The sequence below is a fragment of the Hesperophylax consimilis genome, chromosome 8, assembly GCF_061612785.1.
Source record: "Hesperophylax consimilis isolate HC1 chromosome 8, BYU_Hcon_1.0, whole genome shotgun sequence".
NCBI classification, from domain to species: domain Eukaryota; kingdom Metazoa; phylum Arthropoda; class Insecta; order Trichoptera; family Limnephilidae; genus Hesperophylax; species Hesperophylax consimilis.
Window position 1 is genome coordinate 40,919,572 of NC_142843.1, and position 144,179 is coordinate 41,063,750.

General features: G+C 34.3%; 3 protein-coding genes, 2 long non-coding RNA genes and 6 other non-coding genes across 13 annotated transcripts; 1 reads left to right on the top strand and 10 right to left on the bottom strand.

The window, feature by feature from the left end:
- Positions 1-505: 505 nt before the first annotated feature.
- Positions 506-9,798, bottom strand: LOC149422064 (C1GALT1-specific chaperone 1-like). Of its 2 annotated transcripts, XM_089634276.1 has the most exons (5): positions 9,741-9,798; positions 8,921-9,607; positions 7,718-7,902; positions 6,317-6,501; positions 506-4,992 (listed from the first exon to the last, which is right to left on the bottom strand). In XM_089634276.1, the coding sequence occupies exons 2-5, from the start codon at positions 9,474-9,476 to the stop codon at positions 4,818-4,820; spliced, it is 1,101 nt and encodes a 366-aa protein (XP_089490402.1). In that variant the 5' UTR covers positions 9,477-9,607; positions 9,741-9,798; the 3' UTR covers positions 506-4,817. The 2 variants fall into 2 exon arrangements, with proteins under 2 accessions (XP_089490402.1, XP_089490401.1); XM_089634275.1 differs by having other exon boundaries at positions 8,921-9,797.
- A 966-nt stretch (positions 9,799-10,764) lies between these two features.
- Positions 10,765-12,395, top strand: LOC149422065 (uncharacterized). The gene is made up of 4 exons (XR_016302524.1): positions 10,765-10,876; positions 10,980-11,120; positions 11,278-11,433; positions 12,066-12,395. It is a non-coding gene; the product is annotated as an uncharacterized LOC149422065 (long non-coding RNA).
- Positions 12,396-14,208: 1,813 nt separating this feature from the next.
- On the bottom strand, positions 14,209-28,030 carry LOC149422066 (tumor protein p63-regulated gene 1-like protein). 2 transcript variants are annotated; one of them, XM_089634670.1, is made up of 6 exons: positions 27,634-28,030; positions 25,895-26,072; positions 23,483-23,659; positions 22,717-22,875; positions 18,445-18,578; positions 14,209-17,058 (listed from the first exon to the last, which is right to left on the bottom strand). In XM_089634670.1, the coding sequence occupies exons 1-6, from the start codon at positions 27,851-27,853 to the stop codon at positions 16,847-16,849; spliced, it is 1,080 nt and encodes a 359-aa protein (XP_089490796.1). In that variant the 5' UTR covers positions 27,854-28,030; the 3' UTR covers positions 14,209-16,846. The 2 variants fall into 2 exon arrangements, with proteins under 2 accessions (XP_089490796.1, XP_089490797.1); XM_089634671.1 differs by lacking the exon at positions 22,717-22,875.
- Positions 28,031-44,799: 16,769 nt separating this feature from the next.
- Positions 44,800-46,950, bottom strand: LOC149422067 (uncharacterized). Its single transcript, XM_089634672.1, has 2 exons — positions 46,610-46,950; positions 44,800-46,276 (listed from the first exon to the last, which is right to left on the bottom strand). Exons 1-2 carry the CDS (start codon positions 46,740-46,742, stop codon positions 45,051-45,053), a joined length of 1,359 nt encoding a protein of 452 aa, XP_089490798.1. The 5' UTR covers positions 46,743-46,950; the 3' UTR covers positions 44,800-45,050.
- Positions 46,951-56,088: 9,138 nt separating this feature from the next.
- On the bottom strand, positions 56,089-85,109 carry LOC149422068 (uncharacterized). The gene is made up of 3 exons (XR_016302526.1): positions 84,988-85,109; positions 82,279-82,340; positions 56,089-56,217 (listed from the first exon to the last, which is right to left on the bottom strand). It is a non-coding gene; the product is annotated as an uncharacterized LOC149422068 (long non-coding RNA).
- LOC149422069 (5S ribosomal RNA) lies at positions 73,689-73,807 on the bottom strand. Its single transcript, XR_016302580.1, has one exon. It is a non-coding gene; the product is annotated as a 5S ribosomal RNA (ribosomal RNA).
- Positions 74,131-74,249, bottom strand: LOC149422070 (5S ribosomal RNA). Its single transcript, XR_016302581.1, has one exon. It is a non-coding gene; the product is annotated as a 5S ribosomal RNA (ribosomal RNA).
- LOC149422071 (5S ribosomal RNA) lies at positions 74,573-74,691 on the bottom strand. Its single transcript, XR_016302582.1, has one exon. It is a non-coding gene; the product is annotated as a 5S ribosomal RNA (ribosomal RNA).
- LOC149422072 (5S ribosomal RNA) lies at positions 75,282-75,400 on the bottom strand. The gene has a single exon (XR_016302583.1). It is a non-coding gene; the product is annotated as a 5S ribosomal RNA (ribosomal RNA).
- LOC149422073 (5S ribosomal RNA) lies at positions 75,724-75,842 on the bottom strand. Its single transcript, XR_016302584.1, has one exon. It is a non-coding gene; the product is annotated as a 5S ribosomal RNA (ribosomal RNA).
- On the bottom strand, positions 76,166-76,284 carry LOC149422074 (5S ribosomal RNA). Its single transcript, XR_016302585.1, has one exon. It is a non-coding gene; the product is annotated as a 5S ribosomal RNA (ribosomal RNA).
- Positions 85,110-144,179: the final 59,070 nt, after the last annotated feature.

Sequence of the window (144,179 nt, forward strand, 5' to 3'; positions counted from 1 at the left end):
TTTTGTAAGCGCCAACCGCGTTTAGTCCTCCATTAATTGAGCTAAGCCATACTACTGCCAATCCCATATACGCACAGCAGCGCCCTTTGTTTGTTTCTACCTATACATGAAACACACATCTTCCATTGCATATTTGATCATAGTTTGACGACGGTCATCACGCCTCCATGCCATATCTCCCAGTTTCTATATCTTATGGTCTTAGACTTTCGACACATTTTAGTGTAGAATAATAATATCCATGCTAATTGAAAACGTTTCGGTTAAGAATTAACGAAAATTTTAAAAAATGTACATAATTTCTGAGATGAATATTAGAATCATTTCTTTTTTTAAATAAAGCAAAATCATATAAAATATTTTATTTGTTCGTATTACAAAAATATTATTGTGTAATTATATAAATATACAATATCCATAACTCAAGGCACTGTAGAATAAATACACTACTTTGTTCTTAACTTTTCATAAAATGTGTGGAAGACTTTTTCTAATTGGATGCTGATTTGTATTTAGAAATAAAAATCTTATTCCACACAAGACAAATAATATGTATTAGTTTTAACAGATAAATAAATTTATATAAGACAAATCAAAAACATAAAAATGCTTACAACAATTAAAAAATACTAATGTTTAATGAAATACAGAACATAAGTTTTATTAAATGCAACCCCATATTATTATTATTCATATTTTAAACTTAAATTTGGATTTGAAGCCATTTGACCAAACGGAAAAATTATTGTTTTAATTCAAAGGTGTAACAAATATCTAGTACATTATTTATTTGTGTTTTAAACTAGAAAATACAGGCCATTATAGAATTAATTTTTTAAGGATTTTAGATTGATTTTTCGGATTAGCTCAGTGGTAGTGCAGAACCCCGGCAAGGCAAAGGTCCTGGGTTCAGTTCCTAGATGGGACTTCATCCTTTTCTGATTTCAAATTGCTAATATTGTCTTCAAAGATTAAACATTACAATTCGAAGTATTACTCATTAATTTATTGCAAAAATAAAAAACAAATTTTATTTGCTTAATTTATGTTAGTTCACAATTCATTCATTAAAAATAATATATAGTATATTTGTGACACGTTCCAGAGTGGAAGATACTCTCAGTATCTAGTGTAAAACCACCATTCAGAATTGAAACGTTTCTTGAAATGGCTTTAGCCTTGTTTGGTGACCAGATCTGAATAGCCAGATCCTTCCCCCCTCCTTCCTTTTCCCCTCCCCGCTACCTTCAACCTTACAACATACCCCAATTGGGGATGCCTCACTGATAGTCTCACTGGCTCCAGGTAGCTGGGAGTAGTCGGGGCTCTTGTGCGGAATTCACAAAAAAACAAAAAAAAAACAACAGCTGCCAAAAAAAATCCAGATAAGTCCTTAAACTTTTCAAAGAAAGATGTTCTTTACTCAAATATTTATTTGCCTATGTCGAAATAAATAAATCTAAATTCGATAAAAATTTTATATTGTATACCACAAAAAATCGGTATTACTAAAATTTCAGTTAACCGGTATATACATCTACTACAAAAGCACTTGATAATGAATTGATATGTTATTTTTTCAATTAGTTATACCTATTGTAAGTATGTCAATCAGACTTATTCCACTTATAAGTGGTTGAACAATCAGGCACATTTTTTCACAACACTCCTCATGAAAAAAAGCATAAGAAGTTACATTGAATTGATATATTATTTTTTCAATTATTCGTAAGTATGTCAATCAGACTTATTCCACTCATCAGTGGATTGAACAACCAGGCACATTTTTTCACAACATTCCTCATGAAAAAAGCGTATGAAGTCATTTTGGAATGCATAACAAATTCAGCAATCAATGACAGTAACATTGAAAACAAATTACCAATATTTGGAACTGGCATTTTTAAATGAAGGGTACATAATATATGTTATAATATGTAATAAGTTGTTTTTTTTCTTCTGCTTTGCAAAATTCCCCAACATTGAAAGTGCCTCATGTGTATATAAATAAAATAAAACATATACTTATTATTATTTAGCTAAAATACTCTTTTTTAATACTAACAAATCAAATGGACGGATTTAATTAAGATTAGATTCCGTAGCTAAAAAATGGATTTTATTTTATTGAGATTTACAATGAATGAATAAATAGTTGTAATCCCTGTAGAGCAGGGGCGTACAGACTTTTTAAGACGAGGGCCGAAGAGAATTTTATTAAAATTATGACAAAGATTGTCATCATTTTGTAAATCAATAAAAGTTATCTGATCATTTCAGCCACAATTCCAAAAGGTTTATTAACCCTTAAAGCCTCAGAAGGAAACTACTAGCCACAAACGTTATATTCCATTAGGGCCTTTGAAGGACAGATCTGACCGGGGTGGATATTTGTGATTTGTTTGTTGTTCAAAAGAGAAATAATTATTCTTCTCAGTTAATATTTATACTTGATTCCATGGATAAAATTTTTTAAATTGTCAAAGTGTATGATTACAAATTGGCGGAATTTTTGAAAATGTATTGACAGTTGAAAGTTGAAAAATTATTGTATGAACGGCATATAAAGTGAAGTGACAGTTTTCATATTAATTCCCTACAAAAAGGAATGTATTTTCTAAATATCAAATGTTTAGGTAAGTTTTTTGTTAACATTTTCATATTTGATATTATAATTTTATTAATTAGAAATATCAATGTTTATTTCAAACACATCTGAAAGGTAATTGGTTTTTACAACAACTTCAAAAATAAGAAATATAAGAAAAATACCACATTTCAAATTTCACTCCGTGATAAATTGTCATTGGGACTCGTAGATAAAAATATTTAAAAGCCTGAAGGGTTAAATAAATATAATATAGACACCTTTTTAAAATCAGCAAACTTTTCTTTGAAAATTCTATTGCTAAAAATAGATTTAGTTTGCGTTGAAAAGAAGAAACGTGACAACATAGAAATGCGGTCACGGGTCGTACTCAAAGTGATGGCGGGCCACAGTCTGTGCGTCCCTGCTATAGAGCTACCAATTTCAAACATAACTGCCAGTCATTGAAAAATCATCCAGTAAATTTGGCTTGTAGTTCACAGTACATATTATAAATATAAAAGCTACCCATTTACATAACTAAATAAGTAACAATCACATAAAATATTTAAGTACATTCAATTATTACACATAACAAGTCCTTATAGTAATTTGGTAGCGATGCAACAATTAAAATCCAAACGCATTGTAGCGCAGGTTTTCTATGACATCTTAAAATTTTTATCAGTTAAAATCGGCGATATTACAGTAATTATTTTATTTATTTATTGTTGTACTCGATGAAAGAATCATTCCATCTGGTCTTAAAATTTTTACTTCAAGTTCACTTACATTGGAAAATTTATAGATATTAATTTTATATATTCAATAATATTACTAGTCAATTTATAAGTTGACCGGGTATATCATCAAAATGACAATGCAACACGCCTACAAAAAGAGGTATAAAGTCATGAAACAATAACTAGGTTAAATAGGTAACTATTAAACTTAGTTTTTGTTTTATCATTTTTAATGACTCTATACCACTTTTTAAAGGTGTGTTGAATTCATTTTCGTGAAATATCATGGAACCAATTTATAAAAATACAGTTTATTTATAAACATGTTCTGCTCTGTAATTATTATTACGCTTGACAGCTGAAGGAATTATCAAACGGTAATCTCATCAGTTAGATAATGCCTTCAGAATGCGAAAAAGCTGTCAAGCATAATACATAATAATTACACAGCAGAACATGTTTATGACAAAACTGTATTTTTTTATACATAAATTGAATATGTAATAATATTAATGAACATGTAAAAGAAAAACTTAAAATTGAAATCTAGTTCTACAAATTAAACTTGTTAACAATAAATACATAGATATTATATGAGAAAAAATGCAATTTGTAAAGATCATCAGAAACACATAACTTATCCTATAGTAAATAATGAAAATTACCCTGGAAATAGACAATCAGGTTTACACCGAGGTAATCAGTTTTACATTAATTGGTTATGCCAAAAATAGAAAAAGAACAAATCTATTGAACTACATAAATAATCTCTCTATTAATTTTCATGCTACGATCCATAATCAGTATTTTATTCAAGAAGGATGCAAGAGATATGTGTAATGTATTAGGTTTTCGTTGTCAATCAATTGAGTAATGATGATTACAGTGAAACTCTCTTCTAAGTTTTATTACTGTAAAAACAAGGTATGAAAACTCCTTATATGAGGGTTTTGCTGTATAAGAAAATCTTGGTTTAAAGCAAGGTTGGAAAATATCATGATATTTATATTTATCGGTATCCGGAGAATCACAGTAAAGTTAAACATGGAGAAATGCAGGGATATCCCAGAAAAACAACAAGACACCTACTAAATTACATATATCGGCAATAAATATTGTGATATATATTGTGATACGTGAATATCCGTGATATATATACATATATGCTTCGAATCCTAGTTTAAAGTAAGCATTAACGAGGTAAAACTGTTACACGCTTCAGTTTGTTTTGATTCTCAGACTTAATATTGTATGTCCTATTTAAAAATGTGCTAATAAATTTCAATTGAGTAACAATTTCACAAAATAATGCCCGGTATCGTCTGTATTTAGCGAAATTAGCAGTAAGCGGAAATTCAAATAACGCTATTTATTAGTTATTTAAAAGATGGTTTCAACAATGAACCGTCAGTTAAAGCACGCCACTCGCTAAATACACTGGCCATTTTATCAAATCAGTTTATGGTATTGATTTAGCGATTATGAGATCATATTGTGTGCATTGCCTTCTTGGCCGTGTAATTGGAGAGCATGTACTCCAGAACCTCGGGCATGTTAGTCGGGTTGAACAGCTTGTTGGGTCCTCCAAGGCGCTTCCTGGTCTCCAGTTCTCTGGTGCCAAATATTCCCGGAATGGCCGTGGCATTCCCAAACTTGATGTACCTGGAAAGATTTTATTTTATAAACGCGATTAGTTGACTAGCTTTGTCTGACACAAAGCTTGCTATAGTTTAACCAAAAACAAAAGACCTTTACCTAGCGTTGTCCGGAAACGCGGTGCAGGAGGCGAGTGCGGCATGGCAAGTCACCAACGAACGCTAGTGAAAAATCACTTCCTTTCTGCACATGACCAAATGTGTGTGCGTGTGCACCTTAAGCGGGGTCTCCTGGGACTGTTTCCACAAACAATACGTTTAACATTACCTCGAACATTAGTGAAAAAAAATTGTTTTCGCCCACGTTCCGTCTCCCCCCTTTGTTGAAACATTGAGGCGCGGTAGACGTGACCATAGACATTTTGTCATCATTTTGTAGATGTCTGATGAGTAAGACGTGTGTGCTCTCATTCTCGCTGTCAACTGTCAAGATGAGTTTCGACGAGGAAGACGTTCTTGTAGTTTTAGCGATCGCAGAAATTACTGCACCAGGGAGGAAGCACAAATTTCAGGTATGACCTATGTACCTTCAGTAATTGAAAATAGAAGACAGTTTTGGTTAAAGTAATTTCTTCCTCGTCTCGGAAACTGATTTTGAAGAAATAGTTTTATTTACTCGGCCAGATATTAAAAAAAATGAGACGAAGTGACGTCATTTCACCAGAAATGCGACTCGCTGTCACATATGATTCCTCACAACTGGGTATTTATATACAAGCCTAATTACCACTTAAGAATCTAGAAACAGCAGCTGTCAAAAATTGTTCCAGAAGTTTGTTGGGCCCTATAAAAAGACTTTGTTTAAATATGAGTTCACGATAGAACAATCTCATCCATTATTAATTTACAATTTATAATTATTATGCTCGTTCAGTGGAAATAACTTCACTTTATGTTCCATGACAGACCGCACCGATTGGTGGTTGTCAAAATATGAAATAATCTCCCTACCTTCCCGTTTCGAATGCACAGAGAATTTTTCAATCGGCTGCGGAAAACACAAACATTGCGTTTTCGAACCAAAGTATAGGTGAGAAAGTATATGTAGCAATTTTGTGGAAGCGGTCGCTGGATGTGCGGCTTTAATTTTCTTGAAGTCTAGATAAAGTACTCCTTTGTAAGCAAATTTGACAAACAAGAGTTTGAAATTATGACTGAAACATTTTACTTTTCAATTAAATATTCTTTTAAAATAAGAATTAAATTGATTGATGCAACCATTTCCTAGTGAATTTTTAATAATATTTATATCAAAAATATGCATTATTAAATTGAATCGAATTTCGCCATGCAATGGATCATTTCACATAATATTTGGAGAAAAGACGTACCAGCTCTGCTCGTACTGGGCGTCGGAGGAGTTGAGCGCCAGCCCCTCCTCGCGCAGGAAGTCCTGCCAGACCTGCAGCTCCGGCACGGCGGTGGGCGCGGGGCGGTTTCCGCGCGTTCCCGACGTGAAGATGCGCAGCTTGTAGATCATGTTGTGGTATGTGTACATCTCCGTTGAACTGAGCACCTGGAGTAAACATTATTATGTACACATTGGTGAGGTTTTGAATGTTCTTGGACAGCCACACTATGAGTCTAGAACCCATGGTTTAGGTGCAATCTTTTTTTCTATGTTAAGTTAAAAGAAACATACATATTTCATTTTCTTAACTTAAAAATACACACTAAAAAAACCTAAATATTAGTGTTTACAACCTGACTTACATAAATATTTTTAAATTTTGCTTACTAATATTAGGTATTCATTCAGAAATTGAAATTTTCAGTTAATAAAAGTTAATACATAATAACAACATTTACAATAGTCCTCCACAGCATAGGTGAACTCCTAGTATAGAGGTTTATAAAGTATTGAAAAGTTTAACAGTTTCTGAGCAAGGTGAAAATAACTTGAAATAGTACTTTGTTATTTCTGTCTTTCAGGGTCTTTTTGTACATGTATTGTGAACTTGAGACGAATTAGTTAGCCAATCGATAACAGCTGGAAACAAACGGAAAAAAATTGAATTGTTATGAGCCACACTAGCAAAGCTCTTAGTTATGATCCCACAGGCCTGGGCGACGGACTGGTTGAAGCACGTGCGCATGAAGGTACAAGGTACAATCCCAAAAGGCTGGGCGACCTACTGATTGAAACATGTGCGCGTGAAGGTACAAGGTACCCTACGTAAGCAGCTCCTGTACGTTCCGTCGACACCAGTTCACTTCCAGATATTATTATATATATAAGTAATGACACGATTTTGAGGAGATATTAAAAAAAACTAATAAACTTAGAGACTTCTGCACACATCAAGGGGTAATAAATAAAAAAAAGGGTAGAGATAATAAAGTCGATCAGGGAACATTTGTCTTAATTGGGCCATAGAAATCTGAGCCATGTGTGTTTTAGCCCCATCTCGTTGGAATCGCAGATCTCCCAGATTACTTACGTCACTCAATTGTTGCTGCAAGAAAAGCAGCTGGAAACTTCAGAAATATACTACATCAGTGTATTGCTGCTAAAGGCCACCATTGCGCTGAAGTGGTATTCAAAAGTTAATGAAAAAAATGGGATTATATACAGATCATAATAAAAAGGTTTTAAGTAAGTTTATTAGTTTTTTTTATACTTCCTCAAAACGGGGCTATTACTTCTGCCCCACCCTGTGTAGATAAAGATAAATATTAAGACACTGTAAAGTAAGCAAGAGATTTCTTTTAAATTAGGAAATTAAATTTACCGGGAAAGTGATAATTCTGGAGCCACAGCACTTAGGCGGGTACAGTGCTCTGGTGTTGTATATGGTGAACTGCTGAGTGGATCCTGGGAACATCATCTTATCGAGGTCGTAGCCGATGAAGGCGGAGAAGCCGTCCTCGTCCCGCGTATCTACCGGATAAATGTTCATGCTACGCAGATGTTTTCCTGAAAAAGGACAAGAATAGTAAATTCATCTATACTTCCCCACCTTCCTCTTCCCCATCTCCTTCCCCTCCCCACTACCTTCAGCTGCACAACAGACCCCAATTGGGGATGGCATAGTCTCACTGACTTCAGATGGTCGGGAGCAGTTGGGACTCTTGTGCGGTATTCACAATAAAAAAATTCCATTCTTTACATTACCTATCTCACTAGGTGTAAACTGTTCTGAGGCAGGTAATGTAAAAATGTAGTAATGTAGGATGATTGATAAACATTATAAAAATAGGTGTGAAATACTTGTGCTTTTGTGCATTATGATGACCTCTATAGCGCCTCACATTGGGCAGAAAACGTTAAGGAGTCGATATCATCTGCAACGGGTCTTATTGAAGCACAGAATGACAGGTGCTTAACCGGATTCAATTAAAAAAGAAGTCATAAAGACCATACTGAAAGTACCCATAAGAATGCCTTCGATCGAAATTTGAAATAGTTTTGATCTACCAAATGTACAGAAAATATATGCCAAAAATATACTATTGAAACCATAAAAAATACAGAATCTTCTACTAGACTGCGTATTCATCACACACAAATCAAAATGGTTCCAAGATATAAAACCACATTAGGACAAAGAAACTACATTTATTTTTGCAACAGAACTCCACAATCTCCTTCCTCCAGATAAAAAACTAATATGTAGAAAAGTTTTGTACAAATCAAGAATAAAAATCTGGCTGAAAGGGGTCAATGAAAAAACATTAAAAACGATATAGAAGACTAATAAAATAGACCTAAATAACTTTAGTCCACCTCAGCACAGGTCATCCTAGTGAGGAGTACTAAGAAATACAATTTAATGTACATATATTCACTATAATATTTTGTGTGTACATTGTTTAAATAGTCACTAAAATAAAGAATTAAAAAAATTATAGCTAAAAAGAATTCATAACAAAATTATAAAAATCCCAGACAATAGCAGTCTTCAATAGGGCAATAATTATTTATAGATAGTTACCCAGGTACATATCCTCCTGCTTCCAATATTTGCCCCCCTGGATACAGGCCGTGGTGTTCGGGAACATGTCCCCCAGTCGCCGCATGGCCCCCATGCTCAGCACGAAGCCCGCCAGCGCCATGTTGTATGACACACCCCAGAAGCTGATGGTGTGCCCCAGGTAGTGCCCCTGCCACGGATCCAGCACTGCCACCATTCGCCGCAGGTTCTCCGGGATCACAAACATGTCGTCCTTCACAAACAAGGCCCATTGGATATGAGGATAATCCTTCACTATCTTATTGATCACATCACACAGCAGATGAAATGATGATGTCACATTGGATTTGCTAGCCGGAACGGATGGTTTGTAGTTATCAGAGTTTTTACTATAGAATATAACTTCATTGCACGATTTTGACCATGTTTCGTTAACGGCAACGACATTCTTTGGATTTGTCGTATAAACGACACATATTATGGAAACTATTCGATGTAACCATTCTGATTCTGTTTCTCCGTGAATATCAGTGTATCGAAGCTCATCGTTATTCAAAATTTGTTTGCCAAATCCCATTTCTTTGAACCAGCTGTCATAAGTTCTTTGGTGAGAAGTATTTATTTTGTAACGATCAATTATACAATTTTCGGAGTGCTCGTGAGAGAAATATCTATATTTGACATGAATAATAACAAAAAGGCCGATTCCTAAGCAAAAACCAATGATAAATGTACGAAGAATATAAAATTCTGGAGCCATATTATCTTCTACACAAAAAATCAATTTAAGAATCGAAAGAACAAACTCTTAATAAACTAACAAAGCATTAAAATTCTATACCAAAAAGTCCCAATCACGGATGAAAGAATATGCAAGAGAAGATAATAAGATATCACATTTTCACAACAAACGAATGTCAAAACAAGTCATAAGTCAAAGTCGTAGCCAAACGTCAGAGAGAAAACCATAGATATTCGAAATAGTGTTAAAAAAATATATTCAAAAGTTCTTGATTTGTTGGTGTACTTAAATTATTTTGGGATGTGAACCGTTTAAACCAGCAGCCATATAAATATTGTAATGTTCCAATGTTGTACCGCGCTTTTCAGATTTTGGTTTGAAAATTTTTCATAATGTTTTCATCTTGAGGGGTTTTATTTATTTTTTATTCTATTCCATTACTGATAAATGGCTTCTTCTGACGAGACTTATTGCAGTGAAGTAGACAAAGGTAATCGTAATTACATAATAATATACCAAATGTGCCTTTGAGGTGATCTTGCACAAAAACGGCGCTATACAAATCATCCAAATTTTTTTCGACTTTATGTCCGGGTTAAATCTTCCCTACAGGAAAAACTAAACCTTTCCACACACTTTTCCACAAATGATCATCTAGTCAATCCACATTATGCAAGTGCATTATATAAGCATAATAAATACAAAACAATACAAGAACAACTTGTCAAATCAACAGAGATAAAATGGGAAAATAATTCACCGACTCCAGATATTTTCATATCAGAGGGTTCGGCTCAGTAGAACTTCTAATTGGACCCATAAATCCTACTGATCCCTCAATATAAATATTTTAAAAATCTTTCGTAATCCTACATGTATTTAAAATGACTGATTTTTACATTTTTATATATAAATTCTTTGACAGATCTAATACGCTTAAATTTTGAATGAGAGAGCTAGGTATATAGCCAGTAGCAGAAATAACAAATGGTAATATTTTTATAGTCTGAGAATGCCAAATTCTTTTACTGTAATTATTACTGTACTTAGATAACATTTTATTCAAAGAGTGTAAATAAACCTTGATTTTGTTTGTAGCAAATAAAATTAGAAGATCTTCTCGGATAAATAGAGGAAAAATAAAATATTGGGGCATACAAGAAAAAGAAAATAAATATAGAAAAAATTGGAGAATTGAGGAAAAGGGTAATAAATGCAAAAAGAAAAGTACGAAGGTACGTAGAACACAATTGAAAAAAAACAGTTATCTCCCAAAAGCTCTTGCAAAAAAACAGTACAAATGCTTGAAATAGGATGTAATTATATATTTTTTTGTAGCTACTAGTGAAAAACATTAGTAATGAGGATTATGTTCAAATTGATTGGAAGAATAGCAAAATCGTGTTTCAGAATAAAAATCATTACGATGAAGAACAAAACAAATCAAAGAAAAGAGGGCGTCCAAAGAAGACAGATCAGGTGAATAAAAAAACATGGTTGTAGATGTAAAGCTAATATTAACCAAAAAATGCTTGTGGGTGATATACCGTGGTTGGTACCGCCAAACTTCAGGAGGTGATTATTACAATATTCTAAACTGTCTAAGTATAAAAAATAATGTTTGCATTGTTTTCAGGAAAAACATGCACGAGAAAATCTCATGCAATGGAGTAAGCAAATGCACCAACATATTTCCGGACGACAAGTCATTGACTGTAAAAAAGCTACACATATTTTATCAGAACTGAAACAAATTAGAAATGTTTGCACCAAAAATAGTTGTAACATGCAGGTTTGTAATAATTCATATCGATAACCTGATCAATCCAGCTGAATTAATTAATTGTTCATTATGACAATACTTTCTAGTCGAATACCTGCTAATAATGATGTTGAAAAATAAGAACTTTATTTTCAGAGTGATAGGTTCTCTCAGGATCGAAATATTGCTTGAAATGGCTTTAGCTATGGTTGGTGACCAGATCTGAATAGCCAAAGACTTCCCCAGCTTCCTCTTTTACATCTCCTTCCCCTCCTCACTCTTTTCAGCGACACAACATACCCCAATTGGGGATGCCATAGTCTCACTGGCTCCAGTTAGTATGGATTAGTAGAGACTCTTGTGCGGTATTAACATTAAAAATAAATAAAAAATTAATTAACTTTGTGGTTATTATACTATAGAATGTTGGTTAAACTTTTAGAATCTCTGGCCACGCTCAATACAAATAGTCAAACAAGAAAAGAAAAAAAAAACCAAACTGACGAAATTTTGATAGACAAAATTGATTTTTAAAAAAGTATATTTTTTAGTAACTAAGCCAAATCAAAGTGATATTTCAAAAAATATTCATATCAAGCGTGGCCAGCGATCTGAGAAAATTATCACATGCTGAACTATAATTTATAAAATCAATTTTTAAGGTTTGGGAAAAGCTGGATCACCAATTGAGTTATATTGTGGATGAACACTTGTCAAGGGCGGCTACAGACAACATGAATCTTCTGAACACTAACGTTGTGGTTCAACAATCACTTGAATGGGATATGGGACAATTACCGCTGGAAGCAATGAATCTTGGTAAAGAATCACAGAGTACACTAGATGAACAGCCTCGAGTCTATCAGACATCACTTGCAGTGCATGAAAACTTATCAAGTGTGACTATGGATAATACGAATGTTCAAAATACTCACCAAGTCAATGTTCAACAGTCAGAAGATTGGCATAGAGGACAATTCCCGTTGCAAACAACAAACTCAGCGGAAGAATCACAGAGTATTCTTAATGAGCAGTGTTCCAGCTATTACAACAATAATTTTTGCTCTCAGAAACCATTGATGCCATATGAAAACTTACCAAGTGTGACTATGGATAATACGAATGTTCAAAATACTCACCAAGTCAATGTTCAACAGTCAGAAGATTGGCATAGAGGACAATTCCCGTTGCAAACAACAAACTCAGCGGAGGAATCACAGAGTATTCTTAATGAACAGTGTTCCAGCTATTACAACAATAATTTTTGCTCTCAGAAACCATTGATGCCATATGAAAACTTATCAAGTGTGGCTACAGACAGCATCATACAGTGGACTGATGGAAGCACTGATCAAGTCAAGGTTCAACAGCCAGAAGGATGGGATAGGGGACAATCAACGAACCCCGCTGAAGGATCACATGGTACACTTAATGAACAGTATCCCAGCTATTACAATTGCTCTCAGAAACCATTGATTCAAGATTTTGGAAACTTACAAAAAACAGGAATATCACAGAATATGCAAAATGTGAATAATCATTGCACCACTAATTATAATAATTTAACAGAATCTGAAACGCAGTGGTTATTTGCTTCACTTAATATTCCAAATTATTGTGACTCTATTAGACAGAGCTTTGAGAGCATGAATATAATAGATCTTTCTCATTCGCCGGATGTTATTCCGGATTCTCAAAATATTATATCCTCAATAACCCAGCCTGCCATTTTGAAAAAAGTTACAAAGGTCAGTCAAAATCGTAATTTGAAAAGGGTAAGAGATAAACTTGCAAAGTTAAAGATCTCAAAGCCAAAGAAAATGAGAAAAATAAAGGATGGTCCAAAACCTCAGTGCTTTCCTGTGAAGGACAGTAATAATTCCATTTTAAGCAATAATTGTTTGAAAATCTTGACAGAAAATGAAAGCATTAGTATAAACCCAATGAGTAAAGGAAGTTGTGCTAACAATACCCTTCAGGGGCCTCAAAATAATACGCCTGCTACAAAACCCATCAACGCTTGCAAAAAAAAAGTCCAATTCAGTGCGCCATTTGTATCGGGCATAAATTCACTCTTAATATCTTCTCAAACAGGTAATAAGACACAGGAACCTTGCTCAGTAAATCAAATTCAAGAAGTTAGATCAGTATATCAAACACAAAAATTTCACTCAGCAAACCAAACTCAAGAATTTGGTTCAGAAAATCAAACGCAAGAACTTGGCTCAGTAAGCCCAACTAAAGAATTTGGTTCAGAAACTCAAACGCAAGAATTTGACTTAGTAAGCCCAGCTCAAGAATTTGGTACAGAAAATCAGACACAAGAACTTGGCTCAGTAAGCCCAACCCAAGAATTTGGTTCAGAAAATCAATTGCAAGACCTTGGCTCGGTAAACCAAACTCAAGAGAATGATTCAGTAAATAGACAGCAGAAAGAACATTTGACAAGCAATAGTACTCCCTCAACTTCAAAGGTTTTACTTGCCTCTATCAATAGCTCTTTTAGTTGGATTAAAAGTATACAAAGAGTGTATAAAGTCGATCCTACAGAATTGACTCCATTAAGTACGTTACCCAAGTCTTTCCTGGATGATCCTCTTGCAAATCTACCAACGGAATGGGAGGGAGATTTCGATATTTGGTAAAAAAAATATACATTTATTGCACTACTAAAAAAATACAAAATATTCTTTTGAAACCATGTAGTAATTTGTGAAAACATACATAGATAAAAGCAAAAAAATGATGCTAATAAAACAAGAACAAATAAATTTGAATGATTTATTGAATAATAATATAGACAAGATAGATACATCATCGGTGTAAGTCTAATAACGCAGAAGAACGATTTGTCAACATGTTCAGGAGTGATTAAAAATCTTGCAATTTCGTCAATAAAATAAGATAAAAATAAATTTATATGCAGTTTATTTTGTGTTCCTGTTTTTTATTAGAAAATTTTTCTTACTATCATTTGCATCTATGCAAAATTAGTTGTGGCACAAGCGATATTGCCATAAAATTATTTCCATTGGATCTATGGATATATGCTGTCTTGCATGCTTCTTTAGTGGAGATGAATCATTAGCGGGACTGACTTTAACCGAGTGCAAGGAGTCTATTGGCCAAATTAAAAAATTTAATGTGACAATGCAGCTAGTGTATTGGCTCAAACGTGGTATTGAACTTACACAGAAGATAATATTTATATATTTTATGCTCATAATATTTCACTATGGTAATTAGAACATGTTTTATTAAAACATTATAATATCTTAGCCAAGACGCTACGTTTTTTCCGCAGGAGTAAGCAGAGGTGATGAATGGAAAACATTTAACGCATCCACTGTATTTAACAAGTAGTTCCTGAAATTTTAATTTTTGTGTTTAACAAACCCGGTAGACGTAATATCCAAAGGCAAAATGCATGTATAAGGTCGACACTGCAACTGCAGTACTTTGTGGCATGCGTGGGCACAATTCTTCAACACTGCAAATGCAGGGTTCAGGATTCTAAGGGTAAGATGCAGTTTGAGTTGAGGACTCGTCTTTACAAAGGAAGGGAGAATAGTATAGAGCCATAGCATAGATAAATAGTAAGTATTAATACTGTATCAGTTAGACATTAGAAAACCCTTAATGTCCAATTTATTTAACAAAATGTTCTGTCAGTTCAAATGTTCAATCCAATAAGTTATTATAAAAAGTATTTCAGAAGAGATATTATTACATACATACATACATCAAAAAGGTTAATAATAATAACACTAATTTTTATGGTTTCCACAAAGCCACAAAATAGGCCGATAATGGCGATAATACGTAATGAAACGATCAGACTTCAAATTAATTTTCCTTATACATATTCATAACATACCTTTCAATTCACAGAGAAAACCTCCCTTCCGAGTATCACTTCAAATATAAGAAGATAATACGCATTTTCTTAAGCCGAAATGGAAATTTTCTACAAAACAAAAACATTTAATTTATAAATTTATTATAGTACAAGGATATAGACAAATACAATACATTACATCTTGCGCCTTGTCACTCGACAAAACCACATCCTGGCATTTCATTTCATAAAATTGGGAATATTAAATAAAAACCAAATTATTTTATAATAGGAATGTGTAACGCTTCTCATTATAAAACTTAAATAAATAGTTGACGTGCATTCTAAAATTACTATTTTATGAATTTCCCATATTACAAAAACATAAAAATACTATCTTGTCGTCAATAATAATTAGCAGATTTATTTTTACTAATTAATACATTTACGTTGAAATGGTTAAATAGAGATCATTTTGTTGATTTGGTGCATTTTAAGACATTTAGGATATGTCAAAGGAAGCTAATATGGTATAAATATACATATAATGTAACATGTTGGTTGCTTAGAGCTATTTTAGCACCACTGAATTAATTCAAGTAGATTAGCAAAATCAACCTCAAACGGTTAGGACAACTTAATTCATTATTGTGTGTATATTATTAAAAAAAAAATCAAAATTAAACCATTACAAACACATTCACAGCACAACTTAATGGGTAAAAGACTTAAATACCATAAACATTCTAATAATTGTACAATGCAATCTATTGATTGGCAATATCTCTCTAAAACAGGTTTAATATATATTATATATACTACCGCGGTAAGTAAAAACACAGTGTCTTCCTTGAGTTTCAAGGGACACACTGTGTTTTTACTTACCGTGGCAGTTTATTTGTACATAGGTATGTATATTTAAAAAATAAATAAACTAAGCTTAAGTTTAAATCACATACATACACAGCAATGGGTAAAATTTTGTAAGAATTAAATATTTTTATAAACATTATCATAGAATACGATATGGTGCCAATTGGCAATATCCACCTCAAATGAGATTAGAACCAATTCATTAATTATTATGACAAAAACATTTTTTTTTTAAATAAACCAATCTTAAATCTACTTCACATTTACAGCAATAGGTAAAAAAAATTAAGATGGAAATGTGATAAAGGCTTACCGCTGACAGATCCTTTGTAACCTCTCTCTCGCTTTCTCACAAATGACACACATAACAGAAAGAGAGGTTACACAGTTCTCAGTGGCAGGGCCAAAATCATTATTATTGTAGTATGCATCTTTCAATTTGTTTCAACTAATTTTCTAGTCTCAAGATACACATAATTGTTTACAAGATTAAATAATTTATTTTGCGTGACATTTGCAAAAAAGCTGTAAATAATATTAAAACTAATTTAGGTACATAAAGCTTTAGGAACTATAAAACAACTCATTTAAAATTAAGTAAAAACTATTAAAAAAAACTCAAACACAAGCTAACACTTATTTATTCATTAACAATGGAATGCCGATTATTCTTTGTGACGGTAGTTAATTCGGGGGAACACGCAAGTAGTTGGGCAGATTCTTTGAGGATATTTAGAAGCTGAATTTGCCGCGGACCTTGAAGAAACCGAGGGAGTTCTTGTTGTGGACGAGCGAGGTGAGGCCGACGTAGTTAGGCAGGATGATGGGTGCGTGCACCACCTTGCAGGGGGCTTCGCGGCCCTCGCCGATAGCCTCCACGGCCGCCACCAGCTTCTGCCCAAAGTCTTCGCAGTCGTACAGGCTCTTTGCTGCTTCTGGAGTATCTGAAAAGCAATGCACACATGAATTTGGTTTATTATTCAATTCTGCATTGTCTTAAAATCCATGCACACTTGAATTTGGTTTATTATTCGTTTCTGCAGTGTCTAAAAAGCAATACACACTTGAATGCAGGTTCTTTGCTACTTCTGGAGAGTCTAAAAAGCAATACACATTTGAATTCAGATTCTTTGCCGCATCTGCAGTATCTGAAAAGCATATTTATTGTAAAATATACAATTATTTATTTAATATCAGGTTCTTTGCCGTTTCTGAAGTGCCTGAAAAGCAATACAAATTTGAATTCACTCTCTTGGTGGCTTGGGATAGTATGAAAAGCAAAACATATTTAAATATAGGTTATTTTCAGCTTGGGAGAGTGTGAAAAGCGATAAACAATAGAATGGGATTAATGCTGCTAGCTCCTTAGAGCAGGCTCCATTAAAATACCTGTAGAACAGACTCAGCATGCCTACATTGCGTCTGTGCATTAGAGATGGCAATCGGTCTGTTAAAAACAGATTGTCAATCAGACAGAAAGCAATATACATTTGAATTCAGGTAAGTTGCAGCTTTGGAGTGTCTGGAAAGCAATACATCCACATTTTAATTCGGGTTCAAAGCAATACACATTTAAACCGGTTAGTAGTTGAGTTGAAAAATGCATCGGGTTCTCATCCAGATGTCGTGGGTTCAATTCCTGTCAACTAAGTCCTTCATCGTTGCAAAAGAAACATTTTACGATTGTTATGGTGTTAGTAGGAGTTTTTAAATATTTGTAGGCAGGTAATGTTTGTGGTTACGCCATTTACACACACACGTACAGACACGACCGCTGATACTATCAGGTATACTTTGTTACAAGACTTTGGAGATAGTATTGTTGTATTCCGTAATTTCCAAAATACCTTGTCTCCCGTCGTACCTCTCACCGCTCGTGTATGTTGTTAGTACTATGCATGTTTATAAATATTATGAATTTGCAGTCATAATTTTCATTTCAAATGAAAATATTGTTATTCCCATTAAGAATTGACATTGGTAGGAAGAAATTTCCACCTGGCAATATGCCCAATTTAATAAAACAATTAAATTGATACAATAATGAAAACCACACATTTTTCACATATTATGTAAGCAAGTTATTCTCTGTGGAAAAAAGGATAGTCTGGTTATAGTGATTTGTTTTTGGGGTATTATGCCGTGTTGCGCTACCAACTTCTTTAGTCAACGTTTCGGACAGCATTGCAGTGTCTATCATCAGGGCACATGTGTAATTTTGATAGTCTGATTATATGGTGGAGGAAATGCAAACAGATGCATAAAATTAGTTATGATCATCTTTTTTTCGAGACAAAAAAATATTTTGAAATAATTAAATTAATAAATACCTTTGTGCCAAAACAGAGGATGAGAAGAGAACGTATTTAGTGGAATTTCTTTATCAAATGGATTCCATTTCTTCAAGAATGACAATGGCTGGCCACGATTCCACATGGCCCTCACTCCTCGCATGTTTCTGTTACTAAAATAAATAAAAACAATGCTAATCAATTAAACCAAAAATACTAATTTCTGTTGTGTCTGTGATTCTAATTGTAACTCTGGATTAATTTAAATGTCATTTAAAATTATTTTCATTTTAGAAATTGGAACTGATGTGTCAAAAAAGAGCACTCCTTTTCTAACTACAAGCACCAACTTACATTAGGAAAGAATATAATAATGCACAAAATTGTACTGTGAATCTGTGGATAATGTAAACAATTAATTTCAACAATTAGAGATAATGATATCCTCACTGGGATCTCTCATGCTGAGGATTCCATTTACATATTACTAAAATTTAGCAGTATTGATAATACAAAGTAATTATAAATGTACAGGGTGTTCATGGATAAAGTACACAAACTTTGGGAGGTTATGATGCTAAATGGTGGTAGAAGTACAAAAGATAAATTGATTTTTTCGAAATTCTTTGTTTTTTTTCATAGAAAAAGATTATTTTTTGCATACAAACAATTCAACTTTTGTTACTGAAAACTACATTAAAACGATGAAATTTCTAAAAAAGTTTTTCTTACCTGTACTATATTGTGTAGAATCACCTTCCTAAATTTGTGCATTTTACCCATGGACGACACCCTGTGTTATGTGGTGTTTTTTTCTCAAATGATTATAAATAAATAACATGGTGGTTTATTAGTGCAGTTGAATGGTTTCGGTTTCAGTCTGTATTTGGTGTTAGTATATTTTCTATTTCTGATTTACCTATTTTTCTATTCCAGCTTTTTATTTGAGATTTGAATGTTTTAATATTGTTGTGAGTTTTGAATGAGAATAGGATTTTGTTGTATTGTTTATATACAGGGTGTCCGGAAACTCGTAGTACAAGCGGGAAACTGGTGAATCTACATCACATTTGGAGTCGATTTTGTAGTATATTTTTTTTTTATTTGAGCTTTCGTTATCGAGTAAATCGAGTTTGAAGTTGATTTTTTTTTTTTTTTTTTTTTCTTTTTTTAATCAAATTCTTATAAATTATTACTGAAGATCAAAGTACCCAACTAATTAAAACTATTTGAAAGTAAAACAAATGAAGAAACTCGGATTTGAAGCATTATTTTGAAATCACCCTTCATTTAACCCGGTGTAATCATAAAATATTTCTGCTCTGCAGGGTTAAAACATCTGTTATTCAACCCTAAACACCAGAAAAAACTTTAACCCTAAAATAGCCGAAAAATATTTTTTTTTGGTTTTTTTTTTTTTTTGAAAATGCTCAAATCAAAAAACTTTATGTTTTTTTGGGTTCCCCATGTGGTGTAGATTCTCCAGTTTCCCGCTTGTACTACGAGTTTCCGGACACCGTGTATATATATAAAACCGACTATCTCGTGAATTTTCATGTGTCTACACTAAAACATACATATTACAATAATTTTTACAAATAACCTAGGATTATCTTTTATTTTAGTATCCGGGTTTACCCAGAGTTTCACCAATTCTTTTTAAAAATATGGAATGAAAAATATGACATTTCATTCATTAAAAGTTAAATGATTATTTCATAGAATCATAATGAAAATGATGTTGTCAGCTGAAAATATGTCTGTTGATTTACAAACTCCAGACGGTGCAAATTTCATGATCACTTTATGGGAGTTTTTTGGTGAAAGCTTCTGCTTTGCACTGATAAGTACTCACCTAGTACCTAAATAGATTAATGAGTCACAAAGACATTGAATCGAAACAATTGTTTAAATCATCCAAATGAATGATCGTATCGAGTGTGATTTTTCTGCTTCAAGGCATTCAAAAATGGAACATGACATCGTTTAACCCCTAGAGCCTCTATTTTGCAATGTATTTCTGGACAAAATGTGGATTGCACGGGAAATATTTTCGCATTACATTCGATTCCAGATAAATTCGGTGTTTTTAAATGTATTTCAAAAATAAAGTACTGATTTTGAAAGCAGATGAAATACCTACTCTTTCAGATTTTAGTATTATAAATCAAAATTTCGAACACAAACATAGATAAAGTTTTTAAAGTAACTTACTGATGGTTTTTATCATAACTGAAATAACCACTGCACACAAAACTAAAAAAAATATATTTAATTAGATAAGGTATTAAAAAAGTTACTGTCACTTCACTTCTTTGTTTTATACAGAAATATGATGATGTTTCAAAGAATTATTTTTAATTTTTCAGGAGAGTCTGTGGTAGACTTTTAAATGATATAACAAAGCATGGTATTTTCTCTTTCTAAGGCTAGCTTTAGACTTGTAAGTTTTTTCGTAAATTTACGACTTCTAGCCAATGGGCATATTGGATTTTCAAAATGCAATATGCCCATTGGCTAGAAGTCGTAAATTTACGAAAAAAATTACAAGTCTAAAGCTAGCCTAAGAGTTTTTTTGTTTTTTGTTTTTGGGGTGTTATGCCGTGTTGCGCTAACTCCTTCTTTAGCCCTGATGATGGACACTGCAATGCTGTCCGAAATGTTGGCTAAAGAAGGAGTTAGCGCAACACGGCATAACACCCCAAAAACAAATAACAAAAATACTTTTGGCCGTGAAAATCTTAAATCATATTAGCCTAAGAGTGTTTAAATCATGTATCTCACCATAATACAAAATGAGAAAGCAAGACTTTATGAGTCCGTGTCAGGCTGGGAGAAATATCTTCCAAAATTGCTCTAGGGGTTAATTAAAGCCAGTTGTCGAAACAGGTAACTGATTTACAATCTTATTACTGGTGGCCAAAAATAAACTAAAAAACTATTACACACTTTTTTAAAAAGGGAACCACAATACGTACAGTAGTGATGAATCAACTGAACAGAAGTTTCTACATCTTTGTACTAATTACTCGTAAGCAAATTTATTTCATCTGAAATTACACATCAAGTACCTTACCTGAGAATAATTACGTGCTGCTTTGTTAGCAAGAACCGTACAATTTGACAAATAAAATACATAGTCATATTCTACAAAATTTGCTTTATAAAGGCAGGAAAGCAAAAAGTTACAATACATACATACTGTATAGAATACTAAGCAATGCGAGCGGAAATTATTATTTCATGCAAAACTTAATCACTTTACTAAGTGCAGATGAGTTAAGTCAAAGGCTTGAGTGGGGGAAATCACAGCTAGTACATACAGTCAATTCTGTTCTCACAAGGTTTTCAAATAACACGGTCCACAAAGCTAAATGATAATATGCATCCATACTGAGAATTGAGTTGGAATAGAATCGAATCAAGGTAAAATTTCAAGTGATGAAAGTGATTTCATACCAAACATGCAAAAACGGGAGAGCGACATGTACATTATATGTACAGTGGAAAGTACCTCCCCTTTTCCTGTGGATAGTCTTTTTTACATGGTATTCTGTGGTAAGTATCTAAGCACTGTGTAAAAACAGAATTAAGTGTAATATGTAGTGTTAATTATAATTTAACATTCAAAAATCTAATGGTTTAGACTATTTTTAATGAGAATAATAATACAATAATTTATTGATTGAACACAAGTATCTTTGTATCAATAGGTTTAACCAATTGAACATAATAATAATAATAATGAGATAATTTATATATAACCGTTTTTGTGAGAAATCACTTTAAGGGCGCTGTTCTATCTCCGGTGACAGATTTTTAAATTTAAAAAAAAAAAAAATCAGTAGGAATTGAACAGCTAAGTAAGATCTATTGTGAGGGGCTGGGCGGTTACTCGGCTAAATAACCAGTGACGACATGTGGAAGTTTTTTAAAAAATTGTTTTGAAAAAACATCAAAAAAGTCAATGGAAAAAAAAAACAATACATTTATTACTCCAATTGAAGTCGGGGATCACTGGTAAAGTAAGTCAAGTAATAACACCCTATTTAAACAACCAGGGGAATTCTATTGAAACATTTTAGATTTTAAAAAATTGCAAACATTTCAGAAGGTTTTTTCCTACACTCCGCACAGAATACTCAAAGACGACGAAGGGAAGCCTCCTGTGGAGTTAATATTGTAAATGGTGCTGATCATGCATAGCGGTTACTTGTTAGTTTATAACTGTGTCTATTAGGAGCAAAGCAAACTAAATTAATGACAAAAACAGCTATAAATAATAAGTACATGGCGGTAATGTGATTGTACCTAGATTCAAAACTTTTGAGATCGATTGGTCCAAACTTCTTGCTGGATTCTGCAGATTGGTTTTTGTAATCCGTAGCGGGAGCCGTGCTGGACGTGAAGCGGTCCAAGATACAGTCACGCACCACCGAGGATACTCCGTTGGCGAGGCCGTTCAGGCGACTGCCTCAACACAACACAACTCCAAGTTACACAAGTGGAATCAGACAAACCAAGATACAGTCACTTCCTCAACGCAACTAAGTCACAAAGGTGATAAGATGATTCACGTAGAACACATTGCAATTAGACTCAGACTTGGGAAGAACACTAATTCAGTTGTCAAATTTGAACTTTGTAACCTATGCAAGAACCTTCTAACTTAAATGCCAGTTTAAATAAAAAAAATCATGTTTTTTTCAAAATTTCAAATATAATTATATAAAACTTATATATTCAGAATCAGCATTTGTTGATCTATGTGAGTATGTATATGTTTTTTAAGCCATAATATGTTTCACTCAAGTTCCTTATTGCGCCAACAACAATATGTAAAACTGACAGATCGTTGTTTTTATTCATGATACAGAAGATAATAATAATGATTGTAAAATGTGTCACGATAGATAATTAGAAATAGCTATATTATTTAAATATTTATAAAAATTGGCACAATCAATATTTTCCACTTATAATGATAGCAGTAGTAGGTTTTCAAATATTGTCGGGTTATTCGTGACCCAGGATTTTTTTAAAACAAAATTACTAAAAATGTTGATGCAAAACTCACGGAATAAAGGATGACGGGGGGTAAATCAAGTCTCCGATGGCCACCGTGTCCAAGTCCTCCAGGTGGACCTTACGGAAGTCCAACTGCTTCAGGGCTATGAAGTCATACTTCACGGTGATCAGGGCTCGGTCCGTCAGCGTCACGAGGCGCTCCTTCTCGTTGTCCCAAATGCTGATCCTGAACACACAAATCAGCTTTTAATCTTGTCCTGTGACTGAATCATACAAGAAAAATTTATTAGCCCGTAAAGCGATCAACAAACCAGCTCAGAGATTCATTGTGCGCGGCTTGATTTAAATTTTTGTTACTCATCATTTAAAATGCTAATCTTGTTCCGAAAACTAAATTTTTTATTTTCATCATTGAAGACAATATTAGCGACTCCAAAACGAAAATTTAAACGATTTTAAATTTATAAAATCAGGAAAAGATTAGGTCACATCTAGGAATTGAACCCTAGATTCTAGGAATCTAGGAATGCTAAGATCTAGGAATTGAAAATATTCGGTCACATCTAGGAATTGAACCATAGATGCTAGGAATCTAGGAATGCTAGGATCTAGGAATTGAAAAGATTCGGTCACATCTAGGAATTGAACCCTAGATTCTAGGAATCTAGGAATGCTAAGATCTAGGAATTGAAAATATTCGGTCACATCTAGGAATTGAACCATAGATGCTAGGAATCTAGGAATGCTAGGATCTAGGTATTGAAAAGATTCGGTCACATCTAGGAATTGAACCCTAGATGCTAGGAATATAGGAATGCTAGGATCTAGGAATTGAAAAGATTCGGTCACATCTAGGAATTGAACCCTAGATGCTAGGAATATAGGAATGCTAGGATCTAGGAATTGAAAAGATTCGGTCACATCTAGGAATTGAACCCTAGATGCTAGGAATATAGGAATGCTAGGATCTAGGAATTGAAAAGATTCGGTCACATCTAGGAATTGAACCCTAGATGCTAGGAATATAGGAATGCTAGGATCTAGGAATTGAAAAGATTCGGTCACATCTAGGAATTGAACCCTAGATGCTAGGAATATAGGAATGCTAGGATCTAAGAATTGAAAAGATTCGGTCACATTTAGGAATTGAACCCTAGATGCTAGGAATATAGGAATGCTAGGATCTAGGAATTGAAAAGATTCGGTCACATCTAGGAATTGAACCCTAGATGCTAGGAATATAGGAATGCTAGGATCTAAGAATTGAAAAGATTCAGTCACATTTAGGAATTGAACCCTAGATGCTAGGAATATAGGAATGCTAGGATCTAGGAATTGAAAAGATTCGGTCACATCTAGGAATTGAACCCTAGATGCTAGGAATATAGGAATGCTAGGATCTAGGAATTGAAAAGATTCGGTCACATCTAGGAATTGAACCCTAGATGCTAGGAATATAGGAATGCTAGGATCTAAGAATTGAAAAGATTCGGTCACATTTAGGAATTGAACCCTAGATGCTAGGAATATAGGAATGCTAGGATCTAGGAATTGAAAAGATTCGGTCACATCTAGGAATTGAACCCTAGATGCTAGGAATATAGGAATGCTAGGATCTAAGAATTGAAAAGATTCGGTCACATTTAGGAATTGAACCCTAGATGCTAGGAATATAGGAATGCTAGGATCTAGGAATTGAAAAGATTCGGTCACATCTAGGAATTGAACCCTAGATGCTAGGAATATAGGAATGCTAGGATCTAAGAATTGAAAAGATTCGGTCACATTTAGGAATTGTACACATATACGTATGTGGTTTTAAACAAAGAACTTTTTTAATTTTTGAAATTAAAAAATTTGTGTTGCCGTTTATATCATGCAAGGTAGCATTCCATCGCTCTATCTTATTAATCAATGATTTAACCTGTATCTATAATTTATTGTGTTGCTGAAATAAAAATGTTTAACATGTAACTTGAGTTTTTCATTTTCTTAAAATACTTTAGGCTAATAAATGGGGTAGGCTCCGAATGACAATTATAGACATTGTCTATGGTCGCGCCATTTTTTTGAGTTTCCTCTCTCCTCGTCGATGGTGTGTGACATAGCATTATCGCACGCATAAAATTTGTCTAAATATCGGCGTATCTATGGTTAAATAGAGGACCAATTTGTTTCATACCAAGAGCCCGAAGATATCGATGTAGTGAGTGGTTTATTTAAAGGTTTGCTTGAATAATATATTGGTGAAGCAGATTTTCAAAAACAGAACCCACTCTCAAACTTACAGACAGATGAAATACCAAACGGTTGAGATAAAACAGGACTTCTGGCAGGGGTAGGCAAACATGATCCGCCACACAACTCTCTTCATTCACTTTCACATATAGTCTGAAACGACTCAAGTATTTGATACTCTTGATGGAACCGTGAAATAAAAAATGGTGATAATATTATTTACTCTGTCATGAGCCAGGAGCCAATGACCTGCCCATCCTGGTTGGGGAATATAAGTGTAGAGTTGCACTCGTCAATAGCCGACTCCACTAAGCCATTTCTGTACGAAAAGTAATCCTTAGGATTCTCATTGGCAAATGGAATATGGTACATTGGCAGGACGTGTCTGTTTCCCGTTGTTCCTGAAAGCAAATACATATGCATAAAAGTCTCTCTCGTAACTGCATTGCGTTTGAAAGTGAAACAGTGAAAAAATGATGAAATATGTATAACATAGTCCCAGAGAAAGGTCATAAGTGAAGTCATCGATGATTGCTTACGTAGAAAACCTCCTTGTATGAAAACAAAAACACAGAAAAAGACAGAAGATACTAGAATGATGATGTCATGTACAACCTCTTTCTGGGACTACTTTATGTGCCTATTGAAACAATGAAAAATGATTTACCCAGTATGAAATGATGATGTATGAAATAAGTATGTGTACCTCAAATTTGTACCTGGTGAAACAATGAATGATTTACAAGGTGTGCAACATTAACATATGATTCGACTAAATGTGATGTGAAATAGAATATAGCTTGAGATAACATATTTGGCAGATTAATCAAATTTATTACACAATAAAAAAATTTAACAGATAAACATCATCTGAAAAATTATTATGACATTGATGAATTGTTTTTGCCTCTAGTTTCATGCTTTAGAATAGACCGTCCTAATGTTTACTGTTATTATATTAATAACATATTTACTGATTTGCACATGTTTTGTCCATGTATATTAACAACAATATTATCTGTTGGTGTGGGTAGGTTACATAAATATACTTTCGCTTATGGTATATGTATATGGTCAGCTGTTGTTTCTTCAAAATGTCGCGGAAGCCAGAGAATGATTGCGCAAGAATATCAAGAAACATACATATTTGGTGTAACCACAAATGAAATACGCAAAAAGGTAGGTTGTTTTTAATTGTTGCTGGAATTTCAATAGCAAGGAATATAACATTCTTCTTATTTCATATTGTGAGGGCCAAATGGGAACATTAAGGTCTATGAGAAAATCTGAGGACTCAAGCAAGGCCCTGTGGACCTCATCATTTCTGTCAGGAAATTGATGGAGCGGGGGATTTGTGGACTACAGGTTCGGCACTGTGTTGACACATCACAGAATCTTTAGTATTAGGCGATGTGTAGGGTGCGTGATTGTGCACTAGTATTGCACTATTTTGCAGCGCCTTGCATTACCTGAGTGTGGCGATCACTATCCTCACATTTGGTGGGGCATACAATCTGATATACAATAAATTCAGCATCCTGCTTAGTAAGCAAAAAAATGAAAAATATCACTTAATTACTACAAGAAACAACTATTTATGTCGGGGAGTAAAAAACACATTGAAGTTCCACTTTTTCCCAATCAAAAGTTAGGTTTGAAGGATATGATATGTGCATAAATTATTAAACTAACCCAACCTTAAAACCTATTTTGTTTTATGTCTCCTCCGCCTTAAATAATTGTTTCCAGTATGAAGTTGAAATTTAATGTTATTTTTTTTTAATTTGTCGTTAGGCGGAATTAGGCAGCTTCAACCACATTTTACTTATTTGTGATAATTATGTGGGCTGACAGACGGAAGCATTATATTAATTCGTTATTACTGCATGATACTGTATTATTTGCACAATTGTGATAATTTCCTGTGCAATAATTTCCAAAAATGAATGAAGTCGCACTCACCACTGTTAGTCGGAGACACGAGAGGTGAACTAGGGCCAGCCACAGATGGCTCCGCATCCTGTGAGCTGGTGGACGGCTGCCCTCCGATGGAAGAAGGGACGAGGGTGGCCGGGGTGGATGCTCCGATAGTGTAAACCTGACTCCTGCCCTGCGAGCTATTCAGCTGCAATGTGCCGCCGCGAAATTCGTCTACGTTTTCATCGTCGATTAAGTGACTCATGACGAATATGGATAAATACTTTTCCCCTGCTGATTATAACAACTGTTGCCTAAGATATTCTCGTTCTTCTAAAATTAGTAATATCAATATTTAATTTGCGAATATTAGATCGATTTTTGATCCGTAAAAATACGACAAAAACAATATCTGACGACTGACAGACGAAAATTTCAGTAATTTGACAGATTGATAAAAACAAGAAAAACAACACATTCCATAGATGTGCAGATTTCTGATTCTTTTTTAAAATATTTTTTTGGCTTCTAGTACTCGCAGCTCGTAGTAGGTACCACGTAGGAACTTGAACTCATAGTTTAGTATATGAGGGGTCAGACGATGCGTATTTTAGTTGAACGACTTTTATTGAACGACAAAAATTGAACAAGATTTTATTCAGACGTTTCAGTTTAACTAGAACAGATATTGATTATCAAGATGGCGGCAACTGAAATTATTCTTGCGGGCGTCTTTATAATTTCTGACATTTTGAGAAACGAACTTGAAAAAGCACAAACACGTCATATTTGGGTTAGATAATGGATTCTAAGAAGAATTGAATTAGGTGCATTTAATACTATTTCGAGAGAGATAGCAATATAATAATAAAAGATAGTGAAGAGTATCGAAAAAATTTACGAAATTTGGATAAAAAATTTGGTAAAGCTGCCGAATTTTACTGCACACATATTACACATTTATATACATAAATAACATTATTTGATTTCAACTTAATTACTACAGTAATCAACAATTTAAGTCGGGGGAGATGGAAATACATGCACAAAATAGGTTATTTGTTTGGTTTATTGAAAAAAATTAAGGATCGGTTGTTTCATAGAATTTAAAAAATTCATGAAATTTCAACGTTCATTTGCGAGTTCTGTGATTGTCCTATTCAAGTTCTGTTATTATATCATTATAAGCCATGTACTAGACAAAACTGAAATAATAACAGAACTTTCACAGAACTTGAAAATTAACTTTGAAAGTTGAAGAATTGTTCAATTGTTGTAATTCTCTGACACAACCTGTGCTAAGTGTGTTTCTTAACCTTCAAAATTAACTCGGAACGCGATTGACAAAAATGGAACTTAAATGTATCTTTACCATCTCCTCCGCAATAAATAGTAGTTTCTTGTAATAGGTAATTATGTTGAAACCAAGTATATATTTTTTTAATTTTGCATTAGATTGTTGATTATCAATAATAAATCAAATATAATCAACAATCAAATCAACTTAACTAATAGTCCAATATTTAATTTATTCCGTTAACCTCTGATAAAACTGTTTCCTCCCTTCCCCCTCCCTTCCCACCCATCCTGTAATCAGTATACATCCTTTCTCGTTCTAGCACTAATAAGGTGTCTGCTCTTTTATTTCTATCTCTTCCACTTGTGTATTTTATTTCTATCTCTTTCACTCATTGTTTTATTTTCTTCTATATATATGTGTCTGTATGAAAATAACTTTAGTTGATATAATAAGCCCTGATGAAGCTCGAGCTAAGTGAAACCTGGTTGGCTGTTAATATTAATTCAAATAAAAGTGGTGTTTTACAAAGTGTATTTTTCATTTGATATTACTTTTAAGATCGTTTTCTATGCGGTTTCTATGTAATTGATAGCCGAGTTTGTTGCTCCTCCCCAAGCAATAATTCCATATTCTATTATTGATTGGCAAAGTGCAAAATATATTGTTTTCAATTGTTTTATTATGTTTCTTATGTTTAGGAAAATGTGTATTGTTTTGAGAAGTTTATTTGTGATTTGTTTGATGTGAGGTATCCATCTAAGGTTATGGTCAATTACGATTCCTAGATACTTTATTTGTTCTGTTTTTTCTATATTAAATGCCTGTTGTTTCCGCTAAACCATAAACCGTTCATTCCTTGGAAGAATAATAATTAAAAGCACAAAACACGATCACAAAATCAAATACACTTATCGTCATCTACTTACACGAATAAATTTGGAATTCACTCCTTACAATACATTGCACATAAGCAATATAACGCATTACCTAGTAATTTAAAACTTCCGGCAACGAACAAAAAAACATTGGCAAAAGCTCTTAAAAGCTATTTCCTCAGCAGTTTCATTAATGACTAACACAATCTTTCTCTGAAACTCCATAATGACATCTGCGTTTATTTATTTTAATGTATTTATGTTGTATTGTCCTTAATCTAATGTTGTCTTTCCCGAAATGAGTTTTGTAAACTCACTGGGAATAATACATTATAACTTTGTTATCATTTTGTAATGTATTATCTTGTAATAAAAAAATAAAATAAAAAAATAAATAACAATTTATTTTTGAAAATATTTTCTTTATTGATATAAATGTTTTGGTACAAAAGTTTTTACATTACTATCCAGTACCCGACAAGGCACAGCACATGCCCGTATTACGATAGAAATCTGATTAATTTGTAAACGTATACATATACATATATGGAGATAACATAAACATTTAGAAAGTATTTTTATACACCCATGGGGCTTTTACATTGGATACATTGAAATGATTAAATTTGTTTGCATAAGGGTTTATAAACAATGGTTGAACAGTGGTTTACAATAGCATTAAATAATGATAATTAACTCAAATATATTTATACTGATGTATTACATTAGTAAATAAATTATAAATTTAAAAATAGGTTGTAGTATACAGCCAAAATCAAAACCAATTATGGATTTCTTCCTTGCGACTTTACCTCTAATAAGACAAAGTGTAATATTTTAAAAAATAAGAAACATTATGAAAATCTGTGAAATTATGAGAAAATTATATAAAACAAAAAAAATGTTGAAGAAAAGAAAGAAAAACATTTATTTTATGGAGCTTTTTCTAGTAAAGTGGTAATTGAAGATGTCAGATTAAATTATACTACAAATTAATATACAGGGTGTCCGGGGGCAAAGTGCACAAACTTCGGGACTTGACATGATGGTAGGAGCAATAAAGATAAATAACTTTTTTTAAAACTCCGTTGTTTTTTTTCCATAACATATTATTTAATAAAAGAATATTATTTTTTCGGTACAAACAATTTAACTAAAAACTACCTGAAAACGTTGAACTTATTTACCTCTTTTACTTATACAGTATCATGTATAATCACTTCCCGAAACTTGTGCACTTTACCTCCGGACACCCTGTATATTCAAAACATTAATAAAATAATGGATTTGGGACACAGGGAGACACGATATTGACAGTACATATATTGCAACCAAACACAGACTGAAGTGGGACAACCTGTGTAATATCCAAGTAATATAAGTATAATCAATACAATCAATTGTAGTACACATCCTAACTAGTATAATAGGAATTAGATTATATTATAATATAAATTAAATTAAATAAAATGAGGAAAATGTATTCCCTAGCATGCGAAATCCTAGTGGGAAAACATCATGACATATTATTATTTTTTATTAAAACACAAATAACATTGTTTACATCACTTTATTTCGATACAAAATCTCAACATGTTTCATGAACCAAGTTCACTTCATCAGGAGCACAAGTATACTAAATTTATAATTAAAATTAGGTCTAGAAAGAAGAGGTAGAAGGAGCGGGGAGGGGTAAGAGTGGGGGAGGGTTATTCAAAGTAGGAATTAAAATGTCATTAGACGGGAAAGACCGGGTAATTTGGAAAATATAGTGATGTAAACAATGTTATTTGTGTTTTAATAAAAAATAAATAATGCCATCACAAAGTGAAAAGCAGTTAGAAGAAGTTTTCTTCGAAAAATTATTATTTGCGAGTACGGCAATTAAGGCTAAAGTGTATAAAAAGTTATTGATTAAATATAGACTAATGTGTTTAAATATATATTTTTTGCAATCGTGTTTAAAACGACAAGTGATTCCAAATTACGTTAACTTTAAATTTAAATCATCTTCAAATTCGGCTAAGAAAGCCAAAATATGTTCGTTAAAAGAGGACTTAAAAAGTGGTTATAAAAACGGAATGTTATTAAACTTCAACTTAAATTCTTACATATGGAATTGGCTAGTGCTTTACACCCATTGGAATGGGACCTGCTTGATGATCAAGTTAGATCTATAGCTAGTATCAAAGCATACAAAAAGAAAACTGTTCATGACAAAAAAATTAAAAAATTGTGTGATAATAATAAAAAAGGTAATGCGGTAGTGTCACCAACTGATAATAAACAGTATAAATTCCATGATCGATTGATTAACATGTCTAATCATGAGTTTGCGGAGGAAGAGTTAAAATTATTAAATAAAGGACTAAATCATAACTTGCATTATAATTCTAATATTAAAAATAGAGAAGAATTAGAGTTGTTGGCAGTGGATATGGAAAATGCATTAATTAATCAACCCAAATCGTTCCATTATAAATGTGCTGAAGGGATAAAAAACATTAACAACAAAAAAACAGTTCCTAATCGGGAAAAGAATATAATTTCTAATACTGACATAAAAATTGCTAAGAATATTTCTAAAATGGTGAGGGAAAAAATCTGGTTGTTACAAAGGCAGATAAAGGTAACAGTGTTATCATCATGGATAAAGTTGACTATATTAACAAGACAATGGATTTTCTACAAGGGGACAATTTTGAAATAATTCTAAATAACCCTATTAATAAGTGTCAAGAAATGGTGAAAGAAGCGGTTAAACGTTGTAAAAGTGATATCTTTGTAAACATGAAAAATAACAAAAATTTGATTTTAATTAACCCAAAAATTCCTAAACTTTACAGCCTATTAAAAATACATAAACTGAACAAACCTATTAGGCCAGTAGTCTCTAATTGTAATGCCCCAACTTTTAAATTAGCGTCAGCAATCAATACTGTAATTAACAATGCTAATATATTTCAACCAACATACACAGTGAAAAATTCGTTAGAATTAGTTAATTATCTAAAGGATTTGGAAATTCCTAATCATGCTGTGTTGGTTTCTTTTGACGTAGTAAATTTATTCCCTAGTATTCCAATAGAAGAAAGTAAAACCATCATCAATAATTTGTTAAATTCATCTAACTTACAGAAAGACCTTATCCATGACCTTATTTTATTTTTCGAAGTTATTTTTAAACAAAATTATTTTCAATTTAACAATACAATTTTTAAACAAAAGGATGGCTTGGCCATGGGGAACAGTACGAGTCCTTTGATTGCAGATATTTTTATTAATAATTTAGAAAATAAGATTTTTAATAGCGGTGCCTTGTTACTTAAAAATGTATATTGTTGGAAGAGATATGTGGACGACATTTTTTGCATTTGGTTAGGAACAGAAAGACAATTGAACATGTTCTTAAACTTTTTAAATAAAATACACAAAAATATTCAATTTACATTAGAAATAGGTATAGATAAGAGTTTAAATTTCTTAGATTTAAATTTAACAATAATAGGTAATAAAATAGATTTTAATATTTTCCGTAAAGATACGTACACTGATATTGTCATACATAATTCATCAAATCATCCCTTTTCTCAAAAAGTCGCAGCTTTCCATTCTATGCTTAATAGATTAATTTCGATTCCTTTGTCGGATCCTAATTATATCTCAGAATTAAATATCATAAAACAAATAGCATCTAATAAAGGCTATCCTAATAAATTGATAGATGAAATACTAAATAAAAAAATTAAACATAAATTCTTTAAACTTTATATTTATCCTATTTATAAAGATACAAACAAACAATGGCGTAGAATTCTATTTGTAGATAATGATACTTCCAAAATTATAAATAAAAACATCCCCTTCACTATTCAACCGGCGTTTTATACGAATAACAAATTAAAAAAATATATTCTTAATAATAAAGATATTGATAGTCAAACTAAAAAATCAGGTGTTTATAAACTCAACTGTAATGATTGTAATTCCTTTTATATAGGAAAAACTAATAGAAACTTTGAGATCAGAATTAAAGAACATCTTAGGGCTTTAAAGGGAAACTGTGAATCAGAATTTGCGGATCATTTATTAAATAACGACCATACTTTCGATATTAATTCAGGTTTTAAAATACTACATTCTGGTTACAAGGTATCTCAAATCAATAATTTTGAAATCCTAGAAATAAGAAAACACGTGAATATGAAAGCAGATATTATTAATAAACAAAAAAAAAAATTATAAACCCCATTTTAAATATTTTCCCAATTACCCGGTCTTTCCCGTCTAATGACATTTTAATTCCTACTTTGAATAACCCTCCCCCACTTAAGCCTCAGCATACGCTGTTTGGAATTGCGATTTGGGTAACACCCTCCTTTTTTAGTTTTCACAACTGCGCATAGGGTTTTGATTGTCGCTAAGATAGCAATTTATTATATTTCACTTCTTGCGTTTGCTACATCTGTTGATATTATTGAGAACTAAAATTGATTTTACCAAAAGTTGGACATACTCTCCAAATTCGCCGTGCATTTAACGGCAACACGTAGTAAGGGTCGACAGGAGTCCGCCGGTCGTTAGGTATTTGGTACTTGATAAATAAACTTTTATTTCGGTGGACAAATACTAGCGAAGTTACTTGAACTGGACGCGCGCGGGACTTAAAACGTCTACAATTCTCAAACTAAGGATATTACAGATTTAATTAATTAAATCTTTTTTATATTAAATTAAAATGTAACTTATGTATATACTTTTATAATATTATATAGGTACATAAGTAAATAATTACATATTTATATACTTTTATAAAAGTATATACATAAGTAAATAATTACATATTTTAAAAATACTTTTAATTGTTTTAAGCTTTTTTATATCAACAGGGTTTGAACTCTAGGTTCCTCCTAAGGACTTGTAAAACAGAAGACTTTTTGTAATTATATATTTATTCATTTAAACAGTACAATAATTTTAAATAGTTATCTAATAAGTTTGCATTATAACATTATGAACTACAATCCACCATATTTTACCCCATTACGACGTATATGTGCTGACGGAAAATCGGCTCTACTCGGAAATAAAATCAACAGAACTCAGACTTAAGTCGAAGCTCAATTAGTGCTAAATAGTGATTTTCCATTAATCTTTACAACGAATTTGTTTACATTATGAGTACCAAATAAAATGCTTTATATAAATTGATGCTTTTCTTATCTTTTCTCTTGAGGAGAATTCAAATGAAAAAATTATTTACTTCATATAAAATATAAATGTAACCTACTAAAAAATGTATTTATTCAATAAAAATGTATGAATGCACAAATGAATCAACTTTTAAAAAATAAAATATTATGGGTAAGATTATTTGTGACAGTTTCCTTTGATTAATTTTTTGCGAACTTATAAATTTTTATACAAAATAAATAAAAACCACTTTTGCGCATGAAATCGAGTGTTTCTTGAATCCATTTTCCAAGCGATTTTAATGCCTATTACCTGTGTATTCGTCACGAAATAAGGCAAACAAAGAATATACATATTTTTGGCTTGTAGCTTCCTCTTAAGACGCGGCATTCTGCATTTCGAATTGTAGATGGGTTACGCCCACCACTTTTACTTGTCAGAGAGTTCGTTTAGGGTTAACAATCCATTGTGTTTTTTCCATAGAAAAATATTTATTTATCCTTTAGTTTATTAACTTACTTACCTGAAATCGACCTTAAAGCGTTGGAATTTCGAAAAATTAACATTTTTATTTTTTACTTGTATAAATGTATAATCACGCAGAATTACCTGCATCCTGTGTGGAGTTACGTAACAAAAACATCATCATCATTTAATGGCCAATACAAAACAAACTTACTCGGTTTTTACAGTTATCAATGCATTAAATATGTCTAAATGGACGCAATCGAAAAAATAATATAAAGTATAAAATTATAAAAACAACTTGAAATAGTTGAATATGTTTTGTAATACAGAGTTGTCCCTTGAGGATAATTTCTAATACTCTATTTTTTGCTTTACTTCACTTTTTTCTTTTTTAAATAAAAATTGAATTTCATAAAGATATTTGTAAATTTTATAAAAGTACACGTGATAGATACATTTTAATTAAATATGTTATTCAAAATATTTTTTGTTGTTGTTTTAAACCACTTTATTTTGCTATACACGTCGACCGGTTTCGTTTGATCTCAATCTACTACTATTTCTAATGCTTCTATATTATTAAGGCGTATTCCTATTTTATTTTTATGTACAATTTTGACTCCTGTATTTTTATCAAAAGTATGGTTAGTATTAATTAAATGTTCGGCAAAGTCTGAATAACCAGTATTTGTTAAACACCTGACGTGTTTTACTCTAATATTTCCAGAGTGGCAAAAAACGACTGCGGAATTCATTCAAGAAATAATCTCACAGTTTTAGAACAATCATCGCCTTGTAGCAAACGGATTTTTGGCGAATAGTACTTTTGTACACAAGCCGCGGCCTTGGGACATTTAATTTATGTTTGTTAATTATTTTTCAATTTTGAAAAACAATATTATTTAACCGATAAATGCAATATTCACGTTAAATAGGCTATTCAAATATTTTAAATTAAATATTATTTACAGTAAATCACGTAATTTTAGATGCCAAAAATTCTGACACACGCCCACTATGCCTGCCGACTGCGCGGGACTGATGAATGTTTGAAATGGTCTTATGTAAATCAGAATGTTATAGAGAGCGCGCTAATATTTAAAAGGATTGGAACGAACAGACGTAAGCGACTGCTGTGAAAATATTTTATGAAACACGACTCATTTGAAATAAAGCAAAAATCTCTCTCCAATGTCTTTAGTTGCATTTAAACATACACTCTGAATTTTTTCGTGCTTATAACATATTAAATAACAGAACAAAATGTATTTTTAATATTTTTCGGAGCTTACTTTGCGATTTTTTTCTATCGAGGGAATTTCAAATAATTAACGTTTCAGCAAAACAAATGTATGGATATTATCTTCAAAAACAACATTTTTTTTTTGGAACTCCAAGACTTAAGGAGTTAGCGAGAAACTTGATACAAAATCGGTAGAAATTGAAAATGCCGGGTCTTAAGAGCGGGGAGGGGTAAGCCCTTCCCCGCTCCTTCTACCTCTTCTTTCTAGACCTAATTTTAATTATAACTTTAGTATACTTGTGCTCCTGATGAAGTGAACTTGGTTCATGAAACATGTTGAGATTTTGTATCGAAATAAAGTGATGTAATCAATGTTATTTGTGTTTTAATAAAAAATAAATAATGCCATCACAAAGTGAAAAGCAGTTAGAAGAAGTTTTCTTCGAAAAACATATTATTACGTTACGAATCACAGTAAATAAATTATTGAAAAAAATACAGCAAATTCACTCATGAAAATAATAACTGTCGAATGTCTTTATTGGGATTTTTTAAAAAGTGGCTCTGAAGCTGTGATGAGTGATGGATGACATTGAAATTTTATCCTTAGCAAATGTTTTGATTATAACCGTGGGACTTGATGCTCCACAAGAAAAACTCAAATCGGGGATGGAATTTTGTATTATCTGGTTTTGAAGCTATCTGTATTCTGCGCAGTAGTTCAGTAGAGATTGATCCTTGCGGTAATGCTCTTGCGGCAGATGTGGCACCGGTCTAGTTTGGTGGAGCAGTCCGAGCACGCTCTGTGACCGCATTGGAAGGCTACGTCCTTAGGGGCCCCTATGCAGATGGAGCAGATGGTTTTCTCCTCTAACTGCTCCACCATAGTTTCGAGCTCACGGAGGCGCTCGTGGCTCGGGGAGCGAGGACTCATTGAAGATTCCACAATCGGTTCTTGTTCTGAAAGTCGACAAAAATCTGATGATTTATTGGAGCTTACGTTAGAACAGTGATAAATAAACAACCCTTTTCGTATCCCACTTAGCAAAGTCGTTTTTCTTGGCTAAATATCATTTTTGTCCAATATGTTGCTTTTTATAATGGTACGCTTCTAAATAATGTTTCTGAAAACTTATTTCTTATTTTATTAGCAAATTGTTCAACAATTATTTAACGTTTTGAAAATTTTTATTGGAAAACACGAAACGATACGCACTGTCCGTCTATTTTGAATCAGACGCCCAAAATCGAAATATATTTAAAATTATTTATCTATTTAAATAAAAATGTTAATGTTCGTCGTTCAAAATCCGAAATATCTTCAATGATTGCTTTGAAATATTAACACAACGCAACGTTACATTCGATTGGACCAACATGCTTTTGGTTATATAAATTATTACGTGTTCTTTTTTTACATTTATTTACGTGTTATTTACAACACGTAAAAAACACGCGCTATTCTTTCTCTATATGCACAGACAAACTGAGCCACTGAAACCCATGGCGGGGTACACCTAGTGTTCTATATTTCAGATTATAATAAATCAACAGCATTTATTGGTTTGACGCTGGAGATATAAAATGTTAGCTTGCGCTTTGTTTATACACTCTGCGATGGTTTTATTTGAAAAATACCGTTGTTGAACATATAAATATTCTAACAATACTGTGCGTGTGTAATTTTAATATTATTGATTCTAAATACTATAGAACCGCACACTTCGAAACGGTTCCAACTGGCTACAACACCATTATGACGTAGAAAATGCCTCTGGCTGTGACCACGTTGCTCGGCGTGACATCAGCGCTGCGAAAAGGCGGCAAATAGAAATCGGCATGTTTTAAATCGTTTTAGAAAAATTATTGATCAAAATAAAAACAAAATAAAAATACGTTAATTATCGTAATTTTTTCGAGAGTAAAACAAAAAACAGTGAAAATATTCTATTGTGGACTAAATAATACAAAATGGCTTCCACACTTTTTATATTTTATCTAACTTTAACTATACATCAGACTTTATCCGGAGAATTACAAAAATAGTAAACGAATAAGCAATAAAATTAACCTACCTATATCCAGAATTGGAAGATGACTTTCATAGTGAAACCCCCCTGAAGCGTTTGTGACGTATCTCAAATCTACTTGTCCTTGGTCTCCGACTCTGTGGAAAGAAGATTCAATATTTTTAGACTCAGTTTTCACGTTCCTCACAAAAAAAGTGATTCACAGTGGAGAATCAGCATGGAAGAGTTAACTAGACAAAATTACCTTTTATATTTTTGTCTTTGAAATATACTTTAATATTTTAATTTGAACTACGAAAAAAGTAATAAAGCTTACGACGAACATTTTAAATTAAAAAAATCAAAAAATTTTAAATAATTAAAAATTCAAAAACAGTCATTTTAAATAAGGAATTTGCAAGAAAATTGTCACTTCACTGTTTAACTCATTCATATAATAAAAATTTTAAGAAAACATTTAGTTGCCAGAAATACAATAACCGTACAACTTAAATTTTTAACGCATTGCTTTCACATCTTATTTCTTCATATATTAAATAACTTATATATTATTATTTAAATTACTTTAATGAATTTCTTAAAATACAGACCATATAATTCAATTAGAATTTTTGTATAACCCCACTTTTTTACATAAAATAAAAGTACAACATGCATATAGCATATTGCATAATTACTTGATTAAAACTGAGGAAAACTAACAGAAATAAGTAGTAAATGTATTGAATTATATAGAAAATTGACCTGTTTGCGAGCAAAAACACGATTTGTGAGTATATCACAGAAGGTAACGCCTTCTGTTGGTGACAAAAAACTGTTGCCTTCAATTGAAAAACACATCTGCGTAGAAGGAAAAATAAAATGAATTCTTATGCGTGATTTCATTGTCAGATGCGAGACGCGATGTTGTGAAGATTTTTGTTTTATTAGTACCAACTCGAATCTAAACTTTTACAGTCTTTATACAAAGTGAAATAAAAGTGAAGAGATTTTATATTAGTAGGCTGTATAGAGAAAATAACCATATTTTTTCAATCACTGTCTTTATAAATAAAAGAAATGTCTCGATGTGTGTGCCCTATAGACTCAAAAACTACTGGACTGATTTTGCTAAAAATTGCAAAGGTTTTTCTTATTAGTAGGTACCAGAAACGTTTGGAGAGTGGTTTTTGAATGGTAGACGAAGTCGGGGACGCTGAAGAATTCTTGATACAAAAACGTTAGCTTTTCCGTTTAATTTCTAGCTTAAAAATGCACCGGGTTTTACCTAAGTACCTTCACTAGAACTCAAAACTTCAAAACTTTCCTCCAAACATTCCGACCGACGCTGGGTACACATCAGTTAGTTTGTAATTAACATTATCAACAAGTGTTTGGAGCACTTTCTGAGTACCACACTCTTGTGTAGTACCTACTCACAAAGAAATATTAAATTCAACGGGGTTAGTCGTACCCAAGGAAACTCTGGACCTTGCTCTGCTTCAAAGCCCTCTGAGTACCTACTTTGAGTTTGTGTGCCCTTCAGGGGCTTTTCACAGAAAAAACTATCACGGACTCTTGTGTCATCTGCGTAATGATGAGGCATACGATAAAAGGTTATTGATGTGCAACCAGTGGCGGATCCAGGGGGGGGGTCACGGTGGTCATGACCCCCCCCCTGGGCCCCAGCCCAGGGGGGATCACGACTACCTAGGTCCTGGGCCCATCCAGGACCTAGGTGGACCACTAATTAAAATTGTTAAACATAATGTTTTTATATATTTTTGTCACAATATAAATTTTTTTTAAGTACTTTCAATATTTAATTAATTTAATATAATACTTTGTTTGACGGCAAACGCATTATTCGGGAACGAACGCATCGAAAATTCGAATGTTACCGCGTCACCGCGCACCGCCACCGGCGCGCGCTTCGGCCGCCACCTTTCATATTATTATGACACATTTCGTGTAACCACGTGTGACGCTTGCGCGCGCTTTGTTTCGACTAACGTCTAGCGCAAGGCTGCCCAACCTTTTTAGCAGTTGGGCGAAATTGACGATTTTGAATCACTGGCGGGCCACTGAATACCTAACGGTTCCTATTTCCATGGGGGGGGGGGGGGTTGTTAGAGAATTTCTATAAAACATAATTCCCCACAAAAAAAAATCTAAATAAGTGCTCCGCACGAAATATTTGAAATCCATGGGGGGGGGGGTTGTTACGGAACTTCGCTGAGAAAAAATTCCGCACACCCGAACATCATATGTGATACCACACAGCAATTTTTCGAATTCCATGGGGGGGGGGGTGGCTACAGGATTCCATTTCGACGCAAAAAATATTATGTCGAAAACCGGTGTATTTTTGTTTCAAAAGTAAGTTCAACAGGTTGGATTTTTTCGTCGCTGATTCTCGTTCTGAGTAGCCTAAATAGCGATAAATCGCCGTCGTTGGCGGCACTGGTGACCGCGCGCAAGCTGCATTGTTTGTTTTACCGCGGGCCCGCGACACTTTTTCAAATTGGCGGATTGGCGGGTTTTTTGAAAATGTTTCACGCGGGCCACTTATAATTCATTCGCGGGCCACATTGTGGCCCGCGGGCCTGGGGTTGGGCAGCCTTGGTCTAGCGTCTAACAAAACCTAACCTCAATCGGAACGACTACACTTTATTAATAAAGTGTTTAATTTTATTTGTTTACTAAGTTAAAAAAAATAAGTTCCAATATAAGTAATAGTGTTCTTAAAAATTGTTGCTGCAAATTCAATTCATTACAAGAAATGGTAAGTAATCTAATCAGTTTCTTCATTATGCCAGTGTATGTGTGTTTAAACTCAAATGTTACTTGTTAATGTTCTAAGGCTGGGGTTAGACTCGTAAGTTTTTTCCTGTAAATCGCTCTTGAAGGCGAGTTTGGCCAAATTCCCAATGTAAACGACACCAAAAGTCACTTAACGTAATTTTTGTAAGTTACAGAACTTATTCTTTCGGAAGTTTTTTGACAGGTCTGGACAGGTCTAACGCGCCCGCACGAATTACCAGCCTTCCTATACTTCCTAAAGCAATTCTTAAGGCGAGACACAACCTCGTTCATCGAGGTTTTGCCCAAGGCTAATATTTTAATTTATTTCGGCAAAATTATAATTGAATTTAAAAAAAATAAAATTATGCCGCACGAGGGATGCAAGTTATTTATATTTTAGATTAATAAAACAATACCTTACAATTAATATATTTTACGTTCAACGATTTTAAAACTTTATAACCCGTGTATAACTATAAAGTTAGCGGACTTAGCGGTAAGTACCAGATTTTATTTTTCTAGATGATGAATTAATAACTACGGAAGTGGACACATTTTTAATATTTGTAACAAATTCTTCAGAATCATTTAAAATGAACACCTGACATCATGTTATATTGTGGTGAAATAAGAACACGATTAATAATTGTAATCTGTACTGTATTGGTTGACAATTGACATTACACGAGCCTACGCCGCCCGGGCTTGCGGAGCAAAAGACAATCTTAATGATATACCTAGTGTTACCATATCCAACAATACCTACTTTTTACTTGTATATATTATTATCAAAATTAAATTATAACTTCTTGTTAAGTTATATATATATTCTTGTTAAATTATAACTTCTTGTAACTGACCGGACCTAAGTCCTCCATCACAACACAAGCAAGCATTTTCGGCTTTCTGTGGTGTGGTAGGAGTTATTGTTGGGTTATTCGTAACCCGGGAATGTTTGTCTTTCTTAAAAAAAAAAAAAAAAAACTTGACCACGACTACGTGACCCCCCCCTGGCGCCAAAGCTGGATCCGCCCTTGTGTGCAACAGAAACAAAATTGTAGATAAAAATGATCCCCGTGGGATGCTGGCGTTTATTGAATATGATTAAGAGATGACACCGTCAGCCAGAAACTTAGTAAATATGTAGCATCTTATTGCGCAGATACGCTTCCCACATAAATTTCTATTTTTATCTATACATTAAACATGAACATATTTTAATTTTCAATAATAGATAATAAAATGTAACACTGACACTATTCCTCCATGCACCATGTGTATCGAAAGATTAACTACACCCATAAATACACTTTACTTGGAAATAGGTTCTTTTCATAAAAACTTAGGTTTTATTATATAACCAGCTCATACCCGCGAAAAATCACGGAATATTATAACTCTAGGATTCATTGTGAAGCTGAAAGTTTATGTGAAGAACAAACACATCGACACATGTAGAAAAACCAATAATGAATATTCACGAAAAAAATACTACAGCAACTCTTTAACAACATTTTACTTTAATATTTTTTTTCTTATTTAGATATGCAAGTTATCAAATTATGCCTGAATTCTTGACACATTAGTTCCAATCTTAAAAATGACAATTGAAGTAATTTTCTGTTAAAATTTTATATTATTGGTACGTACTTTGGCTGTCTGTATTCATCACACAACCAGATTCAATAAAAAATTACACTTAAATTTAAAAATTCGAATCATTGAACCAGAGTTACAATCACAGACAAAACTGAAATATGCATTTTTGATTTTTGTAACCTGTAATCATTTTTTGTGGAATCCGTCCATTTGACAAAGGCCAAGGATCGGCCAGTTTTACCCGCATCAAAAATATCGGTAACATAACCAAGTGGACCTGCAAAAAAAATTAAAAAAATATATTATCAATTCAGCGATCTTTGATGCCCTAGCATAGAACAAATATACTTATTATTTTTTTAATGACTTAATATTATAATAATTATTTTACACAACGTTTTACATCAACGTATCGGAGTTTCAATGTGAATTTAAAACGTCATTATCATAGCTTCATAAATCTAGCAGAACATGCTAAACATCTACATAATATAGGTATGTATGATATATAATATGAAATATTTATATGAATGTACATAGCCAAAAAAGCATGTTTTGGTTCTATCCAGAAATAGTAACAGGCGTAGAGGCGCTATCGAAAAATGTTCCGCTATTATAACACAAGTAGGAGGTAAAATAGCCAGCGCCCTTGAGGTGATTTTGTACAAAAACGGCGCTGTACAAATCATGCAATTATTATTTTAACCAAATTTTTCGCCTCTTGTATCATTTAAATGGGATGGTCATACTTTTGCTACATATATTAAAAATAATTTTCTGTTGAAAATATTATATTATAGATAAGTACTTTATTGATTTCTCCAAACGAACACTTCCCAATTCGAAAATGAAACTTAAATTCAAAGCAAAAGTTCTAGATTTCATTTTACCGGAGTCGCAACCAAAAATGGTATTTTTAATAATATAGGTCCCAGGTGAGAACCCTGTGGAATTCCACTGGTAACCACAAATTGCTGTATAGTGTAATGTAAAATTTTCTTAAAAGGTTTCTTTTCGGCTCCATGTGTTTTGATTAATTTTTATTTTGTTACATTTATTAAATGGAACATTCGTTTTCAGATTTGCCTCGTTGGGTTGTTTGTATCGATGTACCATGGCGCCTATAGATAAAAATCAGCCAATATCGTACGAGTATTAGGTGATAGTAATTCTGTAAAGTTTATTTCTGTCTTGTAACCATTGTACTGTTTGTTTCTATAATAAAATAAATTTTAAATTAAAAGTAGCACTATTCAGTAATTACTAGACATAAAATGGTTAGCAGCAGTTCGTGAAGTTGAAAAATTATTCTGTTCGCCATTCGAATAGGTTTTCCATGCCTGCCGCGATTTCAGTACAGGTTTTGGTTTATAATAGAAAACTTTACTTACCATAGCTCGCATATATGTTTGTCCACTTCCAATCATTTTCCGAAACAATCTTCAACCTGAAAATAAACAAAAAAAATGTAATTCAAGCATTGGAACGAAATGTGTACTATGCAGAATCTTTCAATAAATTAGATTACCTACTGCTCTTTCATAATGCATAATAAATTAAGGTTGTTCACTTTCAACGCCGGCAATCCGGATATGTTTATTTTTTTATTGCACAGTTTTGTTTACCCTCAGTAGACAAAATCTGTTCTGAGGGGATTAAATAACATATTATATTTATAGTATATCTAAATAAATATAAAAATATACGTACAGCTCGACATTTAAGTGTAGAAAACAAATGATGGCGCTGCAATCGTTTTCTAGGTTTTAAATGGCAACACCAAGATGGCTCATAGGACAATGAATGTATGTTAAAAAAAAAACACTTCAGCCAAAATGCATATTTCATAACGTATTTGTATTTTCAAAAATTTTGCACAAAAAACTGTAATTTAAATGGAAGTAAAATAAAACAAAACAAGTCTTAAGTGGGCGTTTATTTCGCTATAAAAACGTAGGTACAAAAGGTATTTAAAAATCTGAGTCTATTAATTCAACACCTGACATGTAATTATTATCTTCGTCCTCATGCGATTCTTCTTCTTCCGTATCTTCATCTTCATCTAAACGTATTATCAGTTCATCGATATCATCATACAGAGTACTGCCTCGTGCATAATATTCTGCCTCAATTTTCATCACGTGTTTGCAACAATTTTTCCAATCATCAGCACTTATGCTATTAAAAGCATTTTCTGTCAGCTCTTTTATATTGACCGTGTTTCCAATATTCTGAGATGCAACTTTTCGTTTGGCCTGTGCCCAAATTAGCTCAATCGGGTTAAGGTCGCAGTGGTAAGGGGGAAGCCTTACAACCGTGTGACCATGCTCTCCTAATACTTCATCAATATCATATACAGGCTCTGGCTTATGCATTTTAACCAGAGCCAACAATGATGGTTTCCTTAATGAATTGTCAAAAACAATGTTGTTATGTAATAACCATGCTTTTATGTCATTAACTCTCGTTGAGGTTGTTGGTGCCTTGTTTCTCACAACACTGTGATAAGGCGCATTATCCATGACAATAATGGAGGGCTCTGCTATATTGGGTATGAGCTTCTCAACAACCCACTTTTTAAAATTATGTGCATTCATTTCAGAATGGTAATCCTCTTTTTTGTTTGTTCCACTAAAAATTAATAGGGCATTAGGGACAAAACCCATTTCACTTCCAGCGTGAACAATGATCCAGCGCTTACCTTTTGAAATATCGTGTTGAACTCCTGTCACATCCATAGATTGCCAGCATTTCTTTAGCTTGTAGGATGAATGGATATAACTTTCATCCAAGTAAATAATATTTTTTTGCAGTTCTTCAGGTAAATTTCGGTTATCCATGATAATTTTTAAGTAATGCTCTCTTTTCGCCGCAATATTTGTTTTTTCAATAAGAGCACTTCTGTTTGTTTTGCACTTTTTATAAACAAAGCCGATGGAATGCAAAATTCTTCTTAAATATTCCCGGCTACCATCAAATCCAATGTCTTCTTTGAGTACAGTTAGTAATGTTCTTAAAGTTGGGACTTCTTTTCGCACTATGTAAAAAAAATGAATTTTTTGTCGAATGGCACAAATATCAATATCATCCAACTCTTTTTTAGGGCGTCCTATTTTCCGTTTTCCCGGTGTTTCAAATTTTCCGTCTGCCTTTTCCCCTTCCTTGACGATTCGTCTTACCGTTGATTCAGATTTTCCTGTGTGTGAAAAACATCATTAAAATTAGTATTATAGAAAAAAATTATAGTTAAAAAAACACATACTAGATAATATTCATTTAGAAAGAAAGAAAGAAAGATAAAATTAAGAAAAAAGTTACTTTTCTATGAGTTTAAAGAAGTTGCAAATTTTTTTTTTTAATTGAGTTATTCCCTTTTTCCTGTGGCCTCATATGAACTGTCAAAAGGAAATGTCAAATTCGGATTGTTAAGCATAACCTCAAATCAGATTGTAACGGTTATAATCGCTCGAAAATTGGCATAAATCTTCTAATACTAATGAAATTTATTAAAAAAAACTATACTACGTACCAGTCATTTCTGCAGTTCGTTTGTAAACATCTTCTAAATTAGATAGGAGCATCTTCGCGCGATATTCGGCTAGGCAGCGTTGAAAAACGCTGTATATAACTTCTCTTGCACCACTACGTATCGGTTTGTTCATTTTAATTAAATTCAAACAATATACAGGCAAACAATGAAAAAATAATTATTAAATGAGCGGATCATACACGGATTTAAGACAGTAAATCGGAGCAACATGACCATAACATGACAGACATACGAAACGTCATAGACAAAGCAACTAATTCGGTGTTGCCATAGTAATGAAAAATTTAGTTCCAATTTAATACATTTCTAGACATGCTGGATTCACTGTAGAAATAAAAAAAACGTTATAAATAGAGTAAGTACATGATTATGAATATTACAAACGCTGTAATTTTGTTAGAAATTGAATGAAGTGTGTCCATAATATATAGTGTTAGTTATTTAGAATATTTCGAATGTGTATCATACGTGTCCAGAATTATGCTGACATTTTCAAATAAAATCTAGATACCGTGACACATAAAAGATATTTATTTAAATGAACTCAAATGATATGCCATAACAGATTCTGAAACACATCTAAATAAACATCTATCTCTTTACTCGGAGCCACGGCGAGGAAATGACCGCTGCCAAGGAATTGCCTTAGTATTAACGTTGCCCCCCCTCCACTGTTCACCGGATGGAAACTCTCAATGGACGAAACCTACAGCCAATCACAGCAAAGGAGCATAATAACGAGTTCAAAATAACCATTTCTGATAACGTTGGACCAAATTGCGGGAAACTGGTCGTAATTATGACCGGGAAATAAATATCAACATCAAAATATATACGCTAAAATAATAACCTAAAATCTTACACCTAACTATATTTTTTGGACTTTGAAAAAATGTTCAATCCAAAAATATTAAGCAACAAAGCCAATACGTAAAATTGTATATTTCGTTGTAAAATAAATAAATGAGATTCAGGGTGATGGTTTAGGTGAGTTGAACTGACTTTTTTATTTCGAAGAAAAATTATATATCAAATTGCAGGAATTCTGAAGAGGACTGATCTTCTCGAAAAATTTATTTGAGACTTTCTAAATTTATTTGGACACATCCCTCGTGCATCAAGCCGAACGAAGTTCTTTGGTAAACAACATTCAACAGATAAGACACCCTATAGTGTCAAAACAAAAAAATCTTATATATTCCCTCACACTTAATAAAATAAAATATCTGTCCTTTTCTGAAACAACCAAAGGACAGCAAACGAATGAATTTAATCTCAAATTACATACATGCCAAGGAATCTATCAACATAATCAAGGTTTATCATGCCTCTGTCCCACTATAGCATCTCACAATCCAAAGGCATAAAATATCTTGGAATTGAAATGGATGATAATCTTTGATATAATTACCAAAAAACTCCCCAGGTACATATACTTCTTTAGAAACATCCGTAATATCCTCAACCCAAAACGACATTTAAAAGTATGCTATGCTTTGTGTTAATAAGAAACAGAGTACGGGATAACTGGATCTGGTTTTCCTTGAGCACTCACACAGAGCGGTTCAACATAGCCCAAAAAGGAACATTAATGACAATTCTGAAAGTCCCGGTTTGAACTCAAGGAAATAAAATGTTTAAAAATTCAAGAATTCACCACAAACAGTTCCTCTATGCATATTATGTACATGAATGTTAGAAGCATTAGAAATAAAATTGATGACATCGAAGAAACTCTAAAAAATGTTACAGAAACAGTACATATTCGCGTTATCACGGAAACCTGGCTATGTAAAGAAAAAGAATTTTTGTTCAATATTGCTGACTACTTAGGAATTTTCGCATCCCGCGAGATGGACAGAGGAGGAGTAGCCATCTACATGTACAATACACTGAACAATAAGAAAATTTTAAAATGCTGCTATGAAAGTAACTTCAAAGGAATTACCGCAAAAATATTAAACCTCTAATTTGTATGTTTTTACCGTAACAGAATTATTTGACACTTTAGAATTAAAATGTGATATATTCGTTCTAAACGAAAGTAAAAACTAATAAAGCTGACAACTGACTTAACAGTAAATACTCCGTGGTTTGATGCCAAACTTGATACACTCATTAAAAAACGAAATAGCATACTTATTAAACAAAATCAAGAAAGTATTCCGTTGACAACAGAAAAATATAAAGCTCGTAATACTTTAGCCAATTATAGAAGATATATTAAATCTAAATATTTAAAACGTGAATAAGCCACCACGAACCTAGAAAACGATAAATTCCATTCAATCAAATAGCTCGCAAAACTGAACAATAGATTGTAAATCTCTAGTCGTAAATGACGAAGAAGTAAAGGAGCCAAAGAAGATTGCAACCACATTTAACACGTTTTTTCTCTCAGTTGGAGAAAACTTAGCATCAGTTATAAAAACGTTTGAAACTGATGTAAATACGATCTGCTCGGAACCTCAAGCAATACAATATTTTAACATGATCAGGACAAATAAAAAGGAAACCTTACAGGGCATATCTAATCTTAAGTCTAAAGCGGCAGCTGGTTTCGATGGTGAAACCTCTCTCCTTCTCAAAAATTGCAAACACGAACCTCGTATTCTCAACAAATCTTTGTCTTTCAAAAGATATTTTTCCATAAAAACTAAAAATTGTGAAAATCATACCTATACAAAAAGACAAATGTGGAAAAAATGTCAAAAATTATCGTCCAATCTCTATACTTCCAGGTATCTCTAAAATTTTTGAATGTGTCATTAAAGAAAGACTATTGATATATCTCGAACACAACAAAATTCTCCCGTCAAAACAATACGGTTTCAGAAGACGGTCTAACACTACATGTGGAAGCTACAGAAACATATTGATCTAAACTATACTAAATAAGGCTTTAGACACACTTGATCATACTCGTAACATGTTGATCGCAAAACTGCAACATTTGGGCATTCTTGGCACTCCCCTGGAACTTTTCCGATCTTACCTATAAAACCGCATTCCGGCAGTAGAACTGTATGGTGTCACGAGTAACTTTGGTAACATAAAATGTGGATTGCCCCAGGGATCAATTCTTGGACAGTTTCTATTCCTAATCTGACATAACAAAGTGGGGCTTTATGCGGACGACACAGTATTTTTTATAACAACCCGAATCTAACGGTGCTTGAAATAGAAATGAATACTGACGTTTCCCACCTCACAAACTGGTTGAGAATAAACAAACTGACCCTTAACGAAAAAAATATCTCGGCCTGATTATACAATAATGGTCTGGCCTGGTTTTCCAATAAGAAGTGTTATTTTGATGAACAACTAGGATAATTGTTGATAATTTTATTCGTTGTTACGTTAATTGTATTATTACTTTATACTTAGTACCCCACGATACAGACTCTATTAAATTAATAAGCGAATCATCATTTTGGCAATAAAACACTCCATCCTGTAAGAACTGTTCAATTAGACTGTATAACTGCATGTCACCTACTTTGAAACAACCTGCTGATAATCCACCAATACCCACACTAATGTTATATGTAGATTCCCAGCTATCGTGGGATCTCCGCATAAATCATGTGAAGAAGAAAATTACTCCCATAACAGGTATAACTGGTGTACTATATAGGCTTCAAGGATTACTACCCATTAATTTACTAACTTCGGTGTATTATGCCATGGTATATTCACAACTATCCTATCTCTGCTGTACCTGGGCTTTGTCTCAAAGAAACTGTTAGCTGACCTGCAAAACCGAGCTCTCAGAAATGTTCTTGGTCTTCCGTGGGACACACATGTCAAGGACATCTATTCAGTTTCCAGTATCCTTCCAATCAGAGTTCTTCCGAAACATGAAATCACGAGCACCACCCAACAAATTACCCGACAATCAACCCACACTCACATCAAACTACTTTACATTCAAGACATCCACGACCACAATACTCGTAATAACAATAAAATCCCTAACACACACTACAAAATATGGGATAAAATCTCTATACTATTATACATTTAAAAAATTATGTTGTCTACACATTCTATAACTCTCTTTAGTATATGTATAAGAACAGCCAACAAATAAATCTTTTTTTAAAGTAATGCTTTAAAATAATATTTTTTTTAAACATATAAAAACAAAAATACGTAATATTGTCGTGTTATGTTTTATCGTGTATCTTTCTCTTTCCTTTTCTATCCCCTGTATTTGTAATCGAGCATCTATTTTTACCAATGTAATTAGTTGGTAAGTACCTTCTTGTAAATTCCTACTTTGGCTTTGTGCTTATGTTTCAGTTTTTGTTTTTCTCAAAAAACACATCTGAGTACTCCACTGGCCAACATAAATACTCAGAGCAATAAATATACTAGTTAATCCCAGATTGAATGCATCTTTTGGACAGAGAAATATTAAATTCCATGCTACGAAACTATACTAGTATAATTCTCCACCACCTTGCTAACACCGGTATAAAAAAGTGAAACAATGGCTGGACAGCAATTTGCTTACATTAAACGTATCAAAAACCAAATACCTAACATTCAGTTCTACTATTGCAGGGCAACCCCAAACACCTCACCACCTTACAATACATAAAATTAACTGTAGCTTTGGAAGTAATAACTCTCCATGTAAGTGTGAAGCCCTCGAATGTGTTAAATTTACTGTCGGCGTTATGGTTGATAATAACCTCAAATGGTTGAACCAGATTGAAAATGTGACTAAAAGAGTGCGCACACTGATTCGCATATTTATGTCATTGCGGGAAATTAGAAAAAATAATTAAAAAACATATACTACGGGCTGTGTAAATCAATCACAACCGACGGTTGCGTTGGGTGGGGAGGTACAGGAAGAACAACATTAAACCCGTTATTGAAGGCACAGAGATCGATTTTACGTGTTATTATGAATAAACCTTTCAGGTGCCTGCTAACCTGCGACACATCTTAGTGGAACAGGGAAAGGTCTTTGTGGACTGGACAGTGTGCCGCGTACGTGATTTTATTGGCCTCACAGTATGTTCCAAGTGCCAAATGATCGGTCACTCTTTCAAGTTCTGTAAAGATCAAACAAGATGTGGTCACTGTGGCCAGGATGGTCACTCCCGCGAAAGTTGCCCAAATACTGCTGCGAAGGCAGTTTGCGCCACCTGCATCAGATTTGGAAAGCCCGCCACTCATCCTACCGGAGACAGGGAGAACTGCCCAGCATACCTAGCAGCGCTTTCGAGGGATTTCTCCACGATCAGCTATGGCGTCTAACTACATAGATGAAGACTATGATGTTGACTTTAAGAGAACTAATAGGTTAGACCAATGGACGGAAGAAATGGTAGAAAAAAACAGTGAAGTGGGAAGTTTTATATGTGTGCAAGTTAATATACGATCAATCTCTAAATATTGGGATGTTTTACATGCTAACCTCCAAAATTGTTGGAAAAATATAGATTTATTAATGTTATGTGAAACATCTATAAAAAGTGAACAAACTTGTCTTTTCGAAATTCCAGGTTATAATAGCATCAGTTACTGTCGCACATCCAAATCGGGAGGGGGTATAAGCTTATATATCCGGGATACTTTAATTTTTACACAAAATACATATGAAACAATGTTTTTCGAAAATATCTCATGCCTAATAACATTACCTAATAATACAACACTTAATGTTCTTGCTATTTATAGACCACCAAATCTTAGTAAACAATCTTTTATAAATGAGCTTCCTTCATTACTAACCAAACATTCGAACCGTAATGAAAATATGTTAATATTTGGTGATATAAATATTGATTTGCTAAATTATATTGACGCTATAACGATCAACTATGAAAACACTCTTTCAAATAATTATTTTACTAAATGTATCAGTGACGTTACGAGGGAAGCCATAGCTAAAGGTAAAGTGACACGTACGTGCCTGGATCATATATTTGTTAGGTATATTAATAAGCACAAAGACACGGACATGCTACGTGCTTGTGTATGTGACTTCATTATTGCTGATCACTTTACAACAGGTGTGAGCATTCCATATTATAAAATGAATAAACGTATTGTAAATGAAGTACGGCAGGTCTCAATTTTATCCCAAAAACGTATAGATTGCTCTATTAGAAATTATAACTGGAGTGCTTTACTACAGACAAACGATTGCACTAATTTATATAATCAAATAAAATCCAATTTTAACGAATTGTATGAAAATAGTAGATTAATTATAGATGTCAAACCTAAAGCTCGACCTTGGATAATAAAAGAATGGATGACCGAAGATATTTTATCACATATTAAAAAAAAAGATTTTTTATTTAAACGATGGAAAAATTCACCAACAAATACAATTTATGAAAAACAATATAAATCATTTCGTAATTATGTCACCAAATTAATAATCAAAAATAAAACGGCATTTTATAATGATAGATTTAAGCATCATTTTACAGACAGCAAAAAAACCTGGGATGAAATAAATAAAATTCTAGGACGTAACACAAAGAGTAACTGTGATGATGTTATATCTAGATATATGCTAAAAGATCAATCCGTGGAAATTGTGACAAACCAATTTGTAAACTATTTTTCAGACAGCATTTCTTCAATGGTACACAAATGTGATTTTAGGGCATCAAATATCGTCCCGCTAGAATTGCAACATAGCTTATATATACCACGAGCGTCACTCGCAGACATAGTGAGCATAGTGAAGCTCCTCAAAAATTCAAAGTCTCCTGGCATAGACAACATACGAATGTTTGACATAAAAAGACACATAGATATCCTAGGCCCTATATTAACACATCTGATTAACATAATTTTAACTCAGGCTGTAATACCGGATGAGCTGAAGTGTAGTATTGTCAGACCTATTTATAAAAGTGGAAAACATACCGATATAGGAAACTATAGACCGATTAGTATACTACCAGCTACAGAAAAGATTCTCGAAAAATACTTATCTTTAAAACTAACTAAATACTTGGACTACTTTTCTATAATAGATCCCAATCAATATGGTTTCCAAAAAAAAAAAGTACCGAAATGTTACTACAGGATTTTTCTAATTTTATAAATAATGAATTGAATAACAAAAGACATGTTTTGGTACTGTTCATAGACAATTCTAAGGCATTTGATACTATAGATACGACGAAATTGTTAAATATTTTGGAGGCAATAAGGGTAAGAGGAAATACACTCAAACTATTCAAAAACTTTTTAACCAACCGCCAAATCAAGGTAAAAATATCAGATAAATTTAGTGAAATAAAAAATGTCAAAACTGGAGTTCCACAGGGGTCAATTTTGGGACCAACATTTTATATTATCTTTGTATCTCTTATGACAAAATTTTTTTCGTTTGTTAAATATTATGTATACGCTGATGATACTGCACTTGTCATATCCCATGAAAATTTATCTATTGCAATGAAATTGTTGCAGCAAGACTTTATTTCTTTATTAAGGTGGTCACATGATTATGGTTTACTAATTAATTCTAAAAAAACAAAACTGATGCATATAAGATCACCACATGCCAAGTATAGCGAGGCACCTCTAATCATATCTCACTCTTTTGACTGCATTCACAACAATATCACACAGCCCTGTGCGTGTACAAATATCGAACTGGTTAACCACTATGTCTATCTAGGAGTTACAGTAGATTGTAACATGAAGTGGGATGTACACATTTCAAAACTGTGTAAGCGCCTTCGGTCTATTGTAGGAAGACTGTATAAAATAAAATATTTTGTGCCTTTAAAAACTATGAAATTGATTTATCTGTCTCTTGCAGAATCTACCGTAAGATATGGGATAACTTCATGGGGTCAATCGTGCAAAACCAACATAAAACATGTACAAATGATTCAAAATGCCATGGTAAAGTTGTTAGTAAGCAAAACCGTTTATAACCAGAGGAGAGACATTAGTATTATGTATAAATCAATAAATGTATTACCGATTCGTGCCCTTATGTGGCAAAAAATTGTATTACAGCATATATCTGACAGTCCGTATAAAACAATGGTGGATCATGTACACAATACACGTTTCATACAAAATAAAGGAATGAAAGTATCTGTGTTTCAAAACAAATATGGTCAAAGAACTCTTGAATACACAATACCTTTAATTTTTAACAAATTGCCATATGAATTTGAAGAAAATTGCTCCATTAATAAATTCTCTTTAATATTAAAATCATGGCTACTAAGGAGTAACCTCATGTATTAAGACTGTTTTTTTTCCCCACAACACTGTTTCTGTATTTTCAAATTTAAGGTATAACACAATTTTTTATTTATTTTTTTTTGGTTTTTTTGTAGAAATTATGTATTACTACGCTAAAGCGTTGATGATTATTTTAATTTAATGTACTATACTATTATTATAGGTGCAACTAATCTCCTGCTGACAAGCTACTTGCAGTAGCTTAGCGGGTATAAATAATATTGTATGTAATCTTTATACAAATAAAAAAAAAAAAAAAAAAAAAAAAAAAAAAAAAAAAAAATATTCGAGCAACGCTCTCTTAGAGAAATTTAATGTACTAAATGTTCGACAGTGTTATATAAAAAAAATAGTAATCTATGTTCATAAAAATAAAAAAAAAACACAATAAAAACAGCCGAACACAAATATTAAACCAGAAGTAAGGGAAGAAATGACCTTTCCGTTCCAACAAGCTACAGACCGGCTTATCAAAAACTATTCTCATATCTCGGTCCTAAAATATACAACAAAATCCCTTCACAGCTGAAACTGTGTGTATTGTCATCCTTCGGTCCAAAAATAACAAAATGGTTGTTAGATCTAGGCAGGACTGATACCGAGATATTACTAAAAAACGTAATCTGATTAGTTGTATCTTCGCTTTTATATACTTATTTACTCTCAAATTTAAAATTTTTTCCCCATTTTTTATTTTCCTTATATTTTTTTTATTTTTTTATTTTTTTTTTAAAGAAAGACAAACATTCCCGGGTTACGAATAACCTGACAATATTTGAAAATCTCCTACTACCACCACAGTAAGCTGAAAATGTTGCTTGTGTTGTGATGGAGGACTTAGCCAGCCGAGGAATTGAACACACTACGCCCGAGTGGGACCCAAGCGTGATGTCAACTCGGCCACCGACCGGTCGCCATTAGTGTATTACCTACTCAATTTGCTTGACATATTATTCAAGAAGATAGTGTTACTATTATGTAATTGTGTTATTATTATGTATTATGTAATTTTACTGTTATGTAATTGTAATTGTGTACATTTATGATCATTTGAAACCTGTTAATTTAACTGTCCTAAAACGGGAAACCTTCCTAGTTGGACACCATGTACAAACATTGAGACAGAAATCAATAACAAAACAAAAATATTTGTTTTAAATAAACTTACGCTGAAATTATTACTTCGCCGTAGTCAATTTCTTCAAACTCTTCGCGTGTGTTCCCTCCATCCAAAATGCATTCCGAGCAAATGATGTACGGGTTGTCAGTATGCTCATCACTTTTCAAGAAATGCAAACCGAGGGAACTTACTTTACAAAGTTGACAGTACGTAATTGAATCTGAAAAGGGGAACAATGTATAGAAGTCAATAAAAAAATATCATGAAACTAAACTGTAAACAAAGCATTCAGAAAAACTAGATTCCTACCCGGCTTTGACTGATTTTATTAAATATAAACAATTGAAATATACAGAAAAAACAATTATGTCTTGTATTTTTTATGCAAATAATACATATTTCCAAGCACCATGGGTAAATAGGGCGTAGCATGACCGCCCAACATCGACAAGATAAAAAATTATACTGACAATGTCGGTTATTAGATGACATTCGCGAATATTGCGGGGAATTCGACAATTTTAATGGTGTCGATTCGCAGCCCATCATGCGTTAGTCCGTGCTTATACGGTTGTGTTTAGTAATTGTGTGATAATACTAAACATGTAGACTGTAGACATTTTGGAAGATATATTATGTATATAAATCTACATATCGATAAAGATCGCGGTTAAAAATTCTCGCGGAAATCAACATGCACAGACTGTTTAATAAAAAGACCCGGATTTCAACCTGGGGAAACGGAGATTCGATTCTCATGTTGAACATGGATTCTCTCATTCTCTCAATTCGGCATTCTATGTCTAAATCATATTATTAAAGCTGAGCTGTTGACACAGTCGTAGAAGCAACCCGTTCTCACGTGAAAAAAATGAACTATTTTCTTACTTTACATTGCAATTTTTTTATGATCACCAATATCCTGAGCAATTCTGGAAAGTTCTGAAGTCTGAAAACAGACAGTTGACCACAGGAAAGCATTAAAGTGTGCCGCAGACAGAACCAATCTGCTGATCCATAGTGCCACACTTTTATTTTCAGTCTCTCGTTTGGTGGTCTGAAGTTAATTAGGGATTGATGTCGACACTATGCGTGCAGTAGTCGGACGATCCTAAAGACATTGTGTCATCAATCCCGTAACCATATGGCAGAGTATTTAAAAAATAGGTCGGTAGAACAGATTGAAGCGGTGAGTCGACTAACTTTTAACACAAATAAACTAAAATATTTAAAATTTGCAAATTATTTATCCTGCAAACAATGTATTTAAAAACAAAAATAATTTACTAAAAAAATAAAATAGAATAAGCAAAAGGACAATTTTACAAATCCTAAATTAATACAAACACATGGCAGTTGTTTTGGTCCACGTACATTTAATCTTCTACCAAAACAAATACAAATGGCAAGTAAAATATCATGCAATAAAAGAATTAAAATTAAAACACATACATATATAAATAAAAGTAATAATTAGTCGCCTGAAATATCAATACAAATTGAAAATATCTCCCGAGTAAAAATAAATGCCGCCAACGGGAATTGAACGCGTGCCTTCTGATGTCCGGTCAGGTGCTCTGAACCACTGAGCTATGTCGGCTTATTTCCAACAAGCCAAATAATTCAATATCTACTAGTACCGCAATCAACAACTACCGCTTATTATATGTTTTCACCTGTAAACAACAAAATTTATTCCGGAGATATTTTCAATTTGTATGGATATTTCAGGCGACTAATTATTGTTTATAATAATTTGTTATCCTTTGTGCTATGGATAAAAAACCCTGTCTTATAAACATTACTTTATCATTAAAAAATAAAAATATTAATCATAAAACTTTATGTTTTCCTTCAATTACATTACTACACCGTAACTTTAAAATTTACATCATGACTTGCTTGATGTTGTATTTTATTTTGTTTAAAAAGTATATTTTTATTCTTATTATATTAGTTTTTTATATTACCCACGCACAGGCCGTGCCCTTGTGGGTTCCCTTAATTTACCCTTTTAAACATTTTATACGTATGTAATTTCTGTTTTTAAAATGTGTATAATTATGTGTGAATAAAAGTTATTCGGAAAAAATAAAGGAAAAAAATAAATGTCTGAGCGTTAGGACCCCTTGTAGGCTTCCAAACCGGTTGCTCCAATCCGTGGCAAGGGAAACAATTCCGCCTGTCGGCCAGCCGATTCGGTTGAATGGGATAACTTTAAAGATGGTTTATGAACATTGAAATCCCCAATCACATAAAAATAGGTGTCTGGGCGTTAGGACCCCTTGTAGGCTTCCAAACCGGTTGCTCCAATCCGTGGCAAGGGAAACAATTCCGCCTGTCGGCCAGCCGATCCGGTTGAGTGGGATAACTTTAAAGATGGTTTATGAACATTGAAATCCCCAATAACATAAAAATCCGCCCTAAGGGAAGCGGGCCAAGAAGTAACCAATATTGTCAAATAGTTTTGCTTAAATTTTGAATAGCTCGGTTGGTTCCGATTAGCTGAGGTTGTATGAGCGACATTATAGCATGTAAGACCCGGGAAGCCCAGATAAGAAGCGTTTGGAGACAGTGAGCAACATTATTTTTTGTGCAGGCTGCGAATATTGGGTTTACACTGGGGACGCCTACTATTCACCGTTGCATTGTAATGCTTTTTTCTAATAATTTGTATTAGCAAGTTTTAAAAAAAAGTTCTCACTACTTGATTAGATAAAAACAGTTTTTCAAAATGATGTTTATTTCTAATGTTTTAAAACGTTTACCCAATAGATCAAATGCGTCAGTATTGCCATCAGAGGGTGATTTTTTTCCCAATGTTGATTAATTATTTATTTGCATCGTTTCGGCACAATAATGTTTAAGCCCAGGCATTCTTAATTTCTACCGATTTATAACGAGTTTCTCGCTAACTCCTTAAATCTTGAAGTTCCAAGATAATATCTAAACATTTTTTTTGCCGTTACGTTAATTATTTAAAATTTCCTCGATGGAGTAAAATCGCTAAGTAAGCCCCGAAAATTATTAAAAACAAGTTTTGATCTGCCATGAAAAAGATCAGAGTGTATGTTTAGGCTGGCCGCATACATACGTTTTCCGTATTCGATTTCCGAATTCGTTTTCCGTATTCGGACATCCGAATGCACGGAATCAGTAGAAAATACATTAACTGCCGCACACGTTCGTTTTAGTTCCGAACGGAACAAATTCCTTACGCACGTTCCGAATGCGAGCCGGCGCGTTCGGAGAAACCGAATGGAAAAAAACCTAATGACGTCGTGTGGAACGCAGCTCTTGCATACATTTTGTTTGTGCCGACGCAAACGTTCGGAAATTTCTGTTCAGTAATTCAGTGTTGCCAACGGATCTTGACCTAATATCACCGTTTCTCATACATAAGGTAGCGTAAAGTAGCCGAATTTGCTGTTAGGTGGGACATGTTTAAAATTGATGTTTTTGAAGTAGCTTAATTGGCGACCAGTCGCCTTTTAGATTTTTTCGGCGCCGATCCTCGCTCTGAGTAGCCTAAATGGCGATATATCGCCCTTGTTGGCAACACTGGTACTGACGTTTATACATTCCGAATGAAGAAAAACGAACGTTTGCGCTAGTCTCACGGAATTCCGAATACGGAAAACGAATTCGGAAATCGAATACGGGAAACGTATGTATGCGGCCAGCCTTAAATGCAGCCAAAGAATTTGTCGAGAGATTTTGCTGTATTTCAAATTTATTAAATATTTTCACAGCAGTCGCTTACGTCTGTTCATTAGAATCGTTTTAAATATTAGCACACTCTTTCTAACATTCGGATTTACATAAGTCTTACATAAGTTTCAAACTAGAGGTGGGTCCTATGAGTACTTTTCGTTACTGGGTACAATGAGTACAGGTACAGAAAAATACCTGGTAAAAATACCGGTGACAAAATACTCAAAAGTATTTAATACCGACCTGAGGATTGATTCAGAATAAGTAATTCTAATGAACTCGCATAAATTCTGCCCACATATTCCCCACAAATATTCTACGTGAGCTTGATTCCTCCTTTTATTATTCGAAATCCATGGGGGGGGCGGGTTGTTAGAGAATTTCTGTAAAACATGATTCCCCACAAAAAAAAATTCCGCACGCACAGCCAAAATCATCATATGTGATTCCCCGCAATAATTTTTCGAAATCCATGGGGGGGGGTTGAATGGAGGAGAAAAAAAAAATTCCTCATCATATCAAATACCAGTCACAAATACACACCAAAAATACCCATCGAATATACCTATCAAAAATACAGACTAAAAATACCCATCAAAAATACCCATCGAAAATACCTACTAAAAATACCCATCGACAATTCGACAATACCTATCAAAAATACCTACTGAAAATACCCATCAAAAATACCTACTAAAATACCTAGTAAAAGTACCTATTAAAAATATTTAGTCCCGGTATAAAATACTCATGAGTATTTTGGAACCAGGTATTTTGGAGATCTGTCACAAGTATGGCATGGAATTACCCGGTTCTTTTACTGGGTACGCTAAATAAGTAACTTATTTTACGTGTATATAGAATTTATCGGTTAAATAATATTGTTTTTCAAAAATGGGAAATAAATAACAAACATAAATTAAATCTCAAAAGGCACACATGCCTCGCGATCAGGACGTTAGATTCTTGCTACTGAGGGCGGACAAGCCCATTTTGCATAGTCGCCGTATATTTATGATTACATTAAAATTAATATATTATAAACAATATAATATTTTCTTATATTATGTTTACCATACGTTTTTTACACCAACTAAATACTTTTTTTAAATTGTAAAACGAAAGTTTTACTTGCAAACTTTTGGTGTCCGATTCTCAGTACCATGATATGGAATAATAATAATAACGTAGCATTTATATAGCGCAGTTGTGTCATTTCACTTTAAGTGCCATTTACTATAGCAAACATAAAAACGGTCATTTAGTATTTTAGTGCTCATATTCTTAAAATGAGATGGTATGGCCTGCATTAGTATATTTTGGGTCATTATTGATATTTTTTCCAACAAATTGTGAAAAGAATGTGAAGTTTCGATAAATATTATCTGCCGCTGTACCAATACTAATTTTTAAATACCACCTTCAGTTTTTTAATCGTCAGAATTAACTTTTACAGAATTATCCATATTGAAATCAAATTTCTGAAATCGAATAAAACGGTCTATCGTTTTTTTCGCTACGAGGAATTGGTTAGCTGATTGTTCTAAAACTGTGAGATTGTTTATTTGATGAATTACGCAGTTCTTTTTTATGTTTTCATTTATTTTATTTTATATTATAGAGACAAACAGTACATGATTTACAGAGATGAAACAATATACAGGAATTAGATACATCATGTTGGGTACCTATGATATGTTTCTTTGTAATATCTGCTAAGTGGTATGTTTATTCCTTAATTATGATGGTGTAGTATATATATAGGGGTGTGTGTGTAATGTATGTGTGAGTGTTTGTGTGTGTGTGTGTGTCTGTATGTGTGCGCATTGAACAGTTTAAATTATTGACTTGATGCCACATTTGAATTCGGGCAGTGAATCCGAAAAAATATCCATGTTAGAGTTAAGACAAATATTATTTAGAGTATGAAGAGCTCGGTTGATTGGCGAATTAGTTGCTGCATTTGTTTTATAATTAAACGTGTGAAATAGCACTGTACTCGTATGTCGTGTACGTCTCAAAAGTAATTTAAAACTAATAATGGACAGAAGTTCGGTACAGTCAATGCCATTGTTAATAATTCAGTGTATAAATAATGAGTCAGCTACTGCTCGTCTTCGCTTATAATATATTTATTAAAATGTATCTATCACGTATATTTTTAGCAAAAAATCAACAAAAAAGCCCGAGTATTAGAAATTATCCATAAGGGATAACTCTGTATAAACATTTTTTTTACAAAATATAACATATTAAAGCATATTTTATACACCACCTACAAAAGCTTGTGGTTAGAAGAGGGCAACTTATTAATAACTTAAGAATTTAACATATTAGAGATTTAGACATATTTTTTAAGATTATAATGGTACTCGTAATTAAAACAATAAACGTATATGGGATGTACATAAAACATTAGGAATAACAAAACAGTCAAGAATATATCTAAGAGGAAGTTAAAATTATATGGTGGTACTACAAAAATATGATTTAATTTTTTTTTAATATTTGTTGTATTTTTTTTTCTGTTCGCTACATAGTAACTCTGTGCTGTTGTGGTTCGTACGGGTGGTACAGTTAGTCCACCAACAGAAGTATTCCTTATGCTAATATTTAGCAGTGGGGTATTTTTTCATTAAAAATATCTTTGTGTAGCTGAAGTAGTGCAATTTTGTAGTAAATTTTTGTAAGTGGAGGAACAGCGCATTCTTGGAATGCATTTATTGTTGGGTAGTAATACGTTTTTTTAGGATAGTTGAAAGAATTTGGGAGAAGGGATGGTTAATATTCACCCCCCCCCCCCCTAAGCTATGATTTCATATCGTAGCACAGAGTGCGCAAGTGCAAAGTTAATTTCTTTTAATATTTTTAATAAGATAGTATTTCTAAGTGTGAAGAATATATATTGTCCTCTTCCCGTAGTATGTTGATCCAGTAAGAAGTTGTTAGACTAAGTTGATCCACCTTTAACACCATATTTTGACGGCCGGCATAGTCCAGTGGTAACGCATTGGACTGCCATTCCGAAGGTCGCGGGTTCGAACCCGGCGTGCGCAAATGAATTTTATTTGATTAATTTGTGTTATTTCACAATTAATTAATTAAAATAATATATAGTATATTTGCGGCACGTTCCAGAGTGGAAGATACTACCAGTATCGCCCTGGTGTAAGACCACCATTCAGAATTGAAACGTTGCTCCAAATGGCTTTAGCCGTGTTTAGTGACTAGATCTGAATAGCCAGGTACTTCCCCACCTTCCTCTTTCCCTTCCCCACTTACCTTCAGCCTCACAACATCCCCCAATTGGGGATGCCATAGTCTCACTGGCTCCAGACGGGAGCAGTTGGGACTCTTGTGAGGTATTCACTATAAAAAAATATATATTTATATAACTTGGCTATTATGGAATACATCTGTATGAATTGGCAACAGTGTTACAATAATTATCAATGTTGCCAGTTTGTCAGAAAAACCATTTGATATACTGTTAATAAAATTTTCAAAATTTGTATGGAAATCGGATGCATAATTTATGTTGATCTACCCAAATTGGCATACTTATGTTGATCTCATATATATTGATCTATTCCCGTAGTATGTTGATCCAGGTAAGAAGTTATTAGACAAAGTTGATTATGTGTCCCTATATATGGTTTTACTAAATGAACCAATCAAGGGGCAATCGGTGGACTGTTCATCACAAGGTTTTATGTGATTCCGTAATCTTTTGTGATATTGAACTCAAAGTATTAGTCTCTAGAGTCGAATATCGCATGAAATGACTGTGAGATGGTACCGTTTCAAATCGAAATGACGTGTGTTGCTTGAATTGTTTATAAGAAATGTATGCGTATTTAGATTGAAACGAAAATTTCGCAAAAACAAATCCATAAAAAAATCATAACTTAGCAGGGGTACACAGGTTCATAGGGTGAGGTTTGTCTAAGTCCTGGCGGCGGATGCGTTTGCCCATCTACTGCGTGGCGGGCCGGATCGAAAAAGAAACTGGTTGAGGGATACCTTTCGACCATAAAAATCCAGAATGGCGGCAAAAGGAATAATGTTATGTTGGAAATTTTGAACCTGTATCTTTTGATTTCTGATTACGCTTCGTGACTTAGTAGGGGAGGCCGGGTTCTTGGTTATAATGGGTAATTAATGGATCATTGGACGCGGTTGGAGCTAACTAAAAACTGTCCAAAGAAGCGAAGCTAGCAGTCCACAATGGAGTGCTGGTACCTACCCTAATATATGGAAATGAGGCATGGAATTGGCAGAAGAAGGCTGAAAGTAGACAGAATACTGTAGAAATGAGATCACTGAGGCATATGTGCGGTAAATCATGTATGACGAAATGTGCGTATGCTGTGTCTATTCTACAGGTATTTTATAAGAGCCTGTTAAAAGGAGCTAGCAGCATTGATCCCCGGTGCACCGTGCACGTGCTTGATACTCGACGGACACGAGCGGAACACAGGTTCGCAGTAAAGTTGATGTTATCTATATATGAACGGGTCGTTTCTCCGACTCGTTTTACCGTAAGTCGGCTCGCATGTGGAACGAGCTATCAGCATCTGTTTTTCCTCCTCCATATAATTCGCGCCTCTTTAAGACCAGCATTAATAAATTAATTCCTACATCCCCTACCTTAACCCGCCTCATAACGCTGCCCAACAATGATCATTTTGTATGTCTTTATATTCAAATTCGCAAGTATGATTTTTTTATGTGACACCTATCACAAGAGCGCCCCTGTCTTTACACTTTAAGAGGACATAAGACGTCAAAATAATATCAGTTATGGGCGTTTTTAGTGGGCGCGGCTATAGCCCTTAGAGTAATACTATAGCCCAAAACATTTCGTTCACGCCCCGCGTTGGTCAAAATTTCGCACAGTGTGACATAGTTTGATTTCACACGGACAAGTTTTATAATTATAAATTTAAAATGATAATAATAATTTTCATAATTGTTGGCATTAGTTAATGAATTGCATAATTTGCATGGTGTTTTGAAAATCGTGGTATCTACATACAGTATATAATCATCTGCAGTATGCAAGGCATCCCAAATAATCATAAATCACAAATACTTTTTTGTTATTATTTTTTTTCTTGATAGAACAATCCCGATGAGTTAAAAAACTCACTGTAGGACGGGAGGAACTTACAATACATAGGTGGGAGTAATTAGGTACAATTTTACATTGGTATTTTGATATCAAAATTATAAGTTTCACATACGAAACAGTACAAAAATAGAAAAATAAAATATTTTTACTAATAAAACTTTGACATAGAAAATAGTTCGTACATTACAGTTTTTTACATCTCAGATTTTAGATTTTATTTCTTGCTAGAGCAATCCCGATGAGTTACAGAACTCATTGTAGGACTAGAGGAATTTACAATACATAGGTGGGATTTAATGGGTAAAATTTTATGTCAGTATTTCGATATCAAAAAACCTTCACCGTCCAATGCTTTGTTTTTCTTTTGAAGTGGAAAAAATATTTCATCGGAAACCAAAATGAATGTACTTCTTATACTATCTACAAATTGAATAAGCTCAGGAATCGCTGGAAGTTTATCGAGTGCGTATACATGTATATACCTACATATTTATAGATATATAAAATTAATTAAGCTGTCATTTTACAATTATTTTCTGTAGAAAATTTAGCCCAAAAATTTACTTTTAAGTGTTTATTTATGCAGTACCGTCTCAATTCCGTTAAGCATTTTCCTTGGTGCCGTCATTTTGTTCGGGATAAAACTCATTCTGTCTTCCGTTTTCCCGTATTTAACTGAAACGTACGTATATATTAGCCAAGAGATTTATTATAAATTGGTTCAATTTTACCTTAAATTTGAAAATCATTTCAAAGTAAGTAAGTGCAGTAACTTGGGGGGATAATTGTACAATTAAATCTACAACAAATGATCTAACAATCTAAACTTAAAAGATGAATAACTCTTTTTAATATTCGAATGACTTTAGGTACTTCACAGGTAACATATGTCTAATTGTCTGTATGGAGAAAAATTTTCGATGTAGAGTATTTGTTTTATGGAAAAAAAAACTTTCTAATTTCCAAAATTTTATACCGGTCACTTTGTATAATACCTTAGTCTAGGGCAGACCCAGTTAATTCTTGAAAAATCTGTTTGCATAAGCAATTTTTAGTTAAAATATTATATTAGGTATTTATGGCATGTCTGAGTTCTTCACAATCAGTTCCAAATTTTCTGTGCCCAAAAATTGGTGTGACTGAAACCCAAATAATATAATTTATATGTAAAAAGAAACTACATTGTTTATAATTATTATATTTGAAATACTTTTTATATGAAATAAGTTTTACTTGATAATCATTTTTAGGTGTGACGATTACAAATAAAAATCGCACATAACAGCGGAACTTTTTATTCAAAAAAATATTTAAGGTAATATTTAACTATTAAAATAAAGAAACTTAAGAATTAAAAAAAACTTCTACCAAATAAACTGTTTTCATATTTTTTTAACAATGTCCAAATTTATCTGAAACATGACCACTGTGCACATTTTAAGTATAAACAATTGAAAAAAAGTAATGTTTTCTTTTATATTAATCTATACTAAAAACAGTTGAACCCTTTATAATCCATCCATTAGTACATATCATAAACCTCAGTCTCACTAAAGGTGAATTCCCAAACAAACTCAAACTTGCCCTAGTTCAACCAATTTTTAAGTCCGGAAATCCTACTGACATAACAAACTACAGACCAATTTCTTTATTATCATCACTATCAAAAATTATTGAAAAAATAGTAAAAAAAAGACTTATCGACCATCTTACAAAATATAACATACTCTCGTCAAACCAGTATGGCTTTAGAGAAGGACTCAATACAGATTCAGCTATTTTAGAACTAACATCACATATAACACAAGCCTTAGACAAAGGTGATAAATGCCTGGCAATATTTCTGGATTTAGCTAAGGCATTTGATACAGTATCTCATCCAATCCTTCTAGCCAAGCTCAAAAAAATCGGAATAAAGAATAAGGCATTTGATTGGTTCAAATCGTACCTCACAGACAGAAATCAATGTGTTAAGCTACCATCGCATAAACCATCCCACTCAACTAGCATTAACTTTGGTGTGCCACAGGGCAGTGTACTCGGTCCCACACTTTTTCTCATTTATATCAATGACTTATGTAAACTATCTATTATTGATGGCAATATAATCACTTTCGCCGATGACACTGCCCTAGTACTAAAAAGTAAGACATGGGAAGAAACATTTCACAGAGCGGATCTAACATTGCAAATTATTAAACAGTGGTTGGATGATAATCTACTCACCTTAAACATAACTAAAACGAAATATATAACGTTTAGTCTTAATATTCCGAGTCAGCCTTCAATCAATCATACACTAAAAATACATTCTTGTAGAGATAACTCTAGTTGTCTGTGCAATCCACTAGAACGAGTAGATTCCATTAAATATTTGGGTGTAATAATTGACAATAAACTACGATGGGAAGATCACGTAATAAATGTTACAAACCGTATACGGAAACTGGCATATATCTTCAGGTCATTACGAAATATTCTTAATAAAAATACACTAAAAACGGTATACTTTTCTTTATGCCAATCAATTATATCTTACGGTATAATAGTCTGGGGAGGATGCTCTAACACGATATTAGATCCATTAATTAAAGCTCAAAAATTGATAATGCGGACTATTTACAAAGTACACTATATTCACCCCACGAAGGACTTATTTAACGACTTCAAGGTACTCAACATAAAATCCTTATACGTAAAAAACATATCCTCCTACTATAAATTCAAACATACGAAAAAAAATATTTTTGAATCGACCCATAATACAAGATATTCCAACAAATCGAATTATACTATTCGCCCAATAAAAACCTCAATGGCACAAAGACAATTTAACTTTCTTGCTCCAAAAATATTCAATAATTTAACGTTAGAAATAAAATCAATAGCCAAATACGACAGTTTCAGGAAAGCGCTTGGGGATTTTTTGATGTGTGATTGTTATAGTGTTAGTAGCCTATTCCAAGTACTCAGATAGAGGTGTATATATTGTTTATATGCGTGAGGATGCGTCATATGGGTGTATGTATAGGTACATGTGCTGTTATATGTATATAGGTATGTCTGCTGCTATATACACATGTGTGCTTGCATGCACACATATTAAAAATTATATATATAATTATGTACATTTTTACAATCTAATGCTAATTTACTTCTTTCTCCTTTCTAATTTCTATCTTCTACTTTTTATTACAATTTTTCCAAAATTTTAGCTTCATCTATAGTTACTAATTTCATATGTTTACACTAGATTTCATATTTCATACAAATTAATTACACTCAATTGGTCACCATGAAACAGGCAGCCGCCTAGTATGGTGATTCATTATATCTACTTTATGTAAATTTCATAATAATGTAACATGTATTAAATAAATAAAAAAATAAATAAATAAATAAAAATATTGGTGAAACATACAAAAAACCTTTACTCACTTGAGGAAGGAGTTAAATTATAAAAAACAGAAAATTTCACTAATAGAATTAAAAGTAATCGTTTGATTAAATAAATAAATACGTAAAAGAAATCACCGTACATTCGGGCCGGAACAGAGACGACCTTTCCGGCTTGAGCTCTGGCCGACACTGGCCTGGAACGGTCTAAGTACTTCAGCACCTGCACACGAATACAGTTGCGTGCGTTACAGTATTAAAGTACTTACGGCCGTGTTTCCTTTAGCGGTATAGAAATTGGAAATTTCAGAGTGTTATATTTTGATTAATTCTTATGAATAAATTAATAAAATCTCTAAAGTTTCTAGAGAGATTCGTCGGGAAGTTACTAATTCATCGTCTACAAAAATAAAATCTGGTGCTTGCCGCTTATCTTACAACATTTTACAATGAATAAAATGTACATACCTTTTTCCATAATATATTTAATGATAAGGTCCTGTTTTTATTAATCTTATATATAAATAACTTGCATCCCTTCGAATCCCTCAAGAAACATTTAACATTTTAGTAATAAGCTCATCAGAAATAATTAAAATGTGAACGTCGGGGCAAATCCCCGTTATCAGGGTATTGTGTCACCTTAAATACAGAGAAACTATGTCGCCACCCAGTTGGGCAGCGTTATAAGGCGGGTTAAGGTAGGGGCTGTAGGGATGAATTTATTAATGCGCATCTGAAAGAGGCCCGTATTATATGGAGGAAAAAACACACACATGAGCGGACTTACGCAAAAACGAGTTGGAAAAACGACCCGTTCTCATAAAGACAACATCAACTTTATTATGAACGTGCGTTCCGCTCGTGTCCGTCGAGTATCAAGCACGTGCACGGTGCACCGGGGATCAATGCTGCTAGCTCCTTTTAACAGGCTCTAATAAAATACCTGTAGAATAGATTTCGTCATACATGATTTTACCGCACATATGCCTCAGGGATCTCATTTCTACAGTATGCAGTCTACTTTCAGCCTTCTTCTGCCAGTTCCATGCCTCACTTCCATATATTAGGGTAGGTACCAGCACTCCATTGTGGTGTTTCGCTTCTTTGGACAGTTTTTTACTATCTCCAACCGCGTTCAATCATCCATTGATTACCCATTTTAAATAATTACCCATTATAATCAAGAACCCGGCCACCCCTACTAAGTCACGAAGCGTAATCAAGAGAGGTGGCAAGAAGTTCAAAATATACCATATAACATTATTCCTTTTGCCGCCATTTTAGATTTTTATGGGCAAAAGGTATCCCTCAACCAGTCTCTTTCGATCCGGCCCGCCACGCAGTAGCTGAGCAAACGCAACAGTGTACCCCTGCTAAGTTATGATTTTTTTATGGATTTGATTTTTGCGAATGTTTCGAATAGCTCTAAAGATGATTCTTTTTTAAATCATCTCATATAAACAATATGACCGGAAATCGGCTGAACTAAAAAAACAGCTACAAGGTGGTTACAAATACTATTATATTAAATCAATTTTGTCATTTAATTCCCAAACAATGTGTAAATACACGTATGACGGACATGCACTTGAGCTTATAAAACTTGGGAGCTGTACTCACAGAAACTGGAGTTTAGTTGTAATACGGGGTCAATTGTACCGGTATATCATCCCCCGAAAACATTAACATAGAAACCATATAAACTACTAAATGCGGTTTAAAGCTAACGAATCCACCTAGATTTAATCAATAATCCCATATTTTTAGATTCCATAAGTACACACTCTATTGTGTACCTAGAGGTAAAACTAAGATATTGCACAATATTGGCAAAAATATGGCAGAAATCGCTCCAGTGGATAAGTAATAAAACGTATTTTATAAGCGCTTTTAAAAAAAATTGTCTAAAGAAACAGATAAATTTTTAAAACAATTATGAATAAAGTACATTCTGGAATCGTTAATAAGTCGTTTTGAAATATTTCGCCGTGTTTAGTAATCAATAGTATCGCGGTGGCACGACGCAGAATTCCATAGCCGTTGATTATCAAAGACAAAACAAATAAAATTATAATTATTATATGGGTTAAATGTATTATAATCAGGGTGTTGTCACATCCCGGCAGTCCACAGGTGCATTGTTTTAACAACGAAGAGTTGGTCTGATCACATTTTCAATACAGTATTATATTTTAACGAAAATAGTTTTCATACAGAGAATATACAAATAAACCTTTTTTGTGTATAAAAACATATCTGCTTTTAAGTTAAGATGTGGTGTGATATGATTTGTATTTTTTTATTAAACACTAATATGAAGCATGAAGGAATTATCAAAATTTAAATAAAATATATTGAAGTGTTTTATCTTATCTTTTAGTTGGTATTACTATAAACTGCACGTGTTAGTTCTACTTCTGCCATTTGTGTGCTAAAAATACTTTATTCAACTTCTCGAAGCTAGCAGCTGTGGCTTTTTGTAGGAAATATGATATCTGATTATAATATTTCTGTTTTCATTTTTTACAAATAAAAACTTGTGTGAATACCGCACCAGAGTCATACAGTCCTAACCGCTCCCGTCTGGAGCCAGTGAGACTATGGCATCCTCAAAGGAGACCTCGAAGGAGATGACGAGGAGGAAGGTGGGAGAGTACCTGGCTATTCAGATATGGTCACCAAACACTAATTGTAAAATAGTGCAAATTAATTTTAATAAAATTTATTTGAACCCGCGACTTTCGGATTGCTAGTCGAGAGCCACCTCAAGTAGTTTGATATGTTTGGTGACTTAGCAGGAGTGCCCGGGTTTATAGGGTGAGGTTTGTTCGGTTCTTGGCGGCGGATGCGCTTGCCTACCAAATGCGTGGTGGGCCGGATCGATTATTCCTCTTTCAACGCATCGCCTTGCAACGCAGTAGGAGAGTTGGATTCTTAAGTTTATCACTCGAACACACTGACCCCCAGATTACTACCCACCTATCATACCTATTTCCTTCCCAGAACTCACTGTCCTTCCTTTCTTTCAAAATACCCCCAACACAGCATTCACAAAGATGACATAGGCCTTGAGAGTTACGATTTTCCTAAGGGCCTCCTGTGTGGAGACGATGTAAAAAAATACAAAAAATAAACAACTATCTCGCTAAATCGTTGGCGGTGACAAATGGTAGGGGTATTGGTTATTTAATAAATGGTTCCCGGGGCGGCGGTACACATAATTGTAATAATTCTCGAGGGCTCTGATGTACAGACATTATGGCTCCTGTTGATTGATGAACATATACTAAAACATCGTTGGTTGGAATCGGTGCTTGAAATGACTTTAGCCATGTTTAATAAAAAACAAATTGGAATAAATTTTTCAGCAATTTTAATTTAAAATTTGAAAAATTAAATTCTCACCAATCTAATCGCCGCAATTTTAATAGGCACATATTATGGATATTACGCTTTGTTTCTACTTAATCATTACAAGAAACTTACGTCGGGAGAGATGGTAAAAGATACATTAAAATAAAATTTGATTCAATCAATGTTCAAAATTTCTCTTTTAAAATGACTCAATGAACCTCACCCCAAGAACCCGGGCACCCCTGCTTAGTCACGAAACGTAGTAAATGATGCATTAAATTTACATTTTTGTTGAATCAAGTTCAAAAGATTTTTTAAGCATGGATTTGACGTTTGCGAAAGTTCCATTTCAATATAAATACGCGTGAGGCAGTCTATCCTATTTAAGTACAAAGTCATTTTCATAGAATATGGATGTTCTAACAGAATCTAAAAAGTACCACAACGCGCGCGAAATTGGCGGTTACAAGTTACAACACATGCAAGCCGTCAAGTTTGTCAGAAATATATAGATCAACAAAATAAATCGTGTAAAATGTATATGCGACCGAAAAATGGGCGTGGCTTACAGCTAAATCTCGATGACACAAGTTGATCTGTAGGGATTTACATATGTATGCCAGCTTGGGTAATGGATCAACATATCCGGGGTGGATCAACAAATGCAAACGGATCAACATATACATGGCGTACCGTCGCGCGAGATCAACATAGTACGAGAGGGGATAAATATATATATATATATATATATATATATATATATATATATATATATATATATTTATATATCTACTTTCAAATGTAAAACATAATTTAAAACGTACCTAAATGACGGCCTCTGTTATCGAGGGGTAAGGCTATCGACTAGCAATCCGAAGGTCGCGGGCTGAAATAAATTTTACTAAAATTAATTTGTACTATTTTACAATTAGTGTTTGGCAACCAGATCTGAATAGCCAGGTACTATCCCAACTTCCTCCTCGTCATCTCCTTCGAGGTTCATAATATCTTCAGTCTCACGACAACCCCGATTTGGGATGCCATAGTCTCACTGGCTCCAGGGACTCTGGTGTGATATTCATATTTTTTTTTTTAAATGAAAACAGAAATAGTGTCAGTGAATAACATTCATTTAACATGACCACCCAACGAGAGGCTGATTTGTTTCACAGTTTATGGATGACACGTGCAGTGCTATACTAATACCAGCTAGAGGAGAGCGTAAAACACTTCAATATTTTTTTATTTAAATTTTGATAATTCCTCGATGATTCATATTAATGTTTCATAAAAAAATACAAATGAAATCACACCACATCCAGACAAAGAAGCCGATATGTTTTTATACACTAAAAACGTTTTTTTGGATATTCTCTGTATGAAAACTAATTTCGTTAATAAAATAATACTGTATTGTGAATTTGATCAGACCTACTCTTCGTTGTTAAGATAATGCACCTGCGGACTCAGGCCTTAAAGTAATAATACTCTAAGTCTCTAGCCGCCGGCCGGGATATAACGACACCCTGATTAGAATACATTTAATTGTTTTGTCTTTGATATCATAAATATTTTTAATAAATTAAAAACGGCCATGGAATTCCACGTTTTGCCACCGCGATACTATTGATTACTTAACACGGCTAAATATTTCATAACGACTTATTAACGATTCCAGAATGTATTTTGAAGTGAAACTTCTTTACCCGCGTCATGCAATTTCGAGTACCGGAGTAAAACCAACTCATGACCGAAACGAAAATGCGGGACCGATTAAAGTTCATTTGATCTAGTCAAAGTTTTGAAGTAAAATATAAATGCTTCTTAGCTCATCTCGACAACTGGCGTTGGTGGTGTAATGGTCAGCGTAGTTGCTTTCCAAGCAGTTGATCCGAGTTCGATTCTCGGCCATCGCACATAATTTTTTTGTTTTTAACGCCTTTTTTTTTTCAATGGTTGACCATAATATCAATCCACTAAGTAATATTTTAGGCCTGTAGCATACTTGAAAAGTTAAAGAATGATATAAAATTTTTTATGATGTTAACGATAAAAAAATAAAAAAAAACATAAAATTACCATAAAAAATGGGCCAACGGCACGCGGTGTTCCCAAGCGGTCACCCATCCAAGTACTGACCGCGCCCAATGTTGCTTAACTTCGGTGATCGGACGAGAACCGGTGTGTTCAACATGGTATGGTCGTTGGCAAACGCTAAACAATATTAATTTCTATTCTACCTGCCAATAAATATATGAAAATTAGTATAAAAAAGCCCTAATAATACTGAAAACATTAGCAATGTGTGTGCGACGTTGATAAAAATAATCATTACATACGCGCTTGAAAAAGATCGTAATTACATCCATAACTTTGCAGGAATTTTTTTTTTCAATGGTTGACCATAATATCAATCCACTAAGTAATATTTTAGGCCTGTAGCATACTTGAAAAGTTAAAGAATTTTATGATATTATTAATGATAGTAACGATAAAAAAATAAAAAAAAACATGAAATTACCATAAAAAATGGGCCAACGGCACGCGGTGTTCCCAAGCGGTCACCCATCCAAGTACTGACCGCGCCCAATGTTGCTTAACTTCGGTGATCGGACGAGAACCGGTGTGTTCAACATGGTATGGTCGTTGGCAAACGCTAAACAATATTAATTTCTACTCTACCTGCCAATAAATATATGAAAATTAGTATAAAAAAGCCCTAATAATACTGAAAACATTAGCAAGGTGTGTGCGACGTTGATAAAAATAATCATTACATACGCGCTTGAAAAAGATCGTAATTACATCCATAACTTTGCAGGAATTTTTTTTTTCAATGGTTGACCATAATATCAATCCACTAAGTAATATTTTAGGCCTGTAGCATACTTGAAAAGTTAAAGAATTTTATGATATTATTAATGATAGTAACGATAAAAAAATAAAAAAAAACATGAAATTACCATAAAAAATGGGCCAACGGCACGCGGTGTTCCCAAGCGGTCACCCATCCAAGTACTGACCGCGCCCAATGTTGCTTAACTTCGGTGATCGGACGAGAACCGGTGTGTTCAACATGGTATGGTCGTTGGCAAACGCTAAACAATATTAATTTCTACTCTACCTGCCAATAAATATATGAAAATTAGTATAAAAAAGCCCTAATAATAAGAGAGAAGAATACTAGAAGTTTCACTTCTGTCTTGCGTAGGCTTGACACACCCACTTTTTTTTATTTATTACTGTTTTAAAAATTTTTCTGTTTCTTTAGACGATTTTTGAAGTGAAACTTCTTTACCCGCGTCATGCAATTTCGAGTACCGGAGTAAAACCAACTCATGACCGAAACGAAAATGCGGGACCGATTAAAGTTCATTTGATCTAGTCAAAGTTTTGAAGTAAAATATAAATGCTTCTTAGCTCATCTCGACAACTGGCGTTGGTGGTGTAATGGTCAGCGTAGTTGCTTTCCAAGCAGTTGATCCGAGTTCGATTCTCGGCCATCGCACATAATTTTTTTGTTTTTAACGCCTTTTTTTTTTTCAATGGTTGACCATAATATCAATCCACTAAGTAATATTTTAGGCCTGTAGCATACTTGAAAAGTTAAAGAATGATATAAAATTTTTTATGATGTTAACGATAAAAAAATAAAAAAAAACATAAAATTACCATAAAAAATGGGCCAACGGCACGCGGTGTTCCCAAGCGGTCACCCATCCAAGTACTGACCGCGCCCAATGTTGCTTAACTTCGGTGATCGGACGAGAACCGGTGTGTTCAACATGGTATGGTCGTTGGCAAACGCTAAACAATATTAATTTCTATTCTACCTGCCAATAAATATATGAAAATTAGTATAAAAAAGCCCTAATAATACTGAAAACATTAGCAATGTGTGTGCGACGTTGATAAAAATAATCATTACATACGCGCTTGAAAAAGATCGTAATTACATCCATAACTTTGCAGGAATTTTTTTTTTCAATGGTTGACCATAATATCAATCCACTAAGTAATATTTTAGGCCTGTAGCATACTTGAAAAGTTAAAGAATTTTATGATATTATTAATGATAGTAACGATAAAAAAATAAAAAAAAACATGAAATTACCATAAAAAATGGGCCAACGGCACGCGGTGTTCCCAAGCGGTCACCCATCCAAGTACTGACCGCGCCCAATGTTGCTTAACTTCGGTGATCGGACGAGAACCGGTGTGTTCAACATGGTATGGTCGTTGGCAAACGCTAAACAATATTAATTTCTACTCTACCTGCCAATAAATATATGAAAATTAGTATAAAAAAGCCCTAATAATACTGAAAACATTAGCAAGGTGTGTGCGACGTTGATAAAAATAATCATTACATACGCGCTTGAAAAAGATCGTAATTACATCCATAACTTTGCAGGAATTTTTTTTTTCAATGGTTGACCATAATATCAATCCACTAAGTAATATTTTAGGCCTGTAGCATACTTGAAAAGTTAAAGAATTTTATGATATTATTAATGATAGTAACGATAAAAAAATAAAAAAAAACATGAAATTACCATAAAAAATGGGCCAACGGCACGCGGTGTTCCCAAGCGGTCACCCATCCAAGTACTGACCGCGCCCAATGTTGCTTAACTTCGGTGATCGGACGAGAACCGGTGTGTTCAACATGGTATGGTCGTTGGCAAACGCTAAACAATATTAATTTCTACTCTACCTGCCAATAAATATATGAAAATTAGTATAAAAAAGCCCTAATAATAAGAGAGAAGAATACTAGAAGTTTCACTTCTGTCTTGCGTAGGCTTGACACACCCACTTTTTTTTTTTATAAAGTGCCTATAAACTACATTTTATTATTTATCCACTGGAGCGATTTCTGCCATATTTTAGACCGGTCGGTGGCCGAGTTGACATCGCGTTTGGGTCCCACCCAGGCATAGTGTGTTCAATTCCTGGGCTGGCTAAGTCCCCCATCACAACACAAGCAACATTTTCAGCTGACTGTGGTGGTAGTAGGAGATTTTCAAATATTGCCAGGTTATTCTTAACCCGGGAATGTTTGTCTTTCTTTTCAAAAATTAGTTTATATTGTTTATGTTTTTATGTTTTCGGGGGATACCAGTACAATTGACCCAGTACTACAACTAAACGTCAGTTTTTTTTTTAAAGTTTCTGTGAATATAGCTCCCAAGTCTTGCTCAAGTGCATGTCCGTCCGTAACACTTAGTCAATGTACTTATTTGTTCGTTGTCCTCTCGTTCCTAATGTGAAGTTGCTATTTTAATTTTAATTCATAAATGAGATCCCTGAGGCGTATGTGTGGTTAAACCATGTTTGATCGTGTGAGGAATGTGGAGATCCGCAAAGAGTGCAAGGCTGATGTAAGCGTAATGAGTAAGATTAAGAAAGGGACGCTTAGATGGTTTGGGCATGTAGAGCGAATGAGCGAAGATAGGAGTGTGTAAAGAGGATATATGATGCAAATGTGAATGGTAGCAGAAGTCGGGGAAGCCCGAGGAAGACATGTCACGATCAAGTGAATCAGATACTCGAGTCGGGTCATGTCAAGAGTCAGAATAATAGAAGAGTATTATGAGACGATGTATGAATGTGAATGAGGCAAGAAGTGTGTGCCAAGACCGAGTTGTTTGGCGGTCCGTCCTCTCTGTCTACCCCTGCGGGGAAACGGCGTGATCGTTAATTAGTAAGTTAGTTAAATATACACGTTGTTTGGGGGAAAGTTTTATCTCATTCATAAAAAAAAACTTTTTTCCTTCTTTTTTATTGAGATTAAAGCAAACTATGATATAAACATAATTTTATTTTTTTATTTTATTACACTAAATAGTTACGGTTCGTGACTAGACTGATTTTCTTGATGCCAGATAGTATATTACGTTAAACATAATTGAAATTTTGAAAAATTATTTTTCAACTAATTAAAAAACTTCTTTTCCTCGTCGAAGTTATTAAAATTGGACAACTTTGGTTGAATTGGTTCAATTGGCCACATATAGAATTCATTTGGCCCACTGTAAAAAAAACTTCATATAAAATATAATCGAACAAATTGATTAAATATAATTGCATTTGTAACCACCTTGTAGCTGTTTTTTAGTTTATGATTTATTTATTTCAAAGAAAGATGCCGACTTCCGGTCATATTGTTGTATAATATTAAATATGAGATGTTTCTTTTAAGAGCATTTCATTTTATTTAGAGAACTTTAAAATATAAACATTTCCGGTAAGGGTTCCATGATAACTCAACACAGTGACAATTCAACACACCTTTAAAAAGTGATGTAAAGTCATTAGAAACGATGAATAAAAAATTTAAACCTTACCAAACCTAACCTACTTAACCCAGTTAATAATGTTTTTGTTTCATCACTTTCCATGACTTTACATAACTTTTTAAAGATGTGATGAATTATCATTTTGATGATTTATCTGGTCATCTCCGGTAAGATGTAACAATCGTTTATACAGAATATTAATATTTGAAGTTGAGTTGAGTTCTGCGATTATTAAGCTTACGAGTTTTTTTAAATTCTAAAATAATGTGATAATCGATAAAAGATGGGTGGATTCATTGCTTATAATATAGATCATTTTGTATGTCTCTATATTCAAATTCGGAGGTATGACTTTTTTATGTGACACCTCTTACAAGAGTGCCCTTGTCTTTATACGTTAAATACATAGAAACTATGTCTCCACCCAGTTGGGCAGCGTTATGGGGCGGATTAAGATAGGGTCTGTAGGAATGAATTTATTAATGCGGGTCTTAAAGAGGCCCGGATTATATTGAGGAAGAAAAACAGATGCCGATAGCTCGTTCCACATACGAGCCGACTTACGATAAAACGAGTCGGAGAAACGACCCGTTCATATATGTATAGATAACATCAACTTAACTGTGAACGTGTATTCCGCTCGTGTCCGTCGAGTTGTCGAGTATCAAGCACGTGCACGGTGCACTGGGGATCAATGCTGCTAGCTCCTTTTAACAGGCTCTAATAAAATATCTGTAGAATAGACACAGCATACGCACATTTCGTCATACATGATTTTACCGTACATATGCCTCAGGGATCTCATTTCTACAGTATTCAGTCTACTTTCAGCCTTCTTCTGCCAGTTCCATGCCTCACTTCCATATATTAGGGTAGGTACCAGCACTCCATTGTGGACTGCTAGCTTCGCTTCTTTGGACAGTTTTTTCTTAGCTCCAACCTCGTCCAATCATCCATTAATTACCCATTATAACCAAGAACCCGGCCACCCCTACTAAGTCACGAAGCGTAATCAGGAGTGATGGTAATAGATGCAAGTTCAATATTTCCCATATAACATTATGCCTTTTGCCGCCATTTTGGATTTTGATGGTAAAAAGGTATCCCTCAACCAGTCTCTTTCGATCCGGCCCGCCACGCAGTAGGTATTTTTTTAATGGATTTGATTTTTGCGAAAGTTTCGTTTCAATCTAAATACGCATACATTTCTTATAAACAATTCAAGCAACAAACAGTCGAATGAACACGTCATTTTGATTTGAAACGGTACCATCTCACAGTCATTTCATGCGATATCCGACTCTAGAGACTAATACTTTGAGTTCAATATCACAAAAGATTACGGAATCAGATAAAACCTTGTGATGAACAGTCCACCGATTGCTCTTGATTGGTTCATTTAGTAAAACCATATATAGGGACACAGATCAACTTTGTCCAATAACTTCTTACCTGGATCAACATACTACGGGAATAGATCAATATATATGAGATCAACATAAGTATGCCAATTTAGGTAGATCAACATAAATTATGCATCCGATTTCCATACAAATTTAGAAAATTTTATGAACAGTATATCAAATGGTTTTTCTGGCAAACTGGCAACATTGATAATTATTGTACCACTGTTGTCAATTCATTCAGATGTATTCCACAATAGCAAAGTTATATGGTGTTAAAGGTGGATCAACATAGTCTAACAACTTCTTACTGGATCAACATACTCAACATATATATATATATATATATATATATATATATATATATATATATATATATATATATATATATATATTAGTTTCCTCAATCTGTTTATTGTGGAGTTTATTTGATTCTTCCATTTGATTTTATTGTCGATAATTATTCCGAGATATTTAATTTGTTCTTTACTACTAATATGAATACAATTTGAGTTACAGGGTGTCATTTTAAGTAGACAATTTCTGTCGTGAACTTTAATGTTTACATTTATATTTGAAACATTCTCTGTTAGGCTCAGAGGTAGAAAATTAGTTTTTTCAAAACTTAAAGAGAGAAAGTTTTTGTCAAACCATTGTTTAATGATATTTATTGCATTATTTGCTGATATTTCGGCCTTTTTTCAAGAGTTTTCTTCAATCTACTGTATCATCCGCATAAGATATAATCTTTCCGATGATTGGGAGTTCAGAAAGTTCATTTACATATAATATAAATAGTATTGGGCCTAACTCAGTTCCTTGTGGGATTCCAATTTTTTTTTCTATATCACTTAACTTGTTGATTACTTTCACTTGCTGGGTTCTTTGATATAGATAACTATTTACCCACGATTTAGTTTTGTCAATTATTCCTAAATTATTTAGTTGTTTATTATTTATATTCATAATTTCGTTTATAGTGTTCCATGTTTTTTTAGGGTTTTTTATTTGATTATTTTTTCTTTGTAATATTTTTCTTTCATGTCTTTAATAATTTTTATGAGTTTTGTGAAATATTTTATATCCAGTTTTGATGTGATTATTGTTTGGGTTTTTTTGTTTGTTTGAAAGAAGAGTTTTTCTTTTTTGCGGATAGATATAATTAAGCCTTGCGTAATCCATGGTATAATTTTCCTAAATTTAGCATTAATTTGGAGATTAATATAGGTGGTACAGTCAGCGATAAGAGTATTTAATGTTTCTTCAAAATAATTTGCAACATATTCAAGTGGTTTTTATTATTTTATAGTTACTTTATTTATTTAAGAATGCGTCCATTTAAAGACATATTTAATACATTGATAACTGGAAAAACCGAGGATGTTCGTTTTGTATTAGGCATTAAATGATGATGATGTTTTTGTTACGTAATTCTGCAAAGGATTCAGATGATTCTGTGTGATTATACAAGTAAAAAAAAAGTAACTTTTCCAATTTTTCAACGTTTTAAGATAGATTTCAGGTAAATAAGTTAATAAAGTAAAGGAAAAATAAATATTTTTCTATGGAAAAATATTGTTCTATGGGAAAAAAAACAATGGATTTGGAATGCCGGGGCATGCTTGACAGCTTGGCTCTATCAAACATGTTGACTTAGAACCATCTTAGAACCATGCTCGTCGTTGAGTACCCCAGGCAGGGCATAGACACTAGACACACCATAAAGACGCTTGGTCAAATCGTAAATTTCTGTCGAACATCAAACAAGGATTACGGCCGGCCCTTGAATCTGTTTAGCCGTTCTATCGATATCGAACAAAAAAGCATCGAGCGAGAACGTACACGCGTTGAGATATAAATGAGCGTAATGCAAAATCATGTGTTTATGATTTGAAAATTTGAATGTTTCAGATTAAATAAAATTTATTGCATTTAACACTAAAATTTAGGTTTGAAGATTATGATAGTGCTTTAATTAAATACTGCGAGTAGAATACATCTTGGCCTTTGAAATAATCGAGTATTTTTTTAAATAAGTCTTTTTATAAGCCCAGAAAAAAATAATGTATAAGGCGTACGAAATCTGCTTTAAAGTTCAAAATCTCCTACTTACGAACCCATTTTCGGTTATGATTTTATTGTATAATGTGGCAAATTAAGTAATTTATAAAATGATCGAAAAAAAAATATTTATGCCTGAACATCCAGAAAATAAAATAAAAGGCACTTTTAGGCCATGTTTTTTTCTTGCATAAATCAAAATAGGCGGATGGTGTTAAGCGGGAATTTAAACCTTATTGCCATCTACGTAGGGGTTGTTATTGATAGACGCTCAATTTAAAATATTACACGACGTAGTGCATCGCCTAAACGAGCGTGGGCACATAGCTTATGCTTCTAGATAATCGGTAAACAAACGATGATAGCTTGATGATACTTTGTCTTATCACCGTTCTTGGATCTGTTTATTTTTGTTCTTTGTTTTTAAATGCATCTATTTTAGAATGCGAGGTTTTAACTTGGATATTGAAATTGTTATTTATGAATTCCACAATACCTTAACAAACAACCTGCTCAAATCGCTTCAATAATTTTTTTCGAAGTTTACTTCAATATTTCTTTTTATGAACCTGTTCATTCATGGAGGAAATCTAGTATAGTGATTTATTTAAAACGAGTGTCAAACTCCGTAATGTTATTCATGTTCAGTCATCGTCTAAGTAAAATATGGCGACCTGTTATGTCATCAAAATGACAATTCAACACACCTACAAAAAGTGGTATAAAGTCATGAAAAGTGATGAAATTAAAACTTGGTTAAATAGGTTACGTAGGTAACCATTAAACCTAGTTTTTGTTTCATCACTTTTAATGACTCTATATCACTTTTTAAAGGTGCGTTGAATTTTTATTTTGATGAAATATCATGGAACCGTAAAATATACCTCATATAGAATCTTAATAATAATAATCACCCTTATCCTCAAATGTCCATTTCCAGTGAACATCTTCGTGTTGTCTGGTTGTTAGATCTTCCCTAAAACAACAATCAAATCAATAAATAAAAATCAATCAAAACGATACAAAATAATATGTATGTATTTGGTACCTATGTGCTGCGGATTGTGATACTATATATGTGACGATTATTCTCGGAATCGTTGCGTGTTTTTTTACGTGTTCAGTGATATGAGTTGATAATGTTATGACGGTCGAATGAAATTTTAAAGTTTAATCATTTGGCTGTTGTTGTGCAACGACAAGCTACTATAATAATATAAGCCATTCGAGAGCAATCAAAAACATTCGAGACTTGAAGTTATGGACCACGCAAGGTAGCCTGGAAATTTCGAGACTCGCCTTCTTCTAATTGCCTTCTATATAAACGCCGCCGTTGTACTCACAATGAGACTAGCACGAGTGCTGACAACTATTTGACAACTGACAACAACTGCGATGGGCGACAATCGCGTCGTCGGCCTGCAGCGAGCGAGCAGCGGAGCAGATCATTTCCAGCTTGAAGAAGATTGGACGAGAGCAGATTTTTTTTATGGTTTGAAATATAGCCGCAAAATTGTTACTGTCTGGCGTGTGTTCTACGCAACCAGGCTCCGCTACTTTCCAGCCGGCTGGAGCATGCCTGCCGGCCCCTTGTACAGGCGTTCGCGCCCCCAACTGCCTTTCTTAAGGCTAATAAAGCGCGCCAATAATAAAATATGAATTTTTCCTCCGCAGGTGCTGGCAGGAAAGACCGAGTTCCCCGGTAGTGATGACCCTGGGGAACATGACGCACTCACAGATCACCTTTGCAATGCAAAAACATCAAGGGGTAGACAAATTGTTTACCTACACGTTCACCAAGGGCGGCCCTGCCAACATCTTCATGCGCACGATGGAGGACCACAGTCGGACCATGGAGGCTCGCGGCTTCCATACGTTTACGTCCGAGGCTGAAAAGCTGAAGAAGGCCGTCATCAAAAACCTGCCGAGCGTAGACTAGGCCGACATTGCAGAGGATCTGGAAGCATAAGGCTTCCTGGTTGTCAAGTTGGTCAGGATGTCGACCATATCCCATTTACCTGGCGCACTTCAAAAAGGAAGTAAACATGGGACAGCTGCGCCCGGCTGCTAAGTACCTGTGCTACTGCCGCATACGCCTGCAGAAGCACCGAAGTAACCACCTGCAGCATGGCACTCAGTGCTACCGGTGCCAGAACTTCGGTCACGGGTCCCGGAACTGCTCACACACGACAAGGTGTGTGAAGTGCTTGTCGAAGCATGCGTCGGCAGAATATCCCAAAACGACGAGAGACGATCCGAGGCGAGCAGAGGCTAACATCCGGCCAATTACAGAGGCTGCCCGAAGCGGGTAGCGTACGTCACCTCAATTAAGCAGGGACACAGACAGTCCCAACGCCTAGCACAATAGGGCCCTAGCAGGCTACGTCCTCAGGCGAGGACGGATTAACGCACCTGGGTCAATGAGAAGAAAAATGTAGCCGGAGGCTCCGCCCCCGCCCAACAGCAGTCCGAGCCCCAGCCGCCCCAAGGAACCCCAGAAAATAGCGTAACTATAGGAATGCCGACTGAGACGGATTCAAAAAGGAAGTCAACGAACGAATATAACTCACTTGGGGAACTGTGCGCTCGCAAAAAGAAATCGACGCAGCCACAAGCACTCTCACGGAAATACTTCAAAAGCTCGAGACACACACACATACCTCTCAAAGAAGTACACTCATACACAATCAAGCTTCCCGAGTACATTTTTTCGCTCATCAAGGACCTAAATCGCCCGCGACGCATGTACCACCGCATGCGCGACAAACAGCCTACAACTGTCTGCAGAGGTAAATCAAAAGCGAAATTGCAAATCTCAAGTGCGAACTTTGGAATTAAAAAGTCGCATCGCTCACGCTGAAGGACAACTCCCTGTAGAAAATAGCAAGCGCGCTGGGACACAAATTTATGTTTTTCTCTGTTATTTGTGCACATCTCAAAAGCAAAGGAAGGCATTTTATTCACAAAAAGAGTCTATAACGAGGTGTTTGTGCCAGCCGGTGACAGCTTGTCTGACTGACGGGCTTACGAGTATGTGCGATGCTAAACGCTTTAAATCACCATTTATCCACTGGACTCAGTTCAGTGCAACCACGCGCGTTTTCTAAGTAACCTATCTTCACTTTTAACTCATCTAATCACCCATATGAGGTAAAAATTGTGAGGCGCATGTAACGCCGTTCTAATGGAATCTAGAAGTTTCACCCTTGCCTTGGTAAGAATGAAGATATCTGGATTGTGCGAGAAAGATCAGCTAATGCAACGGTCACAAGAATATAGTGACGTGCTGAATCATCGGTGTACAAATCCGGTGGGTAGGTACCATAATATTGATTATTCCGATTTGTCACGATCAAACGGTATATAAAGGTATCCAACACGGCCACTAATTGAACCGGAACGTAACAAACACATTTCCAGACAGATTAAACGTCAAATGGTCAAGTTAAAACAGAACATCGCTCGTCAATTTCAAAAACAATAATATATGATGATTTAATTAATAAAAATAATTCATTCCCGAATTTTAAAAGTGCTCAAAGATGGTACAAAGATTACATTTGGTCACATATTAATGCACGCCACTACCTATATAATACATAATTAAATCAAGATGAACTCACCCGGGCTCCGGAAAACGGTTCTCGTCATATTTAAATCTAGTAAAATCGTGATAAAGTTGATGTATTCCGTTATGGTAACAATCAGTACAGAGATCATAGCCGTTACAATCGGTACATTTGTACCTTAGGCCCAATATTGGATCAGCATTACAACTGTCACAAGCGACTGATCCATGATAAGTATCTGAAAAATTGATTTTCACTGTTAATACGATGATCTATTTAATACACATTATATTATGATTAAAATTTTACAAGAGAAAACCCTTATAAGTATTTATTAAAACACTAACTAAAAACTAGCCAGCGTAAAGCTATATATATTTATAAATTACTACATGATACACATATTATAAAGTATTCCGGTTTAAGGACAGTAAAATTATGATGAATTAGCATACATATTTTCTACAACAAAAAGAAAGAAAAAACGAGACAAAGAGAAAAAATAAATAAATTGGTGATTGTTTGGTAACATTATTATTGTAACATACGATAATTATAATAACATTTACTAAAGGATTAAAACATGTAGGTAGGTAACGGATGTTTGCATTATACATTATAGTCCTAAATACATTTTTGTATAAAAAAAGAACAAAAAACAGAAGAGAAGAGAAATAATAAAATAAAACAATGGATTATATAATAATAGCATTCCATTTTAGCAGTTACGCACCCCGTGCGAAGTTAGGTCATGTAACGTAAACTTCACCCAGTGACTACGAATGGTTATCAAATGAAATTTAGATTAATACCATGTATATTTCATAGAAAAAATAGGGACATGCTTATTACGCACTTTTTTTTAATTAAAAATAATAATAACGTGGCATTTATATAGCGCAGTTTAGTGTCATTTCACTTCAAGTGCGCTTAACTATAACAAACTTAAAAATGGTAATTCAGTATTAGTGGTTCTTAAAATTATTCCTACAGTGTGCCTTACCCAATACAGATCTAATATTATAACACTAAATACACTGTTTATACAAAGTGATGACAAAATTTAGAATAACAATAATAGCAGGAGAGGACCAAACAACAATATTAAAACTAAAACATAATATAAAACAGGAGGCAGTTTGTGCTCAGAAATGAGAATTTTCTGAGCAGACATTTTAAAAAGGTACAATAAAGAGACAACCGAAACCAAACAATTACCTGAAGTTTTAGAATATGGTTTGTTATAAAATGAGATTAAACACACAATATATTAGTTAGATAATAATGAGAAGTTAGTATTTCAGATTCCGAAAATGGAAAATAATGCATTTTGGTAGGTACTCCCGCTGATACTCACGTTTTTATTTTTTTTGATGAACGTATTACTAAAATCTCAAATTTTTAAATATTTATATTTAAGATTATTAAAATCCGGATCTTACTATTAAAATCCGGATCTTACTTTTAAAATCCGGATCTTACTATTAAAATATTAAAATCCGGATCTTACTATTAAAATCCGGATCTTACTATTAAAATCCGGATCTTACTATTAAAATATTAAAATCCGGATCTTACTATTAAAATCCGGATCTTACTATTAAAATATTTTACGTAAAACGGTTTGAAAATTTAAAAATAAATTTACTAGTAAGGTTCTGTTTTTATTAACCTTAAATAAAAATATCTAAAAATTTGTGATTTTAGTAATACGTTCATCAGAAATAATTAAAATAAACCGCACGGAAAGATCGATTTTCTAGGCCTGCTACGGCAAAATCGTCCGTAGGTCCGTCCATTACTTTACTTATGTCGTTAAGATTCCCACTTAACATATTTGATAAGGAAAATTCAACCCCAGGTTAAACTAGGGCCGCGCTTCGCATATGTTTTCACTGCTTCACTTACGTCGTTAAGATTATGGCTTTATTTTAGGGTATTTGTCTCATCAAAAATAAAATCTATTGTTCACTTGGCGGCATGCTTCTAGAACGTTCGAGGCTTTATAAGGCGCAAGCGCACACTTAGAACTCACTACTAGCCAGGACTACGACCGACGGGCGAAAATCCTGTCGCCGCAACAACTGAGCTACAATAGATATTGGCAGTTGTTTTATGTACAATATCGTATTTTACACAAATCTTACAAATCAGTTTGATTGTAATAAGTAATAATGGTAGATTGGTGCGCTTTCATCGCTAATCCCAAAATTTCCGGGTTATCCTGCGCGGCCCATACTGTATGTCTAGAATGTTCTAGTAGCGTGCCGCTTGTGATGATCCTAACTTTCTACCTACGTTAAAATAATGATAATTTCTCCTGTCTGATTTGTAAAATGTAGCACCCTGGTCTTATCCTTTGATTTTCCTATGCTAGTGGTGGCACCCCTTAGGAGGTATACCTTAAAAGGAAACCCTAGCTAAGCCTCTCTTAGGAGGTATACCTTAAAAGGAAACCCTAGCTAAGCCTCTCTTAGGAGGTATACCTTAAAAGGAAACCCTAGCTAAGCCTCTCGATCCCTGTATGAAGTATACAGTAACAAGGTCTTAAGAGTTATTTCCGCAATAATGCTCTTTTTCGGCGTTGTGTTATCTTTTTCGGGTTTGAAATTCATATGAAGGGGACTTCCCCTATATGAACGAGCTATTAATGCATATGTTTGTGGTAACCAGTTTTGTTTAAATTAGAGTGAGTGATCTCTTTAACATTGAAATTTTTAAAACTTGTCTTATAAAACCGTGCGCTTAACCTGCTCTCGTCCCCTACGGTACGCCTAACTCTAATACAGTAGTAGTCACTTGTATTTTTTTAAGCTTTCCGACCTTAAATAAATCCGAGACCTTGAAATAGTTTCGTTATTGCACAAATTAGTATAGTATAGTATCGACATACATAGAGTATCTGTTCTAATATATATTAGTTTTATTACTCGACACTTAATCTTACTAAAGGGAAGGAATGGGAGGGGGGGAGAGGAGGAAGGAGAAAGGGTAAACTATATGAATGAAATATTTTTCAAACTACGTTGGCTCCTCCACTTACCAATTCGATAACGGTGAATGGTGATCAGAAATCAAACATTGACTCCGACGCGGCTAGACTGTCCCCCATAGCTGCCAACCCATTTCATAAAGGTACCGTGACCTACCCGGATCCGTTCACGTTCGAGAGAAAGCGAATTAAGTCATCACGCCATTTCCGAAATTGCTCCAACGCCCATACCCCCGGAAGATCTACTGTACTAGCTCTAGATGGGGAAGGTAATTGCATCACATATCATGATGCTAACGCGGAAAGTGTGTCATGTAGGTTTCGTCTGATGAAGCTCATTTCCAACGCGCTGTCAGACCTACACTCCACCTCATTGGAGGGGACCCACCCTTTCCCGACGCCTGTGTGAGGAAACTGATTGTTTAACCTCCTTAGCCGCACACGTCAGGACTCTATTTTTTTTTCGTAAAAAGAAGCTAAATTTATTTTAAAACGATTCTAGACCCTCCAATGTCCCTGCATGCATGATTATTGCACTCCACCTCAAAGAAGCTCTTGTATCTCTGCCAAGGGAGCGTTCCAGTTGGCTTACATCAGCTTTCCGGTCGACACCATTGGATAATTTAATAGCGCTGAGGACTTATTCTCATGTGATATCACGTCGTCGCCCCCTCCACGTGGATTTTACAGACACCCCGAGGTATCTCCATTCTAGACGCCCCGACAGCAAACCATGTCCCCGTTCATTACAAGGCATTATCAAAATTTTTCATTCCTCTCTCACGCCCCTCATGCAACATGGTCCCGTCAGAGGGAATAGTTTTCAACATCCCGTTAGTCCACTCCGTCCACGTTGGCAACCCCTATCACATGGTAGCGTGAGAGAAAAAAATCCTTCTGATTGGCCCGTATTTGTGGGATACGGTTTTACAGCGTCACTATCAGTCATCAACGAACTATGAAGTTTAATCAAGGTTTAAATTCGGGGATGAGGTAAAGGTTTGCGAATGATACTACCGAGGTAATATCGGACTTGTTGAGGAATCCTGAAAATTGACATGTTCGTTTTATATATATATTAAAATGGATTAGTGGTAATTGTTAGTCGACAGATGTCAGCATCGCTCGCTCTAAGTTAAACTGGAACACCTCAATTGGAAATGAAAAACACTTACCAACCTCCTACCCGCTAAATAGCAAAATCCCGTTGGGAAACACACGACCATTGCCCTTGGGTGGAGCGTCCCGTAATTACTACTAGATTTATCCTTAGATGGTAACCTAAAATTTTATATCTTAATCCAAGATATCTAAAATCTTATTTTCCTAATTTGGTTGTGTTATCCACACTACCCTCCGTAATGAATGTACTTCGAATTTTCCATTTTCTACTAATCTTATTTTTTGAATTGTCTATAGAGTTAACCCCATAATTGTAAAATCAACACCCCTCCCTAACCTAGCAATTATTGAAATCTAACAGCTATGTCTTTTATTATGTTTGAGAAGACTTCAGGGATATTATTTTGTTTATCATAAATTTATTTATAATGCACGGCTTTGATCGAGCCTAACACTCGCGTTCCTATACAGTTCAAGAAGACATTTAGGTATATAAAGTTTCAATTATAAATTTATTTATAATTCGAGACTTTATCAAAATCCTAAAAGGAGATCTTAACACTTGCGTTTTATTTTGTTCGAGAATGACTATTATGTATATTATTTTCATTTTTTTTTTTTTTTAAACTTCCGATTTTGTTGTCCGGGTTAAATCTTCCTAAAAGAAAAACTTAACCCTTAAACACACTTTTCCACAAATGATCATCTAGTCCAACGATACTCAACCTGCGGCCCGCGGGCCGCATGCGGCCCGCCGAGCTATTTTGTGCGGCCCTCCATACATTTAATATCAGGAACATGATTTACAAAATCTGGCATTCTATATCACGTTAATTTGAGATTAATTGCGACTTTGACGTACAGACGTTGAAACTCGAAGAGGATAGTATAAGTATAATATACTATCTATATTATATAATATTCTATAAGAGTGTTGCTACTACACACCATAACTGCACACGCTAGATCTATCTCTAAAAAACAAAAAATTGACAGACAAATATGCGCGCAAATAATTTTGCCCGTGGCAACACATAAAATTTTGACAGTTCTAAAGTTAAATGGTTACCAGTGTTACTACCAACGAAGAATATAATATAATATTTTTCGCGGCCGGAAATTTTCGAAAATGGAATTCCGTAGCTACCCCCCCCCCCATGGATTTCGAAAAATTGTTGTTGGGAATTACATATGATGTTTTTGGGGAATTATTATGTTTTACAGAAATTCTCTAACAACCCACCCCCCCATGGATTTCGAATAGTAAAAGGGGGAATCAAGCTCACACCGTTGGCAACACTGACCAGTATAGTGTTGCGGCCCGCGTAGCTTTACAAACATATGAATGTGGCCCGCAGAAGAAAAAGGTTGAGTATCACTGAATTCTAGTCAATCAATATTATGTAAGTGCATTATATAAGCAAAATAAATACAAAACAATACAAGAACAACACGTCAACTCACCAGAGATCAAATGGGAAAATAATTCACCGACTCCAGATATTTTCATATCAGAGAGTTCGGCTCGGTAAAACTTCTAACAGGGCCTATAAATCCTACTGATCACTCAACATAAATATTTAAAAAAAAAATTGTTATCCTACATGTATTCAAAATGACCGACTCTTGCATCTTTATATATAAATTTTTTGATAGATCTTATACGCCTAAATTTTTAATTAGAGAGCTAGGTATAATGCCAGTAGCCGAAATAATTAAAATAAGAAGGAATTTTAAGTTTCATTATTTTTAATCATAAATTTATTCTTAACCCGTGACTTTATCAAAATCAAAAATAACCTGCGGGACTGTCTTTTATTAAACAACAATTCATGCTCGAAAACACGCGTCGTAATTACACATTCTGATCAAGACTCCGCGAAACTGTTAAAACTCTTTAAATTTAAATTGAACATTTGGCTACTTTGATTTGAGATTTTTATCTTGAGGTATCTAACACTGGGTTCCAACTTACATTCCATTTTAAAGAAATCGGAAACCTTTTTTGAAACAGATCTGTTGCAACCCTATCGCGCGTCGTGACGCTACGCGTTTAAAAGGGTTGTGAATCCCTCAAAATGTCAAGTTAATCAACCTTGAATTCTGATTGGCTTTTGCTTGTGCGTTCAACTAACCATTTGGTGGAAATATTTTCAAGGTCGATGTCATATAAATCAAAGCTTAAACCACACCCCTCTCTTACGATATCCTTTGTCCTGTCAGAAGTCGTACCTCCTTCTTTCTCGCTGTAATCCGATTGGGCAATTCAATTCTTCTGATAATCCCTGATAGAAAATTCCTATCCATGTTTGCAGTTTCCTTTAATTCATACGCGCCTGTTCCGATAGATGTCTCTACCATGACAGTTTATACCATTTACCTTGGGAAAGACCTTGGTCCATCACACGCTACAGATTTTAAAGTTTCAGAGTTAGTTTTTATCTTCTCTTCTAAAACAACATATGAACGATCCTAAAATAGGTTTTTAGTTAAGTTTTAATATAAAAAAAACTAAATAATGGCCTGAAAATACTATTTTAATATTTTTTCTTCAGTAGTTGCAAAATTACTTAAAAATTACGTGGCGTCATTGTCATACATTTTTAATATTTTTTGGCGTGAAGAAAAGACGTCCAATTATCCGTTTTTTAGACTTAATCTTTAAATAGTATAAAATAAAGTCGGTATCCGCTTCTGTCTGTTTGTGCGCTTTTAGTTAGAAGGTTTATATATTTAATACATATAATATTTATAGAAAGTAGAGAAAAGTCGATGTTTATCTTAGAATTCAGAACTTTACTTAAAATCCTTCACAAGCCAAAGCAACGCCATGTACACTTCAACTAGTAACTATTAAAATGCATTATTTATTATATAAAGTTTTAAATGTGCTTATTAAGTGTGTCCCTATTTTCTGTATATTTACCAAAAACATATTATCCCTATTGTGAAACTCGATAGTGTCAAAATTGTTATTTTTTTCTTTTAAAAGAGGTAGGTCTCTTCTAGGTCCCTTCGCTGATTTATTTCTAATATAATGTGTCTAAAAAAACAAACACATATACAAATGAATAGATTTTTGAACAGAGTGCTTACCCACGGATATATCCTTCGCCGGGTCCATGGAAAGTTCTGAAAATGGCAAAGTTTGTTTAAAAAGTCAAATAACGTTCAAGTTCTTTTCATCGTTCTGCCTTTGACGACGGAACGCATGGTACGATTTGTTATGTGTTTATTGTTGCGTTGGCTTGGTAAATAATAAATACTAATGGACGACTCGTAATATTTAATAATTGACATAATATCTAAAAAGAAAACGCAGAAAACCATTTTAAATTTTACTGTAAAACCAGCTCGTAGAGTAGTGGAGCTGGCAACACGGTATCGCAAAGACGTACTTAAGAACACATTTCACCACTATCAATTGATTGAGAACGAATAAAGCACCGGGAAGCGATCAAATACACAATATTCTACTCAAACATCTCCTTCAAAAAGCTATCATTTACACGACAAAACTGTTCAATGCCTGCCTCATGACCGGGCATTTTCCCCAGATTTGGAAATCGGCGACCGTGTTGCCCTTCGCAAAGCCAAACAAAGACAGAATCCAGCCGAAAAATTACCGGCCTATGGGGCAGACTGACTGAACGCTTTTACAAATCACTCAGAGCAAAAACAAACTCATACGAGACATAGGACAATACAATGCCCCGAGCGACTTGACATTCAGATACACACACAGACTACTCAAACACATCCTCATGGACCATGACCATATCTGGTCCGAATCAGACGCGGACGAATAAGCAGCGATCAGTAGATATTTCCTTAACTCCCGACTCCCTTCCTAAATATATAATGTTTATTTATCTATTTATATAATATTTTATAATGTTTATGTAAATATATGTTTATTCTCTATCCTTCCATAAGTATATATTAACACAAAAACAGACACACACACCTCAAAATGCAGGACGTCATATACTGATGTTACTGAAGGCCGCATATGTTTCATGTTGACTATCGGCATCGGCCGCTCCTTCCTATATAAGGTTTTCTGCGGTTTCCCTTACTCCAACAGGCAAATGCGGAAATTTACACGTAATTAAGTTCTCCTATTCACCCAACAATGAACCTGTCATCTCTAAAACGGAATGTAAAGACCTCGGCGTTTACCTTGATAGCAAACTTATATTAAATAATCACATTGACTCAATCGTTAATAGGCCGTATAATGCTTGATTTTGTGCTACGTAAAGTATTCAGTAATCCGCCTACAATCGTATTGTTATATTTCGTATTAGTCAGAAGTACACTGGAATATGCATCGCCAATTTGGAATTTATAATATAAACTTTACATAGGTAGGTAGTATAAAACGTTTCCAAAACAAATTTAGAAAATATGTGTTACCTCCAAATTCAACAATCACTTTGAATGTATATTTCACTTTGAATGTACAAGCTCTCCTCGGTGATCCAGAGACTGACATTATGTTAGGGTCAGCTTGCAGGACTCCAGAGGCAAGCAAAATGAAGCGGAGGAAAGCCAGTCGTTCTGGATTTGAAACAGTATTCTCAAGACTATGCTTTTTGCAGATGATGTAGTACTGATAGAAGAAAATCATTGTGATCTACAAAATAGCCTGGAATGGTGGAGAAAGATCCTGGAGGATAATGGACTAAAAATTAGCTGAAAAAAGACGGAATATTTGTATTTACCATTTGAAGACCCAAATGCTGTAACTCCTTCGATGCAATTGGATGGAGTAACATTAGCCAACTGTGACTCATTTAAGTATCTGGGCTCACTCATCCACAGAGACGGAGGATGTGCAGCGGATGTCAACCATAGGATAGGAGTGGGATGGATGAAATTTAGATCCGTAACAGGATTTTTGTGTGACACGAAAATGCCAATAAAACTTAAAGGAAAGACATACCAGACTATTGTTAGACCCGCGATAATGTATGGCTCCGAATGCTGGACTATGTACAACTCCTACTCTAGGCAACTCGAATCAGCAGAAATGCGAATGCTTAGATGGACGGCAGGAGTATCATTAAAAGATAAAATTAAAAGCTCACGCATTCGTGGTAGCCTGGGTGTCACTGACATAAACAGTAAGCTAGAGGAACGACAGTTAAGATGGTATGGGCACATAAGACGGAGACCACCAGACCACACAGTGAAGCAGGCAATGTCTATAGAGCTTCAAAGACAGTCATCCAGAGGTAGACCAAAGAACTCCTGGATGACCCAATGCTCCAAAATCCTACAAAGAAACGGCCTAGATGAAAGCGACACTCAGAACCGAAGAAGCTATAACCTGAGAACGAGAAGAGCCGACCCCAACAGCCTACCTAGGTAATGAGTTGGGATAGTGCTAGGAAGAAGAAGAAGACTTTGAATGTACATTTGAAACTTCGCAGCAAAGGCGACTAGTAGCTAACTTAACATTTATACATAGAATTTTAAATGTCAATAATATAAAAGGTTCAATGTGCATACATACACAGACACACACACACACTCACACACACTCTCACACAGTCACACACACTCACACATAGATTACACACACACCTATATACTACATACGTCACCTGATAATTTAGTAATAAACACACCACTTAGCAGACATTTTATTAGAAGGAAACATATCATAGGTACCCAACGCGAAATATCTAATTCCTGTATATTGTTTCATCACTGTAACTCATGTAGTGTTTGTTTCTATAATTTCAAATAAACAAATATATAAAATAAAAATATATTTATCTCTTCTCGTACTTTGTTGATCTCGCGCGACGGTACACCAGGTATTTGTTGATCCGTTTGCATTTGTTGATCCACCCCGTATTTGTTGATCCATTACCCAAGTTGGAATACATATGTAAATCCCTTAAGTTCAACTTGTGTCATCGAATTTTGCTGTAAGCCACGTCCATTTTTCGGTCGCATATACATTTTACACGATTTTTTTTTGATGATCTATATATTTTTGACAAACTTGAAGGCTTGCATGCGTTGTAACTTGTAACCGGCAATTTCGCGCGCGTTGTCGCACTTTTTAGATCCTGTTAGTACATCCACATTCTTTGAAAATGACTTTGTACTTAAAGAGGATAGACTGCCTCACGCGTATTTATATTGAAATGGACCTTTCCCACACGTCAAATCCATGCTAAAAAAATCAAAATTGCAGCAAACGAATAATTTTATAATGGAAATTTTGAACTTGATTAAATAGAGACGTAACTTTAATGCACCACTTACTACGTTTCGTGACTTATCAGGGGTGCCCGGGTTCATGGGTTGAGGTTTGTCTAGGTCATTTTATAAGAGAAAATTTGAACTTTGATTGAATAAAATTTTATTTTAATGTATTTTTTACCATCTCTCCCGACGTAAGTTTCTTGTAATGATTAAGATGAAAAAAAGCGTAATATCCATAATCTGTACCTATTAAAAATTGCGGCGATTAGATTGGTGAGAATTAAATTTTTCAAATTTTAAATTTTGATGAAAAATTTATTCGGATTTGTTTTTTACTAAACATGGCTAAAGTCATTTCAAGCATCGATTCCAACCAACAATGTTTAATTATATGTTCGACAATCAACAGGAGCCATAATGTATGTACATCAGAACCCTCGAGAATCATTACAATTATGTGTACTGCCACCCCGGGAACCATTTAACCAACACCCTTACAATATCACCAGGTCACCGCTAACGATTTAGCGAGATTGTTGTTTAGTTTTACATCATCTCCGCAGAGGAGGCCCTGAGCAAAATCGTAACCATCAGGGCCTATGTCATCTTTGTGAATGCTGTGTTGAGGGTATTTTGAAGGAAAGTGCAGTGTCTGGCAACACTGTACAAGCGGTTCGGAACTGCTCGGGTAGGCCGAGCGCTTCCGAGCCGGTAGCATTGACTACGGGCGCTGACGGAGCGGCAACAGACGAGAAATCACCCCACTAGCGAGCACACGTTACCAAACCTCTATTATACAGCTCGGTTTTATTTTATTTTATTTTATTTGGAAAACCAACAGTTATAATAATTACAAAGTATGGTGTATTAAGTGTTAATTATTTAACCAATAATAGGTTTTCACTTAGGTATTTTAATTATTTAGTGAATATATAATATTTATGTAAGAAAAAAAGTTACATTAGCCTATAGGGATGGGATGGGGAAGGGAGGGGTATGGGATGGATCTAGTCTGTGTAATGTGTAGCATGTACGTATGTGTATTAATAAAAGATAATAATGATAGTATAATTATTTATTGATTTTAGGTTTGAAATTGTGGGGTGCTGAGTTAAATAAGTCTAATTCACTGTATGAAGTATTAAAATTGTATGAAGCACGGTGAATAAAAGCATTTTGTTTTGAGTTCGTGTTACATTGAGGGATGTTTAATGTGTGATTTTGTCTGGTTTGTCTGATGGGTACTCTTAATTGAATTCTTTCTAGTAATTCCGGGCAATCTATCACAGAGGTGGCAATTTTTTGTAAAAATAGTACGTCTGCGGAGTTTCTACGACTTTCCAGTGACGAAATCCTGAAAAACGCTGCTGACTCCTCGTGACTCAGATGAGGACGATAGGACCGAAAATCAAGGTATCGTAGAAAACGATATTGCACTTTCTCAATCCTTTCTATGTGTGACTTATACGTGGGATTCCAGACTTGAGAGGCGTACTCCAGAGAATTGCGTACATACGCAAAGTACAGCATTTTCATGGTATTTACTTTTTTAAAATTTTTGCAGGTTCTGAGTACAAAGCCTTGGAAGCTTTTGCAACCGTGGATTCGATATGGCGCTCAAAAAGTAATTTCGGATCTAACACTACTCCCAGATCCTTAGCCTCTGTCATTTTGCTCAGTATTGTGCCATTAAGGGAGTAATTAAAAGAAATGTGATTTTTATTTCGGGTGAAGCTGATGGTGCCACATTTTTTTACATTTATTTGCAGGTTGTGTTCTGCACAATGAATATTTAGGCGATTTAGATCTTCTTGCACGCGGGTACACTCATTGATACACGTGACAGGGGAGAATATTTTCATGTCATCTGCGTATAATAAAGTTCTGGAGCGGTGAAAACATTTCCCAATGTCATTAATATATATATTAAAGAGTAATGGTCCCAATAATGACCCCTGGGGTACTCCCGACGGCACGGTTTCCCAGTTCGTTTTATAGCCACCGACGACTACTGCTTGGCTACGGTTTGCAATATAGGACGAGAGCCATCTGAGGAGGTCTCCGTGTACACCGGTTTGTAAAAGTTTTCTCAGCAAGATATCATGAATAACTAAATCAAAAGCTTTACTATAATCTGTATATATTGCATCAACATGTATACGCTGATCCATGTTATCTTGTAAGAATTCGGTGAATGCCGTTAAGTTAGTGGTTGTAGATTTCCCCCTCATAAATCCATGTTGGTTATTATTGAGTGACGATCTCAAGGCCGAAAACATCTGGTCATACACATTTTTTTCGAAAACCTTACTAAAGATGCAGAGCTTTGAAATTGGCCTGTAATTTTCGACGTTAGATTTTTGGCCATTTTTGAAGATGGGAGTTACAAATGCCGTATTCCAGGTGTTTGGGACTATTCCCTCTTTAAGGGAGCGACTAAAAATTATGGATAGTGGTTTAGATAGGCTGCGGGCACATTTGTTTATGAAGAAAGGGGGAATATTATCTGGGCCTGCGCCTTTTTTGAGATCTAAATCTTCAAGGTGTTTCTGTATAATATGATGCTGGTTGACTTCAATATTATTAATGCTAGCAACACAGAGCTCTTTGGGGTTGTCCGGTAGGATCTGGATGTTTCGAGCATTATTGTTGTAGACAGACATGAAATATTTAGAGAACAAGTTACAGATGTCAGACCCATTTTCAGCTTTTTCGTCTTTAAATGTCATAGTGTTCGGAACACTGTGGGATTTGGAGTTGGATTTTATGTAATTCCAAACTTTTTTTGGGTCGGAGGATATATCATGTTCGATTTTTAATAAGTAAATATTGTGGCATTCCCAATTAAGTTTTTTGTGGCGTGATCTTAGTAAAGAGAAAGTGGCGTAGTCAGATGGGTTTTTGTATATCTTAAACTTTTTAAAGTATTTGTATTTTTCTGATGTCAATTTAATGAGGGCCGAATTATACCATGGCGGGTATTTAGAATTCCTACATAGTTTTTTGGGAATGTAGGCGTCTATAAGATTATTTAATTGTGAATAGAATTTTTTTAATGCCGTGTTTACATCACCAATCGAAAGGAGCTCATGTCAGTTTACCTGGTCGAGACATGTATTAATTTGTTCGTAATCACCGCGCCTAAAGACGTAACCGCTTCTTAGTTCCTCCACTAGTGGATCGGGTTCCGAAAATGAAACTTCTATGATTAGTGAGGTGTGATGAGGGTCTTCTGAAATTAATGGTTCATCACATGCAGAGACCGTGACGAAGTCATTACATAGGACGAGATTAAGAAAGTGACCGTTGGTATTTGGAATTCCATTATATTGGTGCAATCCAGAAAAATGCATGCAGTCTATAAATGATGTGCTAACAGGCGATAAGCGATCACTGGGTATAAGGGACGTGTTATTGGGAGACTTATTCCATGAAATGTCAGAGAGGTTGAAGTCACCTAGGATAATGAATTTGTCTGAGGGAAATTGCAACGTAAGTGCTGAAATTTGGGTGAGGAAGCTTTCCATATTTTCACGATATGTTGGTCCTTTAGGGAGGTAAGCACTGCATATGTGAAGATTTGTGTGTTTGGATCCCTTGGATTCTAATGATATCCAGATGTCCTCAGCTCGCGAATGCCACCCTGGGCGCTCGTGAGCTACCAGTTCACGACGAACAGCGACTAAGATACCCCCGCCCAAGCGCTGTCCTGTGCAAGCGTAGTCCCGATCTCGGCGGTGTACATCGTAGCGATCATCAAATAACTCTTCATTACGGATGCCATCAACAAGCCACGATTCGGTCAGAGCGATAATGTCATACTCGTTGGATCGAACTGCCATCAGCAATGTGTCAGTCTTAGTGCGTAGCCCTCTTACGTTTTGGTGATATATATTTAATTTATTTAGAGTCATTGGACCCAGAAAAATCGATAATTAAGTTTGTGTTTATTTTTATATAATTCCCAAATATTTTTTCAAAATGTTTAAAGAACGAAAAGTGTGTTATTGTGAATAGATCCTTAGGGTAGGTGATGGGGATGAGGGAGGGAAGTGTACATTTAAAGTAATATAAATCATTAAGAATAGTTAAAATGAAGTTAGTATGAAATACGATCAATTTGAATGGTCTTATCTTGAGGCTTGGCTCGGCTGAGGGCCTGCTGCATCTCCTCGGTTGGGTCCTGTGGCCGGAGGCTCGCGGTCCATCTTCTTCAGGTCTGCCTCCTTTGAGATTATGATGGGCGCTGATGACGTATTTCGTCGAGCGTGAATTATGCAGTTTTTTGTCCATACAAACTGAAAACCCTTTTGTTTAGCGAGAAGCCTTGCGCGGTAAAATAGCTGTTTGTTTATGCTAGTGAGATGGTCACCTACATAGACATTTTGCGGGAATCCCGTAAATCCTAAGTCCGTCGAGGAGATCCCTTTGCGGTCTTTTACCGCCTGCAGAAGCTGGTTTTTTAAGTTTCGGCTGGTAAATTTCACAACTGTTGATTTTGTTTTATCTTCCCAGTCTCGCGGCCTCTGGGAGCAACACGTGTTACGAACTCCATTTCCCTTTCGCCGATATCCACGTTGCTCAGACTAGCGATTTTCGAAATAATGGTTACTAAGTTTTCACCCTTCTTATCCGGGATACCCCTTATTTCTAGGTTTTGCAGTCTTGCCCATTGGTCCTTTCTGTTTGATTCCTCGATCATGTTACGTACTTCTGTTCTCAGGTGGGAAACTTCTGCCTCCAGATGTTCGACTTTTTGAAGTCGATTTTCCATATCGGCAATCTTGTTTCCCAATGTTGCTACATCATGGTGACAGCTCTCAACCGACTTTTATACGCCTTGTACTTCTTCACGGAGGATTTTAATATCGTCGTGCAGTGCCTTGAATGATGACAAGTCCATCTGGATCCTTTTGATATCTTCCATAATGGTGGTCAGATCGTGGACGCCGACGGCAATATTTGAAGATTTGCACCTGCTGCATCGCCAAGTACTTCTCAGGTCCAGTTTCAGCTTTTTATAATTTTCCTCTGATGTACCTCCACACTTGTAGTGCAGATTTTCATTACAGGACGAGCATTGCACGCCTCGAGTTATAGAGGATTTGCACACGCAGTTCATTTTTAAAAATGATGTATTTATTTATTATTATATTAAGTATTTATTTATTTCAATATTATTTCAAAATGCGACCTCTATGTGGTGAATTCACTAACAAATCTGCAGTATTTTGTTTTGGTAATAATGTTATTTGCATGCAGACAGAGATGGCGTTAAATAATCGTAAAAAATAAATTAATTAATAATGTAGTGCTTTTATTTATTTAACAGATTTGGTTTAAGTACTAGACGTGAGTATTTATTTTATCAATATTTATTTATAATTTCACTGTATTTTTAAATGTCTTTAGAAAAATATTATTTACGTGGGTAGAATAACAAAAAAAATTGATACGCTTTGTTGTAACTGTTTTTGTTTAATATTCACTATGAACGACAGAATTCACTTGTGCAACGTCACTAAAAACAACAAGTTTCTACTGCTTAATATTAAATATCACAAATTTATGATTAATGTTGATGTTTTAGGCAGTTTGGTTATTTTTTACGTGAGCGAAGTAAAGACGTGACCGTTGTCGTAGATATCGATTGACCTTGATAATAAGCATTTAATAAGCATTTAACGTAATAAATCTGTAAACGTACCTTGTGAGTTTCAATCTATAACGGAGCCTTGAGAATCATCAAAAGTGTAGTAAACAAATATAAGAAACACCACAGCAATAGAACATCACAGAAAGGTAGGAGATCGAGTTTTGGGAAGGAAAAAGGTATGATGGTTGGGTAGTAATCTGGGTGTCACAACCCCAATTGGGGATGCCATAGTCTCACTGGCTCCAGACGGGAGCAGTTGGGACTCTGGTGCGGTATTCACACAATTTATTATTTTTTTTAATGAAAACTGAAATATTGTCAATATTATAATTAGATGCCAATCATATTTCCTACAAAAAGCTACAGCTAGCTTCGGGAATGACCACCCAACGAGAGGCTGATTTTTTTCACAGTTTGTGTATGAACGAACACGTGCAGTGTATAGTAATACCATCTACAGGAGAGGTTAAACATTTCAATATTTTTTATTTAAATTTTGATAATTCCTTGATTCTTCATATTAATGATTTATAAAAAAATACAAATCATATTACACCACATCCAGACTAAGAAGCCGATATGTTTTTATACACAAAAAAGGTTTATTTGGATATTCTCTGTATGAAAACTAATTTCGTTAAAAATTAGTACTGTAATGAGAATTTGATCAGACCTTCACTTCGTTGTTTAGACCAGTGCTCCGCAACCGGTGTACAGTGGCACACTGGTGTGCCGTGAGCCGGACACAGGTGTGCCGCGGTCAAATTCAATGTATTTGATATTTTACAATTTTATTTAATACACAATGACCAAATATTTTTCATAATATTGTCTATTTTTCATTGTATGCAGATACTGTTAAAAGACGTATTCACAATATATTAGAAACACTGATTAGAAAACTGTTATTGACTGAAAAATTAGCGCTTCAGATCAACGAAACAACCGATATTAAAAATAAAGCACAGTTGAGAGCTATTGTACTTATCGTTGACTTTATTAAAGAACATTATTTATTTTGTAAGGAGGTTCCAGAGCGAACTACCGGTGAAGATTTTTTTCAAGTAACCGATGATTTCTTCAAAATATATAATATTAAATGGAGCAATTGCATTGCTGTCGGATGGCGCTGCGGCAATGATGGGTAATAAAAATGGTTTTGTCTCTTGTGTAAAACAAAAAAATCCAAAGTTACAATTTACACACTGCTGCATACAAAGAGAAGCATTGATGGTCAAACATTTATCGGATGAACTTTTGAACACAATGAATGAATGCATTCAAATCGTAAACATAATTAAATCAAGAGCCCCAAACTCGCGAATCTTTGGAATACTCTGTGGAGAAATGGGAGCCGAATGTGAATCCTTATTGAAATTAATAAAATACTTCGTTTTTACCATTTTTATTGTTTATTACCAACATGTTTCATGAGTAACGCTCACTTCTTCAGGGTTTTTACAATAAAAGTGGTAAAAACGAAGTATTTTATTAATTTCAATTAAAATGGTGCCATAAAATAAGTTTGCTGCGTTAGAAGAAATGAATCCTTATTGTTTTATACTGAAATTCGTTGGCTATCCCGAGGCAAAGTTTTGGCTAGATTGTTTGAGCTTCGTCACGAGGTGTGTGAGTTTCTTTTAAATCAAAATATGCCCAAACTATATCAGCACCTCGATGATAATTACTGGATAGCCAAACTTGCATACATGGCTGATATATTCGAGCATTTGAATGAATTTAATAACGAACTTTGGCAGAAAGAGTTGCAAAAAGGATGTTTGGAAATATACCAAAGGATCAACCATAGTACAATTGAAAACAAACAATGAACTGTGGATCTGGCCCAACAACATTTAAGTATGCTTCAGCAGAAATTTGGTAAGTATTTTTATTCCATTAATACGGAACAATACGATTGGATACGAAATCCTTTTGCAACCAATGCAGTGCTACGGAAGCACTGCCTCTGCAAAATCGAGTGGAATTTACAGATTCAAATAATGGAATGACATTAAAAATTCACTTCTCCGAAGATCAATTAGATGTTTTCTGGATTTACGTTAAAAAATAATATCCTCACATTTCCGTCAAAGCATTATTAACACTACTTCCATTTTCAACGACATATTTATGTGAGCAAAATTTTAAAACGCTTGTATTAATTAAAAATGATAAGCGGTCATGCTTAAAAGGTATTGACCAAGAATTTCGGGTTGCGCTGTCAAAAATCGAGCCGAATATAAAACTTTTGTGTTCATTGAAACAAGCGTAGGTTAATTTAACAATTAATCGCTCATTAATTTATTATTATTTTATAATAATTTTTAAGATTGCGTAAAAATAAATATGTTATAGTTATATGTTTGTATGTATACTTTTCAAATAAAAATCAACAAATTATTGTATAATTTGTGTATCAATTTAATATCTATATATTTTAGCTTTTGGTGTGCCGCGGAATTCTAGGAAGAAATTTGGTGTGTCGTATGTGAGAAAAGGTTGCGGAGCACTGCTTTAGACAATGCATCTGCGGTCTGTGGCTTGGGTGTGACAACACCCTGATTAGAATACATTTAACCCATATAATAATTATAATTGAATTGTTTTGTCTTTGATAATCAACGGCTATGGAATTCTACGTTTTACCACAGCGTTCCCGGATACTATTGTATTTCAAAACGACTTATTATTTTAAAAATGTATCTGTTCCTTTAGACATTTTTTTATAAAGTACCCATAAACTACGTTTTATTACTTATCCACTGGAGCCATTTCTGCCACATTTCGCTAATATTGTGGAATATCTCAGTTTTACCTCTAGGTACAGATAGGTATCATAGAGTGGGTAGGTACTTATGAAATCTAAAAATATGGGATAATTGATTGAATCTAGGTGGATTCGTTAGTTTTAAACCGCATTTAGTAGTTTATATTGTTTCTGTGTAAATGAATTAGGCACGCACGTGCACGGTGCACCGGGATCAATGCTGCTATCTCCTTAGAACAGACTCCAATAATATACCTGTAGAATAGACACAGCATACGCACATTGCGTCATACATGGTTTTACCGCTCATATGCCTCAGGGATCTCATTTCTACAGTATTCAGTCTAATTTCAGCCTTCTTCTGCCAGTTCCATGCCTCACTTCCTTATATTAGGGAAGGTACCAGCACTCCATTGTGGACTGCTAGCTTTGCTTCTTTGGACAGTTTTTTGTTAGCTCCAACCGCGTTCAATTCAATTCATCCATTAATTACCCATTATAACGAAGAACCCGGGAACCATTATAACTAAGTCACGAAACGTATTCAGGAGAGATGGTAAAAGATGCAAGTTCAAAAGTTCCCATATCACATTATTCCTTTTGCCGCCATTTTGGATTTTTATACTCAGAAGGTATCTCTCAACGAGTCTCTTTCGATCCGGCCCGCCACGCAGTAGGTGGACAAACACATCCGCTGCCAGGTCCTAGACGAACCTCACCCTATGAACCCGTGTACCCCTGCTAAGTTATGATTTTTTTTTATGGATTTCACTTTTGCGAAAGTTTTGTTTCAATCTTAATACGCATACATTACTTATAAAAAATAAAGCAACAAACAGTCGAAGGAACACGTCATTTTGGTTTGAAACGGTGCCATCTCACAGTCATTTCATGCCATATTCGACTCTAGAGACTAATACTTTGAGTTCAATATCAAAGAAGATTACGGAATCAAATAAAACCTTGTGATGAACAGTCCACCAATTGCCCCCTTGATTGGTTCATCTATATCGGATCAACGAAATTCTAGTAAAACCAGATATAAAGACATGGATCAACTTTGTCTAATAACTTCTTACCTGGATCAACACACTATAGATATAGATCAATGTATATGAGATCCACAAAAGTATGCCAATTTGGGTAGATCAACAAAAATTAGGCATCCAATTTCCATACAAATTTTGAAAATTTTATTAACAGTATATCATCAAATGGTTTTTCTGGCAAACTAGCAACATTGATGATTATTGTACCACTGTTGCTAATTCATACAGATGTATTCCATCATAGCCAATATACATGGTGTTAAAGGGGGATCAACTATGTGTAACAACTTCTTACTGGATCTACATACTACGACGGGAAGAGGTCAGTATATATTTTACGTAGCTATATTATTTTTTCCTACTCAATTTTAAATAAACATTCTCCTCAAAAAAACTCTTTTATTTACGTCCATTATTTTTAAATTTTCAATAAACTTTATTGGTTGAATATTTGTAAAAAAACTAATCCATTTGTATTATTTTTAATGCCTTTTTTAAATAACCTTTGTTGAATGTTCGTGATAACATACATAACCTATTTTATCTGTCCATTTACGATTTTATATGGATACATAAAACTTGTTCGAGTTCTAGTTGTTCTCTCGGAGGTGATAGATAATGATGCCATTGCTAAAATATTCCCGGGAAAGCTTACTCTCTGAAGTTTTCTAGCCACCAGAAACAAAACAATTAGCCCCTATAAATATTTGACAACCTACCGATTTTCATTTTTGCGGCATGGCACCACATATGGAGATCAAACTGGTCGTGTATCCTCCTAATTTGCACCGTATCCTAATGGATTCAGCCTAAATGATTTGGCGCGTGTTACCAGCTTTAAAATATATGTTTTTAATTTAGGCTAGATCCCAGCTTCCAAATAGCATTTTATCGCAGAACCCTTTTGCATTTTAAAAAATTGAACCCATTATGGTATCAATTACCACGAACGAAGAAAGCGTTTAAAGTTTTTCTAGTAAATGTTACGAGGAAAACTACAATGAACATGTTTACACTCACCAACAACGTCTTTATGATTGAAATCCCACAGCCAATCCCAATTCCTTCCTACTACTGTTGCTCCCTTAAATATACCTCGTACTTCAATTCGGCCTTCTCTTAATCTTGGATCCAGATTTACTCTGTAAAACATGTTATTTACATTTTTACGTGTTCATCACTCATTTTCCAAATTTATTTCAATTGCAATAATTTAAAAAATAAGCATAACTTTTTGCATGGCATATTTGATTACACAATACTAGGGGCCCTGTGCTTAGGCTTTTTTATATTATGCGTACATACATTTGGCGTATCATGTACGTATCATATGTTGGGCTGACACACTACGCTATAATCTTCCTCAGGAGAGGAGGTCAGATCAATCTGTATGTATGAGATCTGTCACTTTGACAGATCTCATACATACAGCCAAGAAATTACGGCCCTCCGTAAATTGTTCTAACCCCTTCTCCTGCCGTAGGTAGGCATAATTTTCAAATATAGCCTGGCTAGCAGATCACAACGCTTATTGTCGTCACGCTCACACTTATAACACATCATCTTTGTAGGTGTGACTGGTCTGTATGTAATATTAATTATATAAAAGACTTGAACTTATAGCGTAATCTGTCACCCCCCTTAGTGTTGTATTGAGGATACGCGCTAAACAGTTTTGTGAGGACTTGCGTTCGTTCACCTATCAGTGTTGTATTGAGGATACGCACTAAACAGTTTTGTGAGGACTTGCGTTCGTTCACCTATCAGTGTTGTATTGAGGATACGCACTAAACAGTTTTGTGAGGACTTGCATTCGTTCACCTATCAGAGTTGTATTGAGGATACGCACTAAACAGTTTTGTGAGGACTTGCGTTCGTTCACCTATCAGTGTTGTATTGAGGATACGCACTAAACAGTTTTGTGAGGACTTGCGTTCGTTCACCTATCAGAGTTGTATTGAGGATACGCACTAAACAGTTTTGTGAGGACTTGCGTTCGTTCACCTATCAGTGTTGTATTGAGGATACGCACTAAACAGTTTTGTGAGGACTTGCGTTCGTTCACCTATCAGTGTTGTATTGAGGATACGCACTAAACAGTTTTGTGAGGACTTGCGTTCGTTCACCTATCAGTGTTGTATTGAGGATACGCACTAAACAGTTTTGTGAGGACTTGCGTTCGTTCACCTATCAGTGTTGTATTGAGGATACGCGCTAAAATGCTGTGCGAAATCTAGGTGGATTGATTGGCTTTAAGCCGTAAACAGTAAGATGTTAACATGTTTCCATTTTGAGGAATGATATTAATTAAATCATATGGTAAATTTATATATGTCCAGCTAATCGCTCGAGTCGATATGAGATCTTGCGTTCATTCACTTATTAGCGTCATATTGAGAATATGCGCTAATGAGGTCTTGCTAAAATAGGCCAAGCCACAAGAATATAGTACGCTTAGCGTGGTCTGTCACAGACTAAAGTGTTGTATTGTGGATACGCGCTAAATGGCTACCTATCTTTCTTTTTCCTATCCATTTCTCTAGCTATTACTTTACATGGTTATTATTCACAACTAGTTGCCTCGATTTATGCATGGTTTTACATTAAGATACTGTTTTGACTTCCCATTCAAAATATATTTATATTTTCTGTTGCCTCTAAGCCGTCTATTATTAAAATGTATATGGTTAAAAACTTAAAATAATAAAAACTCACCCATGACAAACTCCTTCATACTGATCAAATCTTACAAACGGATGATCCAGGTCATGATCTCCGTCATGATAACATCTTGTACAAAGGTCATAATCGTTACAAACATTACACTTGAATCGTGAACCACGAATGTCCTTTTTCCGGCAAGAGTCACAAATCAAACCTGCATGTACAATTCCTGAAATTTTATATATAATCATTATTTTTTTCAAATTAAACAAATACATTGGGGTTTGACATTATATATTAAATTAAAAATCACATTTTGTAATATACCACTTTGGGGTGTGACATTATATATTAAATTAAAAATCACATTTTGTAATACACCACTTTGGGGTGTGACATTAAATATAAAATTAAAAAACACATTTTGTAATACATCACTTTGGGGTGTCACATTATATATTAAATTAAAAAAAACATTTTGTTATACACAACTTTTTGTTTATTTTTTTTATTTATCTATCAACGAAAAGTTTTTTACCTGTATTTCATCGACATCTGTCTCACTAGGGTACACCTGTCGAGACAGACGTATTCAGATACTTAGAGAATATTTACATGCATGACTAAATCAAAATACATATTACAAAGTTGTGTACATTTTAAACTATGGGGTCAATAGATAGATAATAGAAAGAGTAGGTACAGGTACGACAACATTGTAAAAATATATGCAATATAAATGCATTTAGTTGGAGGACGTAGTTACAAAGGGGTTTGACACTTTGGGGTGTGACATTATATATTAAATTAAAAATCACATTTTGTAATACACCACTTTGTATTGAATAAATAAATGGAAGCCAACCGGGTAAACCTACATATAATACTACATATGATACCACAAATTAAATAAACGTGTACTGGAAACCTACGCCAGTGACATTGACTGTAAAAGTCCGGTTTCCTCTCGGGAGTACCTTAAGGAAGGATTTGCAATTGAAACACAACTTCACGAATGTCATCGGACAACTGGCTGATTGGGCCATTTAAGACGAAGCTTGATGCCAAATCACTATTTTGACTCATCTTTACAACGAATTGGTGTAGGTACATTATGAATACAAAAAAAAATATGCTTTATATAAATTGAAGGTTTTCCTATCATTTCGCTTGAGTAGAATACAAATAAAAAATAAATTACTCAATAAAAAATATAAATGTAAACTACTAAATAATATTTTTTCAATAGAAATGTATGAAAGCATAGAAACAACTTTTTAAAAATACAGTATTATAGCTAAGATTATCTGCGACAGTTTCACTAGATTAAATTTTTTGCTTTCGTATAAAATTATTTTCAAAATAAATAAGAACCAGTTTTGAAATCGAACGTTTCTAGAATCCGTTTCTCAAGCGATTTTAATGCCTATTACCTACAAGATAAGGAATACCAAGAATATACACATTTTTGGCTTGTAGCTTCCTCTTAACCTCCGCTAAAACTGTTTTACTCTCCCCTTACCTACCCCCTCCTATAATATTTTGTCTCCTTCTTTTCTATTTGTATCTCTTTCTTCACCAATAAGATGTCTTAATATATATGTGTCGCTTTTTCTCATTGTATTTTCGTATATAAATATATATGTTTCTGTTTGTAATTATAATTACTTAATATAATACTCGTAGCCCTGACAATGTTTGAGATTAGCGAAACGTGGTTGGCTGTCATTTATTAATTCAATAAAAAGTGATGTATTACAAAGTGTGTTTTTTTCATTTAGTATCTATAATTTATTTATTTATTTATTTATTAACGCCGATTATAGCGGCTTTTACAAAAGAATAACAATTGTTTTAGTTATTATAAATACAGAATATACATAGATAAAAAAAATATAAATACAAAATACATAAAAGAGAACAATAGAAATGGTTATTATAAATACAATGCAACAATGTGTAGGTATATATAAATATATAAACAATTAATTTACAATAAATCCCGGATAAACTAATACTTTAAAACTGTATTTGGTTATATTCAATCAGAGAAGCGCTGACATACAGTTTTAATTAAGTGGTGTTTGTATGAGGATAAACTAGCAATGTTTATAGATTCATCCAAAACACATTTATTACCAAGTACATGTAGGCGATTCATTATGGAATTGAGTTCAGCGTTAGATCCTGTATTGTTGCAGTGATAGGGTAATTTGAAACGAACTGATCGACTAGGTACACGGAAACATATTAGCGAAAGAAGTTCAGGGGAGTTCAATAGGTTGGTAACGATTTTAAATAAATAAAATAGGTCAAAAAATATTCTTCTTTCTTTTAATGTATCGAGTCCCAATAAATGTAACAGAGAGGGGTAATTAATGTTTTCGATGAGTATTCCCAATTTAAAATTAATATAACGTAAAAATTTATGTTGGACTCGCTCAAGGGAATTCTCATGTACACTGTAGTAAGGACTCCAAATGGTCGTGTTAAATTCTAGTTGGCTTCTAACAAGTGAAGTGTAAAGTAATTTGACAGTTTTTAAATTTTTAAAATCCTTTGAAATCCGTAAGACAAATCCTAACATTTGCATTGCTTTACTGGTTATATTATTAATATGTTTAATGAATTTTAATTTAGTGTCAAAGGTTATACCAAGGTCTCTTATTTCATCAACAGATAATAAGGTGTGATTATTGAGAAAGTAGGTGAACAACAATGGGTTTTTTTTTTGTGGAATCTCATAAGTTGACATTTTTTTACATTAAGTGTTAATTTGTTTTTAAGACACCAATCGTTAAAGCTATTAATATTAGATTGAAGTGTTAGACAGTCCTCTATACTGTCAATAATTCTATATATCTTCATATCATCAGCGAACATTAGAATGAGAACACGGGTGAATACGTTTGTTACGTCGTTAATGAATAAATTAAAAAGTATAGGACCAAGATGCGAACCCTGGGGTACGCCACTGGTAGCTTCGAACATGTAGGATAAGTGATCATTAATACAGACAGTTAACTGACGCCTAAGTAAGTAACTCTTAAACCAAGATAAAAGGTTTCCATTAATTCCGAGTTTCAAAAGTTTATTAATGAGGATTTTATGACAGACCTTATCAAACGCCTTACTGAAGTCGGTATATATATAATCAACTTGTTGTTTGTTGGCAAGTGCATTGGAAATAAAATCTTCATATAATGTTAGGTTAGTCAAAGTTGATCTGCCGGAGATAAAGCCGTGTTGACAAGTTGCGATACAAGAGTTTACAAAGAAGCTGATTTTCTTAAGAATCAATTTCTCAAAAAGTTTAGGTATAGACGATTGAATAAACAAAGGATTTATCACCACTTTTAAATACAGGAGTTAAGTAGCTAAGTTTCCATATTATAATATTATTACGTTTAGCGTCTGAACGGTGTAGGCCCTCTGATTGGTCGAATTCGAATTGTGTGTTTCGAGTAAATTCCGCATAGGGGGTCTGCAGGCAAAAAATACCATTCTGCCCCTCAATTTTAAGCAACCGTAAGGTTCATTTCCGTTTCCAGGCGACCGGATCCAAAAAAATAATACTTTAAAATTAAGTTCCGATTTTATACTGAAATAGGATCGGCACATGTAAAACGACATTTCATCAAAAATATCGTTTCTGCTGATATAATTTTTGGATAATATCGATGAAAGTATGTTTTAGAAAGTTCATAATCAATTGGATTAATTATATACATACAAAGAAAATTATCCATAATTACGTGATTACGTTTGACGTTTATAAAAAACACGCGTTCCTACAATATGGTCGATACGCGCGGCGGCTATAGTGGCCGATAGAGCGCACCTCTGGCGGTATAAGAACGAACCAAATGACTGGCGCGAATATTTAAATATGCAGCTCACAATACACATAGATGCAAAATTACTCGACCATTAACAAGCGTTTAATAAGAAGATTTCTTCTGGAAGCTTATCACTTTGTAATGGCATTATTCATTATTATTTATATTTTTTTTTTTGCTTTTTAATTATATCTGATTTTATATTGACATGTTTTCTAATTTCTAAAATTTCAAAATTATTTATTTGCGTTGCTTTATATCGTGAGTGAAGTATTTTAAGACCTAAATTTTTAAGAGAAAGTGTGATCATTTTTCAAAAGATGATTTGCAAACTAAGATTCACTATTTCCATTTAGAGCCCTGAGATGTTCTTTAGTTCTGATTTCAAAGTTTCTATTGGTTCTACCTTTGTAAAAGAAACTACAATCATCCCAATTGAGTTTATAAACTCCTGATTTTTTGTTTGATTTTCGCTGTCTTTATTATTAAGAATATATTTCTTCATTGTTATTAGTGTAAAAAGCCGGTTGAATAGTACCGGAATTTTTTATATTTAATTTTAGAAGTATCGTTATCCACAAACAGAATTCTATGCCATTGTTTATTTCTATCTTTTAAAATAGGGTAAATATACAGTTTGAAGAGAATATGTTTAATTTTTTTATTTAGTATTTCAACTATCAATTTATTAAAATAACCGTTATTAAATGCTATTCGTCTTATGAATATATTGTTTTATGGTTATATGCTTTTTGTTTTTTCAGGTCTTAAAATACTTCACACAAGATATAAAGCATTGCAAATAAATAATTTTGAAATTTTAGAAATTATAAAACATGTTAATATAAAAGCAGATATAATTAACAAGATTTTTTTTAAGAACTCTCTTTTAAATATTTTCCCATTTTTTTATTTTTATTTTTATTAATATCAATAGCAAAATTTGTACATTATGTAGGTTTAAAGTATAATATAAGTATATTTTTTGTATTTTTTTCACAGTCCTCCTCACTAGGGTTTCCTGTTCTGAGGCGGCCTGTAGTTTTTCTTAAATTTTTGTATTTAGTTTTGAATTGTCTTTACATTGTCTTCATAATGTTTGTAAGTTGATTATTACTTTGATCTCTAAGCCATGTTTTGACTTTTGTTTTAAATATACTCATTTCGTTTATTTTTTTGGTTTCATTTGGTAGAGCATTGAACAATTTTATAGCATGGAATTTATTATTTCTCTGTCCAAAGGATGTGTTCAAACTGGGAGTAATCAGGATATTTTCGCTTTTTGCCCTGGTTGTGTATTTATGTTGGGCAGTGGAGTATTCGGATATGTTTTTTTTCAGTTTAAATAAAATATTTTTTGAATATAGTTTCTGTACATTTTAAACATTGAAGTTTTTGAATATTTCTTCTGTTGGAGTTCTAAGCGGAACTTTCAGTATAGTCTTTAATACTCCTTTTTGTGCTATATTGAGCCGCTCTGTGTGAGTGCTTAAGGCAGACCCCCATCCAGTTATTCCGTACTCTATTTGTGATTGACACAAAGCATAGTATACTTTTTTAATATCGTTTATATTGAGGATATTGCGAATGTTTCTAAAGAAGTATATGTACCTGGTTAGTTTTTTTGTAATTACATCTATATGTGAGTTCCAACGGAGATTATCATCAATTTCAATTCCAAGATATTTGATGCTTTTGGAGTGTGCTATAGTGGGACAGAGGCATGATAAGCCTTGATTTTTTTGATAAATTCCTTGGCATGAATGTAATTTGAGATTAAGGTCCTCTGACGGCTGCCCTCTGGCTGTTTTAGAAAATGTCAGATATTTTGTTTTATTGACATTAAGCGTCAGGGAGTTTCTTTTAAGCCAGTTTTGCAGGAGATCAAGTCCGTGTTCAGCTTCTTTGTAGGTATTTATCCAATCTTTTTCTTTAAATAAAATTACTGTGTCATCAGCAAAACTAATGATTTTTCCTCTTGTTTCTAGGTTACAGATATCATTAATGTATATTAAAAATAATATCGGACCTAGTACGCTTCCTTGTGGTACTCCATGGTTGATTAGGAGAGGTTTGCTTTTTCTCTTGTTAATTTGGACGCTCTGTGTACGCTCCGTCATATAGCTTTTTAGTAAGTTTAGTGTTGTACATGACATACCAATTTTTGAAAGTTTTGAAAAAAGTATTTTGTGATCTATTGTGTCAAAAGCCTTTTGTAAGTCTATGAAGATTGCCAAAGTTTTTTCTCCACTGTCTAAAATTTTAGTGATCATATCGGTAATTTTTTCTATGGCGTCACTAGTACTTAAGTTCTCCCTAAATCCATACTGAGTTTTTGATAATTTTTTATTGTCTTCTAAGTAGGATAAGAGTTGTTTTTTTAGTATTCTTTCCAATATTTTTGAAAATGCATTTAGTAGGCTTATTGGTCGGTAATTGTTTATGTCATTTTTACATCCTTGTTTAAATATTGGTATAACAATCGCTTTTTTGAGGGCTGTAGGGAATATGCTATTCGTTATAGACATGTTGACTAAGTATGTAAGTGGTTCGATAAGTTCTTTACAGAGATATTTTATTGCGTTGGTTGAGATTGTGTCCTCCCCCGAAGAAATATTTGATTTTAAAGAATAAATTGTGTTTTTGATATCGTCAGCTGTAATTTGTTTAAAATTGAGCTGATTTCCTTGCTCAGGTGGTTCGTTTATTTGTACATCTTCATTACATTTTGTAACTTGCTTTGCTAGATTTGATCCTATATTTATGAAAAAATTATTGACGTATTCAAGTATTTGGTCAGGATTATCAGCGTATGTCCTGGGAACATTGTTTATATTCAGCACGTCAATTGATGTAACGTTGGCAGATTTAGAACTGGTTATTTCATTTATTATTTGCCACATTTTCCTGGGATTTTGTTTACAATCTACAATTTTTTTCTTATAGTAGGTTTCTTTTGTACACATAATAACTTTTTTGCAAATGTTTCTGTATCTTTTGTAGTATCTTAACATGTGTATATCGTATGGAATTTTTTTAAGTTTCTTGTCTAACTGGTCTTTCCCGTCTAACGATATTGTAATTCCTAATTCTTATAAACCCAGCCTACTCTTACCCCTCCCCCCCTTCCACTTCTTCTTTCCAATTGTAATATATATTTAATTTTTGATTTCGGTGTATACCAAAGATATTAGAAGAACGAGATGTGCTATGAGCAGTTCATACTGTGTGGAATTGTTTTGCCGAGTGTTGCCGGTTTTGTTCACCAATACTACTGCACACCTTCGCTTACGCTAAGGTATCCGCACTAATACATAAAACAGATTTCTGTGCGTACACGTCCCGATAGTATTCAAAGTACCCTAATTAGGTAGTACTCCGTCTACGGTCCAGCGGCCAACATAGCATATCTCGTTCTTCTAATATCTTTGGTGTATACTTACTCCTGATGAGGTGAACTTCGTTCATGAAACATGTATTGGTTGTATTTAATAAAGTGATGTTAATAAAGTTATTTGTTTTTTTTTAATAAAATAAAGTTTAATCGGAAAACATTATTTTATCTATTTCCGTTGTATATCAATGCATGTACACAATAAAATGTAAACATTATATTTATTTATTTATTGAACAACTTGCGTAGCGCTGCTTTTGTGAGATATAGTAATAATCTAACTTTAAACTTCATCAGATACAGTAACAGTTGTAGGTAAAGAATTACCACCAGTTGGAGTAAAATTAACACGTTTTAATTAAACCGACTGCTAATCTCATCGCACAATTACCCTCCTTTATTCAAAAACACGGGTACAATTAATCAATATGTAATAATCTATTATTTCAGTCAAATTTATTATAACCATCTTTAATTGTTGTGACAAACTATACGATATTGATTCAACTTATAGACATTGACGGTTGTAACACATATTTAAGCACTGCAAGTCTCCTATGAGCAAATTATATTAGGTACGATAACAGTTAATATCAGTTGTAGACATGTAGTCAATAATAGTGTTTGATTTGAATTAATTCATCACAAATACGTAAAATTTCATTTATTCAAACAACTGTCATTCTTATTATGCCAAAATTAAGCATGTTATTATTCATTAACTCCTTCCTGTTCCGTATTTTAACAATAAATACTCACCCTCTCTCTGTGAATGACCTAATATCTATCTACTAAATGTAACTGTTGTTAGTATTACTTAAACTGGGCGAAGCCCAACCAAGTTCCGCCCGCAGGGCCTAGCAGCAAAAAACCCGCGAAGTGGGTTTTTAACTGCTAGTATTTTATTTTATTTAACGATCACAAGGCCTTTAAATAATGAGTTTGAACATGAGAAATGAAAATACTAAAAATTAAATTAAAATAGATAATAATACAAGAAATAAAAATAAAAGAAGTAATAAATAATACTGAAACTTGTTTTCACAATATTCAACGTAGTACTACTCATAGATACCTACAATAGGCATAGTTTACCTATTTCGAATATGCAAGTATACAAATACACACAGCGTATACATCGAATATTTAAGAATCAAACAGACACATCGTATGTAATGAAAATTCATGTTTACAAATTGACACAATGTATGTATAGAATATTCAAGTATACAAATGGACACAGCGGCTATATAGAATATTAAAGTATACAAATAGATACAACGGATAAATATAATATTCAAGTATACAAATAGACACAACGTATTCATATAGATGGGTGAATTATTTTTTTATAAATGTTATGGTGATCATGGCAAAGAAAAGGACTGCAGTGGAAATGATAGCGACCTCTGATGTGGTTGTCATTCGATTGAAAAATTAATAGGTACACAGTTTTGACTTCAAAACTTTTGTCTTTTAGGGCATCGTCCTACGGGTCGGTAAACAATGGAAATAAACCGAAAGCTGCAAAGCCCTGCGCAGAAAATGAAGTTCGACGTAACAAGATATACGTCTGAGAGATACAAGATAACTTTTCGGTGCAGGGTGGACTGCTTCCCGACCCGTGGTACGACGGGTTTAGTCAAAACTATTAATTCAAGGTAATCTAAAATGTAATGATTATTTAGTCACGTGTACAAACCACATTGTGCAGTGTCTATCACTCTGAGATCATATTTTCCCTGGAAACCTGCGCGGTAATTAGATCGCAAACCCCAGTCCCAACACACTTCCACAGTACCAGCACAGGATCGCTTGTGGCCTGACCTCCCCAGGCCGATTACCGTCCCGGCACAGTTCAACCCACCATCTGTTGATAGAACAGACTCAATAGTTGGTTATACATCAAAAAGTTTCAACACAATAGAGGAAAGAATTGAATTGTAGCTAGATTAATATAAAAAAGGGAGATATGTCATGGAAGCGTACCAACTGTTGCCGAGCTACCGCCGAACTGCACGGATTGTCAAAACGGCGATCATGACTCTCCAATCGGAGACTCTCGGCGATCATCAATCTCCCTTGTATCTATTATTTACGAGTTGTAATGTTAAATTTCAAGTTTTGTTTAGTTCCTTGGAAGTAGGTACCTACAATTAGGATACAGGAGAAGTTTTGTTCAGTTCCTTGAAAGTAGGTACCTACTGGAGAAATTTTGAAAATTACCTTCATTTTCCCATTCCCAATCCTTGCCCCTGATGACTCGGCAACCCAGAGCGTTTGCCAATTTCAACATCTCGGTAACGTTATTATACAGATTATAGGTGCAATATGTATGTTTTGTCTAGGTTCTAGGTCCGTGTTTGTGTCACACGGATGGATTGTAATACCTGGAATTCAAATAAGAGAGATTAATTTATTAATTATCGGCCTACAAAGAGTGGGGAACATAATGAAATATGATAATATTATTATATTCGTAACTGTACAATATAGGATCTTTATAAGCGTAAGTGGAGCCCTCTATTGTTTCAAAAAAGATCTTGTATCTGCTAGTGGAAAAATTAACACTTTCTTAGATTGCGAAAAGATTTCACAAAATTTTATCACTACGATAGTTTATTCGCTGTTACATACTGTCCTCGAACTGTATTTTTTTAATAAATACCCAATCGACCTACACACGGTTTTATTTTGATGTAGATTTTCCATAAAAAAATATTAAACCGATCTGTCAATATCTTTAGCTTTAGGTAATATAATTTCAGAATCCTTTCGTTAAAATTGTGAAGAAAAAATTGAAATACTTGCAACAACGTGAATAATTCAAATCTAAATCATTTAAAAATAATTTTTTAGTTTATAATGCATACCTAATTCATTTATTTATTATTTTACGGAAAATCATCACTCGAATAGGAAATAAATAAATAAAAAAAAACAGAAATGACAACCGAAAGGAGAACACAAACATTATACCCACAATGAGACAAATATTTACACAAGGAAGAATATTTCAAGTCAAAAGCCTGAACGACGTTTCGATAAAGTGCAGGAATTATTGTAGAAAATGTTGTATTTATTTGTGTAACGAATGGCGAAAATCATTTAGGCCAAATTCAACTTCAACGCCATTTTGTTTTTTTTACTGTTTAAAGGTTCCCGATAAATGCCGATTCTGATTTTGAACAAATTGTGAAGAAGAGGGCTACAATCTGAGAGGATATTATGGCTACCGCCGCCCCGGGAACCATTTATTTGATAACCAACATCACTGTCATAGGTCATCCCAAGTGGTTTGATATTTTTGGTGACTTAGCAGGGGTACCTAAGTACGCGGGGTGAGGTTTGTCTAGGTTTTGCGGAGGACGTGTTTGCCCAAGGTGGGCCAGATCGGGAGAGACAGGTTGAGGGAGACCTTTTGACATCTCCAGCCAGACTCTCTCGACCCATCGCCTTACACCGCAGTGGGAGGGATGTATTCATACATCCGTTACTCCCCCAGACTCCTACTTACTCCATACCTTTTTTCACCTGTAAAAAACCAACTTTATTTTTGTACGAAAGGCTTTGTTAGTGCTAAATTTAAACAACCGTAAACCACCAACTTTATTTTTGTAGAAAATATAATAACCGATAATTGTTGATTGAGGTACTAGTACATATTGAATTATTATTTTTCGGAATAACTTATTGAGTAAAACCTCAAATTATAATATTTAAATATTGAAGACAATATTAGTGATTTTTAAACGCAAATCTGAAACAGAAAAATCAGAAAAGGAAACGGTCACATCTGGGACTCGAACCCAGGACCCTTGTCTTTCCGGGACAATGCTCTACCAACTGAGCTAATGGGACCCTATCCTCATCGGTCACTTTTAACTGTATCATACTTCGAATAAGAACCACCAATGATTTTTCTGTTTCAGATTTGCGTTTAAAAATCACTAATATTGTCTTCAATATTTAAATATTATAATTTGAGGTTTTACTCAATAAGTTATTCCGAAAAATAATAATTCATTTTCTAGACTTGCAGAAAAAGTCAATAGATGTCGCACATTAAAAATAAAAACAATAAGATAGGTTTATCTATAAGACGCTGTCTAGGATTGCATTTAGTTCGGGTTGAATCTTGCGATCATACATAAAGATAGTTGCCAATAAAAATGTGCGGTGAAAAAATGAAGACAACGTTGGTGGTTCTTATTCGAAGTATGATACAGTTAAAAGTGACCGATGAGGATAGGGTCCCATTAGCTCAGTTGGTAGAGCATTGTCCCGGAAAGACAAGGGTCCTGGGTTCGAGTCCCAGATGTGACCGTTTCCTTTTCTGATTTTTCTGTTTCAGATTTGCGTTTAAAAATCACTAATATTGTCTTCAATATTTACATATTGAATTATTTGGCGGGTTGGAAACAAGCCGACATAGCTCAGTGGTTTAAAGCACCTGACCGGAAATCAGAAGGTACGGGTTCAATTCCCGTTGGCGGCATTTATTTTTACTCGGGAGATATTTTCAATTTGTATTGATATTTCAGGCGAATTATTATTGATTCTAATTATTTGTTACCCCTTATGCTATGCATAAAACCTTGTCTTATAAAAATTAGTTTATCATTAAAAAAATTACTTTTGTTCCTCATATGAATGAAATAACAGACATCGCCATGAAATGTTTGGGGTTTATTTTGATGAAGGGTGAAAGATTTTAAATTGATTAATTCCAATTATTTTATAAGCAATAATTATTAGCCTGAAACACTCACCCACATTGAAAAATCTCCTGATAAAAGATACATGACGCCAACGGCTATTGTGCTATGCATAAAAAATCTTGTCTTAAACGTTAGTTTACCAAAAAAATAACCATTAATTCCAAACTTTATTGCTGATATAATATATATATTAAAAACAGCAAGGGTCAAGCCAGAGCCCTGTGTGAGAGTTTAGTATCCTGTTGGATAAATCAAAATAATGGTATTAAACACTTGGAAGGTACAACAAAGCAGTTGTTTTCTGTCATGATTTAGAAAAATAAAATAAAAATAAAATAACATAAATGCATCGCTATGAATTTATGTCCTTGATCATATTTTTTTTCTCTAAATCCATGAAAAGGAAATGTTGCGGCGTGAATGGACTGTAATTGCGGTATTTTGTGATATTGTTTGATCGACTTACCAATATCTCCAAGCTGTCGGCACCTTTCCACTTTGCACTGCGGTAATCACCGGTGGGGTAATTGTTAGTATTGGAGGAGGTCAAGGAAAGGAATAGTGATATTGGATTTGCGAAATGGTTCAGTGCGTTATAGATTGCTATTTTTATGCACTTTTCACGGCGTTCTTTGCGGTATAACATTTGCCGTTTATAGCGCGGCGCGGTGGTTTTAATAACTCAAGATAGGTTATGCGGAAGCGGTCGGTTGAACCTTGCGGGCGGCGCGATACTTTAACAACTGACTCATGTAGGTAAAAGGCGCGTAACGCGGGTGGGAAACAACTCGAACCAAATACTATGCAACAATAACTGGCCCGAGCATGCCCCCCGCCTTGACCAATGGTCAAAGTAACTAATACAACAAAGAAAAAAAATGAAAAACAAAAACACGTTATGAAAGGATTCAATAAACAATACTGAACCCGCGGTAGAACTAAATTCTAAATTAACTAAATCTAAGATAACGTTAAAGTTATTGTGTAGGCAGGGGACAGAGTTTAACGACTGCCCTGCGATATGTTCCGGAGTTAGTCTTAACGTCCGCAACGCGGATCACCCCATCTACGCCGGGGTGGACGTTTACCACTACGCCAATAGGCCATTGTAGTGGTGCGATATTGTCACTCTTAATTATTACCACGGTGCCTTTCGTTATTGGATTCGAATTTGTATTCCATTTCTGACGCGATTGCAGCGTGTTCAGATACTCCATTCGCCATCGATTCCAGAAAGTCTGGACGAGACGATCGACAAGATGTTTTCGTTGCAGCAAATTTACTGGCGCATCTGACAAATCAGCAGCGGGTAAAGATTGTAATGGAGTGAGCGTTAAAAAATGCGCGGGTGTTAAAGGCAATGGAGCCGAAACATCGGTAACGCTGAGCACTGATAATGGGCGTGAATTTAGAATAGCTTCAATCTGATGAAGAACCGTTTGCATCTCTTCGTACGTGAGAAGAGATGTACCCACAACTTTATTTAAGTAACATTTAATACACTTAATGTTACTCTCCCAGATCCCACCGAAGTGGGGTGCTTGTGGAGGATTCATTTTCCACTCGATACGGTTTTCCAACAAATTTTCTGAGAATTTTTTCTTGTAGTCCGGTGACTCTAAAAGTTCGAATAAAGCCTTCAAATGCGATTTAGCTCCTACGAAATTTGTCCCATTATCAGAATACATTACATTTACAGGCCCCCGACGGGATAGAAAACGTTTGAACGCGTTGAGAAAGACTTCAGTCGAGAGGTCTGAAGCGAGTTCAATGTGAACCGCGCGGGTCACCAGACAGATAAATAAGCAAATGTATGCCTTTTGGCTTCTAACACCCCGACGTCTATGTGGGATTATTCGAAGCGGCCCAGCGTAGTCGACCCCCGTGTGCAGAAAGGCCTTAGCTTCGCGGACGCGGCAAGCGGGTAAATCTCCCATTATTGGGAATTGCGGTTTGGGATTGACTTTAAAGCATGTATTGCACTGATGCACGCGTTTCCGAATCAAATTGCGCGAAGAAAGTATCCAAAACCTTTGCCTCAACAGAGACATAAGTAAGGTGGGTCCCGTATGCAAGTTCTTAGTGTGGTAATAATCTACTATTAAATCAACTATATGATCATGAGCGGGTAATAAAATAGGATGACGACTATCAAATTCGAGTTCGGCGTTTCTCAATCTGCCTCCTACTCTTAGGAGACCGTCCTGAATAAATGGATTTAATTTAGCAAGAACTTGCCGTACTTTCTTGCCGTCGTTCACTGACTTCATATCATCGGAAAAATGTACTTGCTGAACTGCCTTTATAATAGCGATTTCTGCAATGTCAATATGGCTGAACTCAAATTTACGCGGCAATTTCCTAATGAAGCGAAACACGTAAATGACAATTCGAATTAATTTCGACCACGAATGAATGCGAGAAGCCAACGTGCATAATAAAGGTGACACGATTGTCTTGAGGCGATTATCGGTTTTAGGTTTCATTTCGGGTGGATCAGCTACACGAGAGCACAAGCCAAAAGTAGTTGGCTGTTCATACTGATTGGGTTTCAATTCCGGTAACTGTTCTGAATTTGCGTGCTTAAATGGTGAAATAGGCCACTCGAAATGCGGCTGGCAAAGCCATTTTGGACCATTCCACCAAATGTCATTTGCTATCAATTGCGATGGTAGCATACCTCTTGACAGGCAGTCGCTAGGGTTATCAGCACCTGCGACATGATAAAAATGACTACTGTTTAAATTTTCGTGTATTTTTGCTACACGATTGGCAACAAAGGTTTGCCAGCGGTGAGGTAATGAATGAATCCAACTTAAAGTTACAGTCGAATCAGAAAAGGCAAATGTTGAATGAATAGTAAACCTAGCGGAGTAATTATCAATTACCTTTTTTAACAGGTGCGATAACAATAATGCAGCGCATAATTCTAGGCGTGCTAAGGAGACGATTTTTAGCGGCGCTACCTTTGATTTTGCGCAAACTAATTGAACCTTAATTCGGTTATCAGGAGTGGTCACATGAGCGTATACCACTCCTCCATATGCCTTTTTGCTGGCATCCGCAAATCCAACAAGTATTAACGTGCATCCTTCCGTGACTCCTATATGACGTGGAATACGAATCGACGATATTGACGGCAATTCCGCGTTGAACTGCTGCCACTGTTGTGATATCCTTGCGGGTGGGATTTCGTCCCAATCGATTTTCAAATTCCACAGCTCCTTTATTAGAAGCTTGGCTTGTACAATTATAGGTGCTACCAGACCCATCACATCAAAGAGTCTAGCGACAGATGATAAAATATTGCGTTTCGTACAAGTTCGATTGTCTGGAGTAACTTCAAATGCGAAAATGTCATCCGAAGGATGCCATCGTAGCCCAAGGATTTTTAGCGATGCATCATTATCGAAAGTTACACTTTGCGACAGGCGAAGTTCCAATGGAACGTTTTCTAAAACTGTGCTGGAATTGGATGCCCACTTAGCGAGTTGAAAACCTCCTGACTGGAAGAGCTCAATCAACTCTTCAGCCGCGCGGATAGCTTCTTGCTCATTTAAAGCAGAGCTAGCGATGTCGTCTACATAAACATCTCTATTAATAATATCCTTTGCAAGAGGGAAGCGAGCGCCTTCATCTAACATTAATTGTTTGATTGCTCGAAGGGCTAAGAACGGACTACATTTAAGACCGAATGTTACGCGATTGTATTGGTAAGCCTGAAGCGGCTTTTGCGGATCGAATCTATATAAAATTCGTTGATAACGACGATCTTCTTTGCGAACATTTATACATAAATACATTTGACGAACGTCTGCGGATATTGCGATAGGAAAAAGGCGTAAATTCAGAAGAATGCAAAATAAATCATTCTGTAGGCTTGGTCCCGTGTGTAAAATATCGTTCAAAGATAAACCAGTTTTTGTCTTTGCGCTTGCGTCCAGAACCACTCTCACCTTTGTTGTCATTTTATCTTCACGCCTAACTGCGTGATGCGGGATGTAGTCTGCGTTTTCTGACGGTAAGGCTTCCACCTGGGACAGATAACCTTTATGAATATGTTCTCTTATCACTTCATCATAAAGCGGTTTTAGTTCTGGCAGATGATTAAATTTTCTTTCTAGTGCATAAAACCGATTTTGCGCAGCTTGCAATGAATCACCTAAGTCACAAGGGTTGCTTTTGAATGGCAAAGCCACTTCATAAGAACCGTCCTCGAGGCGAGTTGTGGTGCCTTTAAAAATGTCTTCAGCTTCTTTTTCTTCGAGGCTGTGAACTGATTCTGAACCAATATCTTCGATTTCCCAGAATTTTTGCATTAAGTTCTCAATTTCGTGCATAGCGCAGAAAGTTAATGCGGTGTTTGGTTGAGAATTTACTGGGGCGTCACCCATAAAAACATAACCTAATGTGGTTTGAATCGCGACTGGAAAACCGGGGGTGATTATCTTATTTGGTAGCAACAGTTGAGAGAACAGACTGACGCCAATTAGCAAATCGATTGGGCCTGGCATTGCCCAGGTGTCGTCTGCCAGCGGAACATTTATAAATTTATATGACGTCAAGTCCACCTTGCAAGTAGGTAAATGAGCGGTAATTTTTTCTAAAACTAGAGCGGTTATGGAGTATTTGAAGTAGGGATCAATCCTAGATTGAATTGTCAATGTGACACTTCCTCTTATTGATTGCGTTTTGCCACCTAAACCCTGGACTGCGAAGCGCGTTCCTGAACTGACTGCCAGGCCTAATTTTTCACAACATTGTGAAGTTATATAATGTTTTTGTGAGCCTGGGTCTAGAAGACAGCGGACGGTATTCTCTTCACCGTTTCGATCAACAGTGTGAACTTTGGCGGTAGCAAGAACTTCAGTGGTTGCCCCTTGTCGCGTGGTTGCTGACATAGTACATATCGGCGGTTCTGCATCGTTAGGTTGAGTTTCTCCATTGGATGTGGAGGCGTTTGCTTGACTGGGTTTATCAAAATGAAGAAAAGTATGGTGCTTGCCATGACACTTATGACAAGTGCCTTTTGATTTACATTTTGTAGATGTATGTTGCGGGCTCAAGCAATTAAAACACAAAGATTTTTCCTTTGCGAAGGAAAACCTTTCCTTTGGTGAAAATTTTAAAAATTGTGTACAAGTGTACAGTTGCGTGTGGTTCTCATTTTGACAATAAAGGCATTTTGATTGCGTACTCGTGTAAGTATGATGTGTGCGGAGTTGAGCTGTGCGACCAGTTCCACCGGAACTGGTTGAATGTGTGTTGGCGGTGTTAGGTCCACGAGTTGTTGAAGTTCGTTGCAGAATTTTGACCTGATCTTGCACAAACGACACCAATTGCTCGCAGGTGGGAATCTCAATTTCTCGAACTGAGAGCTCAAATGCTTGTGCAGTTTGCGACTCTAACTTCTGCAAAGCGCATTGTAGTAATATAAAATCCGAAAGGTCTTCTATTCCCAATTGTTTTAGTGCGGCGATAGATGCTGAATATTTTTCTATAAAAACTGTCAGATTGTTTGCGTTGTGAGCTACGGTTTTTGAATGAAATATGTTATTCAGATAATAAGTGGCAAGAGATCGCTTATCTTGATATTTATTGACTAGCGTATCCCAGATTATTTTATATGTGTCTCCAGTTGGCACTAAACCTGACGTAACATTTTTCGCGGTTCCAGTTAATTTTCCAATTAAATATTGTACGCGTTGCGAATCAGATAGTTGTGAATTTAAATGAACATTTGTTTTGAATGTTTCATAAAATAGGTGCCAATTTTCCATCCGTCCATCAAACGTAGGTAATTCTATAGCGGGTAACTTAATAAAATTATTATTATTACTCGTAGCAGCACACGCAGATGTAGATGTTTGCGGTTTTGTAGCTAAATTTGGTTTTAAATTATTTCGTGCGCGAATAATACGTGTGTATAATTCTTCAAACTGTTCCCAGCTTGAATAATCTGGTTCAGAATTCGGGTCTGACGTAAGAGTATTCTCGTTAATTTGATCAATAATTAATTCAAATTTATTTTTAATTTCTAAAATACTTTCAGATTCTGACATAAACGCTTCACCTGAGCGTGACGCTTCGAAATTGATTGGCAAATTATTTGCAAGCAAAACTAAATTTTGAACCCTTTTTAGAATAATATCTCTTTTACCTTTTAGTAAAACTAATTGTCTTTTTAGTTTGTCTTCCATTTTAGAATTATTTGCAAACTAAAAGTTTAATTATTTATAAAATAATGCGCAAGAAACACAAGTGTACTGGGCGACAATTTGTACTGACGAATTATAGTGGAGAAGTTATTTTCCAAATAATTAAATATATTGAGCGATACTCAAAGCGATGTTTACGTACGTACTTAGGTTGGCATTAATACATATAGACGAATATATTACACTGTAGTATCTTTGCGATTTGCACCGAATAAATTTGCTACAACAACATCGATAAATAATTTAATTACCCAAGATATCAAGGAGTACCTATACCTAGGCATGTAATTTCAAATTGCGGACGAGTATTGCTAACTGAATTCTTACACAAAATGAATGTAATTTGCGATTGAATAGGGACAAATATGGTTCTAGAATTACCAAAATGTAATTCTCAATTTAAATAATGCGGCTCGAATAGGACCAAATGTTGCGGCGTGAATGGACTGTAATTGCGGTATTTTGTGATATTGTTTGATCGACTTACCAATATCTCCAAGCTGTCGGCACCTTTCCATTTTGCACTGCGGTAATCACCGGTGGGGTAATTGTTAGTATTGGAGGAGGTCAAGGAAAGGAATAGTGATATTGGATTTGCGAAATGGTTCAGTGCGTTATAGATTGCTATTTTTATGCACTTTTCACGGCGTTCTTTGCGGTATAACATTTGCCGTTTATAGCGCGGCGCGGTGGTTTTAATAACTCAAGATAGGTTATGCGGAAGCGGTCGATTGAACCTTGCGGGCGGCGCGATACTTTAACAACTGACTCATGTAGGTAAAAGGCGCGGAACGCGGGTGGGAAACAACTCAAACCAAATACTATGCAACAATAACTGGCCCGAGCAGGAAATATATTCCCTTAAGGCCCCATAGTAAACGTTTAAATATGGTTTGAAAGGAAGATATGGAAATTTGAATGTTAGAGGGAGCACGCTAATATTAAAAAAACGATCATAATTAAGCGAAAACGGTGTAAATATTTAATAAAACACGACTCGTTTTAAATAGAGCAAAAATCTCTCGACAAATGCATTAGTTGCATTTAAAGATACACTGTGGTTTTTTTAAAGCCTATAACATATAAAATAACAGAAAATGCGAATTTTTTCTATCGAGGGAATTTCACATAATTAACGTTTCGGTATAATAAATGTATAGACATTATTTTCAAACATAACATATATTTTTTGTGGAACTTAAAAATTAAAAGAGTTTTAAATCGGTAGAAATTGGGTATGCTTAAGGTTAAAAGCGACGCTCGTTATATTCTGCGTGTTTACAGATGGCGTTAATTAGTATCAAACGCGACCCGCGTTATATTCTGCGGGTTTACAGATGGCGTTAATTAGCGCGACGCGCGTTATATTCTGCGGGTTTACAGATGGCGTTAATTAGTATCAAACGCGACGCGCGTTATATTCTGCGGGTTTACAGATGGCGTAAATTATTATCAAACGAGACGCGTGTTATATTCTGCGTGTTCACAGGTGGCGTTAATTAGTATCAAACGCGACGCGCGTTATATTCTGCGTGTTTACTTAAGGCGTAAATTAGTATCAAAAGCGACGCGCGTTATATTTTGCATGTTCACAGGTGGCGTTAATTAGTATCAACCAACTAGACTCAAGTCACCTTATTATTGCAACAATACTAACGCAGAACAAAATTCAATAATCAATCGCTTGCACAGATTAGGCAATGAATATTCCAACATCGATCACGCTGATTGTCTATTATCATATAAAATATGCATAAAACAAAAATTGTCGAGTAATACTATAGGTACTATGTAAAACTTTATCGGACTGTCAAGCAGTGTCGCACATTATTATTATACACGCGATTCTCCCGGTAGATTTACGTAATTTATTACTTTTATTTCTTTCATTTTCTAAAAGTATATACCTTTCTAATATCTTTTATTTTATTTTTTACAAACTCTTAATGCCTTTTAGACATTTTATAAGCACTTCATTCTTCCTTATACTACTTTATTGTATATTATTACATATAATTTCTTACTTTGACTTATTACTATACTACAGATTGCTACTTATATTATATTTATACACGGTGTCCGGAAACTCGTAGTACAAGCGGGAAACTGGAGAATCTACACCACATGGGGAACCCAAAAAAACATAAAGTTTTTTTATTTGAGCATTTTCAAAAAAAAAAAAAAAACCAAAAAAATATATTTTTCGGCTATTTTAGGGTTAAAGTTTTTTCTGGTGTTTAGGGTTGAATAACAGATGTTTTAACCCTGCAGAGCAGAAATATTTTATGATTACACCGGGTTAAATGAAGGGTGATTTCAAAATAATGCTTCAAATCCGAGTTTCTTCATTAGTTTTACTTTCAAATAGTTTTAATTAGTTGGGTACTTTGATCTTCAGTAATAATTTATAAGAATTTGATTAAAAAAAAAAAATCAACTTCAAACTCGATTTACTCGATAACGAAAGCTCAAATAAAAAAAATATACTACAAAATCGACTCCAAATGTGATGTAGATTCACCAGTTTCCCGCTTGTACTACGAGTTTCCGGACACCCTGTATATCTTTTTTCATACTTTTAACCTTACTTACTATTTACTGATTATACCATTATTCTTACATTTATATTGTTGCATTCCGTATGTTGCTGTACTATTCTCTGTAAATTAGTATGTGAATGGCACATGTTGTGCCGTATATGTGAAATAAATAAATCATAATGAATATCTTTAAACATCTTTAAAATGTATTTTTGTGCAGGGTCATATTAAATCCTATTAAGTTGTTAACCTATTCAGGCAGAAATCCTGAGTTCGATTCCCAGTTGAGACCGTTACTTTTTATTTTTCTGTGTCTTGTTCTGTTTCATGATTCGGTTAGAGTTATTACTTTATGAGTATTATCTTTTAATTCAATGATAAATCAATGCTCAATATATCGTTGTTACTGACCCTGTTTTGCGTTACTATCCATTGTCTTTTTGAAAATAAAAAAATATTTTGAAATGTGCATGAGTTTTTCATTTTCCTTTTTCTGCATTCCGAATTTTTTATTTTTAAAATATAATATTATGGGCTTACGAATGAACGATGTTCGCTGAGTGCATAGACAATTGTATAGACATGCGCCCATAGGGGCGCACTTTTTTTAAATGGTCTTGAGATTTCTCTAACGTTACGACCTGTCTGGACCGTACGACCGTTTTATCTGTGGTTAAGTTAATGACAAAATTTTCCCCTACAAAAAACCCGAAGATATCGATTTATAGAGTGGTTTATTTATGATAGAAATGTTTCCGGAGGACAAGGTCCGAGAAAATTAACTTTAATATCGTTCCTAACAGCTCATTTTCTCAAGTGCAAACTTTTTTCAATGAAACTTGTTAATCTGAGAGGAAAAAACCCAAAATTACTTGAAATTTATTTATTAAACTTTATATCGCATATAAATAATATTAATAATAAAGGAATGAAAATGCTAGGCTTCATTCTTCGAAATTCCAGAGGTTTCAAGAATATTTCAACATTAAAAATTTTGTATACATCCCTGGTTCGTAGTCAAGTCAAATATAACTCCTCGATCTGGTCCCCCCACTACAAATTACATTCAGATTCAATCGAAAAAATTCAACATAAATTCCTAAGACACATTAATTTTAAACTCGGTATTCCCATTGAAAATACAAACTATAATTACTTGATGAAAAATCTAAATTTATTAAAACTCTCAGATCGAAAAATTATATCCGACTTAATATTTATGTTCAAAATTGTAAATGGTAGTATAGACAGTCCTGACTTAATTAACCTCATTGAATTTCATATACCAACGAGAGAAAATTTTGTTTAAATGCAACAAAATCAGGACTGAGTATTCCAAACACTCGCTTGTACCTAGGTTGCATGAAGTTAGTAATAGATACGCAGATGTGGCAGATCTATTTAACTGCACGCAAGGTAGGTACAAGAGGGCTATGCTATCAAATCTTTTCAATCAATATTAATTTAAACTAATTCTACCTTATTTGCACTATAGAAACTTATGTAATTGTACCTCTTGTTTACTTACTTACTTACTCTCTAATGTCATTTCACAATCAAATGCCACATATATATGTAATTCTTTTTTTTTTAATATTTCTACGTTTTTAACTGTGACATGTTATCATTGTTTATGGTATATTTTTTTTTTTTTTTTTATTCTTTATTTTGGCTTTCACCCATTAAGAGTGATCCTGGCCATACATTACAACATTTTTCTTATTAATAAATACAACAAATTACAGGATAAAATTGACATGATTGACAAAACAACATTGATAAAACAACATAACATAACGTAACATAAATAAACCAAACATAACATAAACATAACATAACATAAATATAACATAACATAAACATAACATAAGCATAACATAACATAAACATAACATACTTAACATAAACGGTACAGAGCTGGTAACAGTAGATTATCACAAAATTATAAAAATAGGAACCTGTGTACAATATAAGTGGGCGCTTTTCGTTATTAAACCAAAGATTTTTCTAAAATTAGTAGCGTTTTTTAAAAATAGAATTATGAAATTGGCAATCTTATAAACAAACACAGCATATGGGAGTAAACAAATGTGATTATAAAACATAAAGAAAAACATAACACAAACATACTATGAACATAACATAAACATATCATAACATAACCTGCACATAACATGAACATATCATAAACATAAACCTACCATAAACATAACATGGGTGTAACATAAACATAACTTAACAAAAACAATACAGAGCTGGTAATAATGGGTAATTACAAAATTATAAAAATAGGAACCTGTGCACAATAGTAGTGGGCATTTTTTGTTATTTAAAAGAACAGATTTTTCCAAAATTAGAAGCATTATTTTTTTAATAACAGTTCTATGATATGAATATAAACAAATGCAATAAAAGAATCAAGAAAAATATACAAATGCATAAAGAATAGTGTTTTAACTCAGTCAAAATATGCAGAGTTGGGATTAGTAAAAATAGATGAAAATAGGAACCTGAACAAGTGAATACAAATGAAAGCGAAAGAAATTTGGTTTATATTTATTATTATGGTCAGATATTAAGGCCATTTTTATAAATAAATTTTGCCAACAAATGGTAAATTTCAGGAGTGTTTAAACTAAGAAGGCAGGGAATACTGGTAGGCAATTTAATATCAAGTTTTACCAATTCATGCATGAAGTTTGGAAATTGGTCATTGATAGGACACTCAAAAAAATTATGGTCCAGAGTATCCTCTGACCCACAATCACAGTACGGCGAACTGACTATGTGGAACCTGGCAAGATGGCTAAGACAACAAGTGTGACCCAGCCGCATTCGGGTTAAGGAAGAAAGATATTTTTTAGGCATGGTAGTGTATTTGTGAAACCAGGGCTTAACAGGAATAGAAGGTTGAATTAATGAGTACTGGTGACCTTTTACCAGAGAAGATTTTTTCCATTCAGAAGACCATTGGAGTTGGTACTTAATTTTTAGAATAGGGAAATGGTCTCTAACTGGAATAGGGATATCACTTAACGGACCATGGGCAGTGGCTTCCTTAGCAATATGATCAGCCATGTCATTCCCAGTAATACCGAGGTGTCCCGGTATCCAGGCTAGGACCACTGATGCATGAACCAGTGACAAGGAATGCAGTAGGTCCCTGATCGAGCAGATTAGAGAGTCGCTACTGGAATTGAGTGGGGATGCGCTTATTTTTTGTAGTGAGCTAAGCGAGTCTGAAAGGATGAGTGCGTTTTTAATATTTAATGATTTGACGAGTAGAAGAGCTTCTATGATAGCTATGCATTCAGCAGAGAAAATGGAGCATTCTTTGGGAAGTTTGTGTGGGAAACACAATTTTCTGTGAGGAACATAGACACTGGCCCCGCAATGGGAGTCCTGACTGAGTTTGGAACCATCTGTGAAAAATTTTATGTAATTTGGCCAGTTGTTTTCAATAATTGTGTTAAATTCTGCATTATTTAATTGAGTTGAGTTTTTAATGTTTTTTTTACTTATTCCTATAAATTGATGGACCTTCGGATAGAAAGTAAGGCTTTCATAGGGGTATGAGTATAAGGGAAGAGATTCATTGAGATAGGTGTTTGTAGATAAATCCAGAAAAGAGTTGTAGCAATCATAAAAAAGGGGAGGGGTATGATTTTTCCAAAAGTGATTTGAATTAACCTCATACTTTAAGGATTGAAGTATAGGAATCAAGGGATGGGATGTTATTGAACATGTTTTGTAAACATATTTTTCTGCTAGGCATCGCCTTCTTATATGTAAGGGAGGTTCGCAACATTCCACTTGCATTGCGTTGATTGGAGAAGATTTCATGGCTCCTAAGACAAGGCGAAGTGATTTTGACTGGATTTTATCTAATTTATGAGAATTTGAAGTGGACATTGGATCAAACAGACAAGATCCGTAATCGAGATGGCTTCGGATGAGGGCATTGTATAGAAGTTTTAATGAAGCTGGGTGGGATCCCCACCACACTCCTGCTAGAAATCTGAGGGGATTGATGTTGCTTTCACATTTTGTAACAACGTGATTTATATGAGAGTTCCAAGTAAGCTTGGAGTCCAAAAACATTCCAAGGAATTTAACTTCCTTCGAGATAGGGATCACTTCATCGCCAAATATTACCTGAATATCCGGAAGCTTTCGTCGACGAGTGAAGATGACAACTTTGCTTTTGGCAGGGGAAAGTTCAAGACCATTACTATTTAACCAAGCCAAGAGTTTTCTAAGAGCGTTGTTAATTGCTGATGCTGCGATGAAAAGATTGGCGGATATTTTGTAAAACGTTAAGTCGTCAGCATATTGGAGTATGTTGCACATAAAATTAATAGATTTTTCCAGATCGTATGTGTAAATATTATACAGTATCGGGCTTAAGACAGACCCTTGCGGGAGTCCTTTGAATATTTGTCTTATGTGGGGAGAGGATTCGGATCCATCTACAAAAACAGTTCTTTCGGAGAGCAAATTGATAATGAATTGAACCAATTTAGGAGGAATGCCAATCGCCAGTAACTTTTCTTTAAGAATGGGTATATTTACATTGTCGTATGCTCCACAGATGTCTAAAAATACTGCAATACAATATTCGTTTTTAGATAACGCTAATTTGACATCTGTAACAAGAGAGGAAAGGTTGTCAAGGGTACTTTTACCCTTTCTAAATCCAAACTGGGAAGGGGGAAGAATATGATTTTTCTCTACAAACCAGTCTAATCTATTCTTAATCATTCTTTCAGCTACTTTGCAAAGTGTTGAAGAGAGAGCAATCGGTCTGTAACTTGAGCCTAGACTTGGATCTTTGGTACTTTTGCAAATGGGAATGATTTTTTGAATTTTCCAGTCCGGGGGAATAATACCAGAGTCCAGAAAGATATTGATGAGAGAGAGAAAGTAGGAAAGGGAATCGTCATCAGTGTGGCGGATGAATATGTTCAAGATTTCGTCATTGCCCGGAGCTGAGTCTTTTAGGTCTTCCGTGGCTCTTTTTAACTCGTCTATGGAAAATGGAGCATCTAGCCAAGATGAAGAATTTGGGGAGTAAGATAAAACAGGCACTTCGTCAAGATTAGGTACATAAGGGGGAGCAATTTTGTTAAGAAAGTCAGAAATCCAAATACCAGAATTGTGAGATGACTTCGGCAGGGAAAAGGAAGACCTAAACCTGCGAATCATGGACCAAACCTCCCCCGCCGGAGTAGCAGGGGATATATTAGTGCAGAAATTACGCCAGCTGTTTTTTTTTTAAAACGGAATGTACGTTTAGCAACAGCTTGGGCATTCTTGGCTTTCAAGAAATTTTCCACTGTCATCTGTTGGCAGTATATCTTATTAGCCGCTTTCCTCTCCTTCAGCACTCGAAGGCATTCTTCATCCCACCAGGGGGGAGGGTGAGCCTTCGTGCTTACAGAGGATGATTTGGGAATAGACTTGTCTGCAGATTTTAGAATGGAATCAGACCAAGATTTGTAAGAGGAGGTGCAGTTATCTGAAGAAGGGGTAGGCAGGGAAAGGGTGTGACCCTGGATAGATTCTCTAAAATGGCACCAGTCGGCTTTTTTTGTGATAAATTTTGGCTTTCTTTTAAAGAGGTTAGTATTTAACCCTTGAGCCAGATTTATAATAATTGGATAGTGGTCACTGCCGCAGGGGTCTGATGAAGTTCTCCAGGAAATTATTGGATATATACTTGGGGAACAAAGAGTTATATCCACCGCACTAGGGCTCTGCCCAGGTAGACTTAACCTTGTTGGGGATCCGTCATTTAGAAGGCACATGTTCAAGGAGTCCATAAGGTCAATTATTTTGATTCCTGAGGGATCCGTTGATGAAGAACCCCAGAGAGGGGAGTGGGCATTGAAGTCACCCAGAATGACCAGGGGAGAAGATATTTTTCTAAACATGTGGATCCATAATGAAATGTCAAATGGGGTAGAAGGGGGAATGTAGAGGGATACAAACGTAATATTAGAGACAGTAGCTGCCACTAACTGGAAGGATGAATCTGGGGGTTTAATGGAAATAGGGGTGAAGGACAGGGAGTTTTTGATTAGAAGGGCTGCACCACCCTTCCCATCAATGCGGTCGTCCCGCAGACATTGGTAGCCACTCACCTTGAAGAGCTGAGATGGTTTAAACCAAGTCTCAGAGATGGCAGCAATAGAAATTGTGTGTAATTGTAGAAGGCGGATGAGGTCAGCCTTATTGGAGAAGGCGCTTCTACTATTCCACTGAAGAATCCCTGCTGTCAGGGCAGCCATTGGAAACAAGAGAATTTAAGGAGGAGAGTATAGAGGCAGCGTTGGACGGTAGGGAATTATTGTTATTAATTATAGAAATAAGTAACATGATGAGAGTTTGAATAATATTAGAATTGTCATTAGAAATGATGTTGTTTGAGGAATTGGGATTTGAATCAGGGATAAAGGAATTGCAGTTCAAAGAATTGGTGTTAGGAAAGACGGTATTTTGTGGAAATGGGGAGCTGATGTTACCATTTGGGAACAAGAGCTGGGAGTTATGGCCAAGATGATCATATCCGGGGGATTTAAGAGGACGAGAAGCAGATTTTGTCATTACAGTCTTCCTGTATGACGAGTTTGGAGGAATAATGTTTTGAGTTAACTGGGGTTGAGAGGCGACTTCAGCAAAAGATTTTTTAGAGGGAGCTATTATTTTAGAAGCGTGGAAGTATGATACGCTATTGGAAGCCATATAACTTTTAATGTTTTTTTGGCGTAAAAGTTCGGGGCAGGATGGATTTATGGCTGTGTGAGAGCCTGAGCAGTTGATGCAAGTAGGGGGGTTGGAAGGGGAGGGGCATTGCTCTGCTAAATGACTTTCTGCACATTTAAAGCAGCGAGGAGAAGAACGACATGATTGCTTGGAATGGCCGAACCGACAACAGTTAAAGCACTGAATAGTCGGGTATGAATAAATTTCCACTGGGAGAGAGTTGTGGAAAAGGTACACATGAGAGGGAAGAGATTGGCCTTCAAATGTAAGAACTACAGTTTGGGAGGGTTTCCAAACTATAGAATCGGAAGTTCTATCTTTATAATTCAGCCGCCTAGTCTTTAAAACTTTCCCCGAAGATGCTGGGATAATAAGTTCCGTGATGAGTTCTTCCTCGGATAGGTCTGTGGGGATACCTCTCACTAGACCCATGCGGGAGACATTAAATGAAGGGATGTAAGCCTTGTATTTTTTGGCAGAGAGGTAGTCAATGGAATTTATAAATTTATTGGCATTGAATGCAGTTGTGAACTCTACACAAATACGGAATCTTCCTTCGGATCTGATACCACCTGGGGAAATGCCAAGTGGTTTTTTTCCAACAAATTTACCGAAATCAAGGGGATGCAGTGAGTGGCCTTGTGTGTTGTTTTGCACATACACGATGAAGGGGGCTTTTGCTGAAGTCGGGTACAGTGAAGCGAGTGGAGGAGCGACAGTCTCTACAGGAACTGTAACCTGAGAAGATTCCTTTTTCGGAAGGACGCTAACTTTTCGTTTTTTGGGAGTAGAGGAATCAGTAATTATTTCAACCTCGCTAGCAATGTCATTATCAAAATTAACAGGGTCAGGATCAGGGGGGACGGGATCTGGTGGTTTTTTACCCATGGCAAAGGCCATTGGGGCAAAAGGAATGTATATTAATATAAAATAACACTTACTGGACTTGGTCAGCAATAAAGGCACTCAAAGAGGACAAAAAATATAGTTTTAACCGACAAAAGGCAATAAAATTAGGTTTTTTCGTATTCGAACGGAAAAAAGACAAGTGAGTTCTTCAACTGTCAAAGTTCGAATCCAAAAAAACCTATGGTATATTTATACTGTTGATATTAAATCAATAAATTTGAATTTTTTTTATAAAAGGAACAAGAAATTTGAATAAATTAATGAAACAAAGAAAATTTACAACCATGATTGTGCTTATCTACGACAATCGAATTCTGACAATTTTCTGCTTATTTTTTTTATTTTTTATTTTATTTTTTTTTATTAAGGCAACATAATAGTATATTATAATTTTACTGGTCTTCCATTAAAAGCCTTAGCTTGTGGATGGAAGAAGAGTTAACATTTCACATATTATGTACAAATAAAGTCATGTGTACAGTTAATACAATGCAGTTAATACAGTTAATACATTTCATATAATTATAATTACTATTTACTATAATCATGTATTTCAATATATATGTATGTGTAGGTAATATAGACACATGGCAATCAGACCCGTTAACTAAAATATGTAAACATATATGTATTCAGTAAGAAGAAAAACAAGTAAGATTTTTAGTGTGACATTCTCTAAAATACTTTTTGATGGAGTTCAACAATTGAATTTTGTTCCTAATGCTTCTGATTTCTATTGGTAGGTTATTGAAAAAGAATTTTCCTTGGTGAGTATAATGGTGGTGTGCAAAAGAAGTGTTTAATTTGGGGCACACAAATACATGTTTAAGTCTAGTACGATTTTCAGTTATGAATGCGTATTTATCTTTTTCTTTTATAATTTGTATAATTGAATTTTTTATAAATAAGTTTTTAAATGTTGGAACTTTGAATTCTTCGAATATGCTGTCAGTTGGGAAGTCTGGAGGTTTTTTTAGTATAATTTTTATTATTAGTTTTTGAACAATTTCTATGGGGGTCAGATTAGTTTTGTAAGCTGCTCCCCAACTGATAATGGCATACTGAAGAATAGACTGTACTAATGCGTAGTATATTGAGTATAGGTTTTTCGTTGATAAAAAGTTTCGTATCCGTAAGAATATATGAATTAACTTCCTAACTCTTTTTATTGTATGGTCGATGTGATCTTTCCATTTTAGGTTTTTATCTATGATTATTCCAAGATATGTAATTTTATCCGCTATTTTCAGAAGTGAACATTTTTGTTGGCAGTGATTAGTATCGTGTTGTGCGAGAGAATGATTATGTAAGAATATTTGAAGATTTGGAGGTACAATGTTAGTGTTAATTTCGAAAGGAATGACATATATTTTATCACTATTTAACGACAAGAGGTTATTGTCAAACCATATTTTTAGATTATTTATGTCTTCTGTAGCTTTTAGATTAATTTTTTCCCAAGTTTTTTCTTTTATTATAAGGACTGTATCATCAGCGTAAGAGATAATTTGGCCATGCAATGGTTGAATAAATATGTCGTTTACATACAAAATGAACAATATTGGTCCAAGCACGGTGCCCTGTGGGATACCAAAATTTGATGTTTCTTGGTCGCTAGTTTGGTCATTTATTTTAACAAATTGTGCACGATTGTTCAGATAACTTTCTATCCATTGGACGGCTTTATCATTGATGTTATTTAATTTCAGTTTTTTGATAAGCTTTGCGTGTGAGATACTATCGAATGCTTTTCTTAGGTCTATGAATATTCCTGCGCATTTATTTCCTTCATCAAGTGCAGAGTATATAAATGATGTTACATTTGCTATTGCATCTTGTGTGCTTTTTGTTTTTAAGAATCCGAATTGATTGGAATGTAATATTTTATTGTTTTCTAGAAAATCAACAACCCTTTTTTTCACAATCTTTTCAAATATTTTTGCTATATTCGATATTAGTGATATCGGTCGATAATTTGAAACATTTTGCGGGTCGCCGGTTTTAAAGATAGGGGATATTATAGATTTTTTATAATTTGTTGGGAATATGCCTTTAGTCAGACTGAGATTGATAAGGTGGTTTAGTGGTTTCAGTAGATACATTTTCATTTCTTTAAGAATTTTCACAGAAATGTGGTCAAAACCTGGAGAGGATCCGTCTTTCATGCTTTCTATTACAAGTTGTATTTCAGTTTCGGTAGTTTTTTTAAAAGTGGATAGTGTATTTTGTTTTTGGGTATTAGTTGTTATAGTTTTTGGTGTGTGTACAGATTTAGTGATTTTATCAGCGAGATTGTTTCCTACTTTAGAGAAGTAAGAATTAAAAATGTTTGCTGTTAGTTTTGGGTCTTTGGATACATCTATGATATTATTTTCATGTTTTAAATATTTTATAGAATTATTTTTTTTCTTATTTTCAATTGCATAATTTACCGTTTTCCAAATAACTTTTAGATTGTTTTCTGAAGTAGAGATTATTTTTTTAAAGTAGTCGTCTTTACTTTTTTTAATTAAAGCTGTTAATTTATTTCTATATTTTTTGAGAACTATCTTAGCATTTTCATCGTGTGGATTTTTAATTGTATTTTTATATAGCCTTTCTTTTTCTCTGATAGATTTTATTAGGCCACAAGTGATCCAAGGTTTTATACGTCTGAATTTTGAATTCGTGTATAATGAGACCTCTGTTGTGGAGGTTTCAATATGATCCATAATTTGTTTTTCAAACATATTTGAGCATTGTTCGACATCGTTAGATTGTAGTATCGTACACCAAGTTTCTGCTTTCAATTTTTTCTCTAAAGTGGCAATATTTGTGGTTTTTTTTAATAGTAATTGGAGTCTTAATTTGTGATTTTATTTCATTATCATACAATAATAAGCAAGTGTGGTGGTCAGTAATATTCGTTTGCCAAATCATTGTTTTGATTTTATATAGGTTTTGTAATTTTATGTTTATCCAAATATGATCTAAGCAAGACGATTTTTGTCCGTGCATTTCTCTAGTATTTTTGTTTATGCATGATTTAAAATCTAATTCAGTCATACAATTTAGGAACTCATTTTTGAAAATATTTTCTGATTTTTCGTTAATGTTAATATTAAAATCACCCGCGATAAAACAGGTTTTATTTTTAAGGGGTAGTAATATATTTTTCAGTTGAGTTATAAAATGAGAAATATTTGATTCGTGTGTTCTGTAAATGGCAATTATGTGATAAATATATTTATCGAGTTTAATTTCGATTTGAATACAGTTAGTCAGTAATATTGGGTGTTCTAAAGTCGTGACAATACTGAATTTGGTGTGAACGAATATTGCGATTCCACTATTTTTATTGATATTTATTTTAGTTGGGATGTATGTATAGTTAGGAAGTTGAAAGGCTGGTGACTCATCATTTGTAAATGTCTCTGTTAATATTATACAGTCTGGTTGTAATATTAGATTATTGATTTTAATAATAAATTCATCAAAATTTTGAAACATACTACGAATATTTTGGTGTAATATGAATAAACCGTTAAATTTGTGTGGGAAAAATTCATTACATGTCTCTGTGCTTGCACATTCGTATTCATGGATTTTGTAGAAATTTTCTATTTGGCTAGCTATAAAATCATCCATTTAAAATTCATTTTAATTCATTTAGAGCAATTGATAGCACATACATCCATAAGCTTGCCAAAACTATGAAAAATTAAATTAAAAGAATTACGCTCCGTTATTATAATTATATCGGTATCGTGTCTATTAGTGAATAAAGTGTACTTATATCTGTTGCGAATGTATAACATGAGCATATAAATAATACATAACATAAGCATATAAATAATATAAAATATAAGCATAAAGAGAAAATAAAACATGAGCTTAAAGTGATTAAAAAACATAAGCATATAAAGAAAATAAAACATAAGCATATAAAGTATACCAGTGATATATGGATTTGGTTGTTGCGGATATTTAACATAAGCGTGAAAAGTATGCATAACATTGGCATAAGTATACAGAGTATGCATATAGTTGTTGCGAGTATATATCACGAGCATATAAAGCGTAAGCATATAAAGCATATAAAATATAAGTATATAGAGAAAATAAAACACAAGCATAAGCATGTAAAGTACATAGGTGTTATAGGGATTTAGTTGTTGTAAGTATTTTACATAATTATAGCAGGCATATAGTGTAACTATGAATTGAAGATACATAGTACAAGATTTATATTGGTTAATGCTAAAACTGAATGTAGTGTTTGGGTAAAGAGATAAAAGAAAACTAGAGAAATACAAATTAAATAATTTAAATTCCCCTGTTGTTATGAAATATTATTTCATAAACTCAAGTAGGCTCAGGTAGGCTAATTTCGAAAGGGTAATAAATTAATTATGATTCTTGACAGGCAACACAGAGATGAGCGGTCAGGAGAAAGGGGGGGGGGCCGTTTCCTCACTCTTGTTAGAGAGCCGGCGGGACCCCGGTTCGGTAACGACAGTCGCAGAGATTATTAATTTAAAAACCGGATTACGGAATGTAACACAGTCAATCGTGAATCGATAGATTTTTACCCTGATGGGTTTGTTATTTTAAATATCCAACATGATATTGGAGTTATCGAGAAAGTGCGTGATTCACATTTTAAAACCATAACGGCAACATTTTGATCAGCATGTCGGTAGATTGTAATCGACAATTAATCGGAGCCATCTCTAGATTGACCGTGGTCGCGGATATAAATTCATCATCCTGGGCCTTGTGCAGGCAAGTTATTAATATTCTGGGCCGAGCCTTAATTAATCTCGCCGAGCAAATCTGTGGGCGGATGTCGATTGGTGCCTAACACACGAGAGGGCCAGCGCGCAGCAGCAGAATATTCCGGAGGAGGGATGAGAGGCATCCGACTTGCCTCGGATCGTACCGATGCATTCCTCACCGTCATGGATTTCCCATCATCAAGAATACCTAGCCAAGTTTAGATAGTCAGAGTAGCTCATAATACGGTCGATCTCGGGTGAGTGTCTTAATTTAAATATTGATATGATCAGACAGTTAAATATATAATCAGTGTGGGGAGGAATGCAGATCACGCCAAACTCTGGGAATTGAATAAAAATGCACTTTCTAGATGAAAAAAGTGTGTAGAAATTCATTAAAAAAAGAATTAAGGCGCGGAACAATAAATTGAGGGAGATACAGCCGATCAAAGTTTAATAAATTGCACTTCGCGATCTGATATTATCACCATATTCGGACAGTCCGCCGCCATATTTTGTCACGAAAATCAAATTAAAAACTTTTAATACTTTTGAAATTTCAGTAGTGCCATCCAAAAAATAAAAAGTGTTGCCATATAATAATATTAATGCATGGAAAATTCTGAAAATTAAATATCATTTGCCAGATTGGTAGTTTATTATTTAAAATCTTGTAAATACTTAATTTATGTATATATATAACCTAACCTAACTGTGATTTTCTATAACAAAAAAATGACCCTTTAATAACGCCCACTCGCATCCCCTTTAGAGTTTTATCCCAGTTTTCAAGTAGTTTGTGGGCTACGCTAGGTTTGTATACACGGTTTGTGATTTAATACTAATACCTTTTTTCCATGTTATTTCCTGTTACACAAAATTGCCCCTTTAATAACGCCTACTCGCGTCCCCTTTAGAGTTATATCCCAGTTTTCAAGTAGTTTGTGGGCTACGCTAGGTTTGTATAGACTGGTTTGTGATTTAATTCTAATACCTTTTTCCCATGTTCTTCTGCCTACTCTAACCCAAACTAAACACCTAACCTATTTTGTAAAAAAATATTATTGTTATATGGCAACACTTTTTTTTTTTGGTTGGCACTACTGAAATTTCAAAAGTAAATAGTTGTTAATTTGATTTTCTTAAGTCATAATTGATAAATAAAACATGGTTCCTATGCATCGCGTACGAAGTTTCAAAACCCTATAACTCAGTTAATAGTGCCAACCCCCACCTAATTCTTTCAGATTCGGATTCCCCAGCCCTAAATTAGTCTAAATCAAGTTCAATTTCGGTTATACTCCCCTAAACCGAATTTTGCCCTCAGATCGCGAAGTGCAATTTTATTAAACTTTGATCGGCTGTATCTCCCTCAATTTATTCTTCCGCGCCTTAATTCATTTTTTAATGAGTTTCTACACACTTTTCTCATCTAGAAAGTGCATTTTTATTCAATTCCCAGAGTTTGGCGTGATCTGCATTTCACCCTCAGTGTGCAATTTAAACAATTAAACTGTTTTATTTAATCATCACATCACCCTGTGACATAATAGCATGACAGCGGTGCCCACCGCCCGAGAGGTAAGTCTTTCATGATCCGAAAGGAGCTGGCGACGCGTCGGACAGACATAGCATGATAGAAATATCATGCTTTGGCGCTCTATTCATTAGAAAAGTTTGTCCGACGTGTCATTAACTTTAAACCCGCATAATATTTGGCGCGCAACGTGGTTTGGCTCGATTTTGTCATGTTATTGTGTGTAGAGTGATTGGTAACATAATGTATATTATCTATAGTGTTATATTCATCTGTTTTGCTGAAATTAAACATAGTGCACTAACATTAAACATAATAAATGTCGTGTCGACGCGTTCTATCCTGGGAGATTACTTTTTGTTTAACTGTGAATAAGTAGTCATGCCTTAACCTCATATATAATGTTGTATTTCTGTTATTCTGACGTTTCGAAATACTATGGATGACAAACGTTTTATTTACACTGGTATGTCAATCTGTCATCACAATAGATAATACTATGAATAACAAGTGGGTAGTGTTGTTTATTATTGGAATTAACACATAGATATTTCGGCATAGATGTGTCATTTGTCATACAATACAATGTTTATAATATGTAATATCTACATAATATCTTCATATCATAACCTATAAAATAACTGTCAAACTGGTACAAACCAAATACATCTTTCATGCAACAGAATGACATAAACAACAAGATTTCATTCATGTGTTACTTGTTTACGGTTATTTTTCAATACGTATTAAATAGACTTTCTTCGACGTATGATAGACGTATTCGGAACATTAATCTTGTATCTGCATATCAAATTCATGTAATAACAATGTTTATTAATGGTGAATATTATATTGTTATTATGCCGTTCACGAGTAAATTGCATCGCCATTGTTCTTACGCCAGCAATTCCATAGAAGTTTTAGCATAGATGCATAATTTGTTATACACAAAAAAATTTCCATAGATACTCCAGCGTAGATGGGTAATTTGTCAACATTTCGGCGAATAATTAATTTATGAACTTCAATAGATACTTACTATACTTGGAACAACCTATTAAGATGACATACTTAACTAAATTTCATCGATTATTTTTATTGATTTAAAAAAAAATGTATTTCTCCAAAGTTTCTAATATATTTTTTTAAAATAACGATTCAAATCAAATGTACGTTTCAAATTTAACCTCGAGTATACAGACGATTATCTCGAATTTGAATTTAATTACCACTTTTATAAAAATAATTGATATTAACATTATTTTGGTTTCAATTATCAACAATCTACTGAAACTATTGCAGGGAATATGAACCATGGCAAGAAAACTATTGCCCTTTTCCTGGACCTGGCCAAGGCATTTGACACTATATCTCATAAAATTCTTTTACAGAGACTTAGAAATATAGGAATAAAGGGAAAAGCTTTTCAATGGATAGAAAGTTATATATCTAATAGATTTCAACAAACCAGAATTAACGAGGCTATTAGCACTTCACTAAAATACACTTTTGGGGTACCACAAGGAAGTACACTTGGGCCCCTTCTCTTTATTATATACATAAACGAACTTTGTAACCAACACATTGGTGGCAAAATTATCACGTTCGCTGACGATACAGTTATTTTGTTTGAAGGAGATGATTGGATAGAAACACACCACCTTGCGAACACAGGTATAAACTCAGCTCTAAACTAATGCGAGATTTATTCCTGGCTAAACTAAAAGAACACATTAAAACCAAAGGCCGAATTACTGCTTCATCCATAGGACTACCACATACTCAGATGGGTCACAGTACACCCATCTATATATCCGACCACCTAACTTCAAGAAAAAAATTCCTCCTGGCTCAAACAAAACAACAGGCAAAAATAAAAAACTATAAATTCACATGGACAAAAAATGGTCAGGTGTATGTTCGTAAGTCTGAGGACTCTAAAATCCTAAGAATCTCGTATGAATCGGACATTAAAAAAATGTGACTGGAAGTCAACAAAAAAAATCCACTAACTAATCTGCTTATCTGTAAAAATTCAATAATTTTTATTTATTTTCTTTTCTCAGTCAACTTTGCTCACATAACAAA

What these genes read in the sequence shown, in the direction of transcription:
- LOC149422066 (XM_089634670.1), bottom strand. Translation starts at nt 27,853, where the DNA reads ATGAGTCACTTAATCGACGATGAAAACGTAGACGAATTTCGCGGCGGC. An exon ending in GGCTCCTGGCTCATGACAGA is followed by an intron (nt 23,660 to 25,894) that starts GTAAATAATATT and finishes TTGTGTGTTCAG; the next exon opens with GATCAGCATTTGGGACAACG. An exon ending in CTCAAAAGTTTTGAATCTAG is followed by an intron (nt 18,579 to 22,716) that starts GTACAATCACAT and finishes TATTTATTTTAG; the next exon opens with TAACAGAAACATGCGAGGAG.
- LOC149422067 (XM_089634672.1), bottom strand. Translation starts at nt 46,742, where the DNA reads ATGAACAAACCGATACGTAGTGGTGCAAGAGAAGTTATATACAGCGTT. An exon ending in ACGAACTGCAGAAATGACTG is followed by an intron (nt 46,277 to 46,609) that starts GTACGTAGTATA and finishes TTTCACACACAG; the next exon opens with GAAAATCTGAATCAACGGTA.
- LOC149422064 (XM_089634275.1), bottom strand. Translation starts at nt 9,659, where the DNA reads ATGGCTCCAGAATTTTATATTCTTCGTACATTTATCATTGGTTTTTGC. An exon ending in CCAGAATTATCACTTTCCCG is followed by an intron (nt 6,502 to 7,717) that starts GTAAATTTAATT and finishes TGTTTACTCCAG; the next exon opens with GTGCTCAGTTCAACGGAGAT. An exon ending in GCCCAGTACGAGCAGAGCTG is followed by an intron (nt 4,993 to 6,316) that starts GTACGTCTTTTC and finishes AAATCTTTCCAG; the next exon opens with GTACATCAAGTTTGGGAATG.